This window comes from Eretmochelys imbricata, chromosome 8, assembly GCF_965152235.1.
Source record: "Eretmochelys imbricata isolate rEreImb1 chromosome 8, rEreImb1.hap1, whole genome shotgun sequence".
Classification (NCBI taxonomy): domain Eukaryota; kingdom Metazoa; phylum Chordata; order Testudines; family Cheloniidae; genus Eretmochelys; species Eretmochelys imbricata.
In genome coordinates this window covers 1,529,198-1,645,175 of record NC_135579.1, presented here as the reverse complement: position 1 = coordinate 1,645,175, position 115,978 = coordinate 1,529,198, and the positions used below count along the sequence as shown (strand labels likewise).

Below are 115,978 nucleotides of genomic sequence, written 5' to 3'. Positions count from 1 at the left end.
GCAGCGCCGGGGGGAGCCGAGGAGCAGCGCCCCGCCCGCAGCCGCCGCCAGCACGCGTGGGGGGGGGGGAGCCCCCGCTGAGGGCCAGAGCACGTCCGAGTGTGGCCGCGACCAGCCCGCGTGGGCAGCCCGAGGCTCCTGGCGGCGCTGACCCGCCCTTGGCGGCCGCGGCACCTCAAGGCACGGCGAGCACCTCCCGCGTGGGCGGGCCCCACTCGCGGCCGGCGGCCCTGCCCACGGCGGCCGCCCCGCCTGGCCTCCGAACAGGAAGAGGAACCACCTCGCTCGCCTCCCCTCGCCTCCCACGCGCGACGGGGGCAGAGCGGCGCGGCCCCTTTCAGAGCCTGGCTGGCGGCCCAGCCGCGGGCAGCCGGGCGCCCCGGGCCGGCGGCGGCTCTCGCCCGGCCCCGCCCGGGCCCCCATGGCTCCTCCCGGCGCCTTCGGACACCTGAGCCTGGCGCTGGGCGCCGCCGTGGCCGCCCTGGGCTCGCTCCTCTTCATCGCCTGGAGAACGTACTTCCCCGGCGGCGGCCGCTGGGGGGCGCGCTGGGGGCCGCCGCCGGCCGCGGGGCAGGTAAAGCCGGGGGCGCTCCGCGGCCGGACCCCGGCGGGGCGGGGGCGGGCTCTGGGTCCCGGGCCGCGCACGTGGCTGGAGACCCCCCGCCCCGTTCCCTGCCAGAAGCACCGGCAGGTCTCTCCCCCCCCCCCCCGCCCCCCGTTTCCTCCCCGGGGGGCAGGGGCGGCGCCGGGCTCCCTGGCAGCGGGGTGCCAAGCCGTGCGCCTTGTTGCCAGGGCTGGGGGCACCTCCCTTCTCCCCCAGGAGCCAGCAGCTCCGGCTGGGCCTGGTCAGGGACTGCGCCCCCCAGGGCTGGGTGAGGCCTCACTAGCCACGCGGTGGGAGCCCAGGGGGGGCCCTGCCCTCCACACGGAGTTCTCCATGTAGCCCCCCCGCCCGGCCCCGCACCCAGCCCTATCTGCAGCCAACAGAGCCCCCCCCCCCCCGGCATTTTAGCTCTGGGCAAGCAAGCATATGTGTGCCCCCTTCCAGTTGTTTCTGTCATTTTTGCGTCCAGAGATGATGCGGGCGGGGGGGGTCATGTGCCCCCCAATTTTTTGTATTGTACCCCCCCAACCCAGACAAGCTGGGTGGCCAGCTAAGGTGAGTCAGGGAGTGGATGTGGTGTCCCCTCTTCGAGCCCCACCATGCAGGGCTTTACACTGCACCTGTTTCCACCCGGGTTTCCCGCCCCCTGGGTGGCTGCCCTGCTCCCCACACGCTGGCGTTTTGGTCCTGGCATTCAAAAGGTTAACTACAGAGCAGCCTGGGATACCTCCTCCCCTGGAGAGTTGGGCTGCTTCCTGGATGTGGCAGCCGGATGTTGCTATAGGCTGGCATCAGCCCGCCTCTGCCTGCCCCACTGCAGCAACTCCCCTCCTCCCAGTCCCCGCCCCTCCAGTTATGGAAATGGCATAGAGCCCCCAGGTTGTGCCAGGTCAGGGCAAGCCCACAAGGCACATACTGGGGCAGGGAGAGGAAGGCGCTTCACCTGGAGACTGCAATTTGAAGTTGTGGGTATACCTCCTTGCTCTCCACCTCTTCGGTGAGGGACCTGGGTCAGGAAGTCCTTTGCTAGACTCCAGGCATAAAGCTGGTTGTCCTCCCCTGCCATAACCTGTGGCCCCTAGGGGTTACAACTGCAGGACTCCAAGCTGCCAGTGGGCAGCACTGGGCCCTGCGCAGGGAGATGCGGGCAGGGGGTGGGCTGACATTGAATTGTGGTTCTTGCAGGGGACATGGGGCACCCTGTGGCCACTTGCTTTGCTTGTGCTTGGCCCAGGCAGCACCTCCTTCAGTAGCTGAGGGAACGCCCTTCCCTTTCCAGGGTCCCTGCATCAGCCACTCCACTGCTCTAATTCCAGTCCCTTGCTCTCCTGGCAGCTGGATTTCTCCATGCGGCAGGTCCTGGTGCTGGGCCTGGAGGGAGCTGGGAAGAGCAGCGTTCTCCACTACATCTCCAGTGAGGCAGCCAAGGACCGCACAGCACCCACCCAGGGCTTCAACTCAGTCCAAGTGTACGCAGAAGGCTTCCAGATCGACCTGCTGGAGCGTAAGTCTGGCCCTGGGCTCCCTTGTTGGGGGCAGGGCCGACCTCTTGCCACAGAGTGGGGAGCTTTTAAACTAGTCCGCAGGGCTGGCCCACCTGGAGAATCCATGCTCAGAGCTAGCCTGCCCAGGAATTACCTTCGACTCCATGCGTGTCTGGTCACCAGCTGCTAGAGCACTTGTGTAAGTAAGTGCCTCTCAGTTTGGTTAGAGGTGCCTAGGCCCCTCTGCACTGCTTCTCCCCCACTGCAAGAGGGAGTTTTGTCTCCTTCCTGATGCCCCCAGGAAACACATTTAACAAATCTTCACACCCACACACCCCCGTTTCCCATGTCTTCTTCCCAGTTTAAGCCTGGGGTGCAGAGCTTTGGAAATGCACCCCTGACCCCCCCACCCCCCGTTCCTGGGCTGGCTGCATAGATGACTTCTGGCTCCTTATATCTCAGTCGGCGGCAGCCAGAACTTGCGATTTTACTGGAACCAGTACCTGAGTCAGGCCCACGTGCTAGTGTTCGTAGTGGACTCTTCAGACGGGCCACGCCTCCCTACAGCTCGACAGGAGCTGCATTGGCTGCTGGCTGAGGATCCTCGGTTGCCCTTGGTCGTCCTGGCCAACAAACAGGTCAGAATCTCAGCATCTCGTCCCTCTGGGCACTTGTAAGGCTCTGGCTGGCCAGGGACAAGGCAGTTGTAGCAAAGAATTTTCAGACCCCTAAGGCAGGGCTGCTTGGGCCCAAAAGGGGACACATGAAGAACCCTCACAAACCTCCTCCTCTCTGCTCAGACAGCATTCCAGTACTGCAGCGACGAGGGGTATAAAAACCCAATGTAGAATAGAAAGTGAAGGGCACCTTTCTTTGGCCTCGTCTTTGCTAACGCGTGTGTGTGCGCGGCCCGCACTGCATATAGAAAATCCTCAACAACCCCTTCTCTTGCACACGCTCCGCCCCTTGGGCGAGGATGAGAGACACCCAGGACAGAGGAAATCCCGGTGCTCAGCGTCATATAAGAACATGTATAGAACAGAATTTAGTTCAAGCATATAACTCAGATCTCCAGTGTTCTAGCTGGCACCACTGTTAAATTGTGGTTTCCAGGGGAAGAACAACAATGTAAATGACCTCAATGCAAAAAGGGGGGCTGAAGCTCACCTAATTGCAGCCCTCTGAGCATCGCAGTCCGCTCCCCCTACGCTGCAGGGATCCCTTCCAGTTCTTGGGCTCTGAAGCTATGCCCAAGTGCAGACTTATTGCTTTCTGGGGCCACCTTTCCCACAATGAATGGGCATGAGCCCCAGCAGCTCCATCCATGCAGGGCCCTGCTCTGCCCCACCCTGCCCTGGCTGAGCCCTGTTGGAAGGGGAGCTGCATGGGTTAAGGCAGATGGTGGCTTTGCAGGTTGGTTAAGGAGCTGAGTGACACCACTCAAACCCAGCTGCTCCTGGTTTCTCCTAGGACAAGGGTGATGCCCTGAGCACGGCTGAGCTGCACCAGGAGCTGGCCCTGCACACGCTGAATGGACAGAGGGAATTCTTCCTGCTGCCGACGAGCGCCACTCACGCTGCGCTGGCCAGTGCCACCAGCATCCGGCGTGTGAAGCGTCTACTGGTGGAACTGCTCTCCCAGCTCTGAAGTGCTCTTCACGCTCTAGAGACGGGCAGGTTGGACTGACCCTGCTGCTGCTCGTCTTTGCCTGGAACTGAGGTGCTGGACTGGAGACTGCTGGCTCTGCACTGTCAGGGGCCAGAGCCGCACTACTCCCATGCTGCTATCCCCCATCGGCTTCTCTATGCTCCCCTGGGGAGATGCTGTGCAGTTACACCCCCTTGGGATCTATACATGCTGCCCTCAGGACGCAGCGGCCTAGCCCAGTCATGGATCTCTGGCGAGATGGGAGAACAGCCTTTGTCCCCATGCAGCTCACGGGCGGAGTCTCCCATCTCTAGCTGGGGCACAGTGATGTTTACACACAATATCCCCAAGCCCCCCAGTGACAAATTGACAAACCTAAATGAAGGATGCGTAGGCAGGCCCCCTGGGTGCTTCCTGGCACAGGGAGGGCAGGAGATGGGGCAGAGGAGGGGCCATAGGAGCTCCTGCAGCGAGGCTCTTCTGTGGCAGGCAGCAATTCATAGAATCATAGAATATCAGGGTTGGAAGGGACCTCAGGAGGTCATCTAGTCCAACCCCCTGCTCAAAGCAGGACCAATCCCCAACTAAATCATCCCAGCCAGGGCTTTGTCAAGCCTGACCTTAGAAGTTTTTAAGGAAGGAGATTCTACCACCTCCCTAGGCAACGCATTCCAGTGCTTCACCACCCTCCTAGGGAAAAAGTTTTTCCTAATATCCAACCTAAACCTCCCCCACTGCAACTTGAGACCATTACTCCTTGTCCTGTCCTCTTCTACCACTTAGAATAGCCTAGAACCATCCTCTCTGGAACCACCTCTCAGGCAGTTGAAAGCAGCTATCAAATCCCCCCTCATTCTTCTCTTCTGCAGACTAAACAATCCCAGTTCCCTCAGCCTCTCCTCATAAGTCATGTGTTCCAGACCCCTAATCATTTTTGTTGCCCTTCGCTGGACTCTCCCCAATTTATCCACATCCTTCTTGTAGTATGAGGCCCAAAACTGGACACAGTACTCCAGATGAGGCCTCACCAATGTCGAATCGAGGGACATGATCGTCCCCCCTCTATCTGCTCGCTATGCCCCTCCTTATACATCCCAAAATGCCATTGGCCTTCTTGGCAACAAGGGCACGCTGGTGACTCATATCCAGCTTCTCGTCCACTGTCACCCCTAAGTCCTTTTCTGCAGAACTGCTGCCTAGCCATTCGGTCCCTAGTCTGTAGCGGTGCATTGGATTCTTCCGTCCTAAGTGCAGGACCCTGCACTTACCCTTATTGAACCTCATCAGATTTCTTTTGGCCCAATCTTCCAATTTGTCTAGGTCCCTCTGTATCCTATCCCTGCCCTCCAGCGTATCTACCACTCCTCCCAGTTTAGTATCATCCGCAAATTTGCTGAGAGTGCAATCCACACCATTCTCCAGATCATTTATGAAGATATTGAACAGAACCGGCCCCAGGACCGACCCCTAGGGCACTCCACTTGACACCGGCTGCCAACTAGACATGGAGCCGTTGATCACTACCCGTTGAGCCCGACAATCTAGCCAGCTTTCTACCCACCTTATAGTGCATTCATCCAGCCCATACTTCTTTAACTTGCTGACAAGAATACTGTGGGAGACCATGTCAAAAGCTTTGCTAAAGTCAAGAAACAATACATCCACTGCTTTCCCTTCATCCACAGAACCAGTAATCTCATCACAGAAGGCGATTAGATTAGTCAGGCATGACCTTCCCTTGGTGAATCCATGCTGACTGTTCCTGATCACTTTCCTCTCATGTAAGTGCTTCAGGATTGATTCTTTGAGGACCTGCTCCATGATTTTTCCAGGGACTGAGGTGAGGCTGACTGGCCTGTAGTTCCCAGGATCCTCCTCCTTCCCTTTTTTAAAGATTGGCACTACATTAGCCTTTTTCCAGTCATCCGGGACTTCCCCTGTTTGCCACGAGTTTTCAAAGATAATGGCCAATGGCTCTGCGATCACAGCCGCCAATTCCTTTAGCACTCTCGGATGCAACTCGTCCGACCCCATGGACTTGTGCACGTCCAGCTTTTCTAAATAGTCCCTAACCACCTCTTTCTCCACAGAGGGCTGGCCATCTATTCCCCATGTTGTGATGCCCAGCGCAGCAGTCTGGGAGCTGACCTTGTTCGTGAAGACAGAGGCAAAAAAAGCATTGAGTACATTAGCTTTTTCCACATCCTCTGTCACTAGGTTGCCTCCCTCATTCATTAAGGGGCCCACACTTTCCTTGGCTTTCTTCTTGTTGCCAACATACCTGAAGAAACCCTTCTTGTTACTCTTGACATCTCTCGCTAGTTGCAGCTCCAGGTGCGATTTGGCCCTCCTGATTTCATTCCTACATGACCGAGCAATATTTTTATACTCTTCCCTGGTCATATGTCCAACCTTCCACTTCTTGTAAGCTTCTTTTTTATGTTTAAGATCCGCTAGGATTTCACTGTTAAGCCAAGCTGGTCGCCTGCCATATTTACTATTCTTTCGACACATGGGAATGGTTTGTCCCTGTAACCTCAACAGGGATTCCTTGAAATACAGCCAGCTCTCCTGGACTCCTTTCCCCTTCATCTTAGTCCCCCAGGGGATCCTACCCCTCCGTTCCCTGAGGGAGTCAAAGTCTGCTTTCCTGAAGTCCAGGGTCCGTATCCTTCTGCTTACCTTTCTTCCCTGTGTCAGGATCCTGAACTCGACCAACTCATGGTCACTGCCTCCCAGATTCCCGTCCGCTTTTGCTTCCTCCACTAATTCTTCCCGGTTTGTGCGCAGCAGGTCAAGAAAAGCTCCCCCCCAGTTGGAGCTATTGCTAATTGTCTTTCCATGGTGCGAAGGGAGCAGAATCCCTCATGCGGCCAGGGCTCCTGCAGTGGGGTTAATGGGGCTGCTGGTACCACGCTGTCCCATGGCCAGTTACTGCCCTCTGCTAGGGAGGAGTCTCCCGGGCCCCGCTCCTGTCTGCTCACAGTTGCAAAGAGACAGCAGCTCTTTACATGTACTGCTGCTGGGAATGGGCCAGTCTGGCCATGCAGGGGAACCCACGTTCTCGGGGTGAGACTGGCCCCTCTGCTGGCAGCGGGAGGAGGTGGTGTTTTTGTCTTGCTCTGCTCATTGGAGCTGGCTAGCCAGGGTAGCTTCTGCCCATGGAGGGACAGTTTGGGGGGGCGGCGAGCTGGGGCGAGCCCAGTTGGGGCAGCTTTTCTCCCCTGCCTCCCAGGGACTCTTCCCTTCCCTTTAAAAAGCTTTGCAGGCAGGTGTCTCCCATGGCTGTGAACCACAACAGGTACCGGAGCCATAGTGAGGGGACACCTGTGCTGCTAACCCTCAGGAAAGGGGGAAGCTCCTGGAGTCAGTCGCTGCCCAAGCTGTCCGCCCTGCAGGGACAGATGGGGTAGGTGCCTAACAGACAGAGGCACTGGTGCCAGTCCAGCCTCCAAGCAAAAGTCTGCAGTTGGTACAGGTACATCCCTGCACTCACCCCCACCCATGGTGAGGAAAGGCAGTTTTGAGGCTCCTACAGGCCTGTACTGGGCCCATATGCTGTGTCTGGAGCAAAGCTCCACTGGGAGAGTAAATCACCCCCAGCAGCAGTGGCTGAAACATTCCTGAGCAGCCCCAGGTGTGGGGCAGAGAGCCCTGCCAGAAGCAAGTGGGAGAGAGAGGTGCCTTGCTGGGAGACAAAGGAGGGGCAGGTGCCTGCTGTTACACAGGAAAGGTGCACCTGCCCATTCCTGTCTCCAGCTGCCTAAGGACCAGGTGCTTCCCTGGCTTGTAATCACAGCCTGGGTGTGGAAGAGGCCAAGGGTAGGTTGGTCTGCCTGCCCCATGTTCAGCAGGAGATGGGTGTAGAAGGGGAGAGGGGCGTTTTCTAGAGCTCTTTAGGTGCTCCTTGGGGAGCAACTCTTCCCCAAGCCACGTAGTTGCTCTGCTTCCTGCTACCCCCCTTCCTTCCCCTCTCCTTGTGTTAGGGGATGAGGCAGGGTGCGGGCAGAAGAGCTGCAGGGCCCCTCAGCACTGGTGCAGCACTACTTTAATGCATTCAGGCCATTTGCTGCTGCCAACCCCAGGGCTGGCATTGCAGAAGGGCACAGGCAGGGGGATCTTGTGCAGGCTGAGTGAGCAGAGCCTTCAGGGTCAGTAGCACTCAAGGCTGGCAGCTGCTCTCAGTTACCAAGGAGATAAGCCTGAGCCTTGTGCAGTAAGTCCCTCCGTGCAGTACCACAGAAAAGCCCCTGGGAGGGGCAGGCATTCTCTAGGGCCAGTAAGAAAAGGAGTACTTGTGGCACCGTAGCAACTAACCAATTTATTTGAGCATGAGCTTTCGTGAGCTACAGCTCACTTCATTGGATGCATACCGTGGAAACTGCAGCAGACTTTATATATACACACAGAGAATATGAAACAATACCTCCTCCCACCCCACTGTCCTGCTGGTAATAGCTTATCTAAAGTGAGTGAATTTGTGGGGGGGTGGAGGGTGAGAAAACCTGGATTTGTGCTGGAAATGGCCCAACCTGATGATCACTTTAGATAAGCTATTACCAGCAGGACAGTGGGGTGGGAGGAGATATTGTTTCATATTCTCTGTGTATATATAAAGTCTGCTGCAGTTTCCACGGTATGCATCCGATGAAGTGAGCTGTAGCTCACGAAAGCTCATGCTCAAATAAATTGGTTAGTCTCTAAGGTGCCACAAGTACTCCTTTTCTTTTTGTGAATACAGACTAACACGGCTGTTACTCTGAAACCTGTCATTATGCAAGGGCCAGTGACATTCAGCCTGAGGCAGGGGAACAACAAGTGGCTCTTTGCAGCTCCTGCTATGAAAACACTGATTTCATTAACTAGTCAGGCTGCTTTTACTATATTAACCAATTGCAGTTGATAAAAATACTTGGTCAGCCATTTTGCTGTGAGAATAATCTATACAAACTAAATATTTCCCTGTCACATTGTTTAAATATGACTAGTACAATAGTAAATGGAATGATGAATTCACACGACTGTGGCTCTTTTGGGTGCCCCACTCACTAATCTGGCTCCTCACCCACTGAGGCCTGGGTAGCACTCTGGTAGAGATAAGGGCAAGCGTGAGTCCCTGCTGGTGAACGTGTAGCGCTGGGGAAAGGCAGCACCCTGCCAGCCTCTCCTCCCAGTCCCAGGGCTGCTGTTCTGAAGCAGCCAGCAGCAAAACCCTGTGGACTTTTTGTGGGGACTGAACAATCCAGCCCCATGGCTGCATTGGGCAGGGGGCCACAGCACCTCCCAGCCAGGTGACTTGCACCACCCCTGAAGAGCCAGAGCAGTTCCCAGAATGAAGACTTCCTTGGGTCAGTGCCGGGGCCACCCCAGCTCTGCACAGTGCAGGGAGGAGCTGAAGCCCTTGAGCGAGCTGCACTCGGGTGTATTCATGCTGGTTTGGAAGAGTCTGATTTATTGTAACTAAGAGCTGCAGGACACAAGAGATGGTCTCTTCCCTTTGCCCCCACTATGGTGAGGCAGTGGCCATCTCCCCAGTGGCCTTAGGGCCTGCAGAGCCACACAGAGGAGCCCGTTCTCGCGCATGCTCAGTCCCACCATCTCCCCCTGGAGGGCGGATCCTTCCTGGCCCACCAGAACCTACATCTAGTTCAGCGGGCCCCAGCCTGTGCATGGTGAAAGGGCACCTGCAGGCAGAGTCAATCTTCCCTTGTTTGCCTGGGGAGTGGCGGCACAAGACCTGCCATTGCGGGTGAGTCCAACAGGGCAGGGTGGGGGCAGTTACTGTTGGTCCATCTTGACCTGCTGCAGGGATGCAGTGAAAGCCTGGAACTCCTCAGGGTAGAAGCGCTTATACACACTGATCTTCCTCTTGATCTGCTTGGGCGTGTCCTGGTAGTAGTTCTTCTCATCACGAGCCATGTCCTGGGGGTGGGGAGAGGGGACAGAGTCAGGGAAGCTGCCTCGCTGGGGGTGGATGGAGCAGATATCCAGGAGACCCCCTCAGCCCAAGAACAAGCACCTCTGTGGCTGGCTGCATGCAGCACAGGGTTGGCACCTTGAGCCGCCCACTCAACTCCACTCACAGGCAGGTGTGGTTAGAGGCTGGGTGAGGTTTCATGCACCCGAAAGGTGACTCAGATGCAAACCAGGAAATTCAAAGAGCCACTTCCCTGACAGAGCAGCCAGACAGGAGGAGGCAGGCTCCAGGCACAGAACACCTCTGGCTGCTTCTTGGTGCCCCCCCAATGGCTAAGAAGATGCTGTAACAGGATTGCGCTGTCGCTCTCCCAGTGGCCACAAGCACTGAGGCAGAGGCTCCCAGACATGTCCTCCGACCCTCACCGGGCAAAGGCAGGGACCACCCACCTTGTAGTTCTCGCCATGGTTCCGTATCATGTACTGCACATAGTCGATAAGGTCTCTGGAGAGCGTCTCCGACTTCTTCTCCGGGAGGCTGGCCTCATACTCCAGCTCTAGGCACCGCAAGACAAAGAGATAGAACCATGCAGTGTTTCTAAGGAGCCCTGATGCTTCCAGAGATTGAACCTGGTATCTGTGGAAATGAGACTGAGCCATGCATCACTGGCAATGGCTGGTCCTTCTCAGGGACACATCCAGCATTAATGACCACTCCCCAGTCGTGGGGGTAGACACACCAACACCTGCTCAGCGGGTTAGAGCAGAGAACACACATTGGCAGTTCCCAGACTCAAGGCCACCTACCACATGTGACTGTCTCATCAGCACAATGGCCAGCTACAGGGCTCAGATAGGAGAGCAGGTGGGAGTGGGGCTGTCATGAAGAGACAACATTCGAGATACGCCCTGGCTGGGGGATCAGATAGAGCAATTAAATCCCGAGCCTGGGACAGAAGCTGGCAGTGCAAACTAAGGGCCTTTGACACTTTCGCCAGACCAGACGCTTCGAGGGCTTAAGATGGTGATGTTCAGGGGCTAATGAATCCTGAAACCCAGCAGGGCCAATGTTCAGCTCACACATCAGTATGGGACAGAGTCTCCTTAATAGTCTGCATTACACTAGGCACAACTGTTACCTCCCAACTCACAGCCACACGCTACTAAGTCTCCTGCTCGGAGGGGAGGAGCTGCTGCTGCAGGCAGCTTTCCAGGATGCTCCTGTGGGCTTGTAGTCCTGCTACAGAAACCAGCTTTCACCCACCCCCTTTTTGATATGACAACAAGCCAACGGGCGCTGCCTCTTAGTTTCCTAGTTGCAAAAAGCACCAGAGATCAGTGGATCTCTAAAAACAATCAGAGGAGCAGAGCTCTCTCTGGTGAGAAGGAACCAAGCCAGGGCACAGAGGAGCAGGGAGAGGAAGTGGAATCCATCAGACAGATCCTCACCTAGGGCACAAAGCAGAGAACATGAACCAGTAGTAGCTCAGCTCTAGGACAGGGGTTATTGGCTACATGAGCTCACTCTGCTGGCTGCCCCCACAAGAAGAGAGTTCTAAAGCCATTTCCGACATCTGTGGCAAAGCAGCAACACCATAAGAATAAATACCAGAGTCATGGCATAGTAGGGATCCGTAATACTTGGCTGAAGGGTGCCTACTGCAACAACAAATACCCAAGCTTTACCCAATTGAGGGCAAGTTACCAACCCACCCAGGAGCCTAAGAGCTGCACCTCGTTCGCATGAAATGAGCACAGTGGGAACTGCAGTGCCCAGAGGCTGCAGTGGCCAGCAAAGCAAGCACTCTTAGAGCCAGAGGAGGGTGGTACCAACCGTCCAGGACGTAAGGCTTCTGCACAACTCTCTTCCCTTTGTCTTGCCCATCAACCTCCATTTCCATCACCTGCATTGAATGGGAGATGAGACCACTCAAGAAAACTCCATTCACCTGGGGCTCATGCATTCACACATGGCTTTGGAGGCTGTTCCTTCCCCATCCAGCCCTTGCACCACTGACTGGCTTAAACAGATTTCTTAGTCCATGTAACTACGACCACCTCAAAGTTCAAAAAGCCTCATTTACCATTCACTTCTTATGCTGGCTGGCCGGCCTAGAGTCACTGTCCATGTTGAGAGAAATGCCTTGTGAACATGGTTGCTTTCAGGTTCTTGATCACAAGCCCACTGTGACAATATTTGCTAAGGCCAAGTTTGGCCTGACAGCATGTGCTTTAACAAAGAGGGGGACTGTTCACTGCTTTCTGTCCCTCTGATCCAAGTGAAGTGTCTCCAGGCTAACCCCACTGCCCCTGGCTAATGAATCCCCAAGTAAAAGACTCAACAGCTCCTTGCACATGCGCATAAGCTCTCCCTGCATTGCCACTCCTGGCCCTTCACACACACACACACACACTCTCACTCGAGAAAGAATCAAGATGGCAGACCACACTGGGTCCACACCCCAGAGACCAAGGCAGGACACATTTTCTAGTACCTTGTCCAGTCTAGTTAGGGGTCTCCTATTGCGAGTGGGCATCCATCAGTGCCCTTGGAGAATTGTCACCCATCCAGGTTGGGGAGTGTTGCCAGACAACCCAGCTGATTTTTCCCTTATGTTCATTTCCACCCCTTGGGCCCCCTCTTGGTCCCTGGGGTTTAGCCTCTTGGGAGAAATGTGTTGCTCGTATGCTGTACTTACCGGTAGCTGCCTTTTCCGGATGGGAATCGCCTTGTTGGGGTCCGCAGCCAGCCCCATTTCAGCCAGGTTCCGAGACACGGATTTGGTTCTGTCCCACGCATGTCTGATGTGGGAGCTGGCCAGAGACAAAAGAGGGAGGAAAGTGGCCATTTCACACCCAACACCACACCAGTTGATGGCCCATCCGTGCCACAAGAGCTCTGTTCCCACTACCTGTGTCTGGCCTCAGGAACCCCCCCACTTCCACCCCCCCACAGCAGCCAGGGCAGAGCCCCCGGCGCAGGGTCTTTAATACTCCTGCAGTAGCTGTAACCCCTTTATGGGATGGCTCGCACCCTAGTAGGGGGGCTGTCCTGAGGGGCCCAGCCTCCCCGCGACCCACTGCACGGCCTAACCAATGATGGAGCCCAGGATACTGCCCACTCTGCCCCACTGCATGGGCCCACCCCCTCCCCTCGGTCCAGATCCCCCCGCTCCCACCCCACAGCCCGCTCCCTCCTCCGCCCCTCGGCCCGGCCCGGCCCGGCCCAGCCCGCTCCCCCCTCCGCGGCCCCCCGGCCCCGCCCGGCCCGCTCCCCTCCCCCTCCCCGGCCGCCCGGCCCGCTCCCCTCCGGCCCCGCCCCGCTCCCTCCTCCTCCCCTCGGCCCGGCCCGCTCCCCTCCGGCCCCGCCCCCCGACCCGCTCCCTCCTCCTCCCCTCGGCCCGGCCCGCTCTGCTCCCCTCCAGCCCCCCCACGCGGCCCGCTCCCCCCTCCGCGGCCCCCCGGCCCAGCCCGGCCCGCTCCCCCTCCCCGGCCCGCTCCCCGCCGGCCCCGCTCTTGGCCCGCTCCCTCCTCCGCCCCTCGGCCCGGCCCGGCCCGCTCCCCTCCAGGCCCCCTCGGCCCGGCCCGCTCCCCTCCCCTCCAGCCCCCGCTGCGGCCCGGCCCGCTCACCATTCGATACGGGGCGCCGCCCGCTTGCGGCTCTGCCGGTTCAGCCGCTTGCGGTTGACGCTGTAGCCGAACTTTTGGCGCCGGTTTTTCCCTTTGGCTTTCGGCATCGCGGCGGCTGCGAGCTCACGCGGCCGCAGTCAGAGACCCCAGGGCCGCCGGGGCGGGGCGGGCCGGGCGCTGGGCGCGATGGGAAATGTAGTTCTACTGTCAGAGCTCCCCTCAGACCTTCGCTAGGGTCCAGTCCGCTGTGGACTATATATCCCAGCAGGCCTTGCGCTAACACGAACGGCTGGAGCCGCAAGGCCTGCTGGGATGTGTAGTCCCACGGCCGCCATTGACTTCCGTTCTAAGTACGGTGGCTGAGGAGGGTTCCGGGCAGTCACCTTCCTGCGCTGCTCGCGGGAGTGGTGACCATGGCTCAGAGCTCCCCGCCACCCTTTGACCCCAGCAGCCCCCCCCTTATCGAGGGCTTCGTCCCCACCCCCCTGCATCGGGAGGGGTTCCGGGACAAGTTCCTGCGCAAGACTCGCGAGAACCCGCTGGTGCCTATCGGTGAGTGGGGGCCCGGGGGGGGCGGGGAGTTGGGGGTCTGGGGGCAGTGGGGAGCTGGGGCTTTGGGGGGAGGTCTGGGGGGCACAGTGGGAGTTAGTGGTCAGGGGAGGGTGTGGCATGGGGGGAGTTAGGGGCCTGGGTGCCTGTTGGGGTGTGGGGGCATATCTGAGGGGCGTGGGGAGCCAGGAGTCTGTGGGGATGGGGGAGTTAGGGGCCTGGGGGGGCAGGGATAATGTGAGAAGCAATTGGGACACGTAGGAGGAACTGGAAGGGTTTGGGGATGCTCAGGAAATGGGACATAACCCAGGGAGAGCCCTTGGGGTGTCCCCCTCCCGCCTACTAACCACGCGGGCAGGGAGAGGGAGGTGAAGTAGGGGAAATGGGGTGGGGAGGGAGGAGACATTGAGGTTTGGGGAAAGGGGTGGAGAGAGTTAGGGGTGACCCACAAGGGGGGCCCTGAACCCTGCCCCTCAGATCTCAGCCTACCACCCCCCACTAACCTCCCAGCATTGTCCCTCTCTGCAGGCTGCCTCTCCACTGCAGGGGCTCTGACCTATGGACTCATTTGCTTCCAGAAAGGCAATACCCGCCAGTCCCAGCTGATGATGCGGGCCCGTGTCCTGGCTCAGGGCTTCACCATTGCTGCCATCATGGTGGGGGTGGTGGCCACAGCAATGAAAGCTCAGAAGTAAGGTCAGGCTGGCGATGAGCTGCAGCCTCCGGGAGTGGACAGGCAACCTGTGCTTCGTGTTGTAGAAATGGACCCTTTGGCCCTGGAGAGAGTGAGTGCAGCTCTCATCTTGCTGGGGGACCAGCTCAATGGTGGTGGTGGAGCAATTATTAAAGATCCTGCGGGGTTCTAGAGTTCTGGAAATGCAGCTAATACACCTGAGTGATTCAACCTAAAACCTGACCTGCGAGATTTCTTGACTCCATGGGCACTCATCCTTTCCTGGGGGACCCACAGGCAGCATCAGTCTCTAGCACCCAGCATTATTAATGGCCGTTGGATCCATTGCCTTGGTGACCCCCCTGGGGAACGGGCTGTGCTGACCCTTAGGCACGATCAAGTGATGAATCTTTCCGGGCAGGGAGTTGGACCGAAATACTGTGGATGGGAGAGAACAGTCCCCCTCTCTGGGGCTAGATCCTGTCTAGAGAGATCATGTCCCATGACCAGGGCTTGTCTGGAAAGAGTGTGAGATCTATTAGGTTACCAACCATAAGCCAACTGCACCCATGCTTTGTAAAGAGAGAATTGCAGTGAGATTCTGATCAGGACATTGAATTCCAAAGCAGAGGGAAATTGTGAAGGGTCCTTATATACAATGGGGAAAAAACCAGGTAGAGAACTGCTGCTGTAGTGATGGAGATTAGGACACAGGAAATGCAGCTCCCTGTTGGAATGTGTGAAATTGGAGAGTTTCAAAGGTGGGGTCACATCAGGTCTGTGGGTTTTTTAATATTAATGGCTGGAGTTTAACTACTGTGAAACTAATCAATCTTTGTCAAGAACTAGAAGTTCCTGCATTCTGAGTCTCCGATGCCCAAGGGGAGCAGTATTTTCTCCTGTCTTAAACTTCCCAGCAGGAGGCTCTGTCTAAAAGCTCTCCATGCATTAACTGGAATGTGTTTAGTATTAACATTGAAAGATGGGAAAAAAAATTACAATGAATAAGGATCCTCCTTTAGCAGGTACTTTGGAGCTACATCAATATTATAAAGAATGTTTGCTCTTCCTAGGTCAAACATGCAGAGCTGGGGTGGGAGGATTTAATGAGAGGGAGGGAAATGGTCTGTTGACTCTAATCATATCTGCAGGGTGTAGTTCTCCTGTCCTTCCTTTTGGCAGCTGCATAGTGCAGGAGTCTGAAGGAGAAAGGCAGAAAGCAGATGGTATTGACAGCACCAGACTGGTGGCTGCGATCCTGCATTGAGTGGCTGACAAAAGGAAGAACGTAAGGAGCTACACACAGCAGACATGAAGATCTATGCAGAAGATTTGTGCCATGAGGGGGTCTCCATGCCATATTGTGTCCAGGGAATCTTTGTGACTGGGGAGGGTCCCAGCTTGCCTCTCAGATCCCAGGAGGTTTGCTGCCCTGTACTTGTAAACAGAGCCAAATGGCCTCAAGTCTTTGAGACAGTGAATGTGGAAGCCTGTAAGGGCAGCGTCTCTGAGTAGAATAAAGCTACTTGGAGGCAAGGCTGGACAGAATGAAGTCAGAGAACAAAGACTTAGTAACATACCTCTTGCTGCCTCCCACCACCCTTCCCCTGGCCAGAGCCCAGTGACTTGCATTGGCCATTTGGATGGACAGGGTATTTCGTTTCAGCCAAGGGTGCTGTGGCTTTGAATCTTGGCACAGGAGGAAGGGATTGCAGGGTTAGTCTGGCAAGGCTCAGAGTGGTGGGGTTGGCTCATCTCACCCAGCCAGGATCTGCTTCACAAGGGGCAGTTTGGATTTAAGGTAATGGGACGTTTCATGATAGCTGACACGCCAGTGTCAGGCATGCTGACGTCCTTGTCTCTGCTGGGAATAAATACAGCCAGGTCCTGTGAACCTCCGCTTTGGAAGTAGCATGTTCTGCCCTGGTCCTGGGAGGTGGCCTGCAGGAGGCCGGTGCATTGTATCTGATCGTGTTGACAGGTGAAACTGTTTCTCTTCAGTTGGGTGGAGGCTGCTGCTTAATAAACCTTCCTTTGGATGAACCTTCCTTTCCATGTCTTGGCTCCATCACTGAGGCTACCTCCAAAGAGGATTCTGCGTTGGACAACTGGAGTTGACTTGTTTCAGGCCAGGGGGTAGCTGCTTCTACCATCTAATCCAGAAAGGCTCGGAGCACCCCTCCCCTGGAGCCTGAGGGTCTGCACAATGAAAGCTACCCCAGAGGCTGAAGTCTGAATGGAGCGAGACTGGCAATGTCTGCTCAGGAGAAACCCCAGCTGTGTGGGGGAAGCTCAACTCCAAACAAGATCATGATTAGCTCTCTGCTTCCTCGAGGCTCAGAATTCATCAATAACCCTGACCTGCCAGCCCTGAGCTGAGCCCACAGCAACTGCTGGTAGTAAAGCTCCAGCGCTAACTCAGCGTTCCTGCCCTGACCAGGTCACTCCTGCTTTTCTTTAGGGTGGCTCCGCCCTAAGGTCTCCTTTTAGCCCTACCCCAGTCTGCAGTGCCCAGTTTGTGGGCTCAGCACAGCAGCTGCGGTGGATTCCCCCATGCCCGCTCAGAGAAGCATCAGCCTAGAAAGAAAGCAAGCGAGAAACTGCTCCTTGGGCTGGGGTGGAGTCATGTCAGTTTATTTGTACAAGGTCACATATACCAAAGCAGGGGGGACATACAACAGGCATAGTGCTCCCCAGAGCTGTCACCGGGCAGGAGGAGGAACAGGAGCCGGGCCCTTGTCTGTAAAGCAGCAGTACCAGCTATCCCCCTGGGGTCCTGCTCCCCACTGGGAATGAGGGGGGGATACCCAAGCCATGCTTCCTGCCCCCTATTCATGCAGGAGCTAGGCCCAGTTCCAGGCTGCTGCTCTGCCATGATCAGAGTCCTGGAGCAGGAAATCCCAGCCTGGCGTCTCGGAGCACCTGCCAAGAGCTGCAGCCCTAAACCGGGCCTAATCCACCTGAGCAGCAGGGCTAACGCCCAGCAGAACTAAGCTGGAGCAGAGTCAGGCAGGGCCCTATGACAGCCGTGTCCAATTAGCTCATGGGCAGGGCTGGGTCTGCAGAGAGAGGTTCCCCTGTACCTCACCCCATTGGCTGGAGGGGGCTCCTGGCTTTATGGACTTCGCCCTGAGCTCCCTGCCAGTGTCTCCTCCCAGCCTGCTCTCCACACAGCACCAGGCAGCATGCCCTGTATGAGGTCCCCGTAAGCCATGCTGCATTACACCTGATCCAGTCCCTGCCCGAGGCGCATGCGGCCAGGACAGAGAGCGCAAGAACATGGCAGGAGACAGAGCCCAAGGGCGAAGGGGGTCCAGCGTGCCTGTCTGCTCCTGAGTGCAGAGATGGTTTCTAGCCTCCAGGCTCCCTGTGCTGGGAGCTAGATGGGGCTGCCCTGGCCCCACCAAGACCCTATTGACAGATAAGGTGCTTGGGGAGGAAGCGGAGCCCCCTCCTCAAAGGGCATCGCTCAGGGGAGGACAGTGGAGTCCCTTTAGCTGGCAGGCCAGGGGTGGGCCAGAAGAAACAGCAGCGAGAGAACGTGAAGCCACTAGGCCAGGCTGCCTCAGCCGGTACCTGTCCCCACCCCAGGCACTCCCCTTACTTTCTGAGGGCTCATCGGTTGCTCAGAGGCAGGGCAGAGTCCAAACACCAGAGCTAGAGTTTTTCCTCTGGAATATCAAGTCCACGTGCGGGCTGGTGGGCGTTTTCTCTCCCTGGCCAAGCGCAAACAGGGATCTCAGCCCATGTCCCCTGCAGCAGGGCAGGGGTAACTCTGCTTGAGCTCAGCACTCCCCTCCCAGCCACCTTCACTTAGGAGCAGAGGAAGTGCCGGAGCAGCTCAGCCCAGGGGCTCATCGAGCCTGGTATTCGGTCTCCATGAGAGGTGCTCCAGAGGGAGGAACAAGAAGTTCCCTAATGAGCAGTGGTGGAATAAGTTCCCCTAGGGGAGGTTTCTCCTGAGCCCGAACTTGACTTGTCAAACCCATTGATGTGTCCTTAGCCAGCCACATACCCAATCCTGGGAGCTCAGCCTCAGCACTATCCTGTGGCAGAGAGTTCCCCAGGGCAGGGTTAGCCACTGCCATTGCCTCGCCGGTACTGCAATGCCAGACACTCACGCTAACACTGGAGGAGGAGCTGGGGGTTGCTACCTCCCAGACCCAGACGCTACTGCATGCTCCCAGCTCTGCTCTGCCTGGAGCGCCCATGACTGGGATTCTCCTTTTTCCCTGGCAGCTTGTGTGCACCTAGCCGCTGCCTCTGGCTGATGTCACACCTGTGCAGCCAGGAACCGGCCCTGCCCCTCCCAGTGTCACAGCCATCCCCTGTTACAGGTGGACACAGGAGAGCCAGGGTCCCATGAGGAACTGGGAGTAGAACTCAGGCGTCCTGGCTCCCAGCCCCATGCTAGGATACTAGACAATGTTGCCTCTCATCCCGCCATCACCCAGTGCTGTGGCCCAGCATCTCAGGCAGGAGGCGGCAGGGTTTGCTCCCACCGAACTGGCTCAGCTCTCTGTCCTGGGGGAAGAAGCTGGATGGGTTTGAGGCAGAGAAGGGAGAGTCGGTATGAGGGACAGCAAGGAGACCCCGGGATCTCTCACAGTATCAGAGGCCTGTGCCTGGCCTGCCGGCATCGAGCTCCCCTCCCCAGAAGCAGCGGGGGAGGGAGCCCAGCCCTGCTGCCCAGGGAACCACCATGGTAATAAATAAGTGTAAAAAGAGACCAATGCACCCTTTAAGCAAAGGAAAATCAGGGGGACAGTTACAACCAGCGACCCACCAAATCAGCCACGCGCACCGGGGAGCAAAGGGGGCGGGGGAGTGGGGGCGGGGGCAGCAGCGCCCCTTGCTGGCGTCCAACTGAACCTGATGTGCTGGTCCAGGCGAGCCCGCTGGCGGAAGAGTGGCCCATGTCCGCCCCGTCCCCCCCACTCTTTGGTCGTGCTGGGCGGGCGGCTAGCGGGACAGGGGTGTCTGTTTGAGGGAGATGAGCACCGAGCGCATCCTCGACACATCCTTCCATTGCTTGCTGCTCTTGGGGTTGAAGTCACACAGCTGGGCCACCTTCTCCCACTCTGTGCCGGGGTTTTCTTCCTTGGACTCCTTCAGGAAGGCTTCCTCCGAGGCCCTGGGGGAGACAGGTGGGAGAGATGTGGGGGTCAGTCTCTGAAGGAGAGGGGGCTGCTGGATCTCCCCTCCTGAGACCAGGGAGGTTCCTGTTTCCCAGTGGGTAGGACCCAGGGGCTGCTAGGCACCACACCTGCACTCCCACCTGGTTCACCCCCATCTCCTCTCCCACGATCAGGCAACACCCCCTCCTTCTGGGACACAGAGTCCTGGCTGGGCCATTCCAGAGCAAGCGCTTGGGGCTGCAGAACTAGGAGAGACAGAGAACAGGAGATCCGGGGGCCCCAGCCAGCTGCTCCCAAGAGAAACTAGCCACCCGCCCCTTTGCTTTGGGGATATGGGGGATGTTGGTAGCCCAGTGTCACAAACAACAGCATCAGGAATGGCCTGGCCATTGTTATCCTACTGTCCTAGAGCCGCTGGGCTCAGCACAGCCAGCCTGCCTGTCTGAGCCTGAGGCCAGCCCAGCCCCAGTAAGAGGGAATGTCTGCTCTCTGGGCTGGGGAAACACCCCCCCACTCCCCCAGCCTGCAAACTATCCTCCCCCTCCAGCTGCTGGGCTCATGCTCACAGATCTCCAGGCCTGAGACAGCTGGTTCCTGGATCCTGGCTCCCAGCAGTGAGCGAGGCTCTTACACATCCAGACAGAGCCGTCTGCCTCACGTGAAGGGTGCCCCAGGTGCTGACCCTCGCTGCGCTCAGACTCCTTGGGCCCTGTGCTCACCTGGGACGTTGCCCAGCCAGCCCTGGGGAGGCAGGTGCAGCAATCTCCTCCCAGGGGCGTGAGCCTGGGGGGCAGATTCTTGATGGGTCATCTCCCCTCTTTCTATCTGCCTTAACAAGCATGATCCAGAGCCCCACTCACCTCTTGTGAATCTGCCAGTAGGACGTGCTCAGCTGGGTGCTGCCACCCTTGAGGCCAAGGACCCCTGGGAACCCCTATTTGGGCAGCGAGTGTCTGGGGTTTGAAATCCCCAGGCCCGCCTGGCTCCCCCAGGGCCCTCTAGGGAAAGGACACAGAGACAGCAAGAGGCACATACACATAGCCGATCACGTCGGCGTCCGGCTGCTGGTAAAATGCTTTGTCAGCAATCCTAGCGCGTGAGCAGGAGACAGAGCAGCCAGGCAGGCAAAGGGTTAGAGAGAGAGAGAGAGAGAGAGACGGGGTTAGTGTCCTTCCCCAGCGCGACGGGCAGGGAACCTGTTCCGATTCGCGAGTGACCCCGGAGCTGAGCAGACACCCGGCAGCAGTGCAGGTACGCAGAAACCCCTCGGCGCGAGGCAGGCGGGAAATCGGACTGACTCAGTGCTGAGATGCCACAGCATCAGCACCACGGAAACCAGCATCTGGCAGCATCTGGACAGGATGAGACCTTCTGGAGCGAGGCAGACAGAACACCTCTCAGAGGAGTTGGGGTCTGACCCTATTTCCTGACAAAGATCCCCACCACCCCTCTGCTGAGCTCCAGCCCACGGGTGGCTGCATTTCACGGCACCAGGAGACTGTGAGCTATTATTGACAGTGACTGTTGCTGGCATGGGGCACTGTGGATCTGGCTTTAGGGGGACTCTGGGTGGACCAACCCCCAGCACCTCCTCTGGCTGCACACAGCAAAGCTGAGCGACAGGCTCCCTGCATCACCGGCCGGCCCCGCCACGCCATCCCCCGCAATACCTGTTGTTAACTCGGTTCTTCTCCATCTGCTCGTTCTGACGCACGTTCCACTCCTCCAGGTCCTTCTTGGCCTTCTCACGCCATTCCTGCTCCGTCACCTTCGAAGCAGCATCTAGAGCACAGCAGGACAGACGGTCAGCAGGCAGCCAGACACACAGCAGGCTCTGCTGCAGGGGGAGCCCCACCCAGTCTGGGTCAGCTCACTCCCTTGGTAGGAGAACAGAGGCAGACAGGGCTGTATAGGCAGCAGGGTCCTGTCAGAGACTCTGTCCTGAGGGAATCCCCACACCCCAAGGGGGCAGATGCTCCTGTCACAAGATCACCCTGCTGCTCCAGCACAAGGTGGCAGGAGCTTCCCATCCTCCCAGCTAAATCGCATGCCCGCGGGGCTCTGCAGCCCCCAAGAACTAGGGCCCTTCCAGCCATGGCCACTGACCTGGCTTTCAGCGCCTGCGTGTGGCCCACTCTCTCCGTGCCCTCGCGCTGCAGAAGCCGAGTGGAGCGCGCAAGAGGAGGCTTCAGTGAGAGAGGTGTGCAGGCAGCTTAGGAGCTGCGGCACCTACCCACACTTCCTGCTGGGGAAGCCTGAGCCTGCAGGGAGCCTGGCCTTTGGGTCGGCGCCCCAGCCAGGGTCAGGGAACATGAGCCAGGGGCATTTGCTGGCGGGGAGGGGTAGACTGTCTCCCGGGATGCCTGGGAGCGTGGCAGTGGGTGTATGATCAATGCAGCAGGTAGACGAGGGCTGAAAGTGCCAGGAGCCTAGGCTCTCCACAGCTGCTAGGGACAGAGGCAGGCAGGGTCTCTGTGCTGTGTGGAGGAGCCTCCCGCCCTGCCCACCCCACTCACCCAGCTCCTGCAACCGTTTCTTTTGCTCCTCCCGCCATTTGCGGATGCTCTCGGGCTCCTGGGTCAGCCTGTCAGCCCGGGCGATGGCTGCGTAGCCGTCCGTGGGGCCGTTGGATTCCTGCGGGACATAAGCACTCCCCCATGAAAAGCAGCCCTCTCCAGCACTCTCTGCCTGCCCTCAGCCCCTCCGCAAGCAGGGCGCAGCAAGGGCATGTGGTGGGGAGGAACCTCAGCGGGTGAACCCCTGCAGAGGGGTGAAGTGTGATGCCCCCCTCTGGATTGATAGTGATCAAACCTCCTCCCCACCAGTGCACACTGAGGAGCCCAGGAGGAAGAACTGAGGGGCTCAGTCTATTCCCATATCCACAGCAAGGAGCCCACCCCCACGGCTGACCCCAAGCACCCCCTCAGCACAGAGCCAGGGGCCACTGAGGCCAGACGCCTTCCTCTCCAACAAGCCAGCTTGCCTGCACTAAGCTAGGCACCTAGCTGCCAGCCTGGCACCTTCTAACAGCATCAAACCTGTCCCACTGCCCAGCTCCTCAGGGCCCAGCATCTCCCACCCGCCTCCTGCCAAGTAGCCACTCACCGGCGCAACCCGATAGAACTTGCCATTCGCTGCCAACACGACTTTCATGTCTGTCCCCGTCACGCCCCCATCAGCTGCTGCTGCTCTGGGGAGGGGCTACGGGCTGCACCTTTGTGACATCATCCTAACAACTGACATCACGGGGCAGACGCAGCCCCCTGGCTAATGCGCCTGTGATGTCACAGTCATTCTGATAGGGCACCGTCCTGCTACTGATCCCTCCACCCCGATCCCTCCACTGCTTGGAGCCGGACGCCTCCCTACTTCTGGGTCCTAGTGTCATATTGCTGGCATCACCCCTGGTGTCCCGCCCTCACTGCCGAGTCCCCGGAGGGAGGGGCTGGGCACAGTCACCGATAACGAGGGGTGTTATAGCTCTGGCCAGGGGAGTTGGGAAGAGCTGGTGCCGAAGGCTCAGTCCCACAGGGCCCGCAAGGTGGTGCTGTTCTGCCTCTAGATAGCATCAACCGCACCTTCCCCTCTCAGCGACTGCACAGAGATCAGGGGCAGATCCCTCTGCCAGCCCCACACACTGCAGGGCCCAGCGAGGGCCGTTCCTATAGAGATCACGGGCAGATCCCTCTGCCAGCCCCACACACCTGCAGGGCCCAGCGAGGGCGGTTCCCCATCGCTGCTGGGTCAAAGGGGCTACACTTGGAAGGCAGCTACAGCTGGAGGGGAGGCTGCAGCTCCCTGTCCTGGAGCAGAGATGATTCTTTGGGCCCTGGAGTCTGCAGCTCATCCCTGAGCCCATCCTGGTGCGAGGAGGGGCCACTCGGACATCTGAGCAGAGCTCCGATTCAAAGCTCTCCCCTGTGAGGGCCAAGCACCAAAATCACTGGGCGATGCAGGTACTTAGCCCTGCTCAGGAGCAGGCCATGACATAGCACAGCCGGTGGAAGGTGCCCTCTGCCCCAACCCTCCACGCCCCCAGCCCCTCCTTCCACTGAGCAGGGCTATTAGGGTGCAGCTCTCCTCTGAAATGCCCTGATCTAATTAAGTCTCTCCCTGTCTGATGGGATCATCCTCCCATGAAGCAAGCCCAGCCAACCCACGCACCCCACTGACTAGCTACGTGGAGGGGTGAAATATTCCTCCCTGCCAGGAGCCACTACTCTCCCTCCACCCCACACAGCCAGGTCTGGGGAGGGGGCTGAGCACTCTGCCCGCGGAGACAGTGACTGAGACCTGGAGAGGGGGTCCTGGGAGGCATGTCCCTAGCAGATGCAAAGGGAGATGCTGCACATGCCCATGCCCCTGGGTGGGGATTGGCATTGTGACCGGAGGCCCCATGAGTCCAACACCAGTGGAACGTACTGTAGCGACAGGACCCCAGAGAGTGGCTGGGGCCCCTAAATCTCTGCGTCCGGGTCTCCTCTCGCTGGGATCTGTGGGGCTTGCCCTGACTTGTGCCAGCTGAAGTACGAGGAAAACCAGGCTGATAAACCAGCTGGGCTGCTCGAACTTGGAAAGGAGGTGTCACACGTCCCTCCCGGGTGCCATCATTTTCTACAAGCAGGAGCAAGAGGCTGGACCCCACTGCTGTCCCACTACCCTCCTCATCGCCTCTCGGCTCCAGCCTCTTCCAAGAGAGGCCATCCAGCTGCCCCGGGACAGCCGCAGCCCATTTAACGAAGAGACTGGGTGGGCTGGAGAAACACAAGGCCTTTGGGGAGGGTCTCCTGTCTCCCAATTCAGCTCCAACAGGCTGCCCCCAGCTTTAGACCCTTTGGTTGCTGCAGCTCCCCAGCTGGGGGACATCCCTCACTTGAGCACAGATCCAACAGGGGGAATAGGTGGGACTTTAATCGAGTCAGGAATCCACAGGACCCTGCTGCTCAGTCCAGTTCCGTCACCTCTAATGCCCTGGCACAGACAGACGGGCTGGCATGTCAAGGAAACAGGGCAGAGATGGAGCACCGGGCTCCCCCTTGCTCAGATACGGATGTGGGATGTTTCCATGAGCAGCACAGCAGCACCCGGGTGCAGAGGCAGGATGCCAGGGTCCAAGCAAACCCACTGGCTGACCGTCCCTAAGTGCAGGGCAGGGCGAAGGATCTGGCTCTCACCTGAAAGACATCTCCATTCACAGTGGCCCCCACGTCCTCACAGTCAGCTGCATGGGAGGCAAGAGAGAAACATGTTACCCGGCTGTTAGCAGCACACGAGGGACCCACGATTGCTGCTTTCAGCTTGGCACAGAGAGCTGTGTGTGTTGGGGTGAGAGGGGAGTGAAGAGCTCATGGCTGGAAGAGCAGGGGGTCATGACTGAATGGCACTGGGAGAGCTATGGGGGGGAGCCCAGGGCCAGGATAGACGGGGGGCTGTGGGTCAGAAGTGAAGGGCATTGGCAGAACTGTGTGGGTGGAGCACACAGGACTAGGACAGCGGGGGGCTGTGGGTCAGAGCTGTGCAAAGGGAAGCTTGTGCAGCACCATCTCCCTGGCTCTAGTCCATGTTGGGGTCCCTCACTTTGCTGACAGTAATTCCCCTGGCTTCACTTCAGCTCATGCAAAAGGCAGCAGCCCCCTGCTCCCAGCACTGTGATCACATAATGCCCACCCGCCCTGCATCCTCCGGGCTGCCTAGGGAGAGGTGGCAGGATTTTAAGCTGCCACGTTGGGATTTAAAGACCTTGTAGCCAAGGGACCCGGCTCCAGCAGAGACATCCCTGAACCTCCTGCTGGTGGGAATCTGGAATCTCCAACCCCCTCGTTTGGGGGGCTCAGTGTTAGCCCCAGGGTGTGAGACTCCCCCTCTGTGGAGCATCCCCCTCCGCCTCTCCCCCCAGACATGTGTTCGAGGGGGTTCGGCTCAGGTTCTTAGGACACTTTTCCTGGTGCTTTATCTTATCCAGTGATCAGAGCAATTGCAGGGTTCTGCTCCCAAGCCGGGAGGCTGGCCAGGTTGAAGCGCACTGATTGTTATTAAAACTATTATTAGTAACAACAAATATGCCCCCATCTTTCAAACATTCCAACCAAAGGCAAGGCCCCTCAGCTGCGAGGTCACACATGGGCACATGTGATTGGTCATTCAGAGGGGCAATCAGCTGAATCCCTCCAACCAGCTGCTGGGAATCCCAAACAGAGGCTGGACCATTTTGACTCCACTTTGTGGGTGCCGTGCCATCCCCAGGCAGGCAGGACAGAGCTTCCAAGAGAGGGGTCCCGGAGCCTTTGGCGGGGCCACCAGGGAGTCAGCTGCTGAGGCTCCCAATGCCACATCTGGGGAAATGCTCCAACGGGGCAGAGCTGGGAGGAGCTCAGTTGGACCCCCATGTCCTGGATTCACACGGCCAATGCAGTCAGGCAAGGACCAGACCAGCCTTGGAGCTCACAGCTTCAGAGCTGGGAGGAGGGACATTGCTTACGGGCTGGGAACTGGAAGTTCTGGGTTCTACTCGCAGCACAAGCATTGACGCCCTGTGACTGGGCAGGCCCCCTCCCTCTGTGGCTCAGTCTCTCCCTCTATAAAATGGGCAGAATTATCCATCCCCGCCCTCGCCCCTTCAGAGATCGGTCCCTGAGATGAGCGTGTTGGCCAGGCTTCCGGCTGTTAGGTTGTGGAATAAATATTACAGTAAAGAACTAAAGTTAGCTTTGGTTAAGAAAACATACACATTGTGAAGCAAGGCCCTGACTAGTTAGTAGAAAGAAGGCCTTGAAAATCACGAGTTATGAGGCCAGAAGGAATGGAGGAGGAAGGATGTCTAGTTCAAAAAGTAATTAATGAGATAAGGGACAGTTTCTACAAAGAAGGCCTCTGATCGGTAGGGGTGACTGCAGATGGTTTCAAATAAGACAACAAGAATCTGTCTTAAAAGGAGCCAACATGGACCTGCTCACCCCACATACCCGTGCTATCTTAAAAATAAAGGCTAGGTGAGTCCAGGTGGCATGCAAAAGCTGTTGGACAGCAGGTCGGAGGGGACGAGAGGAGGAGGAAAGACCCGGGGAGAAAGGAGGTTGTACATCCCATCTGGATTCAGTTTGAAAATTAGGGTGAAGTGTGAAGTATTTGTTGGCTCAAGTGGCAATGGCAGCACTGGTATAAAAAGAGTGATGAGTTTGAGGGTTCTTTGTCAGACCCTCATTCATTACACTGGAGCACACCAGGATAAGGCTGCTTTCCCGAGGTCTGGCCCATCCATAAGTACACTGATGACGTGCTTCTGATCACATTGTGCTGTCTCGGCTACAATGACTGCTTATTTTTAGGCAGTCAGGCATGTTCTGAGCAATTGTCAAAAGTATCATTCGGCCTTTGGATTTAATAAAGGAATGTACAGTTAAACTTGTGTCTGGTAGTCTCCCATATTAATTATTTCTAATATTACTAATAATTCCAACAGAGGTGAAGGCTATTTGGGGCACAGGGGAGCCAGACTCCAGCCACTTTGAAGGCCTTGGAGGGGTAGTGGAGCACCGAGAAGAGGCCCCTGCCTCCACCTAGAGTGAGCTCTGGGTTCTCCCCAAGACATGCAGGCAGGCAGGGGCCTGCAGCTCAGTTGGACCCCCCTGTCCTGGATTCACACAGCCAATGCAGTCAGGCAAGGACCAGACCAGCCTTGGAGCTCACAGCTTCAGCCCAGCTGAGCTAATGACCTTAGGGGAGGCTACCCCAGGGAGAGACAGCATGACACAGGGGCCTGAGGAAGCAGACTTCAACCTTCCACCCTGCCAGCTGCTCCAGCCCCAGCAGGGCCTTAGATCCCTCTCTGTTGCTGTTTCCCACCCATGCACAGCCACACCCTCTCTTCTCCTCCACCCCCTCACACTCTTGCACACACACTAAGTAGGTGGCTACACCCAATCCCGTGGCTTGCTGGGTCTTGTCTGGCAGCATTTCCAGCTGCTACTCCCAATGCCTCCCTGGGCCCTGAATCTGGCTCTGCTGTGAACTCCACGGACCTGTCCCTACACTGGGCTAGAGGAGAGCCAGGCCTGCGACCTTCCAAGCCCTGATGTGCTCATGTCGCATGTGACAAGCCGACCGCCCCCTTCACAAGCCCACCCCGCAGCCAGCATGAGGGACCCCTTATTGCCTGAATGAGCCACAGAGACTTAGCCTCCTCTCCTTTGTAGAGGGATCATGGCAGGGCAGAGCTGGGGCAGCTCGCCTTTGGCCTGCTGCTGCCTGACATCAGCCCAGCCCTATGGGGCAGGAGTTCCCGGGGCATGTCACACTGAGAAGTGGCCGCTGTGTCCTGATCTTTAGGAAGCAGCACTGGGAGAGGAAAGCCCAAAGCGAGCAGCACCAGCCCTTCCCAGGGATCCCTGCGCCAGGGGCAGCCATGCTGACCATTGAACTCCAGGGTAACAACATCTGTGCTCAGCCCCTGCTAGACGTATAGAAGGGACCTGGGAACCCTACTCCTCGGGCAGGCGGTGAGCCCATTCCACCCACTGCAGAGCGGGGAACGGAACCACTGGGGTCACACGCCGTGCCCAGCCCCCGGGGGGAGGGAGCATTCCCCACCCCCACTGGGGCCACACGCCGTGCCCAGCCCCACGGGGGGAGGGGGGCAGCATTCCCCACCCCCGCTGGGGCCACACGCCGTGCCCAGCCCCACGGGGGGGAGGGGGGCAGCATTCCCCACCCCCGCTGGGGTCACACGCCGTGCCCAGCCCCACGGGGGGAGGGAGCATTCCCCACCCCCAGAGGGGGGCCCAGGCCGGACCCAGCCCCACGGGGGGAGGGAGCATTCCCCACCCCCAGCGGGGGGCCCAGGCCGGACCCAGCCCGCCCCCTCCCCGCACTCACCCCCCACGTCCGGGGCCTGCCCCGGGCCCCCGTCGGCCGCCCCGAAGCCCTCGTCGTTCTCGATGCCGGCGATCTCGCTCTCCTGCTGGGCCAGGAAGGCGGCGGCGGGGTCCTCCTCCGGGGCGCCGCTCTCCGACGACGAGAAGAAGCCGAAGTCGTCGGCCATGGTGGCCCCGCCGCGCAGCGCACGGAGCCGGGGACGGACGGGGCGGCCACTGCGGGCGGAGCCTGGCGGCGGGCGGGGCGCCCCGGCGGGGGCGCGGGGCCCGGGCGGCTCCGGGGCGGAGCAGAGGGGAGCGGGGGGCCGGGCTCGCCCCCTAAGGCGGGACCCTTCGCGGCGCGGGGCCGCGGCGAGCCCAGGCGGGCGCGAAGGGGGTGCCGCCGGGCTCCGAGCCCGGAGCCCGGGGGTCCCCGAGCCCCGAGGTCCCCGGCTACCTGCCGCTGCCCCCCGCGGCCTTCCCGCGGGTGCCCCAGCTCCCCAGGGCGAGCAGCCTCGCACACCCCTGCCTGCCCCCCCGGCGGAGCGGGGCGCTGCTCCCTGAACCTGCACCCGGGGCGGAGGGGGGAGGAAGAGGCACCCATCCAGCGGTGGCACTTAGCAGCCCCCCCGCCAAGCGCCCCCAGGCCCTGGGCTTTCCTTGAGCCCTGGGCTTGTCCCCGTGTAAGCTCCTTGGGGCAGGGCCCTTCTCTGCAAAGCCCTGGACACAGCCGGGGCGCTGTACACATGGTGAACAAGCCGGTATTCCTGCAGGGAGCCCCGTGGCTGGGCACATTTGGAAATAGAATAAGGGGCCCAGCAGAGCATGTGCAGCAAGAAACAGACCTGCGTTTACCTGCTCAGACCTGCACAGGGGTCAGTTTGTTCCCTTATTCTAAATTTGGCCCAGCACCTTTTAAATTTCTTGGGACAGTATTGACCCATCTCAGGATTTCTATGGGAAGTGCTCACCTTGAGCCACAGCTGGTCAGTGCAGAGACAAGCGGGCACCATGAGGCATTATAGTTACCAAACATGGAAACCCTGCCCTTCTCCCCCTTTGGGTACCCAGAAAGTGTGTGTGTGTGTGTGTATGATACCCCCGTCCACATCAGCCCTGCCAGTCCAGAATGGCTCTGGGATGTTTCTGGAGTGTGCAGCCAGGGTTGTTCTTGGGAGTCTGCCCATAATCTCAGTTTCTCCCAAGCCCCCTGCTTTGAAAATTCCTCACATTTGCTAACCCTGAGGCTGCAAAGAATCCAGCCAAGGACACCAGTTTGCAGAGCTGTAAGGGAGTGTAGTGGAGGGGGACAATTGCCCACCATCTGGTGCCTTTTGTTACTGGTGTGAAGGGGGGGTGATATGTGTATGTACAGGGTGGTGGAGGGGGGGTCTGTGCCATTAGGGGTGGCGGGAGATGGTGTGGGGGCGTGAATTCAGCAGAGGGCAAGAACGAAGTTCACTCCAATGGCCAGAAGTGTAGAAATAAGACTGTCGCAGGTGACAAGTGACTGTCCCAGCAGACGTGGGGGGCAGGAAGGTTAAACCTCCTGTTTCAGGATTAAACCAGCCACTATTTGAAACCAGGAGGAGACCTGGGCGGGGGGCGGCGGGGACAGCTTATCGCCACTTGGCCCCTGCAGGGTTCTGACATCTCCCTCTGCAGCCCCCGGTGCTGAGCACAGTCAGAACTGGGGCCTGGGGCCTGACCTATGTCTCAGGAGGTGGGAGGAGGGCTGTCCAGGCCCAGGAGAATGCAGCCCAAGGTGCAGAGAGCTGGCCCATCCGTGGCCCGTGCAGCCCAGCAGCCCAGCCCGTTGTGCCCGCATGGGGCTGAGGCTGAAGGCCCGGGCCAGGCTGTGGCCGGACGCCAGATTCGAACCCGCCGGTCCCCACCACGACCACGGCCTTCGGGGATCTCCGGACAGCTTCGTGCCAAGTTCGGGAACGGCCGCGGGTTGGTCACGTGGCACCTGTGCCAGGGTTCGGGTATTTCCGGACAATCCCGAGTGAGGTTCGGGCATCTCCGGATGGCCCTCGGCCGTTTCCGGCTGGGCCAGGGAAGCGGCCGTTGGCAAGGGGTCCGGCTCTCCCTGGAGCAGCTGCCCGCCGCGCCAGGGCGGAAGTGCGGCGGCGTGGTACGTCAGTTCCGGAGAGTGACGGAGCGGCGGGTCAGAGGCGGCGGCAAAATGGCGGCGCCTGAGGAGCGGGAGCTGACGGCGGAGCAGACCGAGCGGCTGCTGCAGTTCCAGGTGCCGGCCCGGGGGGAGCCGGGCCCGGGGCCCCGCAGCGGCCCGGCGCGGGAGCGGTGTGAGGGGGCCGGGCCAAACCGGCCTCGACTTCCCCGGCGGGGCCGCGGGGGCCGCCGAGCCCTGTCCGGCCGGGGGCCCGGGGCGCTCGCGGAGCCGGGCCCCGCCCCAGAGAGCCCGCGCGCGGCCGGGAGCTCCGCCTGCGCCGGCCGTGGGGCTGAGCAGGACCCGGGGCGGGGACCGTACGGACCCGGGGCCCCTGCCGCTGTGCGGCCCTCGGGACGGAGCCGTCGGCTGCGCCCACGCCGAGCCCTGCAGCGAGCAGGTGCATTGCTCGCCCCATCCCCGCCCCCCGGTGCTCTGGCCGGTTCGCCACGCGGCGAGCAGCGTGTTCTGCAGGGTGCCGTGGACCCTCCTGGTGGCTTACAAGCGCTGGGGGCTCTGATTAGTCTTCGTGCACACGGGACGTGAGTTGTGAATGAGTCAGTGCACCTGCCCGCGGGGCAATCTTCACAGACTGCCCCAGCCTCTTGAATTACACGCCCTGGGAAATTCCTTGCGTGCTTGCCAGTGCTGAGTGGGAAGCTTTCAGTGCGGGGGGGACGAAGCAGGCAGTTTCTCATTCTCTTTGTCAAATAAGTTTCCAACCTCCTAGTTTTGAAGGTCCGTAGATTTTTAAGGCTAGAAGGGACCCCTGTGATAATTTTCAGAGTAGCAGCCGTGTTAGTCTGTATTCGCAAAAAGAACAGGAGGACTTGTGGCACCTTAGAGACTAACCAATTTATTTGAGCATAAGCTTTCATGAGCTACAGCTCACTTCATCGGATGCGTCCATGATACATTCATGCATCCGATGAAGTGCGCTGTAGCTCACGAAAGTTTATGCTTCAGATAAATTGGTTAGTCTCTAAGGTGCCACTAATACTCCTTTTCTCCTTGTGATAATGTCATCTGACCTGGATAACGTAGGCCATAGAACTTCAGCCAGTAATCAACCACAAATTTTGTTTGTGGTTGTTGAGTACAACTATTTAGATGTTAGCTGTGGTTTTTCCACATACCTCATAACATTTGCATGGCTAAAAAGCATATATTGGAGATGTGACCCCATGAGTGCTTTGCAAAGCAAGCATGGCCCAGATGTAGGTGAACATGATGGGGGAAGTGGTGGTCAGGAAACCACGTTGGCAAACATGCATCCGATGAAGTGAGCGGTAGCTCACGAAAGCTTATGCTCAAATAAATTAGTTAGTCTCTAAGGTGCCACAAGTCCTCCTTTTCTTTTTGAGGAAAGAGACAGTCACACAGCAGAGGCAGGAGACTATCTTGGAAAGAATTGAGCCCATCCCTGTGTAGCTTGCAAGGTCCACATGGACTCTTGTCATTGATCAGTTCATAAATGTTTATAAAAACCTAAGGAAGTTCTTAATTAAAAAAAAAATTAACCTGAAGTTAAGGTTAAAAGGATCTATTATACATGGACTGTTTGTTACTTTAAATAAGACTGCGGTCTGCATAACAGCTGTATAAATTAAAAAGGTAATTAAAGTCTTTAAGGTCGGTGATGAAATGAAACCAGGTGATTGAGGGATAATGTTTTTCAACTTTTGGTTGTTTTCATGATTCCCTTATGAAAGGAGGGCAGAGTTAAGGTGGTTTGAGTTAACTCTGAATTTGTGTACTTACAAGTATCTTGGATTTTTTTTTTTTTTAAAGGGGGAACTTTAACTTGGAATTTCCAGGCTCATTAACGTGTTTGTTAAGAAAATTCGTAGTTCTTTTCAAGGGTTTGTTTTTTCAAGAAGTGATTCTTACAACTTTAATTTCAGTTTGTTATGGAAAAATAACTTCTATTTTAAGTCAAACATAAATATTAAGTCCTTTTGTATCCTTGAATTGTCCTGTCCAATACTGTGTGAGCAAACAAAAGGTTCTTAATTTGGTTTAGGTCAATGGCTGTCTTTAGGGACATCTGTAGAAAGAAGCTGGATATGAGTAGGTTTGGGAAATCCAGACAGAGATGCAGTCCTGTTTGTTAGGAGCCAGAACAAAGTGAGGCTGCTTTTGTAGGATTTCATTGTTGATCCATGTTCAGTATAAAAAGAAAAGGAGTACTTGTGGCACCTTAGAGACTAACCAATTTATTTGAGCATAAGCTTTTGTGAGCTACAGCTCACTTCATCGGATACACTTTCCACTTTCTTCTACACTTTCCACAGTATGCATCCGATGAAGTGAGCTGTAGCTCACAAAAGCTTATGCTCAAATAAATTGGTTAGTCTCTAAGGTGCCACAAGTCCTCCTGTTCTTTTTGCGAATACAGACTAACACGGCTGTTACTCTGAAACCTGTCATGTTCATTATGGCATTTCTGGCCTGATTCTCAAGGTTCTGACTGTGTTCTAATGTAGTGATGGCTGAGCGTTGGCTTTCCTCTGCAGACACAGAATGGGATAGTGTCTGTTGTGATGAGAAGAAATTTGCTTTCAAAACTGTAGTGTCATTCAAAAAAAGGCAATGAACCTATCTTTCATCTAAATTTATTAACAAAAGTAAAATAGTGGCATGCGGCTGAAAGGAGCCAAACATCTCTTTAGTTTGAGGAGTGGAGAGATAGGAAACTTGTTAGCAAAATGCCTCTGATACTTTGGGCATCACAATACATATCAAAACCCTTGATAAACACACTTGCAAAGAAATTCTCTTCTAAAAAAGATTTGGGAAAGGCTTTTGTGTTGCTAGATGTCAGATGCTCTTTGCCCTTGGAAACATAATTCTCTGGAATTTGGCAGTGGGTTGGGAATTAACAGTAGTGCCAGTCATGAGGGTGTGAGGACTTGCATCTTTTATGTGATGTTTCAACATATGAGTCTTCCAAAGAAAGAGAAACTTCCTAAAAGTCTAATATACAAACCCCCACAATCTTATGCTTGCTAGTACTGACCTCTTGAGCAAATATGCTACTAAAACATTGAATTCCACTTTTCACTGCTTTGATCTGAGAAGCTTTCAGGGATTTTAATCTGCATCTCAAAACTGTAGGGAATGGACTGCCTCACAAAGCAGCTTCAACCTTTTTTCTTAGGGTTCTGTATCTTATATGAGAAGTTGAAGTGGTATATGGGAGACAAATGTTGAACTTTCTAGATGCTTGTTTTTAATGGGGCTTTTGTGGTTCTTGATATTGTAGTTTTTGAAAGTTCCTGTTATGTCATGCATTCAGCATTCATGCATTCTGAGCCCCCATGTTAGGTTACATTGTTCTGCTTGAGAGCCTGTTTGTGACTGCTGGTTTGCTGGGATTAGCTTTTTTGTTATCTCTTTATATTTGTCTAAAGGTATAGTAAGAAGTAAAGTGAATTGAGTAAAAGGACAAGGCCTGTGAATTCAGAGAGAGAGAGACAGTATGTAGATACTCTAGTGATGGAAGGCTTCTGACACTCGGGGTGCCAGGGGTCTCTGGGCTTCTGCCCCACAGGAGCACCGGGGCTCAAGGCTTTAGACCTGGGGGAGCACTGGGACTCAGGGCTTTAGCTACAGGGGGAGTGCTGGGGCTGAAACAGGCACTCCCCTTATAGCTAAAGCCTCAGCACCCCATGAGTAGCTGAAGCTGGGAGCGGAGCTGCAGGGCTGAGGCCCAGCACCCCACATGAGGCTGAAACTGGGATTGGAGCTGCAGGGCTGAAGCCCTGACCACCCCTCCACCCTGCGGCTGCAGTTCCAACCCCTGTGGCTCAAGCCCCAAGCCCCAGGGCTAGAGCCCCAAAGCAGTGCAGTATTTGCTTTTTGTTTGGGTTTTTTTTGTCTGTGCTGCTGCCTGATTGATTGACTTCCAGTTCCACAGGTTGTCCAGTTGACCAGCAAGTCTGTAACTCTGATGCTCATACCTTTGAGGGTCTACTGGATAGCAGTAAAGAGGAAAATTATGGTTAAGTGGAATTGTTTGAAAATGTCATTTAGGCATTTGAAACTAAAGACTAATAAAATGTGCTAATTTTTCTGGCGGGAAAACCTTTACATGATTATCTGACAAATTCACATAAGATACTGGAAATTAAAGCTGACTGCAATTGAAGTGTGGTATTTACTTTAGATTTCTAACATGGTCTTGCTGGCTAGTGTATTAAAAAAAAGGGGGGGGGGGTTTGCTGTTAATACAAAGGTCCCTACAAGCTATAGGGAAACTGCATTAATATTTTGCCAGCAAGAATGGTCTAAACATGGTTCTTGACTGACAGTTTGAACTATAGTCATACCAGGCTTTAACATGCGGTGGAAAACTATTTTCAGCGTCAGTGAGATGATTTATAAACATCTCTGAACTATGCTGCCTCTACACTGGAACATGGTAGCAAGAGTGCTGTTTAACAAGCTGATGCTGGTCCTGAGGTTGCATCTACACAGGCAGTTTTGGGGGAAACCTCCTATCACCAGTACATCTCCATTGGTTGTAACAGTCGTGGGAGTACTAATGCAAATTGTGGTAAAACTGTTGTAGGCTGATCTACACTAATGCTCCCAATCTTGGGAGGTTTTATGAAAATTGCCATTGTGGATAAAGCCTGGAATGTTACCAAGAACACAACTGCAATATTACAGGGATGGTCAGTGAATAGTGTTGTGAATTAGTACTCATCAAAACATACACCTAGCTAACCAGCTCTGTAAGCCCTCCTGCAAATAAGATTAACACTCTTTAAAACTAATGGAATTTACGTAACTTACGTAAATTAAGTTGTCATGGGATAAGAGAGAAGATCCTTTCATGGATTGAGAACTGGTTAAAACACTGGGAACAAAGGGTAGGAATAAATGGTAAATTTTCAGAATGGAGGAGAGGGGTAACTAGTGGTGTTCCCCAAGGGTCGGTCCTAGGACTAATCCTATTCAACTTATTCATAAATGATCTGGAGAAAGGGGTAAACAGTGAGGTGGCAAAGTTTGTAGATGATACTAAACTGCTCAAGATAAGACCAAAGCAGACTGTGAAGAACTTCAAAAAGATCTCAGAAAACTAAGTGATTGGGCAACAAAATGGCAAATGAAATTTAATGTGGATAAATGTAAAGTAATGCACATTAGAAAAAATAACCCCAAGTATACATACGATATGATGGGGGCTAATTTAGCTACAACCGATCAGGAGAAAAATCTTGGAGTCATTGTTGATAGTTCTGTGAAGACGTCCACGCAGTGCACAGCGGCTGTCAAAAAAGCAAATGGGATGTTAGGACTCTTTTAAAAAGGGATAGAGAATAAGATGGAGAATATCTTATTGCCCTTATATAAATCCATGGTACGCCCATATCTTGAATACTGCGTACAGATGTGGTCCCCTCATCTCAAAAAAGATATACTGGCATTAGAAAAGGTTCAGAAAAGGGAACTAAAATGATTAGGGGTTTGGAACAGGTCCTATATGAGGAGAGATTAAAGAGGCTAGGACTTTTCAGCTTGGAAGAGAGAAGACTAAGGGGGGATATGATAGAGGTCTATAAAATCATGAGTGGTGTGGAGAAAGTGAATAAGGAAAAGTTATTTACTTGTTCCCATAATATAAAACTAGGGGCCACCAAATGAAATTAATGGGTAGCAGGCTTAAAACAAATAAAAGGAAGTTCTTCTTCACTCAGCGCACAGTCAACCTGTAGAACTCCTTGCCTGAGGAGGTTGTGAAGGCTAGGACTATAACAGGGTTTAAAAGGGAACTGCATAAATTCATGGAGGCTGTGTCCATTAATGGCTATTAGCCAGGATGGGGAAGGAATGGTGTCCCTAGTCTCTGTCAGAGGGTGGAGATGGATGGCAGGAGAGAGATCACTAGATCATTACCTGTTAGGTTCACTCCCTCTGAGGCACTTGGCATTGGCCACTGTCAGCAGACAGGATACTGGGCTGGATGGACCTTTGGCCTGACCCAGTATGGCCGTTCTTATGTAACAAACTGATGTATATTTGCTTTTCATCCAAAAACTGCTACTGTATTTTGCGTAACTTAAAAAGGAGAGAATGTTCTGTCAGGACAGGCAGTCCTGTTAACGGTGCCCAGCCGTAATCCTGATCTGTAAAAACAAAGGTGTGAACAAGTTTCTGAATCTTGTAAATATGCAATCGCTAGCGGCATTTCAGGGTTATTAAAAGAGATGGTGATGAGGAGCTTTACAACACATGCTATTCAAAGGCTTAGATGCTCCATTGTAAAAACTCAAATGCCTGAACAAATAGCAGGCAGCGGGATAAAGTATGTGCTTGTGTCCACTCAGGTCCAGTGCTTTGAAAAGGCATCCAGAACGTACATTCATTGATGTCTAGGCTACGCTACAAAGTTAGGTCAATGTAAGCCACCTTGTGATAACCTAGTTGTGCATGTGTCTACACTTAAATTTGTCTCCTACCTGAGTAGGCATGCTGTTACCGTAATGCAGTAACATCATCTCCCCGAGTGGCACTGGGCCATGGTCAATATACTGAGGCCGACACAGTACAAGTGTAGATACTGCATTTCCTGTGTTAACCTTAACAGACTTCCTGCAGCTGTCTGACAGTGCGCGAAACCAACCACTCTGGTCAAAATTGTGAATTTCACTGTCCAGGGGTCACAGAGACCAGATGCCTCCCCCCCCCACACCAACCTGTTAAAGCACTGCAGATTGTTGAAATGCATTTTCCTGATTGTCCAGTTTGGCGAGCACACCTAGCAGCTCTCCATTGTTGTTTGCAACTGCCCAGCTGACCATGCGAGCTACACGCTCCAGATCCATTCTGGCTTGGAATGGACAGAAGATATTGGATTTCCTGGGCCTGTGGGGAAAAGAGGACATCTACGAGCAGATTGCATGGGGCATGCAGGAGAAGGGATATATGAGAGAGCAGCGGCAATGCTATCTGAAAGCAAAGGAACTGCAACAGGCATATCAGAAGGCCAGGGAGGCCAACAGTCGATCCAGTCTGAGCTGCAGACTTGCTGCTTTTACAAAGCGCTGCATGCCTACTTCGCAGAGACCCCACCACCACCCTGCACACGATCATGGATATCTCCGAGAAGCCCAAGTCACAGGCCCCTAGTTTGAACAGTGAGGAAGAGGAGGAGGATGGGGGACATGTGACTGATGGGTTTGGCTGCACTGCAAGCCAGGACCTGTTTGAGACTCCACTGCGATCCAGTCAGTCCTGGCAGTAGATCATGGACAAGCCCAGTGCAGGGGAAGGAATCTCAGGTAAGTTTGTAAATATATTTCCTGTTGGTGATTAGTGATGTACTGATGGCATCCCCAGCTTCACAGGACGCAGCTATCGACTTTTCATTCACTCACTAATACTAGAAGTGGTAGCAATTCAACAAAGAGAGGCAGAGACGTTGTTTGCTTTTCATTCCACTGTACAGTTAGGCAAGAGGGCGTGCAGAGCAGTTGGATGTCACTTGAATCTTCCTGAGAGATCTCGATGAAACTTTCCTGGAGGTACTCTGCAGTCCTCACCCAAAGGGTTCTGAGGGTGGCAGCCTTATTTCTTCCTTTTCCATGCCAGTTGTCAATAACTTCAGCAGGCACCACTGCAGTAAACAGGCTGGCAGCAGATGGGCCCAGGTGCTTTTGGGACCAGCAGCAGCTGTGCTCTCTGTGCCTGTCAGGAGTGAGATCTGCTAAAACCACTACCGCATGTGGAAAATGGTTGCAATGTTCAGTTCCCTTGATCTATACTGATAGTTTAATATCGGAGGGGTATCTGTGTTAGTCTGTATCCACAAAAACAACAAGGAGTACCGTGGCACCTTCAAGATTAACCGATTTATTCGGGCATAAGCTTTCGTGGGTAAAAAACCCACTTCAGATTCATGGATCAATAAATCTGTTAATCTCTAAGGTGCCACCCAACTCCTCATTGTTTTTGTGATAGTTTAATGTAACTGAGCCATTCCCCCCTCATTTTCTGCACCATGGCTAGTTCTGTGAGTGTTGCCATGCACAAGCGCTCCGAAGCAGAAGTGTCAATAAGCATGTCTTGTTTAAAACTTGGAGGGGATCAAGGGAAGGGAGTTCTGAATGTTAACTTTTACTTTCCATTGTGACTGTACTGACAATGGTATGTTTGTGTGTTTTATCTGTAGCTGCTGCTATTGTGGCCATGAGAGATTCCTCTTCCACACCTGCCAAATGCTGAGCCAGGCAAAGAGGAGAAAGAAGAGAACTCAGGATGACATGTTCAGCGAGATCATGTAAGAAGCCAGTGCTGCATCAGACTGGGAGCAGAGGGCCTGGAGGGTGAATATTGCAGACTGTATGAAGAAGGACAGAGCAGACAGAAGAAAGGTGCAGAAAAAGGAGAGGGAGATGCACCAGGACGCAATGGAGCATCTCCAGCAGCGCACACAGATGTTGCAGACTCTTGTGGACCTACAGGTTCAACAGTCACGGGCTCGCTTCCCTTTGCAGTCCATGGAGAACTCATTGCAGTACGTCCTTCTCAACATTCCATGTGGCATCAGGGGCCCACATCCCTACTCTGACCACTCCATGCCAGGGGACGTTAAAAACAGCTACACCTTCACATGCACTGACCTGTGAAAGCCATGGTTGCTGTATGTGTAGCTAAAATGGACATGAATGTTCTTTTCCCTTGTAAAGTTCTATTCCATAAATTTATTCAGTTGTTAATGTTTTTGCTTTTAAATTGCAGTTTTCTTTGCACTGGTTTTGTTACTCAGTTTTCTGTTGGGAAAATTAATTAACATATGCTGCAGAGTGGCTAGTGGTACTGAAAGTACCTGCTTGCTGCTTATTGTACAGTGTGACACAACTCAGGATCAGTGACAAACACAGTGTAATAATCATAAATGCACAGGAAGCACCACAAAATTAATAGTTACTTTGACAGTGTTATATTCCTAGATGTACACTAAGCACCACACAATTCCTAAGAGGCCTCAAAACAGCAGGTCCAGGTATAGCCCAGTACACCACAATGCGTTACTGTGATTCACTGTTCAAGTGCTCTTCCAAAGCTTCCCTAAGCTGTAGGGTTCCTTGTTGAGCTCATCTGATAGCCCTTGTGTCTCACTGTTCCAAGTCAGCAGACAGCCACTCTACCTCCACCCCAGTGGCAACTTTCCCCCTTCCCTTCACAGATATTATGCAGGACAAGCAGGCAGCTGTAATGGCTGGGATATTTTTTTCACTGAGATTTAATCTTGTGGCCAAACAGGATCAGCGTCCCTTCAATCTACCGAAAGTACATTCAACTGTCATTCTGCACCTGCTGAGCTGATAGCTCTTGAGGTGGCTGGTGTTTGACTTCATGAGCTGGAGGCTGGAGCCCCCAGGATCACTAGTGTAATTTCAACATTGCAAATGGTAATCAGCTGGTTGGGAAAGAGAGCACCTGCTTGTAGCTTTCTACAAAACTGTCTTCTTAAAGATGCAAGCGTCATGCACCTTCCCTGACCAGCCAGCGTTGATGTGGATGACTCATCCCCGGTGATCCAGCAAGGCTTGCACAACCATATAAAAGTAGCCCTTTCTGATGACATGCTTGGTGGCAAGGTGATCTGGTGCCAAAATAGGGATATGCGTGCCGTCTCTTACTCCATTGCCGTTTGAGAACCTCACTGCTGCAGATCCACTCACCGGGTCCTGCATGTTGCTGAGAGTCAGTCCTGCATAGCTGGAGACAGTTCATGGCCTGCACACTTGTAGGACAATGGCTCCCACCCTGGATTTTCCAGCTCTAAAATGACTTCCCACTGACTGGTAGCAATCCAGCATTGCAAATTACCACAAGGCGATTGCTACTCACTTCTCTGCTGTCAATGCAGCTTTCATTCTGGTGTCCCTATGCTGGAGGCCTGGGGCACGCTCGGCGCATGGATCTGGAAATGCGATCTTGTGCATCCAAAAGTTTTGCAGTCACTGTTCATCATCCTAAGCCTGCATTATGGTGCAATCTCACCAGTCAGTGCTCATTTCTCAGGCCCAGAAGCGGCACTCCACCATTTGCAGCTGCTTCGTGAATGCCACCAACGACCTTGAATTGGTTCTCACTTGTGTCTCAGCAATCTGCCCTCCTGCAAATCATCATGTTCCCCATGGCTCTTCTTGCAGCTATGCCAATACTGAAGGATTGTGTGTCTTGTGCTTGCAACACTTATGGCAGTGGTTAAGAGCTGTTCAGGCTCCATGATTATGTCACGGAAGGTGGACAGCAAGGAGGGCTGCATGGGATTTTTAAACAGGTGAAAATGGTGGACTATAGGTGACATGGAATGGAAACAGTTGTAATCTGGTAAACTGACTTCTTGCACCCAGTCACCCCTGCATGACTAGTTTCTGCCTCCTCATGAAGTGCCAAAAACTTACTAAAAGACAGCGTGCTGGATGGTGGCGGGTTGCGTACTGGAATACCTACCCATGGTGCACTGTGCTGTGCAGTGCATCAACACAGCCACTCCTGGTGAGTATGCACAGCACAGATGCAAGGAGCCAAATAGGAAGATACACAAGCAATATACTAACTGCAGTGGCTTAATGCCAACATAACTTGTGGAGGCAAAAGTTCGTATTGTAGACATGCCCTTAGGAACGTAGTTTGTTATCCAAGTCCTTGTTTCAGAAGGATACTTCATAATAGCAGACAGTGAAGTGTGGCTGGAGTTAAAAGCATGGAATTTAGTTGAATGACAGCAAATTTTGTAAAAGATCCTTAAAGCTGAGACTTAATGGCCATGAAACTCGCTGATAAGTAAGGATAAGATTGTCACGGAAGTCAGATTCCGTGACTTTCAGAAACCTCCATAACACTTTCCCTTCAGCCTTGGGGCAGCGGGACTGGAGCTGTCAGCCAGTGAGGGAGCCCCAGATCTCCCAGATGCCGCGGGTGGCACGGGGGGCCTCAAAGTTCCCAGTCACACACAGGTCATGGCTTCTGTGACTTTTTGTTTGTTTCCCACAACCTGTCTGTGACTTTCACTAAAAATAACCATGACAAAATCGTAACTTTATGGATAAGATATTTCAGCAACAAAAGCAGGTGTCATTGAATTGGAGATCTCAAATGAACAAGAATACCAGGCTAGAAATACCTGATTTAAGTGACTGGGGGCTTGTCTACACTTGAAATCATACTGCAGCTGCGCCATTGTAACGCTTCAGTGTAGACGCTACCTATGTTGACAGGAGGGCCTCTCCTGTCAGCGTAGTTAATTCATCTCCCCAAAAGGCGGTAACTAGGTCAATGGAATAATTCTTCCGTCCTGGCACAGTCTACGTCAGGGGTTAGATTGGCTTAACTGTGTCACTCAGGTGTGTGACTTAGTTGGGTCGACATAACTTTTTAGTACAGACCAGGCCTGACTTAAATGCTACAATTGGAGGCCTGTGAATATATTTTTGTATGTACGCTGTCACTGAGTGGTGTCAGGCTAACGAGGAAAGCTGATCATTCTAATGACCGTGAAGTCTCTTAGGGGAAAGAGAAACTGAACTGCTGTACTCTTCTAACTCTAGAAAAGGTCCAGTCTTGTAGCTGTGGCAAAGAGTAGATCGGCAAAGTCAGAGTGCTCAGGAGCAACAGAATCCTGATTTAGTCCAAGTGCTAAATCTCAAGCACTGCTCTTGTTTACAAGGTGAATTAATAGTTGAGGGAGAATCCAAAATGTTTGTGTGTGGGGAGAAAAATCTCAGATTCCTAAAACAGATAAGCCGTCCATCTTCAGTATGGCAACTGAAGTCCCTTGATCCTCAAAACATTCTCACCTGGACAGCCAAAGGTTTTCAAGAGGACCTGGATATCTGTTCTAAAAGAGCCAAGTAACTTGGGGAGGTAGCAAGCAAAATTTAACAGGAATAGCAAAAGTGGACAGGAGTGAAAGGTGCACAGATTTAGAAAATGGATGGGTATAATTGGAGACTGCCCAAAGGAATTTATATCAGATTATCACTCCACCTTCACAGCCAGAGCATGCTGTCTCTTGCAGTAAAGCAAACCTGTATTGTGGCAGGTTGGATCTGGCCAAGTTTCTGTAAGGCTCAAAATTAAAATAGGAAACCGAACTTAGCCCAAAATATTCTCAAGTATTGAATGAGAACTGACTTAGTGAGAGCTTGTCTCACTATTTTACAGAATTGGGAATCCAAGTGGTAGACATGATACTTGTTGCATTTTGCTAAGGAACAGATCCTCTGTATTCATTAGAATGCTTCATCTGTGATGAGTAATGTGCAGTTTAGGCATTAGGAGCTATAGCACCAAGCAGCCATATCCTCTATGCTATAGGGCACCTTCAAATTTCAGACACCTGACAGCTCCTCATTAGATATCCCAGCATCCCCAATACCTCAACATCTTGGGGTAGAAATGAAGAGCCTGGGCTTTTCACCAGGTTATTTTCCCTGGACCTACAGTGTAGGCCTACCCTATTAATATATTTTGCTTTCCACAACCAACTCTCTGTACAACTTTTCCATTAGTGATGTACCCGAGTATTCGGATTCTAATATCTAAACTGTATTGTTAAATTTATTCACCCAAATTTGGGTTATTGCTGATTATGCACTATATGTATCTTATGACTTTTCAAACTTTTTATTTATGAATAATCTAAGAACTATACCCAGATCATAAAATATCACAGTTGGAAGGGACCTAAGGAGGTCATCTAGTCCAACCCCTTGCTCAAAGCAGGACCAATCCCCAACTAAATCATCCCAGCCAGGGCTTTGTCAAGCCTGACCTTAAAAACCTCAAAGGAAGGAGATTCCACCACCTCCCTAGGTAACGCATTCCAGTGCTTCACCACCCTCCTAGTGAAAGTTTTTCCTAATATCTAAACCTCCCTCACTGCAACTTGAGACCATTACTCCTTGTTCTGTCATCTGCTACCACTGAGTCTAGCTCCATCCTCTTTGGAACCCCCTTACAGGGAGTTGAAGGCTGCTATCAAATCCCCCCTCATTCTTCTCTTCTGCAGACTAAACAATCACAGTGCCCTCAGCCTCTCCTCATAAGTCATGTGTTCCAGTCCACTCTCACAGATCTTGGGAGACAGGCCAGTCCTTGCTTACAGACAGCGCCCCCTACTCACCAGCAACCACACACCACACAAGAGAACCACTAACCCAGGAACCTATCCTTGCAACAAAGCCCGTTGCCAACTGTGTCCACATATCTATTCAGGGGACACCATCATAGGGCCTAATCACATCAGCCACACTATCAGAGGCTCGTTCACCTGCGCATCTACCAATGTGATATATGCCATCATGTGCCAGCAGTGCTCCTCTGCCATGTACATTGGTCAGACTGGACAGTCTCTATGTAAAAGAATAAATGGACACATCAGACATCAAGAATTGTAACATTCAAAAACCAGTTGGAGAACACTTCAATCTCTTTGGTCACTCAATTACAGACCTAAAAGTTGCAATTCTTCAACCAAAAAAACTTCAAAAACAGACTCCAATGAGAGACTGCTGAATTGGAATTAATTTGCAAACTGGATACAATTAACTTAGGCTTGAATAAAGACTGGGAGTGGATGGGTCATTACACAAAGTAAAACTATTTCCCCATGTTTATCCCCCCTCCCCCCGCCGACTGTTCCTCAGATGTTCTTGTCAACTGCTGGAAAATGTGTCGTCCATCCGTCCCCCTTCCCGTCCCATCCCCCGCTCTCCTCCTGGTAATAGCTCACCTTACCTGATCACTCTTGTTACAGTGTGTATGGTAACACCCATTGTTTCATGTTCTCTATGTATATAAATCTTCCCACTGTATTTTCCACTGAATGCATCCGATGAAGTGAGCTGTAGCTCACGAAAGCTTATGCTCAGATAAATTTGTTAGTCTCTAAGGTGCCACAAGTACTCCTTTTCTTTTTGCTAATCATTTTTGTTGCCCTCCGCTGGACGCTTTCCAGTTTTTCCACATCCTTCTTGTCGTGTGGAGCCCTAAACTGAACACAGTACTCCAGATGAGGCCTCACCAATGTTGAATAGAGGGGAACGATCACGTCCCTTGATCTGCTCGCTATGCCCCTACTTATATAGCCCAAAATGCCATTAGCCTTCTCAGCAACAAGGGCACACTGTTGACTCATATCCAGCTTCTTGTCCACTGTAACCCCTAGGTCCTTTTCTGCAGAACTGCTGCCTAGCCATTCAGTCCCTAGTCTGTAGCGGTGCATGGGATTCTTCCGTCCTAAGTGCAGGACTCCGCACTTGTCCTTGTTGCACCTCATCAGATTTCTTTTGGCACAATCCTCTAATTTGTCTAGGTCCCTCTGTATCCTATCCGTACCCTCCAGCATATCTACCACTCCTCCCAGTTTAGTGTCATCTGCAGACTTGCTGAGGGTGTAGTCCACACCATTCTCCAGATCATTAATGAAGATATTGAACAAAACCGGCCCCAGGACGGACCCTTGGGGCACTCCGCTTGATACCGGCTGCCAACTAGACATGGAGCCATTGATCACTACCGGTTCAGCCCGACAATCTAGCCAGCTTTCTGTCCACCTTATAGTCCATTCATCCAGCCCATACTTCTTTTACTTGCTGGCAAGAATACTGTGGGAGACTGTATCAAAAGCTTTCCTAAAGTCAAGGAATAACACATCCACTGCTTTCCTCTTATCCACAGAGCCAGTTATCTCATCATAGAAGGCAATTAGATTAGTCAGGCATGACTTGCCCTTGGTGAATCCATGCTGACTGTTCCTGATCACTTTCCTCTTCTCTAAGTGCTTCAGAACTGATTTCTTGAGGACCTGCTCCATGATTTTTCCAGGGACTGAGGTGAGGCTGACTGGCCTGTAGTTCCCCGGATCCTACTCCTCCCCTTTTTTAAAGATGGGCAGTACATTAGCCTTTTTCCAGTCGTTCGGGACCTCCCTCGATCACCATGAGTTTTCAAAGATAATGGCCAATGGCTCTGCAATCACATCCGCCAACTCCTTTAGCACTCTTGGATGCAGCGCATCCGGCCCCATAGATTTGTGCTTGTCCAGCTTTTCTAAATAGCCTGAACCACTTCTTTCTCCACAGAGGGTTGGTCACCTCCTCCCCATGCTGTGCTGCCCAGTGCAGTAGTCTGGGAGCTGACCTTGTTCGTGAAGACAGAGGCAAAAAGAGCATTGAGTACATTAGCTTTTTCCACATCCTCTTGTCACTAAGTTGCCTCCCTCATTCAGTAAGGGGCCCACACTTTCCTTGACTTTCTTCTTGTTGCTAACATACCTGAAGGAAACCCTTCTTGTTACTCTTAACATCTCTTGCGAGCTGCAACTCCAAGTGTGATTTGGCCTTCCTGATTTCACTCCTGCATGCCTGAGCAATATTTTTATATTCCTCCCTGGTCATTTGTCCAATCTTCCACTTCTTGTAAGCTTCTTTTTTGTGTTTAAGATCAGCAAGGATTTCACTATTAAGCCAAGCTGGTCGCCTGCCATATTTACTATTCTTTCTACACATCAGGATGGTTTGTTCTTGTAACCTCAATAAGGATTCTTTAAAATACACCCAGCTCTCCTGGACTCCTTTCCCCCTCATGTTGTTCTCCCAGGGGATCTTGCCCATCAGTTCCCTGAGGGAGTCAAAGTCTGCTTTTCTGAAGTCCAGGGTCCATATTCTGCAGCTCTCCTTTCTTCATTGTGTCAGGATCCTGAACTTGACCATCTCGTGGTCACTGCCTTCCAGGTTCCCATCCACTTTTGCTTCCCCTACAAATTCTTCCCGGTTTGTGAGCAGCAGGTCAAGAAGAGCTCTGCCCCTAGTTGGTTCCTCCAGCACTTGCACCAGGAAATTGTCCCCTGTGCTTTCCAAAAACTTCCTGGATTGTCTGGGCACCGCTGTATTGCTCTCCCAGCAGATATCAGGGTGACTGAAGTCTCCCATGAGAACCAGGGCCTGCAATCTAGTCACTTCCGTGAGCTGCCAGAAGAAAGTCTCATCCACCTCATCCCCCTGGTCCAGTGGTCTTTAGCAGAGTCCCACCACGACATCGCCCATGTTGCTTACACTTCTAAACTTAATCCAGAGACTCTCAGGTTTTTCTGCAGTTTCATACTTGAGCTCTGAGCAGTCATACTGCTCTCTTACATGCAGTGCAACTCCCCCACCTTTACTGCCCTGCCTGTCCTTCCTGAACAGTTTATATCCATCCATGACAGTACTCCAGTCATATGAGTTATCCCACCAAGTCTCTGTTATTCCAATCGCATCATAATTCCTTGACTGTGCCAGGACTTCCAGTTCTCCCTGCTTGTTTCCCAGGCTTCTTGCCTTTGTGTATAGGCACTTAAGATAACTCGCTGATCGTCCGGCTTTCTCAGTATGAGGCAGGAGCCCTCCCCTCTTGCGCTCTCCTGCTCGTACTTCCTCCCGGTATCCCACTTTCCCACTTACCTCGGGGCTTTGGTCTCCTTCCCTGGGTGAACCTAGTTTAAAGCTCTCCTCACTAAATTAGCCAGCCTGCTTGCGAAGATGCTCTTCCCTCTCTTTGTTAGATGTACAGACACTCTTAACTTGTGTACTATATAATTTTTTAACGTTAGCGTTGTTAAAAATTTTTAAATCTCTCTCTGGCCATCAGGTTTAATCCCAAAGCTAGATGTTCACTAAATTTTTCAAGCCACTAATAGGAAAGAAAGTGAAACAGTCTATGCAAACAGTGAGTCAGTCCAGAACATGAGCTACTTAATCTTAATCAATAAAGCTTGGCCTTACAAGAGATCTTGCTGAGGGGGTTGATACAAGAAATGAGGCAGAATGGGAAACAGTGGACTCTGGCTTAAAAGGGTCAATGCGCATTGGAAGGTGCAACAACTAAAATGAATCGTGTCTTCCCTTGCCACTCACTTCCCTGTAAAATAATTACTACTACAAATATAAGCTCTCCCAGGGGTTTTCAGTTTACCAAATGGAACAGGATTTCCCTACTGGTTTGTTTTTTAATGGAGCGGAAGCCAATGTGGCTTTCTTTTATTTACCTTTAGGTTTGTGCACCAACATCACTTAATGATATCTCCCATAATATGCCTAACTTTCACTGACTGCTTCAAGCAGTTGCTTCTACAGGGCTAACAGCAGAATGGTTTTCCATAAATATATATATGTGCTCAGATACCATGGTGATGGGCACAGTATAAAATAAAACCCTATTATGTATTTTAGAGGATGTTTTTAGTGGGTGGTGTGGGGAGAGATTTATTTCTCTGGTATGGTGACAGGAATGTTAACTTTTGCATGAGGAAAAAAATCTTTGATTAAAGTGATGTTAGCTTGCTATCTTATCATGTCAGATGCCCATGTCCATGGGCAACTTGTGCAGAAGTTTTGATTAGCAAGGACTTGAATTGTGCTTACCTGCTGTTGAATGAGTACTGAGAGCCCCGGTGGCTGTGAGGTCTGTAGGTGGTGGTTTGGTATTTTTTGCACAATCGCTGAGTTTCAGATCACATTGTAATGTGTTCAGAGTGCTGTATCTGTGTAAACTGGATGACATTGTACACTACAGCATATAGTGTAAAGCTGAACAATGCTACATCTTCAATAATATCACTCATTTCACCTGAATCACTTTACAGTTGCAATGAATTGTGCCTGAAGTGATGGGCTGGAAGGCTTGCCAATGGCTTCCCTCACTCCCTGCTAGGCAGGAGCTTGGGGGTGGGGGGTGACCTTTATGTGTACTGATTTTTAGGAGTAGCGTCCCATTCCTTCTGGAGTGGAGGGGAAGGCTCCCAGGCAGTAAGGGTGATTGGATTTCTCAGTCTGGCTAGAAGCCGGTAATGGGTAAGATACTTACCTACCTTGCAGAAGTGCTGGGGATTACTTAGTATTGGGAGAATGTAAAGTCCTGTCTGAGAGCACACCGTTTCACAGAAGAAATAAGAATACCTACAGAAGTTGCATGATTTTCATGAGCAATGGCCAGAAGCAATCCGTGCTGAATTGGGAGGGGAAGCTTTTTAAACCAAAGGGTCTGGTTATTAATTTTGTATTATGGTAACACTCCTCTGTTCAAATACAGCAATGAACTATAGAAATATCTCACTTCCTTAGCATTCATCCTTTGGTTTTTTTCCTTCCTTCACCAGGACTTGACTGGCATAGAGTCTATGGACCAGTGTCGTCATACCCTGGAGCAACACAACTGGAACATAGAGGTACCAGTTAGAATTATAGTTGGGACACTTTTCTTTCCAGCACTTAAATTAATAGTCTGAATGACTGTGGGTCTCTCAAAGCAGAATTCTCTTTCTTAAGGGATCCTTGTAGTGGCCTGAGTAATTATAATCAAGGTCATATTATAAAATCATCGTGCTTACACTTCAAAAGTAATCTGCCAAGCTCCCAATCAGCCTCCCCCCAGCAAGCTTTATTCCCTGGCTTATTGGTAAGAATCTTAGGTGGTCTCATTTAATTGTTTGTTCACAATTTCCATTCATATTGAGTTGCTCATTGAACTGAGATTGTACCCTCCACTCTCTAAACTGCAGTTCTTTATCTCGTATTCCTTTTCTCTCGGGCTCCAAGTGTAAATCGGAAAACACGTACCTAGTGGATGTATTCAGACCTTGCTAACTTTGGGAAACATGATGGAAGCTGTCACCGACCCCAGGGTCTGGTCTATGCCCCAGCCTGTACCCAGTCCCTTGGAAGTGACCACTTTAGTGTGCCAGCCCCCAAGAACCCGCATGGTTCTACAGGGACAAGCTCACGGACTCCGAAACTGGACCTTCAGGCATCAGCGATCCCTGTCTGTCTTCATGGCTCCCTGCAGCGAATCCAGCCCAGCCAGACTCCTGTGGGAGGCTTGTACTGTATCCCCTCAGGGTGCAATACTCTCAGTGAGTGTTTGCAACTACTCAGGTGACCTTTTCCACACAGTCACCTGGTGTACAGAATCTGAAAGTCCTTAAGCTAGCAAAGAGAGGCAAAGGTTGAGAGAGTTCAACCTGGCCAATGCCAGGCCAGGGAGCCCTTCAGCAATGCCGCTATCGAAGCCATTTTGGCACTCTTCCTGATTCTGTCCCTTTGTCCTTCCTCCCAGCCAGGTGAGTGTCACTCCAAAGGCCAGCTCTTAACCCAGCCACATGACAGCTTTCCCCTGTGTTCTCCACCTGGGGCCTTTGCTCTGCTCTCCTGCAGAGGGGTTGAGGAAAATCTCTTTCCTCTTGGCTGCTGGTTGCTAGGAGTGAACATGCTGGTGATTGGGGGTTTCCATTGTCTTTCCACATGCTCTGTTGCTATGGGTTGGTTTCAGCCAGTCCTTTAACAACCAGACCCGTATGTGAGGCACTCACCTCATGTCCACTGCTCTCCCCCAAGAGCTTTTTAACCCTTCACACACAGCACAGAGGGACACCGAGGCCCACAATGGAATCAGAAAAATATTACCAAAATTCCCACTTCACAACAGCTATGAACTGAATTCAGCCCAATCACACTTGCTGTAAAGCTGCTTGTTATTGTTACCACTTCAATCCATTTAGAATGAAGCTGCCAAAATTGTTGTTCTGCCATATTGAATCTCTGTACTGGCCTCTTTTGTGGCTAGACTCTCATTTACCTCTACTCCTCTTGCACACTTTACAAGCACCCCTCTAAACCACTCTGAGTCTTAGCGTCTTCAACCATGCAGTCCCCTACACCTCTACAAGCCTTCCAGCCAACATGCACGCAGTTCTGTCACGCCTTTTAAAACATTCTTAACACCTGCTTAGATCATGACCCACAAGAATGGCCACACTGGGTCAGACCAATGGTCCATCTAGCCCAGTATCCTGTCTCTGACAATGGCTGTTGCCAAATGCTTCAGAAGGGATGAACAGAACAGGGCAATTATCGTGTGATTCACCCCTGTCATCTAGTCCCAGCTTCTGGCAGTCAGAGGTTTAGGGATTCCCAGAGCATGGGGGTGCATCCCTGACCATCTTGGCTAATAGCCATTGATGGACCTGTCCTCCAGGAACTTATCTAGTTCTTTTAGAAACCCAGTTATACTTCTGGCCTTCACAACATCCCCTGAAAATGAGGTCCACAGGCTAACTGTGCATTGTGTGAAGAAGTACTTCCTTATATTTGTTTTAAACCATCTGCCTTTTAATTTCTTTGGGTGACCCCTGGTTCTTGTGTTATGGGAAGGGGTAAACAAGATGTCCCGACTTGCTTTCTCCACACCAGTCACGATTTTATAGACCCCTCTCATCTCCCCCTTCACCATCTCTCTTCTAGGATGAACAGGCCCAGTCTTTGTAATCTCTCTTCACATGGAATCTGTTCCATCCCCCCTCATCATTTTTGGTGCCCTTTTTCTGAATTCAGTTCATCTTTTTTTTGAGAAGGAACTACCAGAATTGCATTCAGTATTCAAGTGCAGGTGTACCATGGATTTATATAATGGTATTATGATATTTTCTCTCTTAATCTATCCCTTTCCTAATGGTGCCTAACATGCCATTTATGGCCTCCTGCCCTGTGCCTGCATTTTTTCCTGTACTACCACTTTGAGCCCCTAGGCTGGGAGGCAGAGCTATGAACAGGTCACTTGTTTGGCACAGCTCTCCAGCGGAACAGTACCGTGTAAGCTCAGGGTTGTACAAGTATGAGACACCTTGGAAACACCTAGTCTGGAAGCTGGCAGCAGTTACTTTATTTTGATGTGTTAAGTTGCACATGTCTGGTGCTCCAGGCACAGGGACAACTCACACCTATCCCAAACTTCAGAATGGAACTAGTGTATTTTCTCTAACCTGCCTGTATCCATTGCAACTTCTGATGGGCCCCTTTTGCTGCTCCTCCTCTGCTAGGCAGCTGTACAGGACCGGTTGAATGAGCAAGAGGGCGTCCCAAGTGTCTTCAATCCACCTCCATCCCGGCCGTTGCAGGTCAATACAGCCGACCACAGGATCTACAGCTATGTTGTTTCAAGGCCGCAACCAAGGGCAAGTTATTTACTAGTTTGGGTTTGTCTCTTTGTGTGGAATGGGTGATATCTCTGAAGAGGGAAAGAAGTGCATCAACAGGGAAAGGAACTCTGTTTCCTTAGCGCGTCTGGTTTCTTGTTTCTAAATATTTTCTCTTGAAAGCTCCAAACAGTACAGCTCCCTGGGCAGAACTATTCCTATCTTCTCCATTACTACTTTGGATGTTTTCCTTTCTGGTATTTTTCATAGTACCCAGCAAACTCCTTCTTCCCCATACAGCTTGAAGTGAGGGCAGAGCAGAATTGCAACTCAGCTGTCCCAACTCAACTAAAATGAAAGTCTGTTCCTGCTGTCTTGCTGTAGGATGATCTATTTGTATGACGGCCTGCTGAACCGATGTGGTCTGCTTTATGTGCTAGTGTAAGATGTCCATTAACCTGACTGCAGATGGTTAATATGTAGCAGTTGTATAACATTTCAGTCTTCACAGAACCCCTGTAAGATGAGTAAGTGCTGTTATCCCTGTTTCACAGGTAGGGAAAGTGAGATGAAAAGATTAAAGCCCAATTTTTGAAAGTGGTCACTGGCTTTGTATGCCTAAAATGTCTCCGGTTGGGCTCTCAAAGTGAGGTACCTGTTGGTGACTACTCAGAAAATTTGACGAGCCTGAGGTCATTCAGCAAGTCACCAGCTTACAGGCCTGAGTTCAGAGCACTAGACCACGCTGTCTGTTTCACATATATTGCAGCGTGTTTGATGCTTGATAGAGGGATAACTGCACTACTGTGTCTCAAGGGGCAGGGATAACCCTAACACTCTGTTTGTAATTTCAGGGCCTGTTGGGATGGGGTTACTACTTGATAATGGTTCCATTCCGATTTACGTATTACACGTTACTTGATATATTTAGGTAAGTACTTTTTTGTGCAGGTTTGTTTGTTGATTGTAGCAAAGCAAAATCTAACTCCCAAGTATGGGTGTGCTGCTTTTGGCTGGAATTTTCCGTTAAGTCTAATCAAACGTCGGGTTTTGTATTAATCAAATACTCACACACCAAAGTTCTCTGTAGCGTCACAAGGTTTCTGTGTCTTGGAGACCTAGAACATAGACGTTAGTAACAAATGAATGTTGTATAGTAGAAAATAGATTTCAGATAAGTATTATCTCCGAGAACTCATGGAGGATGGGTGACGTCACAGAGGACTAGAGAAAGGGAACAAAGAGGACCCAGGGAATTATAGACCAGTCGGCCTAACTTCAATACCTGGAAAGATACTGGAACAAATTCTGAAACTATCATTTTGTGAGCACCTAGGGGATAAGGATTATAAGGAATAGCCAGCATGCCAAACCAACCTGATTTCTTCCTTCGGCAGGGTTACGGCTTAGTGGATGGGGGGGAAACAGTAGGTATGATGTATCTTGATTTTAATAAGGCTTTTGACACAGTCCCATGTCACATTCTCATAAGCAAACTAGAGAAATGTGTCTAGATTAAATTAGCATAAGGGGGTGCACAACTGGTTGAAAGACCATACTCAGAGTAGTTAACAAGGGTTCGCTATCAAACTAGGAAGGATTCCCTAGTTGGATCCCACAGGGGTCAGTCCTGGATCCAATACTATTCAATATTTTCATTAATGTCTTGGATAATGGAGTGGGAGAGTATGCTTATAAAATTTGCAGATGACAATACGCTGGGAGGGGTTTCAAGCACTTAGGAGGACAGGATTAGAGTTGAAAATGACCTTGACAAACTGGAGAATTGGTCTGAATTCAGCAAGATGAAATTCAGGAAAGATAAGTGCAAAGTACTTAGGAAGGAAAAATCAAATGCACAACTACAAAATGAGGAATAATGCCTAGGTGATGGCGTTGCTGAAAAGTACCTGGGGTTAGAGTGGATCGCAAGTTGAATATGAGTCAACTGTGTGAGGCAGCTGTGAAAAAAGTTATCATTCTGGGGTGTATTCACAGAAATGTCATATGGACAACAAAGGAGGTAATTGTCCTGCTCTACTCAGCACTGGTGAGGCCTCAGCTGGAGTCCTGTACCCAGTTCTGTGTGCCAAACTTTAAAGGGAAGATGTGGACAACTGGAGCAAGTCTAGAGGAGAGCAATAGAAATGATAAAAGGTTTAGAAAACCTGACCTATGTGGAAAGATTTTAAAAAACGGCCTGTTTAGACTTGAGAAAAGAAGACCAAGTGGGGGACCTGATAAGTCTTCAAATATGTGAAAGGCTGTTATAAATAGGACGATGATCAGTTAGTTGCTCTCCATGGCCACTGAAGGTAGGACCACAAGTATTGGGCTTAATCTGCAGCCAGAAAGATTTAGGTTAGAAATTAGGAAAATCTTTTTAACTCTAAGGCCTGGTCTACACTAGGGTGGGGGATCGATCTAAGGTATGCAACTTCAGCTACTAGAATAGCGTAGCTGAAGTAGACTTAACTTAGATAGACTTAGAATCACTTACTTCGCGTCCTCGTGGCGCGGGATCGACGGCCACCGCTCCGCTTCCGCCTCTCGCTGTGGAGGAGTTCTGGAGTCAACGGCAGAGCAATCGGGGATCGATTTATCGTGTCTCGATTAGATGCGATAAATCGATCCCCGATAGATCGATCACTACCCGCTGATGCGGTGGGTAGCATAGACATGGCCTAAGGGTAGTTAAGATCTGGAATAGGCGATGGAGGTTTTTAAGAATGGGTTGGAAAAACTCTTATCAGGGATGGTCCAGGCTTACTTGGTCCAGCCCGCTGTGCTGAGGCAGGACTTGATGACCTCTTGAGGTCCCTTCCAGCCCTACGATTTTATTCTATTCCTAGCAGTGTCTTATGAATCTGTAAAGGAAACTAATGTATTTAATCCTAATTCAAAATCAGGCTGACACTAGCAGTTCCTAAATATTAAACAATGGAGACCAAACAAGGAATGGGCACACTTATATCTACTGAGGGACGGCCCAAAGGTTCCCTTCGGGAACAAGCATGTAGGGTAACCCAGTTCCTGCCTTAGAGTTTACAGTCTAAAGAGCCAAGACACAGACAACAGGCTGCAATTATTTGCTCCCTGGTGTAATCGCCTCTTCCAGCAGCTGCCTAAAATAAACACTCGTGCTTTAAACCCTCTGTGCAACAAAACTGCAGCTCTGGAAGAGACTTGTCCTGATCAACTTCATATGAATTGCCAGCCAATATAAGACCAATGATCCCTTAGATCTGGTATCCTGTCTGTGGCTGGGGCTTATGCCTGATGTTTCAGAGGATGTTGAACCTTCCACACACACAATAGAGTTGGCCAGTTATGCAGTGCCGTTCGTGGAGGGAGTGCAGGTGAGGAAATCCATCATAACCTCTGGCAATCAGCTGATGCCTTGGAGTACGGAACTTTACCTGGCTTAGGTTTTTCTATAGGGGGCTCATATTGTGGTCTCAAGATGGAGTGGTCAGTGTATTAGCAGATAGCTGTAAATGTTGACCAGAAAAAGCTCTTCAGAAAGTCAGTAAGCTGAATTTCCAGTCTCCTATGCTTTTCTCGTAGGTTTGCTGTGCGTTTTATACGCCCTGACCCTCGCAGTAGGGTCACAGACCCAGTGGGTGACATTGTTTCATTTATTCATATGTTTGAGGAAAAATATGGGAGGATACACCCTGTCTTCTACCAGGGAACATACAGCCAGGTCAGTACAGCATGTTGGTGCAAAGGTACGTGGGACTATCTTCCTGGTATTGCAGGGCACACTGGCCCTAAAGAGGAATGACAAAAGCCATTTTGCATTTTAAAAGTCCAGTACTAATGTTCAGACTCAGTAACGAGGTAATGGAGATCTCGATTATGAGCGTATTAGGAACCTGAGTCCATCCCACTGTAGGCATTTGCCATGGTGGGGTCTCTGCCAGGCTCAGGGACTTGCCAAACAACTGAAGTTGGGAAGGCAAAGCTGATCTGGCAGTTCCTCAGCTGTGTCTGTGGTTCGGAAGCCTACTTCATTCTGCTAGTACCAGTTTTATAAGCTGACATAGTGGCCCAAAGTCTGTCCTGATGTACACCCCATTGGAAGTGACTGGGGCTGCACCAAGTCTGAGCAGAATTTAGCCCAGTAACTTGAGAAACTTGGGGAAATGGCTCCTTTGAGCCAAGGAGGTAAAAGGAGAGAACAGATCCCTCTTTTGTCAGATTTGGGTGATGATTCTTCCCAGAAGAAGAGGAGCTCCCTAGCATGTGTCTGTCTCCTTCCCCTGCCCCCTTTCAGTCCCAGCCCCAATGCGCGCACACGCCGCTGTTGTGGAGTCCATCCCAGCAGGTAGAGTGCCAGAGAGCACTGCTGAGCCGATATCCCTTAGCACTACTCAAGTATTTAGGTCATTCCCTCCAGCAGTCCCTGCCCCCAGGAACAAGGGGCCATACTTAGAACCCAAACTTAGATTGATATGGGGCTGTTGGGCTATCAGCAACTCAGCGCCAGTTAAACAGAGTCCATCGAACACTTACGCTGCTGGGCTTGTAGGTAAGTGAGATGTTTCAGCTGAGAAGTGGGGAGTTACAGAAATCAGCTTAATAACTTGTTTCAATGGATGTGGTTGGAAGGTTGGATCCTACATCTTCCAAATTGGAAAATGGAGAAAAAACTGCACATGATTCTGGGCCATGGGAATCCTCTTGGAGGCTGAGCCAGAGAAATCCTCCTGGGTCACTAGGTGTGCAGTGCTTTGCTTGGCATTCTCCCAAGGCCCTGCCTGCCAGGGAACAGTGAAGAAAGCACAGTCAAGGGCTCTTTTCTCCTGCATGCAGAGAATTCGCTGGGCACATTGGTGTGGAGGGAGGTCTGGCATGTTCCTCCTCTGTTGCATGCTCTTCAATTAATACCACATTAGATTGAAAAACTGCTTCCCCTGGCAGTTTTCCACTGGCACACCTATCCCGCTGCAATACCAAGGGGGCAGCAGTCCCAGTGCTCCAGCCCCTCTGACTCCAGCTTTTCTGTGCTCCCTCCCCAGGCGCTGAATGACGCTAAGCGGGAGCTGCGCTTCCTGTTGGTTTATCTTCACGGTGACGACCACCAAGATTCAGACGAATTCTGTCGGTAGGTTGAAGAGGGTTTTCTTAAATAACTGGCCATGTGTTTGGGACCCAGCTCTGTCTGCCATCTCTTCTCTTCCCCCAGCAACACACTGTGTGCACCGGAGGTGATCACCCTCATCAACACTAGGATGCTTTTCTGGGCATGCTCCACAAACAAACCAGAGGGATACAGAGGTGAGTGTCTTCCCTCGCTGAACTCTTCCTGATTCTTGTTAAATCTGGAATAAACAGATTGGTACTGCAGACAATCTGCATCTGTTCTGCAGGCTTGATAATTTCCCTGTGCAGGTGAGTAAGTGATAGCCCCCAGAGACCAGCCTGTGATTCCTTACCACACTGAGTGGAATGGGGCTAATCCATACCACATTCTGCATAACAGAGGACATACCATATCTGAAACTAATATTGTAGCCCAAGGAGCCCTCTGCTCTTAATACTGGCTATTTCACTGTCCTGTCTCAGCAGAGCTAGCTGCTGCTCCTTCAGTGCCCTTGTCAGAGGGGTGTTAGGCTGAGTGGGGAAGCAGGTGTCTAATGACAGTGGTTTGTGTGGTGCCTAGGGACAAAATGGCCACAGGAGATTTCCTTGGTTTTTTTCCCCCCTCATATCTCAGGGTCCTTCTTAGGACTGGATGGGGGGCAAGAATATCCACCCACTAGTCCACAACTAGGCTTTGCAGCATGCCGTTAACTGTAACCTAAAAATCCTTTCCGAGCAATTGATACCTGTCCTTGCAAGTGCCTGGTGGGGGTTGTGCTGAACAATGCGTGTCGTCCTCCAAAGACTGAAAGAGTAGCTTGTGTGGTAGTCTAGATCCTTTGTGGCCCACAGAGCGAGCAGCTGGGTCCAAGAATTGAACCTGGGACTGCCAGGCTACTGAGCCCTTGGAGGTGTCACTGTCTCCGGAAGAACAGCTCTGACGTCTGTCTTGGCTGTCTCAGCTTTGCTGATTCACAGGTCACTTCTAAAAAGTGAATGGACTAGTGGGTTGGCAGCCGTGGAGTCTGAAGCTGTGTCTCTATGCCCAGCAAGGGGACTTGCAGGACAGCGGGAGCTGCCCACCTCTAGAGGCTTGGGGAGGGAGGCAATTCTAGTCTTATGACCCCTTGGCCTCTCTGTTGGGACTGCCAGTGGTGATGGTGGTTTCTGTGCCCATCTCCCAGTGTCCCAGGCTCTGCGTGAGAACACATACCCATTCCTCGCCATGATTATGTTGAAAGATCGCAGAATGACGGTGGTGGGGCGGCTAGAAGGCCTCATCCAGCCTGATGACCTCATTAACCAGCTGACATTCATCATGGATGCCAACCAGACATACTTGGTGTCTGAGCGCCTGGAAAGGTACTAGGCTGGGAACTGGAAGCCCCAGTAATACTTGTCTTGTGGAGCTGGGAATTCTCAGTTGGGTGGGTCAGATCTAATTCAGGGGGGCTCAGTGTGGGATGCACTTGGTTCTGCAATGCATTCAGTGGCCAGTGGAAATGCTGGTGCATGCAGTGCTCCCCCCTGATGTGTACATTCAGACTACACTGCATTCTGAGAATCGAGGTCTCCATAGGCAACATTCCTGCTCAAAGACGAGTAACCACAATCTGCTCCATTTTTCTGGACATTTGGGGCAGCCAGGAGCTGCTGGCACCTTTCACGGAAAGTCTGGATGTAGCTGGACTGTGACTGTGGCTAAGAGCGTAACTGGGATCCAGGCATTTTGGCCAGAGTCACGCTGATATCTTCAGCCAGTCCTGTATGGGAGTCGCCTGCTTTGGACCTCCAGCGCCGGGTGGCTGTGTTACTGGGTTAAGGCTGCATTTGTGATGTCCTGCGGCTGTCTCCTTGACACATGCCCCCTCCAAGTATTGATGTGGGCTCCATTCAGACTGAGAGCCGATAGGACGCCAGCTCAGTGTCTCATTCCCTGGACATTCTTTAGTCCTTCCTGCTTCCCAGTCAGAGTGTGTGCCTAGCTGATGGTCAGACCTGTGGGTTTCTAAAGTGAGTCAGGAACAGGCTAAAGAAACAAGGGAGTAGCTGTCTGCAGCAGAGGGCTGCAGAGCAGAGCTTTTGGGTGCAGTGTGCACGGCACTTGCCCACACTACAGCCCTTGTTTGTGCATTTATCCTAAAATGGATGCCATCTATGCCAGGGACTAGTCACCATAGAGAGCCCAGCCTCCTTCAGGAGTGGGAAACCTTCTGCATCGTCTGTGTGCGCCTCATCTGAGAAGTGTTAGTGCTGTGGAGGCTACTGTCCTCCTCTTGCCCTGCCCTGCCCAGGTTTCTGGTCTGTTGATGTTAACCACCCTCACTCCCTGATGTTTGCAGGGAGGAGAGAAACCAAACGCAGGTCCTGAGGCAGCAGCAGGATGAGGCGTACCTGGCTTCTCTGCGGGCGGATCAGGAAAAGGAACGCAAAAAAAAGGAGGAACGGGAGAGGAAGAAGAGAAGGGAGGAAGAGGTACAGCAGCAGAAGCTAGCGGAGGAGAGACGGCGCCAGGTGAGACAGAAGTGAGCCTGGGAAGCACAGCAGCAATGCTGGCTCCCAGCTCTCGCTGCTGCTTCCTGCCAGGTTCCCACTCCAGGGCTTCCTCCCTTCGTGGTCTGCCTGCTCGCTGGTTTCCAATCAGGTGCTGAGTTTGTATAATCCTGCATCTGCCTCGTACGTCTTCTCTGGGGCTTTGTGGGGCACGTTGTCTCCCGGGCAGGACATGCTATGCCTTGGCATTGAGACCAGCTCCATGCCAGCCTGGTGCTCTGATCTTCTTCGTTGCTTTTCAGACTCTGCAGGAGGAGAAGGTGCGCAAATCGGAATGCCTTCCCCCAGAGCCGCATCCCGATGACCCAGAGAGCGTGAAGATCATTTTCAAGCTGCCCAATGATTCCAGAGTGGAGAGGCGATTCCATTTCACACAGTCGTTAACGGTGAGGGGGGTCAGATGTCTAGAGCAGCAGCAGAATCCCAAATTCTCAAGCTGGCTGGACGGGCTGGGGGTGGCCACACTCACTGTTGTCACGAGGGCACCCTTGCTAGAGCCACAGTAGGCAGACGTGATATGCTTGCATGGGGGAGGGTAACCACGCTTGTCACTGCTGGGCAGGATCCAGCTGGCAGGGAAGCAAGAGAAGAGTCAAAGACCAGATGTAAAGCTGAAATACTGCTTTTTCCTCTCCTAAACGTGGGCTTCCTGCTGCTTCTCAGTCCATGGGTGTGCGAGGGACTGAGCCTGTGCTCTGGATTTCCCAGGAACACCGAGACCAGCCTCTGGCATGCTTCAAGCAGGGTCTTGAGAAAACAGCTGTCCCTAGTGGGCAGTCTGGTTCTGTGTCCTCGTGCAGGGTTCAGGTTGTCTTAAGTGTTTGACAGATGAAATGCTCTGACTGCTAAGAGACTAGCAGCCCGGCCCCCACACCAGGTGGGCATTGTAGTACCTCGCCCAGGACTGCAGGAATTACTGTGTGCTGCCTGTCCCTTAGCAAATGCCTCTGCGCTTCCCTTCCAGGTGATCCATGACTTCCTATTCTCCTTGAAGGAGAGCCCAGAGAAGTTCCAGATTGAGGCCAACTTCCCTCGCCGTGTCCTGCCCTGCCTCCCTACAGAGGAGTGGCCCAACCCCCCCACGCTGCAGGAGGCTGGACTCAGCCACACGGAAGTTCTCTTTGTTCAGGACCTCACGGACGATTGACACTTTTCCAAAACACGATGGAAGGAGAAATTCAGATTATTATTATAATACAATATTTTTTTTAAAGACTGCTGCGTACAAATGAGGGATCAGAGACCACGTCACCTGCGCCAGCCACTCTGTGTCTGCACTGGCACGAGATCCATGGCTCACCTACTCCCACGCACAGTCATCCCCTTACACTTGATGGCAGAGAGGGAGGGGGGCCACCATTGCCCTCCCCAGGGAAGGGCAGAAATGGCAGCTCTTGGTAAATATTGCTTTTATTGAAAATACTAGAGCCCCAAGGCCTGCCGTCTTGTGAAGATTTGATACTTTGCTGCTCCTGGTGGCCAAAGGACACTGCACCTGTGCAATGGGTTGGGGGCCTGCCTGTGTTGGGGAGGGGAGGGATGGACAGAATTTCTTCGGCTTCCCCCTGTGTATAAAAACCTTCCTTTTACTAGTTCTCTTGCTTTGTAATGACCAAAGGAGACTGGAGTTGACAATGGTATTAATTTTTTGATAAAGAGCTGGTTGAAGTTCTTAACGCCATGGGATCTTGCCCAGGGTTCTTAGCCTGCGTAGTGTAATAAACTCTGCCTCTAGCGTGCCTGTGCGAATGCTTCCTGGTGTCAGTCTTTCCTCTCCACACGGGCTGCTCCCGTTCCATCCGCAGGGGAGCCAGTCAGCTACGAGGCACCCACTGTAGGGGGTGGAGGGCATGTGTAGGGGGCATTCTGAGCTGGTTCTAATGACCTACCTGCACACACCGGGAATGGATCTTGTCTTAGGCTCCATGTTGCAAGGTTAATCTAGCTCTGTACTTGTCTTCATTCAGCCTTCTTGGCTCCAGGTGCTGTGGAGCAGCCATTGCCTGTGTCATGTCCAGGGTGACCAGACAGCAAATGTGAAAAATCGGGACGGGGGTGGGGGGTAATAGGAGCCTATAAAAGAAAGTGACCCAAAAATCAGGACTGTTCCTATAAAATCAGGACATCTGGTCTCCCTAGTCATGCCCAGTAGAATTGCAGAAGTCAGCACCTACTAACATGCTCTTTAAGAGATGAGCCAATCTAGGAACTCCTGCTGAGTGGGGCCCCATGAAGTGCAAGTGCTCTCCCTTGGGGTGCAGGGGAAGGCAGGTTGCCTTTGCTTTGCTGGCTGTCCAAAAATTCATTGGGTTTGCGTAGGGGTGAGTCTCGGGACTGACTAACCAGGGCTGGCCAGATACTGTTGTGCAGAAAGACAACATTGCCAGCTGGAGGGAGGCCTCATCTTAGTCACTCTGCTCGTACCTGGTGCGGGGAATCCTTGCTGTATGGTGCCAGCCCTAGAGAAGTAGATCCATTCAAGCACCTTCCTCGTTCTGCAGCCTCATTCCAGCTAGTACAGGGCTGCACAGAGGAGAGGATTGGTTTGCCACGGTTATCAAGGTCTCTGACCTGGCTCCTGAGTCAGGCTGCAGAATTCTCCCCTTCCTGTCATGCTGCCTTGCGGCTGCACGGAAAAGTTGTAGACTAAGGGAGGGAGGTGACCTTGAGGTCTCTCGGAGCCAAACAGTTGGTGGGATGAGAGACAGTGAGGCCGGAGTGTTTGTTACACTGGTGCTAACCGGAGTCACTGCAGCTGCAGCTTACCTTCCTCGTGTTGGCTGTTGCTCCTTTCCCAAAGGTGCTAGGCCCAGGGAGTCACAGCCCTTCCCTGGCAGGTGCCCTTACCGCTGTTTGGGTTCCCAGCACTGCCAGGGAAAGTACAGCTTGCACCCCCATGTTTCTCCAGGGTAAGAGTTGAGAGGCAGACACCAAGTTCTAGTGGCTAAAGCCAGAGGCCATATATTTGTGGTGGCAGCTGGAGGACTTATCACAGCTATGCTTTTGAGTTCTGTAGAAGGGTAAGAGCAGAGAAAAGGAGCGTTTAATTAAAGAAGCCTAACCCATTTGTCCTGTTGATTTGTAGGTATTGATGGCTGAGTGCCCTCTCCCTTGACAGCCCACTGCTCATAGTCTGCTGCTTTCCCCAGGAAGGACCCAGGTATCATGTAAGGGAAGGCAGCAGGAGCCCTGCAAGGGAATCTATTGGTCCCCTTTCCTTTCTTTGGTTGCATCTCAGCCAGGCAGCCTGAAAAGACTCTTGCATCTTAAGTACGGGCCTTTTTGCTGACCGAGTGTAGAGACAGCGCTCTGGGCCACCTGAACAGAAGAACTCTCTGCTGAAGAAGTGTGGTCCTGGGTCTTTGCAGCCTGAGGTACTATCCGTGTGGTAACAACCACTGATCTCCCCCCCGCCGCTTTGTCCTGTCTGACTCCCTGGCAAGAATGAGATTCCAGCAGGTCCCCTCACACCCCCTGGTTCCTCAAGCGAGCAGCAAGGATTAAAGGAAGAGGTGCAGCTGCCCCTATGCGGGCACAGAGCTCAGGGATGCCACAATCCCAGCACAGCTCTCTGCACAGAAAGCCCAGCTGCAGCCAGCCTGGGCTGGGTCACCTGAGGGAGCTGCAGAACAGGTGCTTCCCCCTTGTAGCCATGGGAGAGCCAACCTGTAGCATTTCACAACAGGATGCTGCCATCTGGCAGGTGCTAGCCCCTTGCACCTCCAGCAGCTGCTGGATCCCACCTTGGCACAAGCTGCATTTCAGGGTGGGTGATGTGATCCCTGTGTCAAAGGGGTGGGCATGCATGCTGGGGCCAGCCCCTGGCAGCAGTGGGGCTGTCTCTCTCCAGCCAGTCCCTTGGAGCTTGAGCTCCACCTGGGGAGAACATCTCCCTGCTCTCAAACAGGACCCAGGGCTGGACTGGTAGTGGAAGCTGCAAGTGGGGGTACGCTAGCTGGCCTCTCTGAAGGAGTAGCTGACTTCCTGTCAGGGAGCAGCCAGGGAATCAGCAGCTGGCAAGAAGTGCCAGCCCATGGGAAGTGGGGGAAGGTAGGGGAGGAAGCTAAGGAACTGGTTAAAGGGGAGACTATAATGGGTCATACGGAGAGGCGAACTGTCAGGCTGGAGGGAGGTTACTAGAGTTCCACAGGGAGCTGTCCTGGGGCTAATCTTCATTAACAAACTGGGAGGGTGCTAATAAAATTTGCAGATGACACAGCTGGGAGCGAGTGCCAGTCTGGAGGAGGATGGGAATATCATACACAAAGATCTGGATGGCCAGGGGCATAAAAATGGGATGAAATTTAATAGTGCACAGTACAAGGTCATGCACTTAGGCTAGCAACAAGAATTTTTGCTATAAGGGGGATGTATCAGATGGAAGTACCTGAGGAGAAAGATCTGGGTGTATGGGCTGATCACAGGCTGGCAATGTGATATGGGATGTGAAAAAGGCTAATGCAGTCCTAGGATGCATCAGGCAAGGTATTTCCAGTAGAGACAGGGAAGTGTTAGCATCATTTTACAAGGCATCGGTGAGACCTCATCTGGAATAGCGTGTGGAGTTCTGGGCTCCCTGGTTAAGAAAGATGAATTCACACTGGAACAGATGCAGAGAAGGGCACCTAGGATGATCCAAGGAATGGAAAACCTACCTTTTGAGAGGAGATTCAGAGAGCTTGGCCTAACCGAACAAAGGCTGAGGGGAGACACGATTGCGCTCTATAAATACAGCAGAGGGATAAACAGCAGGGAGGGAGAGGAAGAGTTTAAGTTAAGGGCCAATGCTGGCACAAGAACAAATGGCTCTAAACTGACCCTCAAGTTTAGGCTTGAAATTAGGTGAAGGTTTCTAACCCTCAGAGGAGTGAAATTCTCGAACAGCCACCCAAGGGGACCAGTGGGGAAAAAACCCAGTATCTCCTGTGGCCAGTTATGGGACACTAGAGGGTGAGGGCTCTGAGTTACTACAAGGAATTGTCACTCCACTACCCTCAGATAAGGGCCCAAAGCCAGTTCCCACACCAGGCTGCCCAGCACCTCACTTCTCCCCCCTCACCTGTGACTCCTGCTCCCCCAGTGACAGTCCGAGGCGGATTGCACTGCCCCTGCTCAGCATGAGGGAAGCCTGGCTCCAGGGCCATGGAGCCTGTGCTCAAGCGCTGAGCCCCTCAGAGGGAAGTTGCTACCTCTGCTCTAGATTTATTACCATTGACTCACCAGGGTGCTGCTTGCAGCCTGGCCCCCAGGGTTTCTCCAGGTGTGGAATCCACCCCAGTGAGGGTCCCCCCAGGGAATGAGTTTCCTGTGAGAAGCCTCATTTCTGACATGCAGCTGCGCTGGTTTCTCCTTCCAGAATCATGCTGAAAGGAACGTGGGCCAGGCAGGGATAAGGTGGCACAGCCAGCCAGGACCCTGGCTTCCACCACCCAGCCTAGGAAGAGCGAAGCTGTACTCGCCTGCAGCACCTGAGCTGCACCTGGTGCTCGGAGCAGCCAGCAGCTTCAGTCCATTTCTGCCCCGTGGCTCCTGGTTACCGCTGCAGCAGGAAGACGGAATCCGCAGCAAGCTGCTGTGGAGGGGGACTGCAGGTCCCACACAGCCGAAGGGGCAGGTGCCCCTGACAGCATGGAGCAGAGCCCAGGTCTGTTTCGCCTGCTTGTGCAAACCTCATTTATCACTGGACACTGAGCGGGTCAGGAGCAAGGGGCTGCTTCCCCCCAGGGCCTGGCCCCCTGCTCCCATCAGTCACCGGGGTACAGCCGCGACTCTCACTTGCGGGCAGGGGTGGCCAGGCTCCTGCCCCTGTGCAAGGGCAACACGGACCCCTCCCCTCTTCGCTCCCATAGGGAGGTGCAGCACCTGGAAGCTGCAGGCCCAGCATGCAATGCAGAAGGGAAGTGTGACTCAAGCTAGAGCATTGCATGCTGGGCCCTGCAGGCTCCAGGACATGCTGCCCGCTGTGCTGGGTGTAGACTTGGGGCCAGCCCCAGGCTGCCGGGAAGCTGACCACGTGATTGGCAGCTGGGGGAGCAGGCGTTGAGCCCCACGCTAAGCGGGCGAGCACCCGTGGCGCTCCCTGGGCCAGCAGTAGCCAGAGGCAACGAGGAGAGAGAGGCTGGGTGCGGCGCATTGGTATACATCATACATTTATTAGTGAGTATCCCTCTCAAAATCAGCCACAACATTAAAAAAAATAATGATTGCACTACTTGATCAAGCCGAACTAGCAACTTCCATTTTAAAAAAAGTACAAATCTGTTAAAAATTTCAATCCGTATAATACACATGTATATAATACAACGGCCTAGGTGTGTGAAATGCTACAAACCCAATACGAGTCCAATGGAATGGAAAACCCACACACGTTTAGAGCTTTCAGAACCGTTTTCTCTATATATTAGCCTTTTCTCAAATACATACATGGGGAAATGAGGTAACTGTAAAATGTGCAAGTAACAGAGCAAAAAAATTATATATATATTTATATATATATATATAGATAGAAACCTTTCTAACACAGAACACACGTCCTAGCACCGTCCAGGGGGGCCGCCGAGCTTTCCCTCTGGAGGGCCCGGGGACTGGAATAATAGAACAGTAAACAGCCCACTACCCCACCACAGGAACTCACTGGGAACAGTGGTATCTACAGCACAATCAGCAATCACAAACATCCTAAATAACGGGGGCTGTTTTTAAAGGAGACTTTAGCTGCTCATTGGAATAAATTCTGCAGCACACGAGCTGTGAGCTTTCGAGTCACCATCAAAAGAACCGTAAGGCTTTTCACGGGGCACCTGTAAAGGGGCTTTAAAACGGGGGGGTGCTAACACTGCTCCGAGTGGCTCTACAGAGAGCCACGTCGCTGCGGCTATGTACAGAAGAGACCTTTGGTTATTCGTGTGGGTTGAAAGCGGGGGGAGGGGGTGCTGGGTCTGAGCGGGTTGCCTGAGCTCAGGAGCGGGCGCTGGCCTGGCAGGCAGGAGAGGCCAGGGGGGCTGCTGGCTGGCCCCAGAGCAAACCCCAGCCCGATGCCTCAGCCGGCCGGAAGCGCAGCTCTCCCGGGACAGCGTAAAAGCTTCCGCCACAAACGGGATTGTGCATAATGGAGCAGCTGGGCCCCGTCTGGAAATACCACGATTCCGCTGGCCACGAGAGCAGGAAGGGCCTTCGCTGCGGCCACGCAGAAGTGGCTGTTTTGCCACAGCCCGGCCTCCCGTGCCTGTGCCCCAGGCATAGGGTGCAAGAGGCCCGAAGAGGCCAGGCCGGGAGGCTCCCAGCTCTGCCTTGAGCTAACCTGGGGGGGCGGCTGGGGGACCATCCTCCTGGGACAGAGCCCCCCACCCACACGCTGCCAGCTGGATTCTGAACACCAGCCCCCCAACACCAACCACTGGGGGTCTGGCTTCCTGGGACCCCCCACCCCCAGCCAGGAACTCCGGTGAGCAGCCCGGCTCCTGCTGCCCGACCCCAAACCCTGCATGGCTGCGGAGACCCGGCCCAGTCCCCCTGGCCACGTCCCCAGACGTCCCCCCCTGCTCCAGAGCGCAGTACTGCTGAGCCAGCGCATGGCACTGACCCGCTGTTTTAAAAAGGGGAGCCCCCACCGCCCCCCATCCACAAAACCCCTCACCCCACCCGCTTCCTGTCCTAGCTACGGCCACCATGGCCCAGCCAGGGCTTCCCAGCAGCAGAGCAGTCCCACCTCCCTGCCCCGCTCCACCCTGGGGGAGGGGGGCAAAGCCCCAGTCCGCCTGTGGGAAGCTCAGAGCACCGGGGGCCATTCTGGTGGCCAACCCTCGCCCCAGGTGCAAGTGAGCTGGGGGAGGGGTGGGGCACAGCAAACGAGAAGGGGGTGCTGCTCTCTCTGACCCCTCCCTCCCTCCCCAACTTCTCACCTCTGGCCGGTGGAGAGGGAACATCAGCATGCGTCTGCTGGTTAAGCTGGCTCCTCCTCTCCGGGCTCCTCCTGACTCAGTTTACCTTGGGGGGAGGGGGGAAATGTCCTGAAAATCTTACGGTCCTCCTGAGGTGCTGGCCACGTGCAGCCCGGTGCCTGGCAGTAATCAGCTGAGCACAGAGCCCCTCGCCCCCGCTGGCCAGTGAGTCAATACCACGTTCCAAGCCGCCCAGACACGCATGCATATAGTGAACACCGACCCGGGGCTGGCGTCCGTCTCCCCTGCCCCAGGAAGAGAGTTCTTCTCGTTACGTCATGCAACACGACTTCCACGACAAACACTTCAGGCACCGGGCTGGCCGCTCCCGGGCTTCGACTGGGAGGCGTCTGGGCAGCACAGTGCGTGCACCCACAGGACCAGACCCAGGGCACAAGCAACAGATCATGCAGAGGCATTACCAGGGCACCTTCTCCTGGGGCTGGGGTGGAGGCAGAGGGAGGGGGGAGGGGGAGCACCAGCTCGGCTTCTCCATGATACAAGCTGGGGGAAGGGACGATCCATAAATCAATGCCCACCTGCTGCCCCCCAGCCCCCCACCGCTCAGCGCAGGGCCCTGCTGGCAGCCTCGTGACTGCCCGACAGCTCAGCACAGAGCAGCTATAGCGGGGCTGGAGGTACAGGGGGGCTCCTCCGTCACCCTCTGCACAGGGCAGTTACAATTCACCTCGAGCATATCTAAAAATGAGGCCGGAGCCCGCTCCGGGGCCGCCTGCCCGGCAAGCCGGGACGTGTGGCATGCAGAGTCCTCACTCGGGCTCCAGCCACGGCGCAGGGGGCTCGCACCGGGCACACAGGCAGGGATGGGTCAGCGAAGCGCGGGAAGGGTATAGCTGGAGCTCAGCCTGCTTCCCCACCCCCGTCCCTCACTCCTGGCAGAGCGGCCGGCCAGCCCAGGGGAAGGGAAGGACAGTGGAACTGGGGATCCTCCTGTCCGGGCTCCTGCGGGACAGTGCCAGGCCCCAGCCTGACCCGCTCTCCACGGGAGGCTGGACTAGGGGGTGGGAGAGGCCTGGCCCCCGGTAATGCCTCGGGTTGCTGTGCCTGTGCACCACTGACCCTTTCCTCCTGCTGCCCGCCAGGGCTCCGTCCATCTCGGGCAGCTCGCCTGGCCCTCCTGCTTCGGGCTGCTGGTGCGATCAAACCTGCCAGGCTTCCTCCAGTGCCGTCCTCGCCGCGCCCGGGTCACGCAGCCACAAACCCAAACTCAAGAGAAAACCCAAACCCAACAGATAGAAAGAGCGGAAAGTGATGGCGCGAGGCCGGCGTCTTTGGGGTGCGCGGAGCACGGGGAGGCGCCTCTGCCCACACCCCCAGCACCATTCCGGGGCCAGCTCCGGCGCCACGGGGAGCGCACCAGGCCCAGGGGGAGGAGGAGGGGTGTCCGGGATCCTAGATTGCTTCTATTCTCACCACAGCCGAGGAGAGCCTTGGGGCTAAGCGCACGGCCGGGCCCAGGGGGCGGGCTGGTGGCCCGGGCCCCTTGCCCAAGGTCCTCTTCCTCTAGTGAATTGTGCGGCAAAGTGTCTGTGAGCCTCACTCGGCCTCCCGGTGCACCTCGGACGCGTCCGCCCGGCAGATCGGGCACGTGCGGTTCGCCTGGGGGGGAAGGAGAGGAGGGTGAGACCAGCAGCCCTATCTCCTGGGGCCAGAGCACCACGTCCCCAGGGCGCCCCAGCCAAGAGACAGCCGCATTCGTCACCAGAGAACAGGGCTGTTCCCTGCGGTAGCTGGCTCTTCGGGTGCCGCAGTCAGCCAGGAACCCACGACACCGGGGGGGTGTTTAGAGAGCAGGGGCTGCGCACAGACACGATATGCCCCTGTGCCAGCCAGCTGCCACCCTGCCCAGCTCCCACCCTGTGCAGCCGAGGGCTCTGAAAGCGGGCTGGGGGCAGGTGGTCGGGTAAGGAAACGCACGTCCCTGCCCTCCCTGGGCATGGGAGCGTCCGGCACACAGGGCTGGCAGCACGGTGCTCCCAAGCCTGGCACCTGCCCCAGCTGCGAAGGGCGGCAGGTTACCCCACGGGCAGCCTCCCCGCTCTCAAAGGCCTCTGGAGCAGGAGGTCGGACGTTGCCTGTGCCCTGGCAGAGAGTGGCTTGACCATCACATGGGGACACTCGGCTGCCAGCTGGCAGCAGGTGCAGATACTGGGACCATGCAGTGTCTCTGCCCTCTGAGCCAGGCACAGATGGGCCAGCAGCCTTCTCCAGCGCTTTGCCCAGCATGTCCAAGGGGGCTCCCACCCCTTCCCCGAACATCTGCCCCACCCGGCCACAGCCCCTGCTGACAACAAGATCCTCCAGCAGGGAGCCAAGGTGCCGGCGTTGCTCTGCCCCTGGACCTCAGTCTTGGCTTTCCAGCATCCATCTAGCCACCGGAGGGGCAGATCTCGTCCCTCCCCTCAGTGGTGGGCCCCACACCCCAACAGGGCCATGGCTGCATGTCGCAGGAGTATCACTGAGTCATGGGTGCCAACAGGCCAGTGGATGCTGGGCTCTGCAGGAGAAGCCCACGGCCGAGCTCAGGAGTAACCCTGCACAGGGGCAGCACAGATGTGTCGGGCCCTGTGCCGGACCAGGCTGGGCCCTACCCAGAGCTGGGCTCAGCACCCCGGAGACTGCTCCTCCCCAGCCCAGGATGCAGGGCTTGTGGGCCTCCTCTCGGGGGACTTTGCCGTACCTCACTGCGGGAGTGCACAGCTCTGCAAGGCACCCTGCGTGGGCCTGGCTTTGGCGTCTGCCAGGGCGCAGCCTCAGCCCCGTTCTCCATGCCAGCCTGCTCGGCGGGCGCAGACAACGGCTGCTCGTCCCCCACCAAGACTCAGGAGCTCGTTTGCCCCGTGGGCTGTTGCAGGGGAGCGGCGTGTGCGACCCCCGAGTCCAGCCGGGCAGGGTGGGGAGCAGCCGGGTTAGGGGCTGTCTGACCGGGCTGAAGGCTCTGGCAGGGTTTGAAGACGTCTAGCCTGAGCTAAGAAGTAGCGGGTTGCACGCGTGCCCGGTCCCGGCTCACGGCACGGGCAGCAGCAGGAGCTGCGTGGGGGGAGAGCGCCCGCCCCGCCCTTCGTGCCCTCACACGGGCGCGTGCATGGCCCCGAGGGACAGGGCAGTTCAAACACGCCCCGTTTCACACACGTGCGCTGCGGGGAATCCCCACTGACACACTCCAAGAACATCGGGTTTACCCAGAGGAATCAAGGGGGGTGGGGCAGCAAGACCAGCGATTCACCCCACCACTCCGCGGCCACCACCACCAGAGGGAGCTGCTGAAACCCGCTCCGGGCTCGGATTCACAGAGGCACCGGGCCCAGTGGCTCGGACACTCCGGAGCCCTCCCCGGGCCGGGCGCTCAGCCCCCGCCCCTGCGTATCCAGGCGGAAGCAGCCCCCAGCGCAGGTACCTTTAACCATTTGTCGACACACTTGGCGTGGAACTCGTGGTTGCAGGGCAGAACCCGGAGCAGCTGCCTTGCTTCGAAGTCGCTGAAGCACACGACGCACCTGGGGGGAGGGAACCGTCACCAGCCGCCGGCTCCACCAGCGCCGGAGGGGACATGCCGGGTCAGTGCAGTGCCCCGAGCCTGGCCCCTGCCCCGGCCCTGCCCCCGGGAGCTCAGATACACCCCCAATGCCCCGAGCCTGGCCCCTGCCCCGGCCCTGCCCCCGGGAGCTCAGATACACCCCCAATGCCCCGAGACCGGCCCCTGCCCCGGCCCTGCCCCCGGGAGCTCAGATACACCCCCAATGCCCCGAGACCGGCCCCTGCCCCCCAGGAGCTCAGGCACACTCCCCACGCCCAGCGTCACTCACAGGCTCTGCTCTGACTGGTGGCTCTCGGGGTTGAAGCGGTACGATGGGAGGTGTTCGATGTCTGCTTTGGTGAGGCCCCGCGGCTTGGCCTCGCCCAGCCGCTCAGCCAGGTTCAGCAACGCCTGGGGGCGGAACGGGGACACAGAGCTCAGCTCCCTCTTGAAACCCCATGCACAGGTCCCCAAGCCCCCCTGTCCAGGGGCCAGCAGCCCCTTCCCCAGCCCTCATCTGAGGGGTCCCAGCAGAGCGCCCACCCCTTCCCCGAGTGTCTGCCCCACACCCCCACGGCCAGATTCCTCCCAGCGAGCGGCTGAAGTTCCAGCAGGAGAGGCTGGCACACCTCGTAATTCTCCATCTCCACATCGTCCACATCCAGGTCGAGGCTGAGCGTGGGCCCCACGGCCGACGGCGACACGGGGAGCATCGAGCTGGGGAGAGAGGGGGCGGGGCAGTTATCCAAGAGCAGCGGGACCCTGCAGGGTGTGTGTCACTCTGGGGAGGGGAGAGGGGCTTTTCCAAGGAACCACAACCCAACCCCCCACCCCCACAGCCCCCGGCGGGGCAGAGGCCTGACACCTGCCCCTGGGGGTGCGAGGGGACCCAGCCCCGCAGACGCCCCCCGCGGGTACTCACAGGAAGTACGGCAGGAAGCTGGGGTAGTAGGGGGGCGGCGGCGGCGGGGGGGGGGGGCGGCAGGGGCTGCTGCAGTCGGTATCGCTGGGTACTCAGTCGTCGTGGCATCATGGGCGGGTATGGCTGCAGGGAGAGAGCACGGGGCCAGGTGAGCGGCCCCTAGCCGGGAGGGGCACACCCGGCCCGTACCCCACCACGCAGACTGGGCAGAGGGGGAGCAGCTGCCCCAGGCAGCCAGCGCAGGGGATCCGGGGCCCCAACTCCACCGAGGACACCCCTGCTTCCCACCAGCACGGCCCTGTCCCAGCTCCTCTCTGGGGGTGCGGCTGCGTTCCCCGAGCTCAGAGCCCTGGGGGGGAGGCTTCCCCCACCCCAGCCGCCCCACTCCCCACGCGGGGACTTACCACGCCAAATGGCAGATCTTGGTGCAGCGGGTCGTGGGGGAGGTAATGCAGCGGGACGGAGGGGGACAGCGCTGGGGCGTGGGGAGAGGGCGGGTAGGCGAAGCCTCCAATGGGATGCTGCTCCCCTCGCAACTCCACTTCATTGTCTATCCTCTGCAGAGGCTGGCAGGGGTGGGGAGAGAGAGCGTGAGTCAGTTACAGGGGTCCCTGCTGTGCACATGGGGCCGGGAGGAGGGGGGCTCGGTGACAGGGGACCCTGCTGTGCACACGGGGCCAGGGGCCGCTCTGCCCTGCCAGCGAAGCCCCCATGGGGATCGGCAGCTCACACAGACACCACCCTGCAGGAAACCTTGCCCTCCCTCCCACCTGCTCCAGATGCGAGTCCATCCCAGGAGCACGGCTGCAGCGTGGGCACTGGCCTGGCAACACGAGCCCCAGAGGTCACCGTGCCCGCCCTGCCCTGCCGAGCTTGCCAGGGCCAGGCAGAGCCAGAAGTGCCCCTGCCCAGCGAGGCTGCACGCCAGGCAGGGACCCCGGGGGGCAGACTCACCCCAGCCCATTCCATAGCCACAGGGTCTGCTCCATGGCCAGGAGCCCAGCCCATCCCCCGGCAGTACGCGGACACCGCCCTGTCCCCACACTCACCATGCGCGGGTGCTGGGCCTGCAGCGGCAGGAACTGGCCGAGGGGGGCCATGTGTGGGGGCTGGTGAGGCGGCACTGGTGGGGGTGGGTGCAGGATGTAATGGTCGCTGGAGAGGATGGGTGGGAAGGTCTGGTAGGAGACGGGCAGCTGCTGCATGGCACATGCCTGGATGAGCTGGGAAGGAAGGGAGAGCGCACGGGGAGGGGGGTGTCAGTCTCCCAGCACCCCACCCTTGCAGAGCCCCCTGGCTGCCCCATCCCCTGATCACCCAGCTGGGGAGGGGACAGGGGCCAAGAGCCACAGGGTTTTGTGGCTGACAAAGGTGTCACAGGTCCAAGGAGCTGTATCCCCGCCACGCCACTCCCCCAATCTTTCCTTTTCAGGGCTCCGTCCAGAGCTCCTCTTGCCGGTTACCGGCCCCGCTCCCTCTCCCGCGGCACTTCCCTGCTGGGCCCAGGATGCCGGCTCCCCACAAGCCCCAGGCAGCAGGGGGTGGGCGCCCCGGACTCACCGGGGGAGGGAGGCAGCAGAGTGGGTAATGCTGCCCGCTGAACATCACGGAGCATGCAGGGAGCTGCTGCGTGCTGCACCCGGGGATGTGCTGGCCTGCGTGGATAGGAAAGCCCTGCGTGGTTACCGTGGTCACCGTGTAGGAGAGGGGGACAGGGCCCTGGTGCACCTGCAAAGGGAGACACATGAAGCACCATCAGAGGGGGCTCCTGGCACCAGCCTGCCCCAGCCACAGCTGAGCCCACATCCCCGTGGGGCCCTCGCAGCAGGCCGTGCGCTCCCGGGCCTAGCCCTGTGGCTCCCAGCACCTTGCCAGCGCAGCCCTTGGCTGGGCAGAGACCAGGCACGGCCCCTGGCAGGAGCAGCTCGAGGTGGGGCGAGGGGCTCCCCCCAAAAACAGCCTCTCTGGGCACCCAACCCTTTGGCACTGGGCATCTGCATGAGCAGAGGGGGACACGCCACAGGGCATCAGAGGACATCGCCCCATGGGTCATTCACCCAACAGCCCCGGGACCCTGGAGCTCAGCCCTTCCTGCAGGGGACGGGAGGCTGCCGAGCCGATTCTGGGCGAGCCAGGCAGGCACGGGGTCTCCAGGCGTGTGCACACGCAGCAGCGCCAGGCACGGCCACAGCGCACATCTGGGGGGGTCGGAAGGAGGCCCTCCGGCCGCGGCACCCTGGCGGCTCTGGGCACAGATGGCCGCAGGAATTCAGAGTCTGGCTGCGGTTAGCTCCTGCTGAATAGCAGCTGGTGCGTGGCCAAGCTGGGCCGGCAAAGGCCCATAATCCGGACTCCATGGCCACGCACAATCTCCAGGGAGGGGACACACCCACCGCCTGCGGGGCTGCGGCTGGCCAGGCCAGCAGACGCTCGGTGCCCCTTTGAGAGGGGGCGTCAGTCACACCGGATCGGGGCGCTGGGAGGCCTGCACTTTGCAGTAACAGCCTATCGGTTGGGCCCAGGACTCCCCTAGGGCTCTACACCAGCGGGCAAGTCAAGGGCTCAGCCTCTGCCCAGTTGGGTCCTTGGGCCCCGGCAGGCACCCCAGGAACCTGCGCAGGGCTGGACAAAGCTGCCACAGCAGCATGTCAAAACTTGTCTGCTACCCCCTGGCTCCAGCCCCAGGGACACCCATTGGCACCTGGGTGATAACTGCTGACCTCTGGGACATGGGCCTGTGGGGAGGGGGCTCCGCAGGGACGTCACCCTGGCCCCCTCCCTGCTGGGGAGCTCCAAACCCCTGCCCCTCCTGCCCCCAGGGACAGCGCAGTCCCCATCCCTGCCCTACCTGCTCGTGGAGATCCACCATGAATGGGCTCTGGTGGGGCGGGTGAGCGGCTGGGTGAAGCATTCGTGGCGGCGTGCTGGCGAGAGCGTACGCTCGGGGCTCGTCTACAGGGAGACGCTGCTGCGGGGGGAAGGCAGGGTGCAAGTAGTTCTCATCCTGGGCCAGCAGGGTTTGCAGAGGTCGGTCGCGTCGTCCCCACAGACGCCTGGACGCGGGGCTGTGCGGCCGCCATGGGGAAGGAACAGACCAGGAATGACCTCCGGGCCCTGCAGCTGGCACAGACTGGGCAGTGCCTGGGCCAGCCCCACGCAGACATTACACCCCGGGACAGCAGGGGGAGGGGCTGGCAGGTCTCAGACCACAGCAGCACTGACCATGCGGGGCTGGTGCTGCGTGGGACACGTGGGGTCGGAGCAAACCCGGCTAGGAGAGCACCCCCTGGGTGTGCAGAGAGCTGGGACATGAGGTCCCCCCTCAGCATCCCCCGAGGCGCGGCTCCTGTGGGGCTCAGTTGTAAGTCTGCCGGTGAGTGCCAAGTTCAGACCAACACACCTCTAGCCCACCCCATTCCCAGGCAGGGTGAGCCTCGCCTGCCTGGCTGGAGTCGGATACACTGGGGCCGGGGGCGCCCGGCCGTGCTTGGCTTTGCCCCAGCAGGTGAGGTCGGCCAGGCCCCCGAGCTGACAAGCCCCCCGAGCTGACAAGCCCCCACGCTCTGAGTTCCGGATGCACTGCCGTCTGTCCCGCCAGGCTCCTTGGAGGAAACGGGCACAGCCTCAGGCGTGGGCCGTTAGCGTTCCAGGGGTGTCCCCGGGGAACCAGAGCCCGGGGCCATGCTGGTCACGCGGCCAGGGGGGCGCCCGGGACGTTATGAATCACTCCTCCTACCTGCCCACTAAGATCCCAAGCAGCTGCTGGGCGGGCAGGGGAGATCCCCTTCCTCCCACTGCAATGGCCCCAGAGCTCTCCCGGTGAGCCCTGGCTGTCCCAGCCCTGCCCATGGAGGAAGCTGAAGGAAAGGCCCTCCTTTGGCGACAGCCAGCAGGTGGTGGCAGGGGCACTCCCGGGCGAGGGAGGGACTGTACCTTCGCCTGAGGTGCTCGGGGCTGCTGCAGGGTCCCCCCGAGAAACGCCGCGGGTTGAAGGGGGCAGAGGGAGGCCGCCTATTGACTGCCAGTTCCCATGGTCGCATTGGTGACGACGGGGAGGCAGAAGGGCGCGCTGGGCCTCAGGCTCCGAGCGGGACGAGACACCAGCACCTCACAGCCTGCCAAGAACGAGAAGGCAGTGAACCCCCAGCCCTGCGGGCCGCCCGGCGCACCCTGCCCAGGGCTCTCCCACCCATAGGCAACAGCACCAGGGGCCTCTGCCCTGGTGGGACCCCGACTTCACGCCCCTCCCGCACACAGACCGTCTGTCTCCATCTCGCTCTCTCCTCTGATCCCCGAGTCCCTGCCCGGCGTCTCCCCCGTGCGCTCTGCTCCACCTGCCCCCCAGGGCTGCCGAGAAACCGACACGCTCCCATTGCTGCTCCCCTCCTGGGGCAGGAGAAGGCGGGGAGTGCAGGGCACAGGCCGTGAGTGCCAGGCCAGCGGTCTACACATGCAGGGGCCCCCCAGCAGGGCGGGGCAGACGAGGGAGAAACGGGCGCGAAGGAGGAGAGGAGGGCACGAAAGCAGCCGTGCCAAGGAGAACCAGGGGGGAAGGGGGCTGACCCCCGGCTCACACCCCTGCTCCAGGCCAGCTGACAGTTCAGCAGCACAAGGGCCTGGGCATATTCTATTCAGCGTGGTAATGATGCAGTTAACAGCTGGCCCCGCAGCGCGGGTGCCCCCAGCGGTGACCCCGACGGCCTCCTGCGTGGGGCTGGGCAGCTCTCACTCCATGCCAGCATCTAAACCCCTGGGATTAACATTTTTGTAATGCTTTCCCACAATGCCCAGGGCTTGGCGAGGCCAGGCACCCGCCGTACCAGGATCCCATAGCGTCTGCACCGCTGACAGTCCCAACGGCACAACGAAGCTGAGTGCCGGGAGGGGCCGGCCCCCACCCCCAGCCGCGCCATCTTGCGGGACGTGGCTGGGTTGGGGCAGCACAGCACGGGCGTGTGGCTGGGCTGCTGCTCACAGCGGGAGGACGTCACTCGACTAGACAAGCCTCCGGGCGCCTCCGGGGACAGGAGCCGACCTGCTGCCACCGGGTCCTGCTGGGCTCCGGGCCGCACGCAGGGGGCTGCTCTCCCTGGGGACCCGTGCATCTCGCAGCTAGCGCCAGGGCTCCTGGGTTCTCGTCCCACTTCTGCTACTGCTGGGCCGCGCCTCTCCCCCGCCGTGGCCCGAGCCGCCTGCCCAAGCGTGAGAGACTCCGGGCACTGGTGTCTATAGAGCCCTTGGGTTCAAACCGCAGGGCAGCGCCTGCCCTGTAGCTATGAGCAGGGGCAGTTAGCGGGCCCTGGCCCCTCCTGGCTGCAATGGTAGAGAGAACCGGAATGCTACGCCTTCCCCCGCCCACCCAGTGCTGCTCTCCAGCCTGTCAGCACCAAGGGGCTCCCCCATTCTGCCAGCTTGCCCGCTCCACACTCAGGTGTCACACTGTGGGCCCAGGAGCCTCAGGGAGGCCCCCAGGGAGCTGGGTTCGGGTTTTCTCCACATGGCCGAGCGCGCCTGGCCCAAGCTCCGCAGTAAAGCCTCAGCCGGGCACGGGGCGCTGGCCCGGCTCACACAGCTGCTGGCTCCGCACTGGGGCACACACCTGCTGGGCAGGTGGCTCTCACGGGGCTGAGCCCGCGGCAGGGAGAGAAGGGGGCTCAGCCAGCCACAGCCTCAGCCTCCCCATCCCTGCGAGCACCACAGCTCTGCACCAGCCAGAGCCCCAGGAACGTCCTGGGCCCCTCGCTACGCCAGGCCTGCTGTCGTTACCAGCCCCCTCCACTCCACAGCACCTTCAAGGGCCCCCTATGCAGGCTGCTGCCCGGGACCTGCCCTCCTGCCGCTCAGGTCAGCCAGCTCCCAGGGCTCCACCCCCCTCCCCAGGGACACAGGCACTGTCAGCGTCCCTCCTGGGGGCACTGGGCCTGGCCCGGCCCGCCCCATCCCGGGCACCAGCGCAGGGGGGGGATGAGCCTCCACCCTCCCTGCGGCTCCCCAAGAAGAGCAGAGCCCGAGGGATGCCGTGGGGCAGTCACACCGGGGCTAGGCACTGGTGCGATGCTCCTCCCGGAGAGCCCATTGCGAGAGGGCAGGGACCACGTTCTCCACAAGGGTCTGGAAATCGGGAAGTGTTGACGCCCCCAGGGTGCCACCTTCCCCTTTTACTCCTATCCAGGAGCTTCATTCGTTCCTTAGCTGGCCAGCCGCTCTTTGGGGCAGGGAGCGGCTCTCTCTGCTCTGAGTCTGCACAGCACCAAGGGGCCCGTGGGCAATACAGTGATACACACAATCAACACAAAGGTGAAACAGCATCCCACGATAGGGAGGTGGGATTACTGAAAAACCCGCCCTGCTCCCCCAGAGATCACAGGCAGATGTAATCACGCAGGCCCTGTCACTGCTGGCCAAATGAGCAGGGTCTGAAGGCTGCGGACCCCCCCACTGCCAGCTCACACCCTTGGCCGCACTAGTGCTCAGTACCGTGTCAGCACATGCATTTCCCAACAGTTCCCAGGGCAGGAAACGCCCCCTAAGAACTTCGACTGAAACCCACCTGCTGGGCGAGGCTCTGCTAGGGCAGCTGGCCCCCTGCAGCTGTCGCTCAGCCAGCCGCCCTCACTGGGCAGGCGCGGACCCCTGACCCAGACCAACCTCTGAAATGTCACACAGAGGCTGGCCTTCCCCCACAGGGGCACCACCCCAGTGCTTCCATGAGGAATCCAGCTCCTGCTCCAGATTCTTAGCTTTTACATTAGCCCTTCTGGGTGCAAAGATAACCATCCCACTGTGACTCAAGCTTGACCCAGGAATGATGTCTAGCTGAGTCCGCAGACAGCCTGAAGCAAGAGCTGTGAGGGGCATGAGCTGCTCATACACCTCAACCAGCTGTTAACTCTGGAGCCTAATAATGGTGATTTAAGTGTCAGTCTCAACTATTTCACTGCTGATCAAAGCACACTGGAAAGGAGAGGGAGGCGCTCAGATGCCTAAATAAAGCAAGGCCACCAATCCAATAGCCCCACTGCCACTCAGGCTTTGGGGAGGAGTCTCATTTTGCCATAACTTTTCCTACCCGCCCTCGATTACAGAGCACTTTCAAGCCCTGCCTAGAAACACCAAGTTCCCAGAACTGTAGGGGCATCCTGAGAAACACATTATACACCAACGAGAGACGAGACGCAGACATGGCACTATCTGAAAGGACTGAGTTTTAGAAGAGGCAGAAAACTATAAAGCGAAGCCCTTTGTAGCTTCAGCAGCGCTGGGCCGCCCAGAACGCCCCGTCCTGACTGCAGAGATTCAAGAACAAAAGGCAGCACTTCCAAGGAGGGGGCGTAATGTTCCCCACCCTCGGGACAGTGCTCCGCGAATAACTTCTGCTCTCTGTGCACCCAAAGAGTCACAGGTGGCAAAGCGTTAGCAATGCAGAGGCAGGCTGGCCAGCGGTTAGTGCACTAGGACCCAGGAGACCCGGGTTCAGGTCCCTGCTCCACCAGTCACCCAGCTTAAGGCCTGAACTCCTGTACATCTCAGGCCACCCCACGCCAGGCCCAACCACCGGGAAAGCGCCATAGTCCTCCAGAGACTGAACTGCTGGCTGCATGCCATGGGCAGAGAACAGGAGCGCTGAGATGCACCAATGCCCGAGGCTCCTGCAACGGCAGGGAAGTGACTTAGTGTGAGATAGCCAGACAATCCCAGCAAGCGACCTGAGCCCCACGCTGCAGAGGGGGACAAAACTCCCCAAGGTCCCTGCCAGTCTGAGCTGGGGCAAAACCCCTTCCCGACCCCACACATGGTGATCAGTCAGATCCTGACCATGTGAGCAAGAACCAGACAGCTGAGAGACAGACTTCCTGGTGCCACTTCAGAGCCCCCGAGGTCCCCTTGTCTGAGAGGGCTCCCTGAGGCTTCAGAGAAAGGAGACAAAAACCCAAACCAGAATACACCGGGCGGGGAGTGGGTTTCCTTCCTGATCCTACAGGTGACCAATGGAAGCCCTAAAACATGAGCTGTTAGAAAGAGAAGACGTAGAATGGCCCCCCAGGCTGCTGACCCCTGCCCCCCCCGGCCCTCCCACCAGAGGTAACCCCGCCATACAATCCCACTCATACATCTGTATGAAAGATAATTATGTTGCTCTCCCCCCATTGTTCCTGTGGGGCAGCTGGTCCAGAGCCTCACCCCTCTGCTGGTTAGACCCCTTCTCATTTCCAGCCTGACCCCACTCCTGGCCATTTGGCCTGGGACCAGCACTGACCTCTAGCTCCACCAGCCCTGGGCCCTCCCGTTGTTCACCCCCGACCTGCATCTCTGGACAGCAACCAGATTCCTGCTCAGCCCCGGCTTTGCTAGGCTAAACGCATGAAGTGCTTTTTGCTTGTCTCGGAGGACCGGCCCTCCACATCCCGGTCACCACCACAGCCCTTCTCTGCACCAGTTCCTGTCTGAATTCATCTTTCCTGGACACGGGTGACAAGAACAATGCACAGTATTCCAGAGGAGGACTCACCAGGGCCTTGCACAATGGCGTTAACACTCCTCTCTTTCTACTGGAAACACATCGCCTGACCCAGCCTAGGATAACACATGCCTTTCTCACAGCCCCATCACACCGGCAGCTCACGGTCACCCTGTGATCGGCCTACACGCCCAGGTCCCCCTCTCCCTCTGTCAGTTCCAACTGAGGAGCCCCGAGCTTAGAGCGCAAAGTCTTGTTACTAGTCTCCAAGAGCATGACCTTGCCCTTGATGCTATTAAACGTCATCCCTTTTCTATTACTCCAGTCCTCAAAGGCATCCCATTCTTCCTGAAGAATATTCCGATCCTCCTCTGTACTGACGATCCCTCCCACCTTTGTGTCACTGTCCTCACTTGGGCTGTCCCTGCACCAGTTCCCCGTCTGTGAAATGGGGATCACACTGTTACCCTGCCTCAGATACTACACAAACGGAGGCCTTGTAAGTCCCATACACTGACAGAAAACAGCACCCTACATAGACACATTTCATCTGAGCTATCGGGGGGTAGCTATGTTAGTCTGTATCCACAAAAACAATACATCTGTTAGTCTTTAAGGTGCCATCAGTCTCCTTGTTGTTTTCATTTTAGCTGAACATTTCAGGGGGTTCTGAGCCGACAGCTGACCAGCCAGGAATTTCTCCCCAGACCATTCAGAGCTGAAGGTCGGGGCATGTGCTATTCAACAGCCATTAACTCAAAGATGCCACCAACAGCCTGTGTGGTGGCAGAGAGGCCAGAAGTCCCAAGTAATCTCTGCTAGAAACTGCCAATTTATCGGACTAATATTTATATTTGCCAACCTCCATCTTCCTTTTAGATCAGACCATGGGCCTCTCTCCACAGCAGCAAGGCGCGCAATCGTAGAAAAAACCCCAAGGAACCAGCACAACTCAGCAAGAGAGGCTGCCACGGCTCTGCACAAAATGTGGCCAAACCTCGGCCCGGCTCACGCACCGAGCTACGAAGCACGTGTCCCACACAAGGGCTCACAGAGGCACTGCTGGGAGTGACTCTCAGGAGACCCAAGGAAGGGCCTTAGCAAGCAAAGAGAACTCGCAGCATTAGAAGCAGCAGCGATCAGGCTTTGGGGAATCCAGACTCGCTACTTGCAGGGGGGCCCCTTTACAGAGGTGCGGGGAGCCATGCACACCCTGAGAGACAGCACAACCACACCCCCAGAGCAGGCGCGCAGGAGACCCCAGCAGCCCTGAGTCACCACTCCTGAGGGTGGGTCATAGGAAAGAAAGCAGCACAGGCGGCCAGTCGCCTTCAGTTCACAGGAAGGCCCTCCGACAGCTTCGAGCAGGCCCCTGGGGTCGGGGGATCTCTGCGCCCCCAATGAAGGCTGTCCCCTTCCTTCCTCCTACCCACTTAATGGTGCAGGCCTCTCCACCCCACCCCCATGGCTAGGCAGGTGTCTCTGCTCCCCTCCCCGCAGAGAGGGCAGTGGGGAGAGCTCCAGGACCACTCCCTACCTGGAGTCCTGGGGGCTCACGCTCAGCCCTCAGTTTGTCGCCCTTCCAGTCCCTTTACTGCTGCCCTTTGCCTTCGCTAACGTGCTTATACAACATCCAGCTGCCCACACCCCAGCATCTTCCTGGTGCAGCTGTGCCGGACAGCGGGGCAGAGGCTTACCACCCTGTCACTTAACCTGCAGGATGGTAAAAGCCTCTGTCTACACTACAGGGAGAACCAGGGGCCGATATTCCATTCTTAGCGGCCCCTCCCTCTTTGCCTTGACCACGCCCCCTCCTCCTCCTGCCGTGCCGCAGGGCCGCTCTTTGAGACAGAACTGTACTGTGTTGGAAAACCGCTGCCAAGAACAGAGCCAGACAAGAGCATTCACACCCCCCATCTGGTAGCACAGACCAGCCCTCCAAGCCTCTCTTGGCTAAGGGGAGCCTCCTCCAGCACATACATGCCCTCTGGACCAGCCCCCTAATATCCATCATCACCCCAAATTCTCCACACCCCCCGTTGCATTCCAGAGCCTGCCCACCCCGAGGACGTCACCCCAGTACACCCCTGCTGAAATCCTCACCCCATCTCCACAGGCCTCAGGCCCAGCAACTCCCTTCTCGACAGCCTCCCCAAATCCCAGCCCCTGGGCTGCCACCTTCTCACAACCATTTTACCAGCCCTCTTCCCAGACACACCCTCTGCCTCCCCGTTCCCACCCCACCTCGCACTGGGCTCCTCCATTCTTACACACCGTCTCAAGGTTGTTGTTCCAAGGACCTTCTCCTCCGCCACTCCCACCATCTGGAGAAACCTCCCGCCTGTTTATTTACTCTGCTCCATCTGTTTGCAAGTGCCAGCTGTAACCTCTTCACTCCTGGGTAACTCCCCTTCGTTTCTCTCTGCCCCACCGCCACTGGCTCACAGACACTGGGGGACGCTGTTTGCAGGAGAGATGATACACAAAGGGGCCAGGGCCAGACTGTCCCTTTCATTGCTCAGGGAGGAGACTAGAAAAAACCAGGAACTCTCTGGGCTGGTGCTCTGCGGTCACTGCCCAGGGCAGATGCGCACACACCCCGCACCCTTGGGTGCACAGGGGCTGGGGACGAAGGGGAGTAGAACTGGGGCGGGGAGGGATAGCTCAGTGGGTTGAGCACTGGCCTGCTAAACCCAGGGTTGTGCGTTCAATCCTCGAGGGGGCCATTTAGGGACTTGGGGCAAAAATTGGGGATTGGTCCTGCTTTGAGCAGGGGGTTGGACTAGATGACCTCCTGAGGTCCCCTCCAACCCTGATAGTCTATGATTAACTGCACAAGCGCCAAATATCCAAGGGAACACTCCACGGGGGTCTTGCCTCCTGCCCCATACAGCTAGAAACTCCCCAGCCTGGGTCTGGGGGCACCCCACCAACACCTCACCCTGCAGGCGCCCCAGGAAAGGACCCACGCGGCCGAGGAAGCAGCAGGAGAAAGTCAAACTAAGTTTGGGGGGTCACCAGGCGCTGCACTTCGCCACCTCCCCCCGGGGAACCCCTGGACCCAGCCTCTCCGGCAGCGCCCCCAAATCCACGCCGCCTCCCCGGGAGCGGGGGGTCCCGGGCAGCCGGTGGGACCCCCCCGCAGCTCAGCCCTGGCCCGGCTGCTCCGAGCCCTGCCGAACGGGGGGGTTCGCGCGGCGCTGGGTTTTCGGGGCGCCCGGCCAGCGCCCCCCCCGGGGCAGGGGGCAGGGCCAGGCCCCCCCCGCGCTGGGCCGGCCCGCGCGTGCCCGGGCGCGGGGACTTTAAGAGCAGCCCGACCCCGGGCCATGTGCTCGGGGCCACACAAAAGCAACAACAAAGGGAGCGGGGCCGCGCGCTGCGCCGAGCCGAGCCGAGCCGCGCCGCGCCGCGCCGCACCGCACGCGGGAGCCCCCCCGCAGCGGCACATGTCGCCTCCGCCGCCCCGGGGCCAGCAGCGGGGCCGGGGGGGCGAGGGGGGGCAGGCGCCGCGGCCGCCGGTGCAAGGACCCCGGGGAGCCCCCGCCCGGCCCTACCTGCGCCCGGGTCCCGCGGCTCTGTGTGGGGGGCGCCCCGCCCCGCCCGCGGGCCCCGCCCCGGCCTCTGGCCCTTTAAGACCCGACGGGGAGCGGCGGCGGCGGCGGCCGGGGCGTTTGATTCACAACATTCGGGGCCGGGGGCGCGCGCGGGGGGCGCGCGCGGCAGGGCACGTGACCGGGCGCGTCACACTCCACCGCCATCTTGCACCGGGGGGGGGCCCGAACCCCTCCCCCCCGCCGCGCGGGGCACCCGGGCACGGCGTAACCAGGGGCAGCGGGTATCCTAGCAACCGTCGCCGCGCAGCGCGGGATGGGATGGGGGCCTAGCAACCAGGGGCGCCGCGGGACCGGCCAGAGCCCGCGAGAGGCTGCACCGGGCCCAGCCGGCCCCGCTCCTGAGCCCCCAGGCCCCGCTCCTGAGCCCCGGCCCAGAGCCGGCCCCGCTCCTGAGCCCCCAGGCCCCGCTCCTGAGCCCCGGCCCAGAGCGCCCCCCCCCGCCCGCTCCTGAGCCCCCAGGCCCCGATCCTGAACCCCGGCCCAGAGCCCCCCCCCCCCGCCCGATCCTGAGCCCCGGCCCAGAGCCGGCCCCGATCCTGAGCCCCCCGAGCCCCAGCCCAGAGCCCCCCCGCCCGCTCCTGAGCCCCGGCCCAGAGCCGGCCCCGATCCTGAGCCCCCCGAGCCCCGCTCCTGAGCCCCGGCCCAGAGCCGGCCCCGATCCTGAGCCCCCAGGCCCCGCTCCTGAGGAGCCAGCCCCCCGAGCCCCACTCCTGAGCCCCCCAGCCCAGGCTGGGGCCGGCTTCTCCCCGGGCGATTCTGTCGCTGTGTGGGGCGGAAGGGTTGGATCCTCTCCCTGCAGCCCCAGGACCCGAGCCCCACGGCGCCCCGATGAGCGGCCCCACGGAGAGCCCCTGGGACGGCGGGTTACCCAAGGCCAGGGAGCTGCGAGGAGGAGGAGGAGGGATACTGTCCTTCGGCACTGGACCGTGAGCGTGTCCCAGCGTGACCCCGGCCGCCCTCGGCCAGGCCTCTCTCCCCTGCACAATTTGCACGGCCTGGGCCTTGCACGATGACACGCGGCCCTGACAGGACTGAGCGGCCCGCTGTCTGGGGACCAAGATGGAGGCAGTTCAGTTTATGGGCTAAATTTGACATCACCTAATCATGTGTTTTCCTCAAAGATGAGTCCCAAATAAATACTAAAAAAAGAAAAGGAGGACTTGTGGCACCTTAAAGACGAACAAATTTCATGCCACAAGTCCTCCTTTTCTTTTTGCGGATACAGACTAACACGGCTGCCACTCTGAAATAAATACTAGGCATTTTACAGTCCTTCCTGGTGAAAGCCAGAGACTGCACAATTGCTCCAACTCCTGCTTAACTTCAAGAATCTCCCCATCTCACACCAGCACAAACAACCAAGGGCAAGAGTGAAAAATACCAAGATCCTGGCTAAGGCCGACACGGCCCTTTTCTTGCACTGCACTAGTATTTCGGGAGCCAGTAATGGAGCTTCAGCTTTCACTGACGTTTTAAGGATGGCTTTAACCAGAATCTTAGACTTTTTTTTTTTAATGTAGATATTCATTGTTTCTGCATCAGGCTTTTCAGCCAAAGCCAGCAAGTTCTCATTTTAACCAGTCTGTCAGCTTCTTCGAATATAGTCATTTCTAGAGTTCAGAGTACCTTGAGGACATATACATGCCCCTAAGTCCCCCTGCCAATCTGCAGTTTCACAACCATCTTTTCCTTTTCAGTTGTGTGAAAAAACCACAAAAGGGGACCCGAGTGCAATGGAACTCATTACGCACCAAGTGCTTTTAAACACAGAGTAAACAAACTGTAAAAAAATAAAATAAATCCCCCCTCTACTCTGGTATCTCAGATGCAGACAGAAGTGTTTGAACTGATGGTATCACGAACACTGACTGTTTACATTTTTTCCGCAACAGAAAAGTCCAACTGGCATTTGGAAAGGCTTGTGGCTTTATACTGGAACAATGAGGGAGCACCGAACCCTACAAATATACATGAGTTGCACCAGAAGCAAACTGAGGAAGGCCTGCGGTTTGTGCCTCGAGACCAGGGGAGCATGCCAAGAGACTGTGCTACTGACTGTCCACTGATCCTCTGGAAACTCACTCAGCTGCTCTGAGTCACACCAGGTACATAGTTAAATGCCAGATGCTGTGTCCAAACTAAACCTCCCTACTAATATAGAAGCATTTAATGGACACACTGAAAGCCCCAGTGAAGAAAGAGAGCCCAGCTTACAGCTATGATGTAATGGGAGGACTGTTCTACAGTCATGAAATCATCCCTGTAAAGTACGAACAAGGCAAAGGATTTGTGGAGCTAGTGAATGTGTAGTGCCATCACTCTAAAAGAAACACTCCAAATGGTTACAAGATTTTAACCAGTCAGGAAGGCAGCAAGCAAACCAACAAAGGTGGCCAGGTCACTCCTGACATCACAATCCCATCTTATACCTCACAGTCCAGAGTTCACTCGAGACAAGCTAGGTTTCAAAAACAGCCAAAATATTTTAGTGGTTCCAATTCCGGATCGAAAACATGATGGAGACCACGTACCTGAGACACCCCGGCAGTTCTACTGAGCAACACTGGGCCCTCTGTCATCAGGTCCCTGTCCGAGTCCCCTAAGGCAGATAGCCTCATTGCTCAGCATCCCCACCGTCTTCAAGTGTCATTCACACCAAACGGAACCCCAGCAAATAGCATTCATGATAGACAGAGAGCTGGGAAGGGTCAGGGGACAGTTCAAGTACCCTGCAGCAGGCAGATCTGTAGAACTGTAGCAAAGATTTAACCATTACTCTTGGGGTAGGCACCCCACTAAACATAATGGTGTCCGCTGCCAGCCATGCGACCTTCCAATTGGCAGTTTCTGTCTAAACTGGGTACATACTTGCGGAGCCAGAGAACATATGTTCCCACCCCTCCCATGGGAGCTTCATTACTGAAGTGAATTTAGTGCTGATGAAAGGTACCCGAGCGAGCGGCAACCACAGGAAGCAAAGGCCTCTAACCGACCTCCAGGGCAGGTGCGAACAGCAGGCATGTAAGCTTCACACGTATTCACCAACATACCGCACCCTGCCCTGGAGGTCAAGGGAGTTCAGCCTCTGTGCTCCCATTCTACCCTTGGCCTCTGTGCCGAGGCGGCCAACAAGTACCAGCAACTTTGCAACGTGGAGATTGGATCAGCAGGTAATGGGGCCCTCAGCCTCTCTCACCTCTGCCCCAGCAGATGATCAGAGGGCAGCAACTTTTGGTCAGTACTGAGCTGGGCTGGAAGAAATTCCAACACCAATCACAAGGGCCCCAGTCTCCTTCCCCAGCCTTCTTTATTTAATCTGACCCACACCTTGCTTATAAGTCTGTGACTTGCCTCAAGACCCACCATTCCCACAGGCTGTGCTCACGACAGCACACCACAGCCTTTGGGAGCTCACCAGGCAACTCTTACCATGCTGCGGCTGTGCATGCCAACACTTCCTCCAAGGAGACGTCACAGGCCCTCATCGGCTGCTTTGCAGCGTGAGTAAATATACAGCCCGTCCTCTCCCTGGTCGCCTAAATTCAAACCTCCTGGAGTCCAACCTCTTTAAGACACCATCTGCTGCTGCAGACATGTACCGCTTCCCATGACCTAGATATAGGTCAGGTCTGTAGTAGGATTAGATTGGGTGGGTTCAAGTAGCTCAGTGCATCTCCCTTAAGAATTCTCTTCCCTGATCCTCCCCAAAACCTCCTGGCTGCTAACAATTTTTGCTCAGGCTCATTTTGGTTTCTTCTCCAGGAGCAGAGAGCGGGGAAAAAACCCTCAGCAGCCAACAGCCAGGCTCAGAAACTGCCTGTCCAGAAAGCAAACAAAGCGGTCGGCTACCCAAGCCCATAAATCCTTCCAGGTATGTCTACACTGCACTTAAATACCCATGGCTGGCCCGTGTCAACTGACTCGGGATTGTTGGGCTTGGGCTAAGGGGTTGCTTAACTGTGGTGTAGACATTCAAGCTCTCAGTCCCTCCCGGGGTCCCTGAGCCCAAATGTCTACACTGCAGTTGAACAGCTCCAAGCCCCATGAGCCCAAGTCAGCTGACAAGGGCCAGCCACGAGTTCTTATCTGCAGTGTAGACATACTCCTAGAGCGCGCAGGGCAGAGATGCTCTTCCTATCCCAAGACCTGTCACAAGCTCCAGGGGCTGCACCAACGCAGCCTTGCTTAGCTGCCCCAGGATAAGCCACTTCCCCCACAGTGCTCCCTCTCCACTCAACTTGGTGCAGTGATCTTCCCTGACAGTACAGGCAGGACGCCTCGGCTTTGACTGCCCACCTCCCACTCACCCCCAAACTGACAGCTGCAGCAATACTCACAGGACAGATATTAATATGAAAGAAAAAACCCACAAGCTCCCCCCCCCCCCCACACACACACACACAGACACCTTCTCTTTCTTCACTTGTCCCAAGGTCACCATATCCCTGTGGCCTGGGACTTCGTGTCCCCAGCAAGTCAGACGCTGCAGCAGCCAGCTCTCACCTGGGTACTTGAACAGCAAGGGGAACCCCTCGTTCTCTGAAGCCCCCCCCAGCCGTGTTTCAGGAGGGTCCATGCATGCAGAGCCACAGAGCCAGTCTGCTTGTGCCAATATATCTTTATTCGATTTGAACATACCATGGACCATGCTGCCTCGAGGTCGCTCCAGCAAACAACTCCCCATCCCAGTGTCTGCAAAGGGCTGGGAGAGGTCTCCTCCCCACTTGCCATGCCACGTCATAGCAATCCTCTTTCTAGGCAATTCCCTATGCCATGCGGCCCCTGAGGCTGTTCTCATTTACACTAGGGGCCAACACCAGCCTCTGAAACAGCCTGGCACCTCACAAGGTGGCATAACACCCCCTTTGTTACCCTCCCCCTGCCAAGGAGGCACAGCACAGAATCGGGACCCACTGCCATGTTCTAGAGCAGTGGTTTTCAAACTGCAGGTCGCAACCCAGGAATGGGAGACACTGGGTTGCAGCGGCTCTGGTCAGCACTGCCAACTGGGCCATTAAAAGTCACATTGGTGGTGCTGCCTGGCTAAGGCAGGCTAGTGCTTACCTGTTCTGACACCACGCTGCACCCCCAGAAGCGGCCAGCAGCAGGTCTGGCTCCTAGGCGGGGGGACCATGGGGCTCCACACGCTGCCCCTGCCCCGAGCACCGGCTCTGCACTCCAATTGGCCAGTAACCAGCCAATGGGAGCTGCGGGGGGCAGTGCCTGTGGGCAAGAGCTGCGTGGAGCCACTTACGCGCCTCCGCCTAGGAGCCGGACCTGCTGCTGGCCGCTTCCGGGGTGCAGCGTGGTCCGCAGTGCCAGGACAGGCTGGAAGCCTGCCTCTGCACCCCCGCTGCGCCACTCACCGGGAGCCTCCCAAGGTAAGCCCACGCCCCAATCCCCTGCCCCAGCCCCCGCAAAACCCAGAGCCCCTTCCTGCACCCCAAACCGCTCATCCCCAGCCCCACCCCAGAGCCTGCACCCCCAGCCCTGACCCCCTCCCACACCCCAACCCTCCTGAGCCAGCCCAGAGCTCCCTCCCCCACCCTGAACCTCTCATTCCTGGCCCCACCCCAGAGCCCTCACCCCCATACCCCAACCTTCTGCCCCAGCCCTGAGCCCCTCCCACACCCAAATCACTCATCCCCAGCTCCATTGGGTCACAGGCATCAACAATTTTCTTCACCTGGGTCACCAGAAAAAAAAAGTTTGAAAAACTCTAGAGTGCTGTGTGTCCATGTACCCACCCTTTGACTCTAGCCGAACATTACCCCCCAGGCGTCAGAAAGGACAGAATGCTTTTCCCTATCACCCCCTCCTTGGCGCTTCAGAGTGAGCGGCTCTGGGGCAAAGAGCTGGATCTCAGACCCCGCTCACAACAGAGTCCCCAAGACAGTTCACTGTACACATCCGTCTGGCTCTCACAGCATTTGCAAGGCAGCCTTGGGCTAGTGCCTAGGAAGTAAAGTGAGGCTGCGAAGCCTAGTCTCACTGCTCAAGCCGAGAAACCCCAAGAGCGAGAACCGCATCAGTGATGAAAAGTAATTTTGTTACAAGTGGAAACACTATGTAGCCACCTAGGGCGCTAGAAACAAAATGAGGAAGTTGGTTTGGGGGGTTTTTTGAGCATCAAGCCTTTCCTTTGACTCTGTCCCTTTAAAGGGACGTGGACAACTGGAAATCTAATCGTTTCCAAAAATGAGCTGACAGTAGCTCCACTGGAGACACCTGCTCCAACGGGATCTGGGATTTTCAGAGCCTGCTTCTCCTTCTGCCCCAAATTTTCATTTGCACTTTGCTGAGAGCGCGCGGCACGCAGACAGCCGGCTCGAAGGGCCACGGGGTAATCCGACGCACGGAGTGCTGTCACATGCACCCGGGAACCTCGCAGACACAGCGGAGAAGTAGGGTGGTCCCTGCGCTCTCGGTTACAGCCCCCTCAGGAATCGCCAGGGCACACGTGCAGTGCTCCCAGCGCCCCGTTAGCCAGCGCTGCTGCATCGCTGGCAACAGACACACGCAGGGCGCAGGAGCCGTCCAGCCCCAGGGACAGCTCCTGCCAAAGGACCTCGATGGTTAGCCACGCTCCCCGCAGCGCTGCCAGCAAGAGCAAAGCACCTCAGACACTCCGAGCCAACAGCAAACATGGACAGCCGGCCAGATCCCGGATGGCAGGGAAAATGTATGTGCTGGGGGCAGGGGGCAGGGATGGGCTGGCACAGAGGTCCTGGCTGCAATGTTAAGCAGGGATCAGGGTCTGGTTCCTCATTTCCCTCAGCTGGTTGGGTCTCGGTCTCATCCAGGGCTTCAAGCAGCGCTCCTCTGCGATAAGCAACTAAAAGCGGCCCTTTCTCACTCGCAGATTGGGCCCGCCCCCCATGATACACATGTGTCCGAGTCAAAAGTTCACACAGCTTTTTACTGCTGTGAGCCCTGCTTCGCTCAGAGAGAGTCTGTCCCTCCTTGCTGGTCACTGAGCTCCAGGAAATGACACCTGTGCAAAGCCACTGAGGGCCCCAGGTGCGAGAGGGAGGCAGGGCTTGGACTGTAGGTGCTTTATTCATCGGGACAGCACACAGTGGAAAGAGTGCGGACTGAGTTTGCAGGGCTGGCAGTTCCCAGAATTTGCCCTGGTCAGCTGAGCACATTTGCTTTAGAAATCATGGGAACCCAACCGTGGAACCCCACTCCCGTCCTCCCTCCATCCGAGACAGACGCTTTGCAGAGCAGGACCACGCCATGAGGAGAGCCCTACCAAGCACCTCTCCAGCCACTCTGAGCTGCCATGGCTGGGCCAATGCTGTAGAACAGTGACTGTGAGTGGCAGACGTCACCCTGGGTCTGCGCGGGGCAAATACCCTACGCATTGAGAGCATGACACGGATGTGGGCGTTTTCTTTAGGAAAAAACTGGAAATTCCAAGTTAGAGCAACACCTAACCCTTCCCCGCCCCATGCGCACACACACATTTTTCAAAGCACAGAAATGCCAAGACAGGGTGCCTTGGGTGACCCCCTAACTCCCCGCCATGGCCCTTCCCTGAGGGGAGCCAGCAATTCGCAACTAGCCTCATTCCCCAAACACAAGGCAGTTGCAGATTCCTACTGCCCCAGCGCACACTCCAGCCCACGAGGCCCTCGAGATTCAGGCCTTTGCCAGCTCCAGAACCACAGGCAACAATTCACCTCTCCTCAAAGAAATACTGCATGCCAATTGGCACACAGCTTGTGGGTCTCTGGGCAAAGCGGAGGTCCCGTGATCGTGACTGGTGACAGCGTTAACAGTTTGTATTGGACAGCCGTGTCTAAAAGCAGCTGCTCCCGTGTGCAAGACTCCACCCAAACAGCACAGGGACAGTGGCTTCTCCACGCTTGCAGGACGCCCTGAGGCCAGATCAGCAGCAGAGACTGGGCGTTTGAGTCCAGCCAGCCAAGGTGTGGAGGGGGCGAAAACCGCAGTTTTAGGAGACCCCTTTCTTCCCCTTTATTGGAAAAATCAGAACCCCACTTTTCTAGAGCCCACCTAGCTCACTGCACAGGGCTGCTTTTCCTTCCCACCCTAATCCAGCCCCCGTGGGCCAAGGTTTTGGGCAGATCAGTCACATCCTAGCTGAATTAGGGGAACGTCCCGTATTGGCTTTTTAACAACAGGTGATTCTGCTTTAATCACAGAACCACTCGCACAGCCACCAAGCGCTGCCCAGACCAGCCCACCAGGGCCAGGCACCTGCAGGAAGAGCCCTCAGCCCCCCTGGTAATCACTGCTGCATTCCTCTAACAGGGGTAATTCAATTCCCTATGAACTCTCTTCCATTTCAAACAAAACTCCATCACCCCAATTTCATTAGCTGTCTCTGGGCTCCCAGCCCAATCAGTTCCCCAGCACAGAGCCCATGGCCCACACAGGCAAAGCCACAAACACACTCCTGTCACAGCAGTAGCAACTTCCACTGCACAAATCAATGGGGATTTTAACAGTCTCTGTCCCCTTTATTTGTTCCATGTGCTCCATGAATGGGAGCCATAAACCACGGCAGTCCGAGGCAGCAGGTTTTACTGCTCCAGCCGGGGACCGCCATCTACGCGCTGCTTTACAAGTCAGATGTAGTGGCTGCCACGAGCAGAGGACACACCATTCACACTCCAGCGCAGGGAGTGCTCACACACACACCACCCAGCACTCGCATGGGGCCAGCCAGCCTGGCCCTGGAGTGCTGAAGGGCACTGCTGGGGAATGCTTATTCCCACCAGGCGACCAGGTCTGCAAACACCAGGCGGGGAATCTAGGCATCAGCAAACACTGCACTGGGTAGGAAAGGCGCTGGCCTCAGCTGGATGCTGCTCTAACCTCATTGTGCAAGAACCGGAAGGTGCTCAGCTTGCAAACCGGAGAGCACAGCGGCACCGTTTCCTGCTGTTCCCCAGAGCTCTGCATCTGCCCTGCCGTGTGAGGCCTCTCCCTGTGACAGCATGCCGCTCAGGTCACCAGACCTGCCGGGGGCTCCAGATGGCACTCACCGCTCCCTGGCACTCTCTCCTTTATTACAGCGTGGGAGTTCCCGACTCCCGCCAGCAGGTGGAGGGACCCTGCGGAGCAGCAGAGACCGGTGTGGAGACAGCCCCGACACAAGCGTTCAGCTCTGCTGGACTTGAGCGCGAGCGCTCTCAATGGCCAAGAACAGCCCAGAGCTTCACGCTGTCCACGGGCCTTAGCGACAGCAGGCTCAGAGCACACCTGGGGGACCGGCACTGTCCCGCCCCCTCCTCTGGGACCCCAGGGCAGCTGCCCAGGGGAAAGACGAGGTGCTGCGTGCACCCCCCCGGGTACTGCCTCCTCTTTCTCAGGCGGAGAGGCCTTTCCCCTCACAATCCCAGAGCCACCAGGACTGACCAGATGGCCCAGAGGAAACCATGCCACCACGCACTTCCCACCCAGCTCCAAGCACTTCGAGCAGCGCCAGCCCCCAGAGAGGCAGATTCCACTCAGCCCACACGACTTGGTTCTCTCTACTCCCTTGGCTCCCGACCGACTCCACTTCCCCAGCCCAGCAGCCCTTTCATTAAGTCCGTTTCAACAGAAGACCTTTGTGGTTTGCTGAGCACGAGCGCCGAGTTCTCCGTGTGGCCGTAACAGATACCAGCCCCAGCCACCACACAGCACCAACTCCAAGATCAGGGCACACGCTCCTGGGGAAGCAAAAGTGCCTCATCAATAGTCAGAGGCAGCCCATGTGCAGGGTTGCCAACCCTCCAGGATTGTCCTGGCGTCTCCAGGAATTAAAAGTTAATCTTTAATTAAGGATTATGTCATGTAACAAAACCTCCAGGAATACGTCCAACCAAAACTGACAACCCTACCCATGTGCTTTGGGGCAGTAACAAAATAAGAGATGCAGGGGTTTCTACCTTGGGGTCGGCCCAGCCCGGCAGTTTCTAGCTCCCTGCCCTGGTGCTTTGCTCTGACCGGATGCAGAATGTCCAAAAAAGGGAATCGGGTGGGGCCAGGTGCCCTTAAGCCAAACTACAGCTGCCGGCCACCTAAGCCCCAAAGAGCTGGCTGGCCAGCATCACCTTCACGCTCCATTCAAACATTGCCAGAGGGCCAATCGGAGCCAGTCCTGGCCATGGTCTGTGCCAGGTGGGCACTCAGCCACTAGGATCCTACTCATCTCACATAGGTTCCCAAGCAGATGGGGATCACCACTGGTCACTGCTGCTCTGGGCTGGATTCAGGTTGGGGGAGAAAGGCTCCCTATCCCGTCACCAGCTCCCCCAGGAGGGGAACAAGTCGCTCACAAGAACCTCCCGCCCTCACCACGCTCTCCTGGACTCACCCCAGGAGAGACTCCTGCACCGATCCCACCGGAAGTGCCACCTGAGGGCCTGTGCTGCCCCTTGGAAACAAGATTCGAAGCGGGGCCAGAATTCATCTAAAAGCCCAAATCCCACCCCAAGAGACTCAGCTGCACAGAGGGCAGCTTCCCACGGCGAGGCTGGCTGCAAAGCAAACACCCAAAGGTGACAAACAAAGGCACCTCAACCAGCTTGCTGCATTAGTCGTATTTTTAGACACCGCTATGAAGCCGGCCTTATTATTTTCATAGCAATGTGCATAATTACCCACAAAGCACTGCAGTGGCATAAGAAACCAGCTCGCTCTCCCTCTGACAAGAGCTAGTAAAGGGCAGGCCTGCATCAATTCTGTACTCCTATTATCCTGAGAAGGAGGGGCTGGGGAAACTGAGGGGTGCAGAGCTAGTGCAGAGTGTGAATCACAGGGACCAAGAGTTGGTCCTCTCGAGCTCATCCTCATCCAGGAGGCCTCGGCGGGATGGTGTCCAGAAACCAGGCTGCATGCCTCCCCAGGATGAGGTGCCCCAGTTCAGCCTGAGAGACGGACACCCTGGGGCGACTCAGAGGACAGTGGCAGTTTGACCTCCTCCTCTTCTCTTGGGTCAGTGCTTGCGGGCCGCCCAGGAGGAGTCTGTCTGCAGGGCGGGCTGGGAGGGGGAGCTCCGTGCATGGGGGCAGTAGGCACGCAGACAGGAGTGAGAGTCAGGCAGCGAGGCTGGCATCATTACCACAGCAACGTGGGACACCACTAGAGACAGGACCCAGGAGGTGGCCATGGAGGTGCGGACAATGGGTCAAAGGGGCTATGGGAATCACCCCAGCCTGTCGCATTAGCAGCTCTGGGTTTGGGCAGACTGCAGGGAGAGCCAGGAGGCCAGAGAGCGCAGCGATTATGGCAAGCAGGTCCAACAAGCATTTCAGCTGCCAGAGTGGAGAGGAAGAGTCGGGTTTTCAGGATGTGGCGGAGAAAGGAGCCGGGGGAGCGTGACGATTCCTTCAGCCTGGGGATGGCAGCGCTGCCCACAACAGAGGGGACAGGGCAGAGCAGTTGGCAAGAACAACACAGCGCTTCTGCTTTGGCACCGTTTAGCTCACACTGGCGACCAGGTTTAGCCAGTGGAATTTCCACTTCTAGAAAAAAACAGCCAGAATGATTTACTCTGCACATGGCCTGGGCCGGGCTCGCTAGAATCCACTGCTCATTGACTAGGCCTTTAAACACTGTATTTAATAAGCTAATGACCTACACTTCTCTCCCCTCACCCCCCATGAGTCCCTAGGTGCGAACAGGGCTTTTCGGAACCCCCCCCCATACACCGCATACAAGTAATCAGAGAACTACGGATGGATGCTGGCTGCAAAGTGCGTTATATGCCCTGGCAGGCTAGAGAACAATTGCCCGGCAGTTTTTCTGTTGCGTTCCATGTATTTCTTTGTAAGCCTCACTGCTAGTGGCAATGCTTGCCAGGTGCTTAGAACCAAGATTCCCCCCCACCCCCCCGTCACGTCTGCTCCTTCGCCATTTGACAAAACATTTTCCTGGGGTTTGAGTGGAGCTGAAAATTAGTAACTTCAGTAGAGAAAGCAAGTTCCCCCCAGCTCTGGGGTAAGAACTCTTAGCGGACTGCTCCTGTTGAACCAGAAGAGGGAGCTCTGTGTTTCACCAGGTATTGCACAAAGTGTCCTTTAAATTCCTCAGGGACTGAAGGGGGGGGGGTGGCGGCAAGTAAAGTTTGGAGACCCTTCCATCAGATGAGAACCAGTTTTAAAAGCTGGAGCTGAACTGGGGGTGTCACCCTAACCAACCTGCCTCCATAGGAAAGGACAGGCTGCCTCGAGCCTACAGAATGGGGGAGTCCGAGGGGCGGGGAGTCCTGTCGCCTCGCAGGGTAACCAGGTGAATAAGCGAACCCAGCTGAGCCATTTTTCAAGAACAGCCAGCCACAGCCAGGCTCAGCAGCCTGACATAGGCTATCTGAGAACAGATCTGCAACTGGAAATGCAAGCCCTCCCTCAGTCATTTCTCTTGCAGAACCCTTTCAAGTAAAACAATTCTGGAGTGTGCATCCTATTCAACTCTGCTACCAGGGCTGGCAGCTCTGCAGCTTCCGGCCTGCCCAGGGTCCATCGTACAGCCCCCACCCCCTCATGGAGCTGCCCACTCACAGGGGTGGACCCAGCCTGGGAGAAAGGTGATCTCAGGTGCAGGGTTTACAGTGGCCCGTTCACGGCACCCTGTTCTAGCACAGGCTTTGTCAGGAGCTGCAAGGAACATCGTAGCTACTTCCCCCAGCAGCATGGCTTAAGAGATGACGTCATACTGGAGTGAATAAAGTCCGACTTAGGTCTACAATGCAGAACTTCCGCCTGACGAGACTAAATCCCTACATGCAACGTGCCTATGGAGATGCAAGCCAGTCCCCTCAGAGCAAGGTCTAGGACCTGGGACCAGCACGTTACAGCAGAAGACGGCTACGTTAAACTCAGAGACCGCGCACCATGCAAGCTGCCAACACAGCCCCTGGCTGGGCAGAGTTTGGGACCCCTGTGCAGTATTCAACACCCCCCCAAAATGACCGCACACAAAGCCTCCTGTATGCAGGGCAGCGCTGAGAGCCAAAGATGCCTTGAAACCCACTAGGGACCTCATGATGCCCGGCTGGTAATGGGGACATGCTCCGATACCACGGTGATGGGTGCCAGGAGAAAACCTGAAGTCCCCTGCAGCACTCAGAATCTCCAAGCTGCAGCCCGGCAGCAACACCCGAGAACTCGTGAGCCAGGCTGACTGGTCCCAATGTCTAAGCGGAGCAAAAGGCAAAGGCCAAACAAGCAGCTGAACTGGGCAGCCTGTCCCAAGGGGAGAGTGACACGAGAGGAAACGTGTTTAAAGAGGCAAGCCAGGGCTGTGCGGGCCCCCGGTGCCAAGCCAGCAATCCAGGGCGAGGGCCATCTGTCACTAGACACTTGTGCAGCACCAGTGCACTGGGGCTGCGACCTGGGTCAGGCCCTTTGGGGCTGCCGCCGTAGGAACACCTGATGATGATAATTCCACCTCCTTCGATCCCAACACTCCAGCTCTAGCTGCCAGCCCCAGAATCACCAGCAGGCCATAGTGGCCAGGGTCAGAATCCCTGCCCCAGGAGCCACTGGCTAGCAGCCCTGGTCCGACAGCCTGCAGCAGGGGCATGCAGCAAGAGTCAGCAGACTGTCCAAGCTGAGCTACGCTAGTACATGGCAGCAAGAGCCCTTGGCCTAGCTCAGCTTGCCATGTGGCTAGTTACCACCTCCCATCCGCCAGCCAGAGGCTTCTCCCCTTTTACAGGGGCTCAGGTAACCAGCCTCTACAGAGAGACAGAGTAACCTCAATGCACCCCCAGCCCCAGGCACTGCCTCCCCCTGGTCCCCTTCCCTGCTGCCCCGGGCGCTGCCTACACCCGGACCCCTCCCCCTGCAGCCCCTTTGCGCTATACCCTGATCCGAACAAAGTCACCACCAGGGACCCTGCCCCAACTTCACACAGCCCTGCACGGCAGGGACCTTCCCTGCAACGCCAGCCCCCTGCCCGGGAGCACCTGTCCCCGCATCCCAGACAGCAGGAGAGAGATGAACCATTGATCCACCCCCTTCCTGCCCTCCACACCCACGACCACGGGCTCTGCCTGTCGGCCGGCACCTGGCACTGGACGACGGGACGGATCGCTCGGTGATCGCCCTGTTCCCTTCGCTCCCTCGGAAGCGCCTGGCACTGGCCGCTGTCAGAGACAGGACGCAGGGCTGATGGGACCACCGGGCTGACCTAGCGTGGCCGCTCTTTCGGTCTGCCTCCCCGGGCCCACCCCCCCGCCCCGGGGTGTGTGTGTGTGCGTGTGCGTGTGTGTGTGCACCTCCCCCCCGCACCGGGCTCTGTCTGTGTGTGTGTGTGTGTGTGCACCTCCCCCCCGCCCACCCCCCCCGCACCGGGCTCTGTGTGTGTGTGTGTGTGTGCACCTCCCCCCCGCCCACCCCCCCGCCCCGGGCTGCGTGTGTGTGTGTGTGTGTGTGCACCTCCCCCCCGCCGGGCTCTGTGTGTGTGTGTGTGCGCACCTCCCCCCCGCCCACCCCCCCGCCCCGGGGTGCGTGTGTGTGTGTGTGTGTGTGCGCCTCCCCCCGCCCACCCCCCCGCCCCGGGCTGCGTGTGTGTGTGTGTGTGTGTGTGTGCGCACCTCCCCCCGCCCACCCCCCCGCCCCGGGGTGTGTGTGTGTGTGTGTGTGTGTGTGCACCTCCCCCCCGCCCCGGGGTGTGTGTGTGTGTGTGTGTGTGTGCGCGCGCACCTCCCCCCCGCCCCGGGCTGCGTGTGTGTGCGTGTGTGTGTGCACCTCCCCCCCGCCCCGGGGTGTGTGTGTGTGTGTGTGTGTGCACCTCCCCCCCGCCCCGGGGTGTGTGTGTGTGTGTGTGTGTGTGTGTGTGCGCGCACCTCCCCCCCGCCGCCCCCGCCCCGGGCTGTGTGTGTGTGTGTGTGTGTGTGTGTGTGTGTGTGTGCACCTCCCCCCCGCCCCGGGGTGTGTGTGTGTGTGTGTGTGTGCGCACCTCCCCCCCGCCCCGGGCTGCGTGTGTGTGTGTGTGTGTGTGTGTGCGCACCTCCCCCCCGCCCCGGGCTGTGTGTGTGTGTGTGTGTGTGTGTGTGTGTGTGTGTGCGCACCTCCCCCCCGCCCCGGGGTGTGTGTGTGTGTGTGTGTGTGCGCACCTCCCCCCCGCCCCGGGCTGCGTGTGTGTGTGTGTGTGTGTGTGTGCGCACCTCCCCCCCGCCCCGGGCTGTGTGTGTGTGTGTGTGTGTGTGTGTGTGTGTGCACCTCCCCCCCGCCCCGGGGTGTGTGTGTGTGTGTGTGTGTGCACCTCCCCCCCGCACCGGGCTCTGTGTGTGTGTGTGTGTGTGTGTGTGCGCGCGCACCTCCCCCCCCCCCGCACCGGGCTGTGTGTGTGTGTGTGTGTGTGTGTGCGCACCTCCCCCCCGCACCGGGCTCTGTGTGTGTGTGTGTGTGTGCGCGCGCACCTCCCCCCCCCCCCGCACCGGGCTGTGTGTGTGTGTGTGTGTGTGTGTGTGCACCTCCCCCCCGCACCGGGCTCTGTGTGTGTGTGTGTGTGTGCGCGCGCACCTCCCCCCCCCCGCACCGGGCTGTGCCTGCACCTACCCCCCGGTGCGTGTGTGCGCGTGCGCGCACCCCCCGCCCACACACCCCCCGCCGCCCCGGGCTCCCCCCTCCAGAGCCCGCAGGCCCCTGGCCAAGCCGCCCCACGGGGGGCAGGGAGCGAGGCCGCCGCCCGGGGTCCCTACCTGCCGCCGGCCGGCCGGGCTCAGCCCGCTCGCATGGCCCGGGCGCTGGAGCCCGCGGGCGCGGTGCAGCTGCCTGGCGCTGGCTCCTCGGGCCCAGCGCTCAGCCCCGCCCCATGGTGCCGCGGCCCCCCCGGGCCGCCGCCGATGGAAGCGGCCGCGCCGCACGCAGGAGCAGCCTCCCCCCGCGGCACGAATGGACCAGTCCGCGGCCCGCCCCACCAGGGCAAGGAGAGGGGGAGCTCGGGGCAAACCAGGGCGGGGCCGTAGTGCGCCTAAAGGCTGCGCCTCACAACCTCCTGGGGCCGGCGCCGGGGCCGGGGCCGTAACGTGCCCAAAGGCCGCCCCCCAAATCCTGCTCGGCGGAGCCCTGCGCTCGGGAGGACAGGCTGCACCCACAGCCGGCGCCTTTCAGCCCCCACGGGGCAAGCGGGCAGCCAGAGCAGGGGCCTTAATGCACCCAAACGTGGTGCCCTTTAACCCACGCCGTGGTGAAGCACAGACCCTCCCAGGGGAGGGGGCCCGCCAGAACCAAAGCAGGGGCCACAATTCACCTAAGCACTGTGCCCCTTGAGCCCAAAGGGGGGGTCCACAGCATGCCCAGCGCAGGGCGTCCCCATTGCCCTGGGTACCCCACTGCACTGCCCTGCCAAGGAGACACAGCTGGTAATGGGCCAAGGGCAGGAGGGCACACCCCAAAGGCACCAAAGCTACCCTCGCTGGGAGCCAGGCTCTGCAAGGGGGACGCTGCCTGGGGTAGCACCGGAGCAGCCTGGAGACGCCTGGCACAAACATCAGCGGAGCCAGGTGGCAGGAAAGCTGCCTGTTCAGCAAGGTGCCCATGGCAATATGTGAGCAATCAGAGAGTCCCAGCCTCCAGGCTGCCCAAGAAGGGCTTGATGTGGCTGCTGCTTCACCTCACACCAAGTTACCTTAGCCTGCAGGAAGAAACATGTTATCTTGGATCTTGGGCTGGTCAGGACCTTTATGCCCATTTCCCAGGTGGAGAAACTGAGGCACGGAGACAGGGATGGGCTCTGTCCCAGGTCGCACAATGAGTCTGTGGTGGAGGCCTGATTTCCAGCCATGCTCTGTGACCACTACATTGTACTCTCCTCCCAGAACTGGACCTAGAACCCAGGTGTCCTGATGCCCTGTACTAATGTAACAAATGCTTTTTAAAGTTAAATATGTAGCAAGAGCAGCAGGGATTTTGCAGAGTGGGAGCCCCTCACATGGCTCAGCCCTGCGACCAGCCTCCCAGGGCAGCCTGGAGCACCTCCAGGCAGGCCGAGGCGCCAGGCACAGGGGTCTCCATGGGCAAAGGGGAATGAAGATGGGGAGGAGGGGCTCACTGGAGGTCACTCTTAGGTGCACCCAGCAGAGAGGGGCAGCCCTGCTTTGACCCCCATAGATTACCAGGCCAGGTGGGACCAATGTGATTGTGTAGTTTGACTCCCTGTATAGTGCAGTCCAGGGAACTGCCACAATACCTCCTTTCCCTGCCCCCAGTGGGCTCCCCAGGCCCCCAAGCTAGGTTCCGGAAGGGACCCAGATTCTCAGCTCTCTGCTGCCCGGAAGCAACGGCTTTCCCCAGTGCCCCGGCATGCGGCTCAGGGGGCCCCTCGCCCCAGAGAGCAGCCTTTGGTGTGAACGTTCCCTGCTTTTCAGAGCAGGCAGGGACAGAGGGTGAGGGAGGGAGTTCCATAGTATCCCCAATAGGGGTGCTGCCAGGGGGTGCCAGGATCTGTGGGTTCCAGGAAGCACCTCCAAGCCACCTGGCGTAATATCCACAGCTGCATGTTAGCCTGGTGTCTGCCCTCCCTGGGGGCTGCACAGCCCACTGCAGTGCCTGCTCCCCCACCTGGGAACCCCCTCGGCACCCGACTACCCAGCTCCTTCCGCCAGGGGTACCATCCCTGCCTCAGGCAGAGCAGAGCTGTAACTGGACTCAGGGCAAGACTCCTGCCCATGGCCCAGCCCTCTATGCCAGGGGTGAGTAAGAGCCCAGCCCAGCCCATGGGCACGAGCCCCCCCCAGGTGTGTGGGGCTCCAGGCAGGTGAGAGCAGCACCCTGCAGGGCGGCACTCCAGCCACCCAGAGCCTCCAGCACACCGGAGCAGGCAATCCTGCGGGGCTGGGGGACGCAGCCTGGCATGCGAGGCCTGACGCCCAGCATGGCAGCAGGCGCTGGGGAGGGGGCAGTTGTTCTGTTCACAGTGCGGGACATTTGTTAGTAACTAGCTGTGACTGCCTGCCAGTCCCCAACACACTGCTGGAGCACATGGGCAACCAGCTGCTGCTGGGTCCCTGGGGACACCCTTGCCCTGGGCACAGCTGCAAGGTGTCGGGCTGGAGCGGCGGGGCAGGCTGTCAGTCCAAGCCCTGCCCTTTCGGCATCTCCCTGCTAGGGGTGGGGCTGCTCACCCTGAGTCCCGTGGGCAAACCCCACAGAGCAACCAGCCAAGCTGTCCAGGCTGGCGCAGCCCCACAGTCTGCTGGCACCTGGTGCCAGGGGAAGGCATGGCAGATGCACCTTCCAGCAGCATGTTGGGCCGCACCTGGGGCCAGGGAAATGCTCTTGGTGGCACCCACAGCCCTCGAATGGGGTGGCCGCTTCCCATGTTATGGGCTGCGGATCCCCAAGGAATGTGGCCTGGCCTGGCCCCAGGACCCTGCAGCAAGTCAGAGGGGGCTCTTGGTGCTGAAGTCAGACACCGACTCTGGCCCACAGCCTCTGTTGGCCGCCCTGCCCCTCCTGGGGCAGCCTATTGCCCAGGGTGGGGATTCCTTCTGCATCCCCGTGCCCTTTGGACACCCTGACGTCTCCACTCTCTTGTTTATTGATTGGCTAGTTGGTTGGTTTCCAAACTATGGTGATAACGTCAGAAAATAACCTGGGATGGCACAGGGCGGGCCGGGCTCTGAAGGGGCAGAGTGCATGTCCCCCTCCCCAGCAGCAGAGCCCAGGGAGGACGCTAGGTGGGTCCATGCCAGGTCCACAAGGTGTGGTGCTCTCAGGCGCATCCATCAGTGTCACAGCAGAGCTGGGCACTCGGGGAAATCTCGCTCTTAATATGGTGCCCAAATGAGAGCGGAGGCCTTCTGGCTGCATTTGGGTCATTCCCTCTGATATCTTCCCCCTGGGAGCTGAGGGGGGGCTGCAAGAGCCTGTGCCGGGATGCCCAGAGACGTGGTGGGGGAGGGGGAAGGAAAGGGGTCAGGCCAGCACCTGGCAATGACCATTCCCAGAGGCGGGACTCAGGGGCAGGTGTGAGTGACTGGGGCTGGCCCGGGGGGAGGGGTGGGGGCTCCCTAGCACGCCTCTGGAGGGTGCTGGCTGCTCCTGGCTTCCTGGCCTGTTGTCAGAGGTGGGGGGAGCCTGGGGGAGCTGCCCCGGCCTGTTTCTGGCTGGGAAGCAGGAGGGACGGGGGTGCTGGAGGCTCCATGGGGCTGCCATGGGGAGTTATCACCAAGGCCCCGTGTATGCTGTGGCCAGGTGGCTGGGCTGGGGCACAGTCAGCCCTTGGGGGTGGTATCGCTCACCCCAAACCTGCGACATCCCTGGGGTCCCCAGCGTCTGGGGGTCACTTGGCTCTTGCACTGCCAATGTGCTGCACGGGGTTGTCTTGAAAACCCCTAACGGGGCCTTTGAAGCTGTCAGGGCGCTGGAGGCTCCGGCACTGGGAAGGGGGCTGTCAGGGATGTGGGCTGGGGCTGGAGGGGAGGCAACCCCCTGGGAGAATATGGGGTGCAATAGGTAACCACTGTCATGGGCCGTCGTCATGTGGGCTCAGAGTGACCGTCCCATTGAGGTAAAGGGGGGCAGCTCCCTCCTCTCAGAGCCTGGGCCCCAGGCTAGGGGTTGGCTGCCCCCAGAGGGGCTAGCAATGGGATTTCCCTGAGCTCTCAGGGCCCTGGCCGGAGCTGCCGAGCCCACAAACAGGCGCTGCCATGCCGGGGAACCTGGCTGCCAGGCATTGCCACCCTCCAGCATGCCTGGAGGGGCCCTATTGATCTGGGTGGCTCTGAACTTCCTGCTCCCAGACTGTCCCATTCCCACCCGTCAGGGTGCCCCATTCCCAGCCAGGCTGGGTGGCGGCACAGGGCTCTCTGCGCTCGCTGCCCCCCAACAACACTGCACCCCACAGGTGGCTGGCCCCATTTCCGGCCCCGCTCGCTCCCCGTGCCTTTACTCCAACCCATCTTCCGCTTGAGAGGAGCCGCACAATCCCCCCTTGTCCCTGCGACCTGGAAGTAGGCCACGTGACTCCCTGGAGCGGTTCAGTGCTGTGGTGCGGGGTGAGCTCTGGAGCCCTGCTGCGCCAGGGGAGGGGCTCCTTAGCCCTGCCAAAGGGCAGGATGGGGGGCAGGGGCCCCAAGCTCTGCAGGGCTCCCAGACAGCAGGATGTGAGTGTGGACGGGCCAGGATCCTGGGGTAAGACACGAAACTGGGGGCAGAACCGCCTCTCATTCCACTCCCACCCATCGGCTGCTTCCTTCCATCCCCCTCGGGGAGACCAGCGTCTCTCCATGGGGCTCCATGCCTGGAAGGGCTGCAGTGGACTCTCGAGAAGCTGTGCCCGCCCAGGAATGAATTTACCCCGGGGGACGGGGCAGAATCACCACCCACCATACAGACGATGACTGAGGGGCAGGGACTCACCCAAGGCCGCGTAGCCAGTCAGAGCCGGGAAGAGGACCCCGGCATCCTGCCTCCCAGACCCATGCTTTAGTTGCTGTATCCTGATTCCTAGAGGTCAAGGCCAGAGGGGGGGCGTGAGATCAAGTAGTCTGACCTCCTGGCACTCATCCCGCTTCGCTCAGGCTCCCTCGGACTCCTGGGTCCTGGGCTCTGCGCAGTGCAGCCGTCCAGTGTCATGCTGCATGGGCCCAGCGGCTCCTTGTGAGTGTAGGGTCACCCCCCTCCACTCATGGGCAGGCCTGAATGTGGCCAGAGTGCCAATCTGCCCACCCCCTGGCAACCCTGGCACTGCCTGCTGCCCGGCCCTGCTCAGAGGGCCCTGGGAGTCAAAGCTGGATGGCAGGGCAGTGGGGCAGCTCTTGGGCACCCAGCAGGGTGGGAGGAGTTGGGGGCGACCGGGCAGCAGGGGCCCAGCACGACAGAGCTGTGGGCAGATGCTCCCGAGCCCAACGGGGGGAGTAGCGGGAGCTCCTAACGCCCCAGCTGCAGCACAAGGAGCCACCCCTGCCTAAGGCTCCCCCCAGCTCCAAGCAGAGCCCAGGGGGCCTGCTACTGGCACCCTGCCCCAGAGCAGTGGGGAGGAGGGGCTCAAGGAAGCAGGAAGGCGAGAGATGGTTTTGTGACCAACTAATTGCAGTTAATGATTGATCAGCCCAATTACAGCAGGAGACAAAGGTCTGTTGTGGTCTCAGAGCCGCGCCAGCACCAGCGGGGAGCATCCCCGAGCGAGCCCCAGGGTGCAGGTAGGGGGCACAGGGCAGGGCCGCGCTTGAGGTCCTGCCAGCGGCAGGGTTGTGCGCTGGGATGGGGGAGCCAAGACGGCTGGGCCGGGCCTGGTCACGTCACAAAGCAGCACCCCGGGAAGCAGGGATGCAGGGGTCCTTGGGGCCCGGGACAGGATTGCTCCTTGCTGTGGATTCTGCAGGGCGCCGTCTAGGCCCGAGCGACGGGGCGCCCAGCCTTCCCAGGGGGACAGCCTGGTGGGCCCCGCCACAGAGTCTGGATCTTCAGCATGGTTCCTCTCTGCTGTCGTCCCCACCCTAGACCCCCCGGGCCAGCCAGGCCCCTGGGAGCCGCTCCTAAGCCCCCCACAGACAGAGCTCTCGGGGGGGCTGGGTGTGTCCTCCCCGTCCTATGCACCCGCCCTGCGTGAGCAGCTGGGGCCGGAGCTCATCGCCCTGCGGGAGGGGCAGCGGGAGCCTCTGGGCGTGGTGGGGCCGGTGCTTGGACGGACCAAGTGGAGCTGCGGGATCTCCTCTCACCCGCCTCCTCCACGGGCTCAAACGTCCCAGCCTGGAGTGAGGGCAGGATCGGGCCCCGGCCTGCTCGCTCTGGGGGATGGGCCCTCTCTCCCCAGTGCCATGAGTGCCGCCTGGGGTCCCGGAGGCGTGGGGTGTGCTGGGCATTGGAGACCCAGCTGCCTTGGGGTCCCCCCCATCCACTGCCCTGCCCCCTCCAGGTGCCCTCCCCTGGCCACACTCTGCCCCTGCTAGCGGGACCCACCCAAGCGCACACGGCCCCGGGGCTCTGGCATGTGAACTGCTGGGAGGTCTGGCTGGGGGGCAGCGGGGGGCGGGTCATGTCCCAGGAGCTCCAGTTCAGCCCTTGGGGCCAGGAGACGCTGTTCCAGGAGGGGCAAGAGGAGCAGGGAGCCTCTCGCTGAAGCTCTGTGTTCCCCCTCCCGACGTGCCAGCAGGTCCCCTTGGCAGGATGGCCTGGCGCCCGCTGCTGCTGCTGCCCTTGCTCTCGGTGGCGGGTAAGGATTTCGCTCCCTGGCTGGCGGGAGGGGGGCATGGCACACATGGGGGGCGAGGACGGAGTGGGGTGGGGCAGGGGGCTGTGATCCCCCTGGGGCTGGGCACTGAGGGTCAGGTTCCCCAGGGCAGGTGCCTACCCCTGTGGCAGGCAACCTAGGAGACCTGGAGCAGCTGCCAGCACTGGGAACTGAGTGCCCTCCTCTGGGCAGGGGGCCAAGCAGTAACCCCCAAGGACCCCCCCAGCGGCCTGGGGAGCAGCTCAGAGCCAGCTGCTCAGGGAGAGCCATGGCAGGGGCTGGGCTGGCACCCCCGGGCGGGCAGTACCCTGGAAGCAGGGCAAGGGGAGCTCTGAACAGCTCAACGCAGGGGTTAACGCAGGGCCAACGTCTCCTTGCAGTCTCAGGGAACACGGCCCCGAGGTTCAACATGAGCATCGTCTCTGTGCCCGAGGACCTGCCCGTGGGTGAGTGCGGTGCGGAGGCGGGAGGGCCAGGCCGGGGTGATGCAAAGAACCAGTCACAGGGTTCAGGCCAGACAGCACCACTGATGCCCACGCTGAGCTCCTGACAGCCCCACCCGCTCCCTGTACGGCGCCCAGTCTCCGGCTTGGCCCCCGGTGGGCTGTCAGGAGATGGAGAACCCACCCCCGCCGGGGGGTGAATCACCCGCACTGGGGACAGCTGCCTTATGTCTCATTGGAACAAGTCAGGGGTCCTAGTGCTACCCCCCAGTTTGGAACAGCCTCTGGAGGACCCCTGCAGTGGGCCAGACCCCCGAGGGGGCTCAGGCTTCCTCCAGGGTGGGCCCCGCAGCCTCACCGCCTCCTCGGACTCCACCGCCTCCTCTGGGCTCCAGCCCCCCGGCTCCCCCCGGGAGCTCTGCCCAGCGAGTCCAGCTGAGCCAGACGCCGCCGGGAGAGACGTGTCCCTCCGCGGGGGCAATGCCCCTCGCCCAGCGTTTGCAGTGACACTCACCCAGCGCTGGGGTTGGGCAGGCAGCGGGCACAGCACAGGGAGTCCTTAGGGGAGCCCAGAGACTTGGCGACTGGGTTTGCCATTGTCTTCTTGGATGCTCCAATGATATGGGGTTGGCCTTTTCAACGCCCCACCCTGGCTCAGACAGCAGGTGACATGCCCACCTATGTCTCTTAGCCTCCCTGAGACAAACTGTCCTCCTTCCCCCCCCCACCCCGCCCGTAGCCATGCACAATATATGGGAAACTGAGGCACACACAGGGTTCATAAAACATGACAGAAAATTCCCACTTCATCTGGCTTCAGCTTCCCGCCGCTGGATCTTGCACAGCCTTTCTCTGCTCGATCCAAGAGCCCTTTAGGACCCGGGATTTTCTCCTGGGAAGGGCCTTACGGCCTGCACTGATCTCTCCATCTCCGCTTTGATGAGCTGCCCAGGCTGTGACGAGCTTCTGGTCAGAGCTGGGGCTGCAGCAGATGGCCCTCGGAGGCGCCGGCCCTGCCCCAGCCAAGACGTCTCCCCCTCTCCCCCGCAGGAGCCAGTGCCTTCCGGCTGACGGCTGTGGACGCCGATGGCGACCAGTTACACTATGGCATGAGCGGGCAGGACGCGTTCTATTTCAAGGTCAACAGCACGACGGGCAAGGTGGTGCTGGTGGCCTCTCTGGACCGTGAGGTGAGGGGGGAGCCGGGGCTGCTGGGCACGGAGACAATAGAGACCAGAGCCAGGGCAGCAGGTGATGCTCAGGGGCCATCGCAGCCACTCTGCCCTTGTGCAGCCCAGATGGCACCAGGCCTGCTCCCTGAAGCCCCTCTCCCGGGCAGGCCTGGCAGCAGCCGTAGGACTCCCATCCCCGTGGGGCCTGGCGCTCTCGGATCCCCATGGGGGAGAGGGCGTCCTTGGCAGGTCCTTGGCAGCGGCACCAGGAGCCTCCCTGGGGAGGGGCAGCTCCCTGGTGGAGCTCCAGGCCACTCCCCAGCCTCTGCCCTCTGAGCGGGGTGCTGGAGGGAGCCCCAGAGCAGCTCCCCTGGGGAGCACTGGGACGGGGGCAGGGCCTGGCAGGGGCTGGGGAGCTGATTCTGCAGCCCCTCCACAGCAACGGGAGCAGACGAGAAAGGAGTCCCAGGCTGGGGTAGCTGGGGGCTGTAGGTCGGGAGTGAGGGGCACTGCTGTTTCCCCCATGTTTGCAGGGAGGGGATCTCTGGGGAGCGCAGCTCACTTTGGTCCCAATGAGTTGCCTTGGGAGGCGTTGAAGTGAAATATGGGGCAAGTCAATGGGAACGGGGAAGGGGGGCGGGGGGGGCTGGGCATCCCTTGAGCAAAGCACCCCCCCTTTATGTTTCCTTACAGGGGAATGCCAAACTCAGCGTCATTATCACAGTGACAGACCAGATCAACACCGAGGTGAGGGAGCGGGCGGGGGGCTGGCAGGGGCCATGCCTGGGGCGGACTGGGGCAGGGCGGGGGGCTGGCAGTGGGGCAGGGCTGGGGGCTGGCAGGGGCCGTGCCTGGGGGGCTGGGGCAGGGCGGGGGGCTGGCAGGGGCCAGGCCTGGGGGGGACTGGGGCAGGGTGGGGGGCTGGCAGTGGGGCAGGGCAGGGGGCTGGCAGGGGCCGTGCCTGGGGGCAGTGGGCAGCAGGTATGCGGCTGGGCCCGTGGGGTGTGGGCAGGTTATGCACCCATGGGGGGGTGCGTTGTGTTGGCAGCTCTTTGGGGACGGACGTGGCAGCAGCTGGTCTGGACGGGTCTCGTCCAGCCCTGGCATAAGCCAGTGGTCCTGGTGGGCATCTGCGGGGGCTGGTTGGACCCGCGCTGTGCCTGGAGCCTGAGACACTGCGTCCCCAGCATGCCTGGAGCAGCGCCCGTCGCGGCTGGGCCGGGGCCCCCAGCCCCTGGCCTGAGCGGGCACCTCTGCTCCTGCAGGTCTCCGGGAAGCTGGCCATCATTGTGGAGGACCGGAACGACAACCCCCCCATCTTCCAGAACCAGCCCTACATCACCGACCTCTCAGAGGTACCGAGCCCAGCCAGGCCTTCCCTGACCCTCGCTGCAACCCCGCAGGCTCCCCACGCGGCCCTCTCTGCTCCCCCGCCGGCCAGGCAGCCTCCCGTGGGGCAGCGCGGCAGAGCCTGGCCCTGCTTTTCCTCAGCCACCCGGCCTCCCATGGGACGGAGCCGCGGCTCTCGGAGCCAACCCCCGCCCCGAGGATCCGGCCCCCGCCCCGAGGAGCTGCTCCCACCAGGAGCCAGCCCCCCAGGGAGCAGGCTCCGCCGGGGAGCCAGCGCCGGCCCCAAAGAGCCAGCACACCTGGCATTGGCTGCCCCATGCCGGCCAGAACAGGATGGGCAGCCGCTCTCCTCTGCAGGGCGCTGGGCGGGTGCCAGCAGGCAGCCTGGCATGGCGTTCTGGCATGGCGATGGAGCAGTGCATGCTAGGAGGGACCTGCGGGCTCGCTGGGCTGGCGACCTCGGGGCGAAGTGAGGGCAGTGGGGCCCTCGGTGCGTTGGCGTCAGGCCAGACGCCTTGGCTGCTCTGGGGCTGCCCCAGGGCCGGCAGGGCTGCCAGCGCGCTCCGAATGGGGGGCTCCTGAGCCAGGCTGGGGGGGCTGTCACTGCCCCGCCTCCCCAGGTCGGGCACAGTGGGGGGTGCGTACCACACGCTGATTGCCAGGGGCATTCGCCAGCCCCAGGCAGCCCCTGTGGGGAAACGCCAGGGCTGCGGTACGCAGGGCGATGGGTCCCCAGTGTCTCGGGTTCCCCCAGACCAGCCAGCTCCGGGCACTGCCCCCTGATCCCCTGGGTGGTGCATCCGGCTCCGGAGCTGCTGCTGCGAGCGACCCAGCTCTGTCCGCTGGGAGTGCCCAGGGCTGGGCGCCAACTTCCTGGCTGCCAGGCGCTGCCCCGGACCTACAGGCCCCTCCCAGGCCAGTCCCACCCATGTCCTGTGTTTCAGACCTGGCCGATAGGCAGCTCCATCTACAGAGTGCTGGCCACGGATGCCGACTCGGGCAACGCCGGCAGGGTGCGGTATGAGATCATGTCGGTGAGTGCTGGGGCGGGAGCCGGCTTTGCGGGGGCCCAGGGCGGGTGGGCTGGTTTTGCCGCCGGGGACCCCTGCGGCTGGTGGCTGATAACAGCCTGCTGCAGGCTGGGGGCGGGGGGGGTGCCCAAGGCTCCTCAGCCCGGCGCTGGGCCCCGGGCCCCAGCTGAGCCGCACGCCGGGGAGCCAGCAGCCTGGGGAGGGCTGGCCTCAGGAGCTGCATGGGGGCCCCACTGCGAGCCCCCCACGCCCGAGGAGAGGGCAATGGTGGCTCCCCACTCCTCCGGCCCCAGGCACTTGAGTGGGGCGAGAGGGGGCAGGGACAGGACCCTGCTTGTGGCTGCCCAGCGTGGGGTGGGGTCTCAGAGAGGGACAAGGGTCTGGCCCGAGGCCTCTCCCCAGGGAGACGCTGCCCAGCAGATGTGACAGGCAGCTCTCGCCACCCGCTCCGTCCTCGGGCAGCAGCAGGGCCTGGCACCCCGCAGGGCGGATGTCTGCCCCGGTCCGCCAGCCCCCAGGCCAGGTCCAGGCTGCTCTGGCAACCCACACCAGGGAGACTCGCCAGCCGGGCACTGCCAACTCTGCCGGCAGCCGCTAGAGAGCAGCATCGACCCGTGCTGGCCTCCACCACGCGCGGGGGCAGCTGGTGCAAAAGAGCAGGTGGCCTGTGGGGCTCGAGAGGTGGGGCATGTGTGGAAGGCAGGGGGTGGGGGGCAGCAGCCTGCGGTGGAGACACGGGGGCGTGAAGGGGGTTCTGGGAAATGTGCTGCAGCAGCGCTGGGGCAGGGCTGGGGGGCCTACGGCTGGAGGGGGTGCGGGGGGCCTTACGGCTGGAGGGGGTGCGTGGGGTCTATGGCTGGAAGGGGGCCTATGGCTGGAGGGGGTGCAGGGGTTATGGCTGGAAGGGCTGGAGGGGCTAAGGCAGGAGGGAGTGCGGGGTTGGGGCTGGAGGGGGCTGTGGCTGGAGGGGGTGCGTGGGGTCTATGGCTGGAAGGGGGGGTGGCGGGGTTGGGGGCTGGAGGGGGGCTGTGGCTGGAGGGGGTGCGGGGGTTATGGCTGGAGGGGGTGCGGGGGTATGGCTGGAACGGCTGGCGGGGGGCTATGGCTGGAGGGGTGTGGGGGCCCTACGGCTGGAGGGGGTGGGGGGGTCTATGGCTGGAAGGGGGCCTATGGCTGGAGGGGGTGCGGGGGTTGGGTCTGGAGGGGGCTGTGGCTGGAGGGGGTGCGGGGGGGTCTATGCCTGGAAGGGGGCCTATGGCTGGAGGGGGTGCGGGGGTTGGGGCTGGAGGGGGCTGTGGCTGGAGGGGGGTGCGGGGGGGCCTATGGCTGGAGGGGGTGCCAGGGGTTATGGCTGGAAGGGCTGGAGGGGGCTAAGGCAGGAGGGAGTGCGGGGGTTGGGGCTGGAGGGGGCTGTGGCTGGAGGGGGTGCGGGGGGGCCCTATGGCTGGAGGGGGTGCGGGGGTTGGGGCTGGAAGGGGCTGTGGCTGGAGGGGGTGCGGGGGGTTATGGCTGGAGGGGGTGCAGGGGTTATGGCTGGAAGGGCTGGCGGGGGCTATGGCTGGAGAGGGTGTGGGGGGCCTACGGCTGGAGGGGGTGTGGGGGTTATGGCTGGAGGGGGTGAGGGGGTTGGGGCTGGAGGGGGCTGTGGCTGGAGGGGGTGCGGGGGGGCCTATGGCTGGAGGGGGTGCGGGGGTTGGGGCTGGAGGGGGCTGTGGCTGGAGGGGTGTGGGGGGTTATGGCTGGAGGGGGTGCGGGGGGGGCCTATGGCTGGAGGGGGTGCGGGGGTTGGGGTTGGAGGGGGCTGTGGCTGGAGGGGGTGTGGGGGGTTTGGCTGGAGGGGGTGCGGGGGGTTATGGCTGGAAGGGGGGGCTGGCGGGGCTATAGCTGGAGGGGGTGTGGGGGTTATGGCTGGAGGGGGTGCGGGGGTTATGGCTGGAGGGGGCTGTGGCTGGAGGGGGTGTGGGGGGTTATGGCTGGAGGGGTGCGGGGGGGCCTATGGCTGGAGGGGGTGCGGGGGTTGGGGCTGGAGGGGGCTGTGGCTGGAGGGGGTGTGGGGGGTTATGGCTGGAGGGGGTGCGGGGGGGGCCTGTGGCTGGAAGGGCTGGAGGGGGCTATGGCTGGAGGGGGTGCGGGGGTTGGGGCTGGAGGGGGCTGTGGCTGGAGGCGGTGTGGGGGGTTATGGCTGGAGGGGGTGTGGGGGGCCTACGGCTGGAGGGGGTGCAGGGGTTATGGCTGGAAGGGCTGGCGGGGGCTATGGCTGGAGGGGGTGTGGGGGGCCTACGGCTGGAGGGGGTGTGGGGGGCCTATGGCTGGAGGAGGTGCGGGGGGGCCTATGGCTGGAGGGGGTGCGGGGGTTGGGGCTGGAGGGGGCTGTGGCTGGAGGGGGGTGTGCGGGGTTATGGCTGGAGGGGGTGCGGGGGGGGCCTGTGGCTGGAAGGGCTGGAGGGGGCTATGGCTGGAGGGGGTGCGGGGGTTGGGGCTGGAGGGGGCTGTGGCTGGAGGGGGTGCGGGGGGTTATGGCTGGAGGGGGTGCAGGGGTTATGGCTGGAAGGGCTGGCGGGGGCTATGGCTGGAGGGGGTGTGGGGGGCCTACGGCTGGAGGGGGTGCGGGGGTTATGGCTGGAGGGGGTGAGGGGCAGGACTCCCACTGAGGAGGTGTCCAGCGCCCTGGAAAGCCCAGGAGTGTGGGGAACACGTGGGTTGCTCTGCCCCAGCCCCACCTCGGCCGGGGGCAGGCAGCTGGCACCCACTGCCTGGCAGAGGCTGTTGGCAGAGCTTGGGGGGCAGCCCGGGAGCTGCTGGGAACAGCACGGGGGGCAGGGGGCTCCGGCTGGCTGCTCCCTGGTGGCCGCGGCAGGGCGTGGGCTCTCTGTGGATAGGGAGCGACTCCCCTCCTTTCGAGGGTCCCCCATCTCTGTCCCTCCCTCAGCGAGTCCCACGGCGCTCTGCACGGGGGGGGGGGGGTTAAAATGCAGCCCCTGGTGCAGTGTCGTCCCAGGCTCACGCACGGCCACTCTCCTGCCCCCCTCCCCCAGGTGACCCCCGACGACGCCAAGAATCACCAGCTGTTCTACGTCCTGCAGAACGGGACCGTGGTGCTGAACGGCTCCCTGAGCTACAACAACCAGAGCACCTACTACCAGCTCCGGATCAACGCCACGGTGGGTCAGCCCGGGGGCAGGGGCATGGGGAGGGGGGTACTGGGATCTCACAGGGTCTCTGCTGCCCAGGACGGCGGGGCCAGCCATGGGGGGGCTGGAGGGAATGGGGGTTGCAGGGTGGCAGGGGACATGGGGGGGCTGGAGGGGAATGGGGTGGGGCACAGGGTGGCAGTGGGCCCGGGGGGGCTGGAGGGAATAGGGGGTGGTACAGGGTGGCTGGAGGGAATGGGGGTTGCAGGGTGGCAGGGGACATGGGGGGGCTGGAGGGAATAGGGGTGGGGCACAGGGTGGCAGTGGGCCCGGGGGGGCTGGAGGGAATAGGGAGTGGTACAGGGTGGCTGGAGGAATGGGGGGTTGCAGGGTGGCAGGGGACATGGGGGGGGCTGGAGGGAATGGGGTGGGCACAGGGTGGCAGTGGGCCCGGGGGGGCTGGAGGGAATAGGGGGTGGTACAGGGTGGCTGGAGGGAATGGGGGTTGCAGGGTGGCAGGGGACATGGGGGGGCTGGAGGAATGGGGTGGGCACAGGGTGGCAGTGGGCCCGGGGGGGCTGGAGGGAATAGGAGGTGGTACAGGGTGGCTGGAGGGAATGGGGGGGCGCAGGGTGGCAGGGGGCATGGCGGGGCTGGAGGGAATAGGGCTGGGGTGCAGGGTGGCAGGGGGCACCGGGGGGCTGTGGGCGCCTGGGATCTCACAGGGTCTCTACTCCCCAGGACGCGTGGGCTGCGTGGAGAACTGCACCTATCTGAGCTCCGTCGCCTACCTGTCTGTGAACGTGGTGGACGAGCCGGACCTGGCCCCGCAGTTCCTGAACGAGCCCTATGTGGGGTCGGTGCCCGAGAACTGCCCCCCTGGTAAGGGGCGACTGCCGCCTGCTCCGCCCCAAGGCCCTCCCCCGCCAGCCAGAGCCTGGGTGCTCCTGACATCACCGCGTGTTACCACGGAGCACAGTGAGGTCAGGGGGTCCCCCGGCACGAGCACGCTGTGGGGAGCAGGGGGTGTCTGCCATGGGCAGCGAGGCGGGGCAGGGGCCTGGGGTCTCACGCTGGCCCCCCTTGTGGGGGTCCTGTGCTGAGCAGGGACACCCTGAAACCCCCATTCGATGCCCTGGGGCCCAGGGAGGGAGAGGCTGAGACCCGCTCCCCGGTACGATCCAAGCCCCTGTGCTCCGTGCCAGGAACCTGCCCCGCCGAGCACAGCCCTGGCTGTGGGGAGTGGGTGAGCTGGGCAGAGGAGGATGGTGGTAGCAAAGCCGGCATGGGGTGCTGCAGCGGGCCCCGCCCTCACCAGGCTCCTCGTTCCAGGGGACCCCGGTGCTGACCGTGTCCGCCATCGACAGAGACAAGGGTGTGAACTACGCCCTCAACTACAGCCTCCTAAGTGAGTGATGCTGGGGGGCAGGGAGTGGGGCAGGCCAGGGGCATGTGGGGCTCCGTTCAGCTCCCTCCCCGGGGTGCTCATGCCAACACGTGTGGGAATTTGGGGTGCATGGGGAGAGTTGGAGCACTGGGGCAGTCACCCAAGAGGCTGAGTTTGAGGGGGCAGGTTGTGGGGGGTGTCCCGGAGTCCCCCGGGCGATGCTCTGGATCTGCTCCCCATGAAGCCAGGCAGGACTCTGGGGCAGTCTCCTCTCTGGGCGCAGCCTGTCTGCAGGACACACAGCTCACACACAGCTTCCCCCTTTCCTGGGTCTGACCTCGGAGCATTCAGCCTCCTCTGCCCCTCCGTGCGCTTCCCACAGCGAGTCTGCCCAGGCGGGGTCCTGGGGGGCCAGAGGGTCCTGCACCCCAACTCCGCAGTCAGACGTGACTCTCGAGCCAGCCAGTGAAACAGAAGGTTTATTAGATGACAGGGACATGGTCTAACACAGAGCTTGTAGGTGCAGAGAACCGGACCCCTCAGCCGGGTCCATTTTGGGGGGCAGTGAGCCAGACAACCCCGTCTGCCCTTCATTCCTCAATCCCAGCCAGCCCCAAACTGAAACTCCCTCCAGCCCCCCCCTCCTCTGGGCTTTGTCCCTTTCCCGGGCCAGGAGGTCACCGGATTCCTTTGTTCTCCAGCCCTTTAGCTCTCACCTTGCAGGGGGGAAGGGCCCAGGCCATCAGTTGCCAGGAAACAGGGTGTCGGCCATTCTCTGTGTCCAGATCCCTGCACACACCTGCCCTCTAGGGACTCTGCAATGATCATACACCCTTACCCCACCCCCTAGGTACTTACGAACTGCCTAGGGGAAACTAGGCACCCCACACTATTCAGAGGAAACATTAAGAACAGTCCCACTTTGTCACACCCCAAGAGGCTGAGTTTGCGGGGGCAGGTTGGGGGGGGGCTGGGGCAGTCACCCAAGAGGCTGAGTTGGGGGGGGCAGGTTGTGGGGGCTAGGGCAGTCACCCAAGGAGCTGAGGTGGGGGGCAGGTTGGGGAGCTGGGGAAGTCACTCTGAGGGGCTGAGTTTGGGGGCAGGTTGGGGGGCAGGTTGGGAGGTTGGGGCAGTCACCCCAAGAGGCTGAGTTTGGGGGGGCAGGTTGGGGGGGCTGAGACATTCACCTGAGGGGCTGAGGTGGGGGGCAGGTTGGGGGGCTGGGGCAGTCACCTGAGGGGCTGAGGTGGGGGGCAGGTTGGGGGGCTGGGGGAGTCACTCCAAGGGGCTGAGTTTGGGGTGAGGGCAGGATGGCCGTTGGGGCATGAGCTGGGGCCCAGCCCTGTGCAGCAGCAAAGGGCCCCGTCCCCTCTCCATGCCAGGGGCTGGGTGGCTCCGGAGCGGTGGGAGAGCTGCCATGCTGGGGCACTGGGGAGCTCAGGGCGCCGTTCGCCTGGGGGCCTAGTTCAGCTGCACTCACAGGAATCACGGACCCCAAGGGTGCACAATCAGGCCAACCTACCTGTTTCCTGGCTGGTGCGAGGGGAGGCCCTGGCGGGAGAGGTGGGGGA

At 57.5% G+C, this 115,978-nt stretch overlaps 7 protein-coding genes across 8 annotated transcripts in view; 4 read left to right on the top strand and 3 right to left on the bottom strand.

The window, feature by feature from the left end:
- The first annotated feature begins 407 nt into the window (after window positions 1-407).
- Window positions 408-5,054, top strand: ARL10 (ARF like GTPase 10). Of its 2 annotated transcripts, none has more exons than XM_077824297.1 (4): window positions 408-574; window positions 1,940-2,108; window positions 2,551-2,726; window positions 3,559-5,054. In XM_077824297.1, the coding sequence occupies exons 1-4, from the start codon at window positions 422-424 to the stop codon at window positions 3,733-3,735; spliced, it is 675 nt and encodes a 224-aa protein (XP_077680423.1). In that variant the 5' UTR covers window positions 408-421; the 3' UTR covers window positions 3,736-5,054. The 2 variants fall into 2 exon arrangements, with proteins under 2 accessions (XP_077680423.1, XP_077680424.1); XM_077824298.1 differs by lacking the exon at window positions 408-574 and adding an exon at window positions 1,057-1,159.
- A 4,113-nt stretch (window positions 5,055-9,167) lies between these two features.
- Window positions 9,168-13,446, bottom strand: NOP16 (NOP16 nucleolar protein). The gene is made up of 5 exons (XM_077825021.1): window positions 13,282-13,446; window positions 12,351-12,465; window positions 11,486-11,555; window positions 10,102-10,208; window positions 9,168-9,657 (listed from the first exon to the last, which is right to left on the bottom strand). The coding sequence occupies exons 1-5, from the start codon at window positions 13,386-13,388 to the stop codon at window positions 9,514-9,516; spliced, it is 543 nt and encodes a 180-aa protein (XP_077681147.1). The 5' UTR covers window positions 13,389-13,446; the 3' UTR covers window positions 9,168-9,513.
- Window positions 13,447-13,625: 179 nt separating this feature from the next.
- On the top strand, window positions 13,626-16,551 carry HIGD2A (HIG1 hypoxia inducible domain family member 2A). The gene is made up of 2 exons (XM_077824961.1): window positions 13,626-13,833; window positions 14,359-16,551. Exons 1-2 carry the CDS (start codon window positions 13,695-13,697, stop codon window positions 14,523-14,525), a joined length of 306 nt encoding a protein of 101 aa, XP_077681087.1. The 5' UTR covers window positions 13,626-13,694; the 3' UTR covers window positions 14,526-16,551.
- Window positions 16,552-17,116: 565 nt separating this feature from the next.
- Window positions 17,117-28,744, bottom strand: CLTB (clathrin light chain B). Its single transcript, XM_077824189.1, has 5 exons — window positions 28,513-28,744; window positions 24,816-24,862; window positions 22,158-22,275; window positions 21,312-21,423; window positions 17,117-19,637 (listed from the first exon to the last, which is right to left on the bottom strand). Exons 1-5 carry the CDS (start codon window positions 28,676-28,678, stop codon window positions 19,466-19,468), a joined length of 615 nt encoding a protein of 204 aa, XP_077680315.1. The 5' UTR covers window positions 28,679-28,744; the 3' UTR covers window positions 17,117-19,465.
- Window positions 28,745-30,316: 1,572 nt separating this feature from the next.
- FAF2 (Fas associated factor family member 2) lies at window positions 30,317-61,023 on the top strand. Its single transcript, XM_077825445.1, is given in 12 exon segments — window positions 30,317-30,335; window positions 30,338-30,741; window positions 48,827-48,895; window positions 51,542-51,676; window positions 52,492-52,568; window positions 55,205-55,343; window positions 56,662-56,747; window positions 56,829-56,920; window positions 57,910-58,087; window positions 59,068-59,239; window positions 59,521-59,664; window positions 60,243-61,023. Coding segments are annotated over 12 exon segments (1,698 nt in total). The 3' UTR covers window positions 60,426-61,023.
- A 4,387-nt stretch (window positions 61,024-65,410) lies between these two features.
- On the bottom strand, window positions 65,411-83,820 carry RNF44 (ring finger protein 44). The gene is given in 12 exon segments (XM_077825447.1): window positions 65,411-68,838; window positions 70,637-70,736; window positions 71,046-71,167; window positions 71,386-71,473; window positions 71,679-71,737; window positions 71,739-71,801; window positions 72,083-72,244; window positions 72,728-72,901; window positions 73,239-73,406; window positions 74,527-74,743; window positions 75,612-75,793; window positions 83,691-83,820. Coding segments are annotated over 11 exon segments (1,323 nt in total). The 5' UTR covers window positions 75,719-75,793; window positions 83,691-83,820; the 3' UTR covers window positions 65,411-68,775.
- Window positions 83,821-104,759: 20,939 nt separating this feature from the next.
- CDHR2 (cadherin related family member 2) overlaps window positions 104,760-115,978 on the top strand; it is a 31,201-nt gene continuing 19,982 nt past the window's right edge. Inside the window, 11 exon segments of the mRNA XM_077824650.1 lie at window positions 104,760-104,862; window positions 105,813-105,875; window positions 106,274-106,339; window positions 107,387-107,526; window positions 108,202-108,255; window positions 108,774-108,863; window positions 109,803-109,892; window positions 112,925-113,054; window positions 113,762-113,902; window positions 114,339-114,428; window positions 115,873-115,970. Of these exon segments, the coding sequence (XP_077680776.1) occupies window positions 104,760-104,862; window positions 105,813-105,875; window positions 106,274-106,339; window positions 107,387-107,526; window positions 108,202-108,255; window positions 108,774-108,863; window positions 109,803-109,892; window positions 112,925-113,054; window positions 113,762-113,902; window positions 114,339-114,428; window positions 115,873-115,970 (1,065 nt within the window).

Excerpts from the sequence above, each read along its gene's own strand:
- ARL10 (XM_077824297.1), top strand. The coding sequence starts at position 422 with ATGGCTCCTCCCGGCGCCTTCGGACACCTGAGCCTGGCGCTGGGCGCC. Across the intron at positions 575-1,939 it reads CGCCGCCGGCCGCGGGGCAG|CTGGATTTCTCCATGCGGCA; the intron begins GTAAAGCCGGGG and ends CTCTCCTGGCAG. Across the intron at positions 2,109-2,550 it reads CCAGATCGACCTGCTGGAGC|TCGGCGGCAGCCAGAACTTG; the intron begins GTAAGTCTGGCC and ends CTTATATCTCAG.
- NOP16 (XM_077825021.1), bottom strand. The coding sequence starts at position 13,388 with ATGCCGAAAGCCAAAGGGAAAAACCGGCGCCAAAAGTTCGGCTACAGC. Across the intron at positions 10,209-11,485 it reads GAAGCCTTACGTCCTGGACG|AGCTGGAGTATGAGGCCAGC; the intron begins GTTGGTACCACC and ends TGCGGTGCCTAG. Across the intron at positions 9,658-10,101 it reads ACCATGGCGAGAACTACAAG|GACATGGCTCGTGATGAGAA; the intron begins GTGGGTGGTCCC and ends CCCCACCCCCAG.
- HIGD2A (XM_077824961.1), top strand. The coding sequence starts at position 13,695 with ATGGCTCAGAGCTCCCCGCCACCCTTTGACCCCAGCAGCCCCCCCCTT. Across the intron at positions 13,834-14,358 it reads GAACCCGCTGGTGCCTATCG|GCTGCCTCTCCACTGCAGGG; the intron begins GTGAGTGGGGGC and ends CCCTCTCTGCAG.
- CLTB (XM_077824189.1), bottom strand. The coding sequence starts at position 28,678 with ATGGCCGACGACTTCGGCTTCTTCTCGTCGTCGGAGAGCGGCGCCCCG. Across the intron at positions 24,863-28,512 it reads GCAGGCCCCGGACGTGGGGG|CTGACTGTGAGGACGTGGGG; the intron begins GTGAGTGCGGGG and ends CCTCCCATGCAG. Across the intron at positions 19,638-21,311 it reads AAGAACCGAGTTAACAACAG|GGCCTCGGAGGAAGCCTTCC; the intron begins GTATTGCGGGGG and ends TGTCTCCCCCAG.